General features: G+C 43.2%; 2 protein-coding genes, 1 long non-coding RNA gene and 1 pseudogene across 3 annotated transcripts; 2 read left to right on the forward strand and 2 right to left on the reverse strand.

Moving 5' to 3' along the window:
* Nucleotides 1-8,757: 8,757 nt before the first annotated feature.
* LOC132406505 (uncharacterized) lies at nucleotides 8,758-11,012 on the forward strand. Its single transcript, XR_009516186.1, has 3 exons — nucleotides 8,758-9,203; nucleotides 10,230-10,379; nucleotides 10,567-11,012. It is a non-coding gene; the product is annotated as an uncharacterized LOC132406505 (long non-coding RNA).
* An 8,291-nt stretch (nucleotides 11,013-19,303) lies between these two features.
* On the forward strand, nucleotides 19,304-56,991 carry LOC132406504 (intercellular adhesion molecule 5-like). Its single transcript, XM_059992271.1, has 8 exons — nucleotides 19,304-19,320; nucleotides 20,190-20,465; nucleotides 30,724-31,035; nucleotides 32,566-32,859; nucleotides 34,468-34,749; nucleotides 45,215-45,460; nucleotides 47,623-47,913; nucleotides 51,041-56,991. The coding sequence occupies exons 2-8, from the start codon at nucleotides 20,432-20,434 to the stop codon at nucleotides 51,316-51,318; spliced, it is 1,737 nt and encodes a 578-aa protein (XP_059848254.1). The 5' UTR covers nucleotides 19,304-19,320; nucleotides 20,190-20,431; the 3' UTR covers nucleotides 51,319-56,991.
* Nucleotides 53,886-78,871, reverse strand: LOC132405925 (general transcription factor II-I repeat domain-containing protein 2-like; annotated as a pseudogene).
* Nucleotides 78,872-86,039: 7,168 nt separating this feature from the next.
* On the reverse strand, nucleotides 86,040-119,659 carry LOC132406506 (hemicentin-1-like). Its single transcript, XM_059992273.1, has 8 exons — nucleotides 119,564-119,659; nucleotides 111,679-111,957; nucleotides 105,919-106,230; nucleotides 104,090-104,383; nucleotides 102,774-103,055; nucleotides 95,224-95,469; nucleotides 92,770-93,060; nucleotides 86,040-89,884 (listed from the first exon to the last, which is right to left on the reverse strand). The coding sequence occupies exons 1-8, from the start codon at nucleotides 119,628-119,630 to the stop codon at nucleotides 89,607-89,609; spliced, it is 2,049 nt and encodes a 682-aa protein (XP_059848256.1). The 5' UTR covers nucleotides 119,631-119,659; the 3' UTR covers nucleotides 86,040-89,606.
* Between the last annotated feature and the right edge of the window lie 24,520 nt (nucleotides 119,660-144,179).

Here is a 144,179-nt window from a genome sequence, read left to right on the forward strand (position 1 = left end):
CAACATGCTACATAACAAATCCGGCCCCACTACTATCGAACAACTTACTGGTGAAGTAGGCTTGCAGTACTTGATGTTCTTAATATTCTGCAGTGTCTTTCAATCGTAAAGAAGACATAAAGAACAAAAAATTACACATTTGCTTGGACACAGAAGGGCCGCTGCGACCGAGTGTGCTGCCATCTTAACGCAAAACTGAGAATGACTGACAAGCCCATTTGCTCCTGAAACACAGATGTAGCCTAGGAACATGGTTTGCCTTGGAGAAAAACAAAATGACAAGGGGTACGATTATATCCTTGAATAATCCTAGTTTATACCAGATAATGGTGTTTTTGCTCATTCAATCAGAAGTTAAACCAAAGGTTTGCCTTTCTAGCTGCTTTATTTATTAATGTATTTATCTATTTGTCTGTTTTATTGTTTACTGTGATGCAGCATGTAGTGCACCCTTCAAACCACACCCCACCACAATCCCCAATTTTTATGCTAGCCTAATCACACGACAATTTACAATGACTCACCAACTGGTACATCTTTGGACTGTGGGAGGAAACTGGAGCACCCGGAGGAAACCCATGTGGTCACAGGGAGTACGTACAAAGTTCTACAGGCAGCGGTGGGAATTGAAACCTGGACACCAGTGTTGTGCTAACCACTTTGCTACTTTGCCACCCCTTAGGGAATATGGCGATGAGATCTGTGCAAATTACAGTAGCCAGGACAAGAGACAGTGAACTATTTTAATTTTGGACAAAAGGTTAGTCAAAGTTGAGAAGGTTTTACGGACTCAATTGTCATAGAAATGTAGTGCTGGGAACTAATGTGTAGTTGGCATATTGAAAATGCAGGTAAAAGTGAAGAAGGGAAAAAGTTTTCCCAAGGCAGAGAGGAAAGAAGGTGGAATGGTGTGAGGGTAATATGAGTGGGATATCAAGGTGAATAGAGTGGCAGAGAATGAAGAGTTAGATCACTTATTTTGGGGGGGGGGGAGTGTTTAAGGCTGAATGAGAGTGTGTTGAACTTGGAGAGCAGCATGACCTGAGATAGAGATTTAAATTACAGAGGAAGTAATTGAGATATTACTTCGGCACAGCATTGTGGTCTGAAGAGCCTGTATTGTGCTGTAGGTTTTCTATGCTTCTATATGGAGGCTGAGAGGGAAAAGTGGTGGCTTCATGGTGAAGGGCAGGCAGAACAGAACATGATCTGGAATGTATTACCATTTTCAGAGGTGATGTAATTGCCCTTTGTTCAGATTCTGTGATGTGGTCTGATATTTGTCAATGTCTCTAATGTGAAAACTTACTAGGTGCTTCTGTAAATGAATATAAATAACAAATGGCAGAGAGATGTGGCTAGTAATGCTGCTGCTACCGGCTCGAATGTCCCCAGTTCAATCCTAGCATCAGTTTAAATGCATGTGTTCTGCACGTTCTTCAATGGAATTTCCCTCAGTTCTTCAATTTCCTCTCACATCGTAAAATCCAATGGGTTAGGAGATTAATTGCTCACTGCAAACTTACGCTTATGTGTGGCTAAATCTGGCAAAAGCTGATGAGAATGTGGCAGGATAAAATGGGATCAGTGTTAATGGAAGTTTGAGAGTCTGCACGGATTCAGTGGGCCGAAGGGTCTGCTTTTATGCTGTATGACATCCAGGGACATTGCCTCGCCTATCATACCTCAAGCCTCCTCAAAATATTTAGTTGCATTTAGCTTCAAAATCTCTCACAGAACAGTACACATATTCCAACTACTCAGTCTCTCATCTCCTTAATGACATCCTCCAGTAATTCTTCCACAATATAAGTTAGTCCAACAGACGACATTTGCTTGTTATTTCTTCTGCCCTTAAGTAATGAGTTGGCATTACTCACATTCCACCAGGGAAAAAATTTTAGAAGGATTATGACTAAGTCAATACAACTTCTTTGCCTTTTATTAATACCGTAGATTGAAATCAATCAGATCTGGGAGATTTATCTCAGAACCAGAATCAAGTTTAATATCACTGGCATATGTCATAAAATTTGTTAACTTTGCGACAGCAGTACAATGCAATACAAGATAGTAGAAAGAAAAAAATGAATTACATTACATTATATATATATATAGATAATAGATAAATAAGTAGTACAAAAATAAATAAAAAGTAGTGAGAGGGTTTTCATGGGTTCAATGTCCAGTCAGAAAATGAATGGCAGAGGGGAAGAAGCTGTTCCTGAATTACTGAGTGTGCACTTCAAGTTTCTGCGGGTAAAATAAGAGGGCATGTCTTGGGTGGTGGGGGTCCTTAATAAAGGATGCCACCTTTTTAAGGCATCACTCCGTGAAGATGTCATGTATACTATGGAGGCTAGTACCCATGATGGGGCTGTTGATAGACAGAGATGAGGTTGTGACAAATAGATATCCAGGAATGAGTGTACAATGTATTTGAAACATAACAGATAGAAGTAGGACCTCAGAGCTTTGCGTCTGTTCCACAGCTCTATACAAAAGAGAAGAAAAATGGAGAGCTATGCAGGAGAGAATGGTTTGATTGATCTTGGAGTAGGTTCAAATGTTGGGTTGAAGGGTAGGTACTGTGCCATATTGATCTATGTTCTCTGACCATCCACTTCAGAATTCTGTTCCTACTCTTCGCCATATTCATCCATCCCTTTAGCATTAGGAAATACATCTACTTCCTTCATGAAAATATTAATGACTTGGCCTCCACTACTTCTGTGGTAGAAAATAACACTGAGTTATCTCCCCTGAAGTGAAGGAGTTTCTCCTGATCTCAGTTCTAAATGACATACCCTGAAGCTATGGCACTGACTTTAGACTCACCAACCAGATCTTCACTGCCTAGGTCTGTTAACATGTTATAGTTTTAACTTTATAGGTCTATGAGCTCCCCTCTCTAGTTCTAAATTACAATGAATATTGGCCTGATGGGTCCATTCTTTCATCATACTTCAGCCCTGTCATCACTATCCACAGCTTAGTGAACATTCTTTGCACTTTCTCTGTGGCAAAACCAATCTTCCTCAGATGAGGAGACCAAAACCCCAGATAGGGTCTCAATGCAGCAAGACACCCCTGAATCAAATCCTCTTGTGATGAAGCCCAGTATACCAATAGTTTCCTTCCTGTTTACTCTATTGCTCAGCAACAGGTTTTAAATGGATTTCCTGGCTCTCCTTGTACTTCCTCTTTTCCTTAGTAACATGATCTTCCATTTTTAGGACAGAAGTTGATAACATCATTTTAGAAAAACTCACACTGGGATTTCCCTCAGCTTTGTGTCATTAGTAACTGCATATTGAAATAGAGAATTGCTGGTCCAATGATCAAGTGTGGGAGTTTTATTACTGAAATGTGGTGTGAGTTGGGGGGGGAACAAAAGCCCTCCCCACCACTGAGCATATTTTACAAGGAGTGCTGCCACATGAAATCAGATTCTGTCATCAAGGACCTCTACCATCCAGACCATACACTCTTCTTACTGCTCCCATCAAGTAGAAACTACAGGAGCCTTAGGTCCCACAGCACCAGGTTCAGGAACACTTATTACTCTACAAGTACACAGAACCAACATGGATAACTTCACACACTTCACCTCTGAACTGCTTTCACAACCTACATAAACTCACTTTCAAGGACTCTACAACCCGTGTCTTTTTGTATATTGGCTGCTTGTTCAGACTTTATGCATGGTTCTTTATAAATTTGATTGTATTTTTTTCCGTGTGTTTGTTAAGGTTATTAGAGCTGGTGTGGAGGGGGCATGGGTGGTGGAACTGGGGAAAAGCTCCCACTACCTATTAAATGTTCCCAACGGCGTGCATTTCAAATAGCATCCGATACCAAGTTCAGCTCCTGAACTTCATGTGTTGTTCAGCTACTAAGTCCGGTAGAACCGTTTCTCCTGGCAGGAGAAGAAGCAAAGACGGGTTTCTGGCACCTTAAAACCAATCAAAGGGTACCCAGGCAGAATATAAGGTGTTTTTCTCCACCCTGAGGATGGCCTCATCTTGTCATGAGTGGAGGCCATGGATTAACATGTTAAAATGGGAATTAAAGTGTTTAGCCACTGGGTCTCACTTATGGTGGAGGATGCGAGAGTGCTCGATGAAGCAGTCCCACAATTTACAACCTGTCTCACCGATGTAGAGCAGTCTGCTTCATGAGCACCGGACATGATAGACGACCCCAGCAGGTTTCGCAAGTGAAGTTTTGCCACACCTGGAAGGACTATTTGGGGCTTTGAATGGAGGTGAGGGAGGAGGTGTATGGGCATGTGTAGCATTTAAGCCGCTTGCAGGGATAAGTACCTGAAGGGAGATTAGTGGGCAAGGATGAACGGGCAAGGGAATCATAGAGGGAGCAACCCCTGGGGAAAAGTGGAAGGGAATGTATGGGAAATAGAAGAGAAGCGGGTGAAGACAGCATCAATAGTCGAAGGAGAGAAACATGTGCTTTAAGGGAGGATATCTCAGATATCCTGGAAAGGAAAGGCTACATCCTGGGAACAGATGCAGTGGAGACCAAGAAACTGAGAAAGGGGATTAGAATTTTTACAGGAGATAGTGTAGGAAGAGGTATAGTTGAGATAACCATTGGAATCAGTAAGTTTATAAAAGTTGTCAGTTGACAGTTTGTTTCCAGAGATGGAGTCAGAGGGATCAAGAAAGGGGAGGGAAATGTCAGAGATGGACCAAGTGAATCTAAGGTCAGGGTGGAAGTTAGAGGCAAGATAGATAAAATTGATGAGCTCAGTGTGAATGCGCGAAGCAGCAACAAAGCAGTCATCAATGTAGTGGAGGAAGAGTTGAGGAGTATAGCCAAGGAAGGCTTCGAACATGGAGTGTTCTACATAGCCGATGAAGAGGCATGCATAGCTTTGCCTGTGTGAGTGCCCAAGGCTACCCCTTGGGTTTAGAGAAAGTGGGAGGAGCTGAAGAAAAAAATGTTCAGGGTGAGGAACAGTTCTGCCAGATGGGGGAGGGTGTTGATGGAGGGTGATTGGTTGGTTCTTTTGTTAAAAAAAGAAGCGGAGAGCTTTGTTGTCTTCCTGATGGGGGATAGAAGTGTTTACGGTCTCAACATTTGTGGTGAATATGAGGCGGTCAGGGCCAGGGGATTAAAAGCTACTGAGAAGATTGGGAGCAAGGGAAGAGTCGCGGATGTAGGTGTACAGGGACTGAACCAAGGGGGATAGAATGGAATCAAGATAAGAAGACATAAGTTCAGTAGGGCAGGAGCAGGCAGTGACAATAGGCCTACCCAGACAGTCAGGTTCGGGGATCTTGGGTAGGAGGTAGAAGCGAGCAGTGCAGGATAAGGAGTGCTCATCGGTTGGGAGTTCTCCAGAGTGGATGAGGTCAGTGATAGTGTTGGAGATACAGGTTTCTGATGGTATGGAGTGGGGTCCTCCCCAAGGAGTAGGCATGAGGAGGTGTCTGAGAGTTGTCACCTGGTCTCTACCGTTCCTTTGGATTCATCAGCTGCGTGGAGGGGAAACCAGCTGCAGAGGCACCCGCTTGCTCTCTGTGTCCTGTTGCCCTGACTTGCGTAACTTGTAGACAGCTGGGATGCAGTATCCATAGCTGACCCTGACCATTGGAGGGGCTTTTATTTTCCTGTATAGGCAGACAAAAAAATGAATCTCCAAGTAGTATATGGTGACATATTCATACTTTGATAATACATTGACTTTGAATTTGGTGCTGTGGATGTAATGGTCAGTCAGGTTTGAGGAAGACACTGCAATGGATGCTGATGATGTAGGTATTGTAATGCTATTATAGTAAGCAACTGGGATTTCAATGTAGTGATAAGTTTGAAGTAAATTTATTATCAAAATATATATACGTCACCATATACTGCCCTGAGATTCATTTTCTTGTGGGCGTACTCAATAAATCATAATGGAGTAACAACAAACAGAAACAATATACATGCAAAAACAACAAAGTGTGCAAATACAAAAAGAAAGAAATAATAAGATAAATAAATAAGCAAGCGATATGGAGAACATGATGTGAATAGTCATTGAAAGTGAGCCCATTGGTTGATGGCAAGTGGAAGTTGAGTGAAGTTATCCTCTCTGATTCAAAATCCTGATGGTAATAACTGAGGTAATAACTGTCCCAGAGCCTGGTGCTGTGAGTCCTGAGGCACCTGCACCTTCTTCCTGATGGCAGCAGTGAGAAAACAGCATGATCTGGCTGGTGGGAGTGGGAGTTCCTGATGATGGATGTTGCTTTCCTGTAAAAATGCTCTGTGTAGATGTGCTCAAAGGTTGAGCTCAAAGTGAAAGGTTGACGGTATCAGTGAACACTCCAGCTAGTTAACCAGCACAGGTGTTTAATATTTGGCCAGGTACCCTGTTTAGGCCAAATGCTATTCGTGGGTTCACCCTCTTGAAGGCTGATTGCATGTCAAAGGAGCATCAGGAGCTGTGGGGGTGTATGATGCTTCCTCTATGTTTTGATGGTCACAGCAAGCACAGAAGGCATTGAGCTCATCTGGAAGTGAAGCCCAGTTGTCACCTATGTCACTTGATTTTACTTTATAAGAGGCAACAGCATTCTAGCCCCGTCACAACCATTGAGCCTCCTTCACTGATTCCAGTTTAGTCTAGAATTGAACACTTCTCCCATGAGATGCTTTCTGGACATCCGCAGTCTTATGAGGGCCAGATCAGAGGCCCTGGACCTCTGGTAACTTTCTTAGTCACTAGACTTGAATGCCTCTCATCTGGCCCTCAGCACATTGTGGAGCTTATGGTTCATCCAAGGTTTCTGGTTGGGGAAGACTCTGAAAGATTTTGTGGGGGCACACTTTTACAAAGTCTGTGACAACCATGATGTATTTATTCAGCTCCACAGATGAGTCCTTGAACATGGTCCAGTCCGCTGATTCAAAGCAATCCTGTCCTAATCTCTCGGGCTTTGCTCTTTAGCCTCTGCCTGTATGCAGGTAGGAGAAGGGCAGCCAAGTGATCAGATTTGCCAAAATGCGGTCTGGGCATGGAACAGTAGGCATTCCTTGTCTTAGTATCTTAGTATAACAGTGGTTTAGTGTGTTAGGACCTCTGATGCTACAGGTTATATGCTGATGGTAACTGGGCAGGGATTTCTTCAAACATGCCTGGTTGAGTCCCTGACTATGATTTGAAATGCATTAGGAAAGACTGTTTCTTGCTTGAAGATGGTATAATGCATTATCTCAAGAGCTTGATTATAGCTGGCCGCTGGTGGTATATAAACTTCAATGAGGATCATGGATATGAACTCCTTAGGTAAATAGGACAGATGTCATTTGATTGATAAAGTGTTTAAGTTTGGAGGAATATGAGTTTGACAACACCGCCACATTGGAGCACTACTGAGAGTTTATCACGAAACACACATCTTCAGCTTCTGTCTTTTCTGAATCAGCAGTTTGGTTCATCCTGTGCATTGCGAAGCCTTTAGGTCTGATTGTCATAGCTGGCATACTGGGAGTAAGCCACGCTTCAGTAAAACACAGTAAACAACAATTTCTCATTTCCCTTCGATACAGCAATCTTCCCCTTGGCTCCTCAATTTTGTTCTCCAGTGGCTACATATTTACTAGCAAGATGGTAGGTAGAGTCATAGAAAAGCACAGCACAGAAACAGGCCCTTTGGCACATCTCATTCATGCCAAACCATTTAAACTGCCTAGTCCCACCAACCTGCACCCGTTAGAGAGGGTTTCATTCCTGGCCTGGAGTCCCATATCCAGCATGGCAATGGACCTTTGTCCACTGGTTTGCATGAGAGCTAAGTCCACCGAGTTCATTGTGATATCTGTAGATCATTACATCGATTGAAAAGCAGATTGCTGTGAGAGTAATATAGGAATATTGTGCGTATCCTGTCGGATGTCACCATGGCTCACCAGTGCAATCTTCCAGTCATTAGTCAGAGAGTGTATTGGGTAAATCACTGAGTTTACTGTAAGGGGGTGGGGTTACTATAATATGTACCATGATGAAAGGGTTACCGTATGAGGAACGTCTGGCAGCTCTTGGGCTGTATTCCCTGGAGTTCAGGAGAATGAGGGGGGATGTCATAGAAACATTCAGAATGTTAAAAGGCCTGAACAGATTAGATTGGGCAAAGTTATTTCCCATGGTAGGGAGTTCTAGCACTTGGGTATGATTTCAGGATTGAAGGACGTCCGTTTAGAACTGAGATACGGAGAAATTACTTTAGTCGGAGGGTGGTACATCTGCGGAATTTGTTGCCACGAGCGGCTGTGGAGACCAAGTCACTGGGTGTATTTAAGGCAGATAGGTTCTTGATTAGCCAGGGCATCAAAGGGTATGGGGTGAAAGCAGGGGAGTGGGGATGACTGGAAGAATTGGATCAGACCATGATTGAATGGTGGAGCAGACTCAATGGGCCGAATGGCCTACTTCTGCTCCTATATCTTATGGTTTAAGTAAACTTTAAGTAGGTGAGGGGTTAATGTAATTGGAATCTGGAGGTGCTGGGGTTAATATGATGGGAATATGTGGGCGAGGGAGTTAACCGTGGGTGAGAGTGCGGATGGATATGGAGATTGCAGAGGAGGGGTTAGTGTAAGGAGCAACAGGGATGGTGAGAATGGGAGGGGAGTAGTGGTGAGGAGGGATTGATGTGATAGGAATGTGGGGGAGAGGAGAGGGTTAATGTAATGGGGGGGCGGGGCGGGAGAGTTGTTAATGATACGAATCCAGATGAAATCATCGCACCCTGTGCTTTGAACTCGGGATAAATCCCAGGATGAATGTGAACATTTCACTGATACAGGAAAGCGGTTGGCAGTCTGAACATTCCTCTCAGCACTGGTCATCGCCACTTTGGTGTTGAACTATCAACCTGAGGGGGCGTGTCTTAAATACTGAATGTTATTTGGAGTTTCCCCGTGTGAGCATCGCTGCCGATTGAAACATTCTTCGTGGAGCGGATCAAACTTTGAATCGTACAACGGAATTTTTACTCGGGGCTTTCTCCGCAACTGGTTTTTAAATAGTTTCCGGGAGATTATAAAAGGCCATTTCTATTAGCAGCTTGGTTCGGTGAGCGCAGTTTCCAAGTTGGAAGAGCAGCGATCACGTCGACTCGGCGCCAGAGACATGGGTTTTACATTCCCTGCATGCGGGAAATTCCTTTTTATTTTGATTCTCAGACTAACAAGTTAGTATAAACTTTTTATCGTGCTCTTGTGTACTTAACCATGTAATTATGGCTTAAGGTTTATAATTGGTTGTATGCTTTCCTTTCCTTTTTAATATCAAAAACTGCATTTTTGCCTTATGTGAAGAGCGGGTGGGAGAGGATTCGTTTGACTCGAGGTTTCAGCAGATCTGCTTTAGTTGAAGTTCTGTGCTGTCTTGGGGGCTGATTGTGCCTCTGGACCGGGTGGCGTGGCCCGGCCTGGACGGAGCTGTGCCGCGGGTTACTTCGGTGTACACAGCCGTCCTGCGGGACCGCCCGGCGCCCGTCTCCCTGACTGTGGGAAAACTTGTGCCCCCTCCCCGCTGCCGGACTTCGCCGGCTCGCCGCACACCCGGGCGGGAGATGGCGAGTTCGATTAACTTACAATCACAATCCAAGCAGCCCGCCCTGTTCTCCGGGCGAGCGGCGAGGAGAATTCAACTCCCTTCCAGAGTCCCGGACCGAACTTGGCTTGGACCCGCCACACGACGGTTGAGCGGGCGGCTGGGGAGCCCACTCGGCCCGTCCGATTGCCTTCAAGCCTCGGACAAAATGGACAGCAACAGAGCCGCCTCTGCCGTCGCCCGTGAGGTGGTAGAGATTTTGGCGGGAGACCAGCTGCCCTCGTGTGTTGAAGAACACGGCACAGGAGGGAGTTGTCAGTAGAATGTCAAACTGTGAATCCTCGGTAGAGCCGGTTATGATGCGATGAGGTCTATTAAGAGACTCTGGGCAGGTAGATGGAGCTCAGAAAAATAGGGGGCTATGGGTAACCCTAGGTAATTTCTCAGGTAAGGATATGTTCGGCGCAGCTTTGTGGGCCGAAGGGCCAGTATTACGCTGTAGGGTTTCTAAGTTTCAGTGAATGGGGAACTACCGAGGAATTTTTGTTGCGTTTTAAAGGAAATTGCGCAAAGCATGGGGAATTTGAATCTACATGTTGATTTAATGAACTCAACAGATGAAGATACGTGGAATTATGATGGGATTTGTTACTTGGAACAGTGTTTTACAGAACTTGGAAGATTTGATATGACTAATGAGAAAGGATCAATGAGATCTCTTGTGATTGGAGATCCAAGTGATGGGAATATGCCAGAATTCCAGATGCATTTTGAGGGTGTTCATCTCCAGACCATAGTCACTGATTTCAAGGTAAAACATGGGCAATTAAACAAAGTGACGGCAGTATTATTTAAATTTATTGAGATACTAAGCCGCCCCATGTACCTGTTGAAATGCCTGATAACCATTCGAATTGTACCCACATCTATTCTACCTACTCACCACCCTGTGCTTACCCCTCAGATCTCCTTTAAATCCTTCCCTCTCTCACTTCTAGGCAGCATCTGTGGAAAAAGAGTACAGTCAACATTTTGAGTTGAGACCGTTCAGAAGGACTCTAACCCTAATGCACGCGTGTTGCTTGGATTTCCAGCATCTACGATTGTCTCATTTGTGATTGGACTATCTGTGCCCTTTGTGATTTTATGAATATCTGCAAGTTTACTTCCCAGCCTCTTACACTCCAGGTAAAACAAGGGACACACGTTATCCAGCCTCTCCTTATTAACTCAAACCCTACTAGTCCTGGGAACATTCTTCTCCCTCCCCACCCTTTATTTTCTCTCATTTCCAGTGGGTTTCTCACTCCTTCGCTTCCCTCATCACCGCCCTCTGGTTCCCCTCTTCCCCACGTCCACTCTCCTTCCCACCAGACTCTCCTCTTCAGTCCTTTATCTCCTTACCCCCAAATCTGCTCCCAGCTTCTTATTTCAACCCCCCCCCACCCACCACCTGATCCTCACCCAGCATCTGCTAGCCAGTACTCCTCCCTTTCCTCCATCTTCCAACTCTGGCATCTCCCCCCCCCACCTTCCAACCGCCACCACTAAGCCTAATAATGAAGCACCCCGGCCTGACATGTTGACTGTCCGTTCCCATCTACAGACGCTGCTCAACTTGTTGACCTCCTCCAGAATTGTCTGTGCTGCTCTAGAACTCCAGCGTCTGCAGAATCTCTTGTCGATCTTTATTACACCCTTCCTGCGGAGAGGTGACCAGAACTCCACATGGCATTCCAAATGTAGTTGGTGCACCTGCTAATTAATATAAATATCTAATCAGCCAATCCTGTAGCGGCTAGTCAATGCATGAGGGCGCTGTCAGGAGATTCAGTTGTTCAGACCAAATATCAGAATGGGGAGGAAATGTGATCTGAGAGACTTTGACCAAGGAGTGATTATTGGTGCCAGACAAGGTGGCTTGAGTATCTCAGAAACTTCTGATCCCCTGAGATTTCAACACTTAACAGTCTCTACAGTTTGCAGAGGATGGTGCAATCTCCCCCCCCCCCCAAAAAAAAACACTGAGTGGCAGTTCTGTTGGCAAAAACTCCTTGATAGTGAGAGAGGTCAAAAGAGAATGGTTAGACTGGTTCAAGCTGACAGGAGGTGACAGTAACTCAAATAACCGGGCATTACAACTGTGTGTGCAGAAGAGTATCTCTGAATGCACAGCACGTCAGACCTTGAAGTGGATGGGCTACAGAGGCAGAAGACCATTAACATGCGTTCAGTGGCCACTTTGTTAGGTACAGCAGGTTCCTACTAATGTGGCCATTGAGTGCACAATGAGACGGACTGGGGGAAAGAAGTGATGAGACAGGTCAGTAGGTGGAACAGTGGCAGACAGTCACACAGGAGGTCTACATTCAGCAGGATTGCCTCAATTAGAAAGAGGGGCTCCCTGAGGAACCCACAGCCTGTGGTTTACAGAGGAGATTGAGAATATTGTTAAATTGAAAAGTAGGGCAGAGTTGGTGCCACAGGAATCAGAATCAGGTTTAATATCACCAATATATGTTGTGAAGTTTGTTGACTGTGACTTCAGTAGATAATAATAGAGGAAGAAAACAATATATATAGTTTGAAAAGCAGTGCACAAATAGAAAGAAAAATATAGTGATGTAATGTTCATGCAGGAAGAAACTGTTTCTGGATCATTAAATGTGTGTCTTTGGGCTTCTGTACCTTCCTCCTGATGGTAGTAATGAGAGCAAGTCATGACCTGGATGATGATCAATATGGGGGTCCATATTGATGGATGCCACCTTTTTGAGACATTGCTCCTTGAAGATGTCCAGGATACTACAGTGCTCATGGTGGAGCTGACTAAGTTTACAACTCTGCATTAACTTACTTCGATCCCGTGCAGTAGCACCCCCCCCCCACTGCCCCCAATACCAGATGGTGATACTGCCCAGTTAGAATGCTCTCCATGGCACATTTGTTTTTTAGTGTTTGTGGTGACATACAAAATCTTCTCAAATCCCTATATAGCCACCGTCATGCCTTCTCTGTAGCTGTTGGCTCCAGAATAGATCCTCAGTGACATTAACATACTGGAATTTTGATCTGCTCACTCTTTCTACTTCTGATCCCTCTGAGGACTGGTGTGTGTTCCATTTGTCTTACCCTTTCTGAACCCCACAATAATTTCTTTGGTCTTACTGATGGTGGGTGCAAGGTTGTTGCTGTGACAACACTCAATTAGCTTGCTGCTATACAACCTCTTGTCACCATCTGAAATTTTGCCAACAATAGTTGTATTGTCAGCAAATTTATAGATGGCACTTGAGCTGTGCCTAGCCAGAGAGTCATAGGTGTAGAGAGAGTAAAGCAGTGGGCTAAGCACACAAAAACTGGAAAGCCTTTTGGACCAGGCAGCAAAAGACCAAAAAAATCAATTCCGATAAGTGCATTTTGGAAAGACAAATCATGTTACTACTTTCAGAGTTGTTGGTAGGCTTCTGGGGAGTGTTGCAAAACGGAGGGAGCTAGGAGTACAGGTACGTGTTTCCTTGAATGTGGTGTCACAGGTAGACAAGCTGATGAGGCTTTTGGCATGCTGCTCTTCATCAGTCAGGGCATGTAGAAGTTGGGGTGTTATGTTGTAGTTGTAGAAGATGTTGCTGAGGCAATATTTGGATTGTTGTGTTCAGTTCTGGTCACTCTGCAATAAGGAAGTGCAGAAAAGGTTTGAGGGTGTTGCCAGCAGGGATTAGGTTATAGAGAGAGGTCAAAGGCACTGGCATTTGAGTACACACCCAGCTACACTGAGTAGACTGGACAGAAGAATGAAGGGAGGTCTTGTAGAGGTGTAAAGAATTGTGAGAGATATAGATAAGGTATATCTATATATACACTGCCATTTTCCCAGTGTTGGGGAAATCCAGATCAAGAGAACAGAGGTTATAGGTGGGAAGGGAGAAATTTTACAGAAACTTGAGGGACAATTTTTTCACCCAGGCTATGGTCAATTGATGGAACAAACTGCCAGAGGTACAGTTGGGCAGGTACATTCACAACATTTAAAGATATTTGCACAGGAATATGAATAGGAAAGGTTCAGAACAGGGGTTCCCAACCTGAGGTCCATGAACCCCTTTTGCTTAATAGTATTGGTTCATGAAGTCAAGTCAAGTCACTTTTTATTGTCATTTTGACCGTAACTGCTGGTACAGTACACAGTAAAAATGAGAACGTTTTTCAGGACCATGTTGCTACATGAAACAGTACAAAAACTACACTGAACTATGTAAAAACAACACAAAAAAAAACTACACTAGACTACAGACCTACCCAGGACTGCATGATGTGCACAAAACAGTGCAGGCATTTCAATAAATAATAAACAAGACAATAGGCACAGTAGAGGGCAGCAAGTTGGTGACAGTCCAGGCTCTGGGTACTGAGGAGTCTGATAGCTTGGGGGAAGAAACTTCTACATAGTCTGGTTGTGAGAGCCTGAATGCTTTGGTGCCTTTTACCCAGACGGCAGGAGGGAGAAGAGATTGTATGAGGGGTGCGTGGGGTCCTTCATAATGCTGTTTGCTTTGCGGATGCAGCATGTAGTGTAAATGTCTGTAATGGCGGGAAGAGAGACCCTGATGATCTTCTCACTATCCGCTGCAGGGTCTTGCGATCTGAGACAGAGCAATTTCTGAACCATCAGTGATGCAGCTGCTCAGGATGCTCAATGCAACCCCTGTAGAGTGTGATGAGGATGGAATCAAAAAGGTTGGGAATCCCTGGTTTAGAAGGATATGGGCCAAATGCAGTCGAATGGGTCTGGCTTAGATAGGCATGGACCAGTTCAGCTGAGGACCTCTTTCTGTGCAGTTTGACTATGACTCACAAGAAAGGAGAAAATGTTTTTTCATAGAAAATTTGCATGTGATACCAAAACAAACTGGGAGATACAATGCCTTGAAAAAATATTCAGCCCCCAACCTTTTGTGCACATTGAGTATTACAACCAGGGATTTTGATTAATTTAATTGAGAATTTTTATTTGTGAATTTCATGCTCCATTTTTCACGGTGGAGCCAAAAATAAACAGGGAAAATAGTGAAGCATGAAAAACTAAAAATACAAAAACTGAAATGTCAGCAGTTCAAAAATATTCACCCCCCCCCCCGTACTTAGTTGAACCACCTCTTGCAACTGTTACAACCACTAATCGTTTTGTATAAGTCTCTTATTATCTTTGTACGATGTGATGGAGTAATATGTGCCCATTCCCCCTTGCAAAATTGTTCAAGCTGTGCCAGATTAGTTGGGGAGCGGTGATAGCAATCTTGAGGTCTTGCCAGAGATGTTTGATTGAGTTAAGGTCAGGACTGACTGAGTTACTCAAGGACATTAATTTTCTTTATTTGAAGCCACTCCAGTGTGCTTTGTGTCATTGTCCTGCTGAAAGACCAGCTTCTTCCCCAGTTTAAGCTTTCTAGCAGGCTTTTATCGAGAATCCCTCTATTTAGCTGCATTCATCTTTAGGGAGCGGTGTCTCAGAAAAGCAGCGTCCATTATTAAGGACCGCCAGCACCCAGGGCATGCCCTTTTCTCACTGTTACCATCAGGTGGGAGGTACAGAAGCCTGAAGGCACACACTCAGCGATTCAGGAACAGCTTCTTCCCCCTAGGCCATCCAACTCCTAAATGGACTTTGAAGCTTTGGACACTACCTCACTTTTTGTTCTGATTTTGCACATTTTTAAATAATCTATTCAATATATGTAATTGATTTACTTGTTTATTTATTATTTTATTTATTTTTTCTCTCTCTGCTAGAGTATGTATTGCATTGAACTGCTCTGCTAAGTTTACAAATTTCATGTCACATGCAGGTGATAATAGACCTGAATCTGATCAGTCTGCACCAGACTTCCAGTCCCTGCTACTTTAAAGCACCCCCCCTAGCATGATGTTACTTTACTTGATACTGTAAAGATGTGGAAGAAGCTCTTGTAGCTGGATAGGATGGACCAAAGTGGAACTCTGCCTCAAAACTGAGCAGTGGGTGTGGGAGCTTTGTTAGTTTGGCTAAGTGCTAGGGTAAGTAAACAAAGGAAACATAAGTAGTGTGCAGGGAGGTGGAGATGTTATCAAGCCAAGTCAATATTTTCTATGAAAGGTTGACACAATCAAGAGAACTCGCCAGTACCTCTGCTCTCTGGGGAGACTGGACTATGCACATCAATACTTGCAGTGTTCAACAGATAGATGGTCGAGCACATTGTGAATTGCTGTATTGGTACAGAAATGACATTGCATCAGACAGGAAAAATTCTACCACAGGTAGTCGTCTGCCCATTGCATCACTGGCACTGGCTTACCCATCATCAAGAAAATACAAACAGAAAGATGCTGGGAAAAGGCCAGCAATGAATGTCATGAGGGATCCCACCCACCCTGCTCATGGACTGCTTGTCCCACTCGCGTCAGTGAGGAGAGGCTATGTGGCACCCACACCGGGAACACCCGACTCAAAAACGGTTACTTTCCCCAAGCAGTAATGTTGATCAACACCTCCACCCACTAACACATGCGCTCAGTGACCACTATTAGGTACAGGAGTGAACCCCAGTGTAATTTACAGTAAATTAACATGTATTTTTTTAAATAAGTGGGGCAGAAAGGAAAGACCAGCATGGTGAGGTAGTGTTCCTGGATTCAATGTCCATTCAGATGTGTGATGGCAGAGAGGAAGAAGCTATTCCTGAATCGTTGAGTGTGTGCCTTTGGGCGCTTGTACCTCCTCCCTGATGCTGGCACTGAGGAGAATAATGAATCTCTGGAATCTTCTGCCTCCAAAGTGGTGGATGCTCGAATGTGAGGTATATTTAAGGCGGGGATAGATAAATATTTGAAAGTTCAGAGAATTGAAGAAGATGGGAATTAAGACAGGTCAACATAGATCATACTGAATGATGGAAATGGTTTGAGGTGTCTGGTGACCTCCTGCTTGCTTGTGTTCTTGTGGAAAGGTTTCATATCATACGGATTGAAAATGTGACAGACCCTAACCATGGATGACGTCTGATACATCTAGACTTGAGTAAAGATAAAAATGCTTGAAGTACTCACCAGCTCAGGCAGCATCTGTGAGAAGAAAAAACTAAAAACCCTTTGTCAGAATGGAAGGGAGAAGAAATGGGTTAATTTTGAATTGCAGAAAAGGCTGGAAGGAGACTTGGATAGGACAGAGGGAATATCTCTGATTGGATGAGATCTGATTTAATCTGGTAATTGGAGGGTGATTATTCTTTTTTTTTGTCTGTTGTCTACTGTTAATAGCAGAGCTGAGAGATGTGTCCAGCAGTCAAGGCCATACCAAATAGAGAAACAGAACTATTATCACAGATGAATAATTTCAGTGGAAAATGCTATGTCTGATGTAGAGAGAGCAAGATAGCTAAAGTTGGAGAACTCAGTATTTGGTCCAGCAAGCTGCAGATGGTATGAATATCGATTTCTCCTCCAGTGAACAAAATTCCTCCATTCTCTTGCCTCTTCTCACCTGCCTATTACTTTCCCCTGGGTCCCCTCGTCCTTCCCTTTCTCCTACTGTCCAGTCCCCACTTTGAATTCAGGCATCCTCTATCTTCCTCCTTAGTCCTAAAGAAGGGTCTCAGCCCAAAACGTTGATTGTTTACTCTTTTCTATAGATGCTGCCTGACCTGCATCTGCAGATTTTTTTGTTTTTGATTAGCTACTAAAGTGCCCTGGTGGAAGGTGTATTCAAGCTTGTGTTGGCCCCATTGTAATGGGGCAGGAGTCCTCCCTGGAAATGCATTCTGATCAGGCATGGTACCATTGGTTCCTGTCCCAGAAATGGTGCAGCTGCCTCTTCTTTTCCTCACCGGACTTTTATCCATGTTACATTCTCGTGTTATATATGTGCATTAACTTTCAGCCTCATTTGCACTAGGATTGTATATATTGGTGGTATTCTTTTGAGTTGGTAGTGAGGAAGGTCTGAATGGAGAGGATGTTTCCCAAGATGGGGTGGAGGGGCTAAGACCCAAGGATACATGCTCAGAGTAAGGATGTCTGTTTAGAAAATAGATGAGTAGGAATTTCACTAGCCAGAGAGTGGAACTGGTTGCCAAAGGCAACTGTGGTGGCCAAGTCATAGGCTATATTTAAGGCGGAGGTTGATAGATTCTTGGTTGGTTAGGGTGAGGAGAAGACAGGAGATGGTGGCTGAGAGGGAAAATAGATCAGCTATGGTAAAATGGTGGAGCAGACTCGATAGGCCAAATGGCCTAATTCTGCTCCTATATCTTATGGAACTGTGGAGTCCCGAAGAAGGGTCTCATACTGAAAGATCGACTGTTTGTTCATTTCCAAAGATGCTGTCCGACCTACTGATTTCCTCCAGCATCATGTGTGTGTTTCGTTGGATTTCCAGCCTCTGCAGACTTTACTGTACTTGAGTATTCGGACTGTTTAGTCTGAACCTTATAAAAATGATCTTATTTTTCTCATTTATCTGGTTTGCTCTTCTGGCATTTAGTCACTAATTCTGGATGTTTACTAATGTTCTCCTGAAACTCGTATCTGTCCTGTCCTCAAGTTCTTAATTCCGCAGATGCTGTACTGAGTGAAGAGCAATAACTACAGGTTTCCAACTTCTCTGAAAATTGACATTTTATTTGCAGACAATGTGTTCTTTCGTGAAACCAGCAAGTAATCTGGTTCACTATTTGTCCTCCAGGTACACTTGCTCTGACCTTGTTCCATACTCTGTTATGGGGGAAATCTTGTAGCAGATATTTAGACATTACATGTACTACTTTCCACTGCAGACTCTCTTTCGTGAACTTTAGTTCTGAATGTTATTTACTTTTATTGTTTGCACAGCTATTTTTTAATGGTTTCTTTGTTTTGTGGTTGCCTATAAGGAGATGAACCTCCAGGTTGTAAATAGTATACACACGAAGTACACTGCAGATGCTGCAGTCAAATCAACACGTACAACAAGCTGGAGGAACTCAGCAGGTCGGGCAGCATCTGTGGAAATGAGCAGTCAATGTTTCAGGCTGAGACCCTTTGTTAGGACTGAAGAGGCAGGGGCCGGGGCCCTATAAAGAAGGTGGGGGGAGGGTGGGAAGGAGAAGGCTGGTGGGTGTCAGGTTAAAAACCAATCAGAGGAAAGATCAAGGGGTGGGGGAGGGGAACCGGGGAGGAGACAGGCAGGAAAGGTGAAGAAGGAATGTAAGGTGAAAGCACTGTGTAGTAGAAGAAGGCAGAATCATGAGAGAGGTGATAGGCAGCTGGAGGAGGAGGCAGAGTCAAACTGGGATGGGTGAAGGGAGAGGGAGGGAATTACCAGAAGTTGGAGAATTCAATGTTCATGCCAAGGAACTGGAGGCTACCCAGATGGTATTTAACCTGACACCCACCAGCCTTCTTCCCCCCTCCCCCCCCCCCCAGCTTTATAGGGCCCCTGCCCCCTCCCTCTTCAGTTCTGAAGAAGGGTCTCGGCTCGAAACGTTGACTGCTCGTTTCCATGGATGCTGCCCGACCTGCTGAGTTCCTCCAGCTTGTACGTGTTGAAGTAGTATACACACTTCGGTAATGCATGTACTTTGAACATTTGCCTCTGAAGTCTGCACTCAGCAAAAATTATTTTAAAATATTGAAAATGTATTAATTTATCAAGATACAGCACAGAATTGGCCCTTCAAGCTGCGCCGCGAGCCGTCTCCCGATGTAATCCGAGCTTAGTCATGGGACAATTTTTAAAGGTAAATCAGCCTACCAACCAGTACATCTGTAGGAGGAAACTGGAGTACGTGGAGGAATGGAAGAACGAGGAAACAGGAATGTACAAACTCCTTACGGGAAGCAGTGGGAATTGCACCCGTGTCACCGGCACTGTAAAGTGTTGTGCTAATGCACTACACTATTGTGCTGCCCCCGTATTTCACTTAATTAGATATAAATGTAAGGCAATAAGTTCCTGCTCCTGGTTTAGGCCTATCAGTTGCCATTTATTCTAAAAATCCTTCACACATGAAACCACTCTCATTTCCAATCTGTCTTGGGTATTCACAAAATGTAGATTGGACCATGGAATTTCATAATTACCTCCCCCACCCCTTGTTCTTGTAGCTATAATCGGGTTATTTCTGCTGGTTACCGTAGCTGGGAGAAGGAAGAAGCTGCATGCTGCAGAGAGTGGAGTTATAGGCCGAACCCCATGTGGGGACAGGTGGCTCCTGGGCTTAAACTATTTCCTAAATAATGCGTTTGGTGAGTTTGTGGTGAAGTACGTGTCCAAAGTTCACAGCTTCCATGTCTTTGAATGCAGAATCCATCACTGAACTGCTGTGTTAATGCAGATTCTAGATCGGGGGTCCATGGACCCCTTGGTTAATGGTACAGGGTCCACAGCATCAAAATGCTTGGGAACTCCTGTGCTTAGATGAACATGGGACTCTCGGTAGAGTATGTGTGCTCTGTCTGGTAACAGATGGACATTAATGGCGCCTACCTTTGAAGAACTGGTGGCCTTACTGAGATGGTAATTTAAAACTGTGCCATGACTTTTATCATGTCTTTTGTTTAAATGAGTTCAATGTTCTGGTACTGATTGTGATTGTTTCTCTGGCAGATGAAGTGTACGGATTTGAGGTTCTGGTGAATACGAGTCGCCAAGCGGTGGAATTCGGGGAGTCCCTGGAGGTGACCTGCAGTACAACGTGTAACAACGCAACGATAATTGTGGAATATAAACCAGGGTTAAATCCCAACAGAACTCACGGTGATAAGTGGATTACAGACCGATTTCCGAGAATCCAGAAATGGGATTTCTCAGCACCCTGTACTGTAATCTGTAAATCTGCAACACCTACAATGAAGGAGAACAAACGGGTGGTCCCAGTGTACAGTAAGTGACATCTCTTGTTCTGAGTATATAGCAAAATATTATAGGATAACTGGCAGCAAATAAATTTATTATTTGGAAAAATTCACACAAAGATGCTAATCTGTGTCTGGCACGTAACTGAGGCTAAGTCCAAGCAGAAGTTCCTGGGTGTCAATATCTCCGAGGATCTGACCTGGACCTGACATATCGATGCAGCTACAAAGAAGGCACGGCAGCTGCTATATTTCATTAGGAGTTTGAGGAGATTTGGTTTGACTCTTAAAAAAACCCCTCAAATTTCTACAGATGTACAGTGGAGAGCATTCTAACTGGCTGCATCACCGTCTGGTCTGGGGGAGGGGGCGACTGCACAGAATCGAAGTAAGCTGCAGAAAGTTGGAAAATTTGCTCCAATGTGGGTATTAGACTCCATCGTATCTAGGACATCTTAAAGGAGTTATGCCTCAAAAAGGCGTTGTTTATCAATATGGTCCCCCATCACCCAGCTTGTGCCTTGTTCTCATTGCTACCATCAGGAGGAGGTGAAGCAGCATGAAGGCGCACACTCACTAATTCAGGAACAGCTTCTTCCCCTCTGCCATCAGATTTCTGAATGGACATTGAACCCATGAACACTACCTCACTTTATTTCTATTTTTGTACTAAATTAATTAGTTTAATTTAACAATTTAGTGTCTGCGTACGTACAAAGCACACATAGCATGTATAAGATGGAAAGATACAGCCACTCAATAAGAGTCCAAACTCAAGCCATCCAATGCCACCAAAATTTGCAGACGACCACAATGTAGTTTGTCTTCTCCTGATTGAACACTTGGATGGGGGGGGGGAGGCAGCACAGATTCCAGCCTGGATGCCACACCACACCGTCTCTGACAACTGTCTCCATGCAGTTGTAAACGGGCAAAACCATGGCCTAGTCCTTTCATATTCAGTACAGCATGTGGCTTTATTACAAAATTTGCAGATGATATGAAGATGGGTGGAGGGGCAGGTGGTTTTGAGGGAGTAGTGAGGCTATAGAAGGACTCGGATTAGGAGAATGGGTAAAAAATGGCAGATGGAATATAGTGTTGGGAAGTGTATGGTCATGCACTTTGGTAGAAGAAAAGAAAGGGTTGGCTACTTTCTAACTGGAGAGAAAATACAAAAACTTGAGACACAGAAGGTCTTGGGAGTCCTTGAGCAGGATTCCCTAAAGGTTAATTTGCAGGTTGAGTCTGTGGTGAGGAAGGCAAATGCAATGTTACTATTCGTTTCAAGCGGACTGGAATATAAAAGCAAGGATATAGAGTTGAGACTTTATAAAGCACTGGTGAGGCCTCACTTGGAGCATTGTGAGCAGTTTTGGGCTCCTGTCTTGGAAAGGATGTGCTGAAACTGGAGAGAGTTCGAAGGATGTTCACAAAAGTGATTCAGGATTGATTGCCTAGTCATATGAAGAGTGTTTGATGGCTCTGGTCCTGTGTCTGAGCCATCAAACACTCTTTATATGACAAGGCAATCAATTCACTGAACCAAACTGAGTCCTGTATTCACTGGAATTCAGAAGGATGAGGGGCGACCTAATTGAAACTTATCAAATGGTGAAAGAGTTTGATGATGTGGAGAGTAGTTTCCTCTGGTGGGAGAGTCATAAGCCAGTGATATTAAACCTGATTCTGAAATATACAGGCATAACTTTTTCTCCTGGTTGGGATCCCATGATCTGTGTTGCGAAGTTCGATTGCAAAGAAAAATCTGTGAAAGCAACTTAATGCCAGCGTATGGTCTTGTTTTAATATGATAATTAGTTAGATGTTGACATTCTGTAATGAAAATATTGTACTGATTTTGTGTGTTTAAACTTGTGTAAATTGTAGCTTAAATTTTGCATAGTTTAATTTTTTTTTAAAAAGGGGCTTAACATCAAAGTAACATCAAACTCAATCTATTGCAGGGGTTGCCAACCCTTGTGTCGTGGTCCAACACCATTAAGCAAGGGGTCCATAGACCGGGGGTTCCCAACCTGGGGTCAGTTGTCATGTTGTAGAATTTAAGTGTACTTTGGATTAAAAAATTCCCATTACATAAGAAGGCATCAATTAATTTATAAAAGTCACAGATTCAAAGTGCATTTATTATCAAATAATGTATAAATCATATAACCTTGAGATTTGTTTGCTAACAGGCAATCACAAAGCAAAAGACCTGAAAGAACCCAAGTTTTAAAAAAAATTTTAAGACGAGTTCCACAGAGAAAGAGGAAAAACACAAATCATATAAACAATAGAAGTGAGCAACAACAGCATTCTGAACCAAACCGAGTCCTTCGAACCAAACCCCCAGAGTAGGCCCAAAGCCTCAGTATTAATTTCATCATATTAGCGGGGCAAATTTCCATGAAGTTTGCAGACAAAAACCAGAGCAGCCTATGTACAAATAGCTTCCATTGCATTATCGCACCTGACTGAGTTTAGAAAAGGTGGGAAATAATCAAAAATCGCAGACATCTGATTGGGGCTGTAAGCTCTGCTAAAGGGCAGAGACATTGCAAAACTCAGTGGTGTAGAATCTGCTTTGCATTCAGCAGGAGAGCAGTAGAGTGAATCGTTTAGTGCTATTTTTCAGTTAACACCCTTTTCAAATATTTAAGCAATGTGGGATTTAAGTCTTTGCTTACAGTTTACTTGATTCTAGTTCCAAATTCTGTAGAAATTGAACTTGTGTTTATTTCACCATATTGTACTCGCATGGGGATCAGATTCTTGAATCTGCCAAATGATTAAGAAATTTAGTTTTGGGAAACATCTTGCCTCAGTAAATATAATTCATGTAGTTAGTGTTATCAAAGTTCTAAGTAAATTTATTACCAAAGTATATATACATTGTGTCACCATATACAACCTTGAGATTCACCTTGAAACGCAATGGAATCCATAAAAGGCCGCATCCAACAGGATGGAGAAATGAAATGTGCAAAAGACGACAAACTGCAAATACAAAAAAGAATTTTTTTTTTAAACCTGAGAGATTGCAGGTTTAATCTAAGAAATGAGTTGCTTATTATAAGGATTTAATCCACAGTGCCTCATATTTGAATAAAATGATCACATCATATCTCGCTAGCCCACCGTTCTATTAGACTTTGCTTGAAGTGACTGGTAGTTACTGAAAAACAATGTGATACTTGTGTATTTGGCATATCGTGAGACACCTGGACTGAGGAAATCATGTTATTTCCAGGCCTGGCCCACACATTATTGCTGTTCACTTCTGTAGTACAGTGTTAGTGCAATTTCCGTAACCTAACCATGCAGTGATGCAATTCTGGCATTCAATGGGGTAAAGTTCAGAATCTGCCTTTCCAAATGGTCTTGAGTGCATTTCTCCAGTCCAACTGAGATAGTGCTGCTCCAATTTTCGTATGTTCAGGCAGAGGGTCTGTTTTGCCTGAGCTAAGATGACGTCATAACTTTCCCGTTTATTGATCACTGGACTTGAGGTTGTACATAAGCAGAAACTATGGACCATAGTTAATCCATATCAAACATGGCAGAAGATCAAATGAAAAAGACGTTTACACAGTACAATATGGAGTATCCGAAATGTGGATTTATACCAGCACCAAGCACCCAATAGCAGCCAATGTGTCTGTTGTGTGAAAAAGCTTTTGTTTTCAAATGAAGAAATGAAACTGTTCAGGCTCCTTGAACATTTGAAGAGAATGCGCTTTGATAAAGCAAACAAGAACTTGGCTTATTTCCAGTCATTTTGTGAAAACTTCCAGAAATGGACACTTAAAAACATGTTTGCTAGCACTTCATAACAAGATGGTGATGGTTTGTGAGCTTCATACAACATTTCTTTGCTCATTGTTAAATCTGGAAAGCCCCATACAATTGGAGAAGAACTGATGCTGCCAGCAGTAAGAGAGGTTCTGAGTATGATTTTGCATAAGTTTCCAGACCAAATAATTAAAGTAATTCTCAGTGACAGCTCTTTTCAAAGCTGAAGAGATGAAATGTCTGAGAATGTCGAAGACACATTACTTAGAATAAAATAATTTGCTTTGTGTTTGGATGAGTCAGTTCTCCTAGACCAGGGGTCAGCAACCTTTACCACTGAAAGAGCCACTTGGACCCGTTTCCCACAGAAAAGAAAACACTGGGAGCCGCAAAACCCGTTTGACATTTAAAATGAAATAACACTGCATACAACGTTTTTTTTTGCCTTTATGCTATGTATAAACAAACTATAATGTGTTGCATTTATGAAATTGATGAACTCCTGCAGAGAAAACGAAATTACATTTCTGCATGCAACAAAAACATTTTGAACTCCGAAAAAAAGACGTTGGGTTGAAAGTTACTTTTAAGTAAAATATTCAATGTCTATTTGAGTCCTTCTTGTATTTATGAAAAACGCCGAACTTAAATTTTCCGCCAGCAGCAAACCAAAAATAACGTCAGCCAGCTGTCATCCTGAAAAATGAAAGGACTATTTCACTGAACAATGAAAAAATATGAATATAAGTAAAATAATAGGCAATTAAAATATTTATCATACTTGGTTAATGGGATTTCTGCTCCTGGACCTCAGCGCACAGCGTCTGCACATCAGGGCTGTATGATGTCACCTTCATCTTTACACAGGATCGCAAGCTGTCATCTGTGAGGTTTTCAATATCACTCCATTTGTGTTTCTGAGCAAGAACGGCCTTCTGACGGGCAACATCTTCAAGGTCTGCTGTCAAGCGTCTAAACTTGGACACCCATATGTCTTTGTCGGCTATGTCGGCCAGTTCCATCTCAAGATCAGGTTGACTCACACCTGCCAATGCAGTCGTATTCAGTAGGGAAGGATCGATGCTTAAGGGAGTGACCGGGAAGGATAATGTGTTTTTTTCCTCTCTGAACTCACAGAAGCGTTTCCCAAACGATGTTTGCATTGCGATGATTGCAGAATGTAAATACTCCGAAATTATCATGTAGTGACCTTGTTTGAACTCTCTCAAATTGGGGAAGTGAGACAAAGTGCCTTTCTGTAAATCTCTGGCAAGCACTGTCAACTTGCGCTCGAATGCCAAAACATCCTCCAACATGTGCAGGGCTGTACGTCCTTTCCCCTGAAGAGCTGTGTTCAGCGTGTTCAGGTGCGCTGTCATGTCTACCATGAAGTGTAGCTTTTCCAGCCACTCTGGCTGTTCCAGCTCAGGAAAGGTGAGCCCTTTGCTGCCCAGGAAAGTTTTCACTTCTTCCAGACACGCGACAAAGCGTTTCAGCACCTTCCGTCTGGACAGCCAGCGATAAAAACACGTTGTAGCGGTGTCAGTAAACTGCAGTCAAAGATAGCTTTATTCGAACTAAACAGCCTTGCTTTTAAGCCTCCCTCAACCCAGCCCCCATGGACGCAGATGCTGCAAAAGACGCGTACTCACAAACCCCCGTAGGCTATCTCCCTTAGCCGGAATGCTGGCTAATTGTGAGCCGTTTCGGATGTGGCAGGAAATGTGTCGCTACACTTAGGTTGTACAAGATCACCATAATTACATTTCAAAAGCTAACAAACTAACATAAAATACATTTTAATTAAATACTGACCAATTATTTCCCAAAGCCACAGGGAGCCGCAGCACAGAGGTGAAAGAGCCACAAGTGGCTCGGGAGCCGCAGGTTGCCGACCCCCGTCCTAGACAATGTGTCAAAGGTTATTTGCAAGGGAAGTAAAAATAGATAGGAAGTCGGAATCAGTACAGTTCGATTACCCCCTTATCCAAAATGCCCAAATCTGAAAACCTCCGAAATCCGAACTTTGTCTTTGAATTTTCGTGACACCACAAATGGAAAATCCCACAAGTTGGCATGAAGTTTCCCAAGTAATGCACCGGACTCTGCGCTTCACAGAGTTCTGAGACCTCATGAGTAATGAACAGAGTTTAAAGAAGAATGGAAAAACACTGCATAAAGTGAAAAATGAAGCTCTGAAATCACCTTGAAAGAGTGTGTTCATCAGTGGCAGTGAACACGTGCTGCTTGACGGTATGCTGATCATGAAGCAAGCAAAAATCTATCATGACCAATTGAAAATTGAAGGAATTTCTGAATATTCAGCAAGGTGATTACAGAAATTTCTGAAAAACATAACATTCAATTTTTAAAGATTTAAGAAATTTTAAAGATAGTGTTTGCTGATCAGAGAAGTTTGCTGAGATGGTCGCTGATAAAAATCAAACACCAGAACAAGTTTGCAATGGTGATTTAAAAAAAAAAATATATATATATCTTACATAAAACCTGAAACAAGTACAATACAAATACAGTGTACTGTAATCTTTCCATGAAACTACGGCGCTGTGGGTGGAGACTGAGAGCCTATTTGTTGTTCAGTAGCTGATTCAGGTATTCTCCAAATGCTGCTGTGTTGCTCTAGTTACCCTGCACACATTATATTGTTATTATATTAATAGTATGAAATTATTTTTAGTGTTAAGTACATGTATAGGATGAACATTTTTAAAACAAAAGATTGCTCACTGGTAGCACATAACTTCAAAAGTGTTGCTTGATCACAAGCTATCTCATTATATATTTGAAAATTCAAATTCCAAAATCTGAAACATTTCTGACCCCAAACATTTTGGATAATGGGTGGTCAACCAATGCTTTGTAGTGTTGAGCAATTTTCCAAAGAGCAGGATATTCCACTCTCCAACATTCTTGTGCAGCAGATGAGACAACGTCGATGACAGGGAACTTCCATGGGATTATTACTTTTACAAAAAATCCTGTTCCTAACATACGAGGAGTGATTGATAAGTTTGTGACCTAAGGTAGAAGGAGTCAATTTTAGAAAACCTAGCACATTTATTTGTCCTACATTTACAAACTTAGTCCAGCGGTCGTGGAGCATATGGATCCGTTCTTTGTAGAAATCAGCATCTTGGACCTCTAGAAGTGGTCCACAGCATGAGCTGATTGATAAGTTTGTGGCATAAGGTAGAAAGAGATGAATTATTAACTACAAACTTTCTGTATTTTCACTCGAGTTGAACTGCACATGCATGTAACGAGAGCTGTATAACTCATCTCCTCCTACCTTAGGCCACAAACTTATCAATCACCCCTGCTGTGGACCACTTTTACAAAAAAGGGATCTGTATGCTCCACGACCGCTGGACTAAGTGTGTAAATGTAGGACAGGACTATGTTGAAAAATAAATGTGCTAGGTTTTCTAAAATTGACTCCTTCTACCCTGGGCCACAAGCTTATCGATCACCCCTCGTATTTACCATTCACTGTACGATTCACAGACAACATCTTGTCAGAAAAAACCTAAGTGATCAGATGCACAAACCATTAAATGCTGTTACAGGTATCACATTAGTAAATAAAATCAAGGTTCATTCTCTCAATTCTCAACTAGTTTAAGAGCTTTGTATTGAGAATGATGAACAGTTTGAACGCTTGCTGTTACACACAGAAGTCTCATGGCTCTCAAAAAGAACATTGCTGAGATGCTTTTATGCAGTTACTGAAACTATGATAAAATTCTTTGAAGCCTTGAATCTTCATTCAGTAATCAGCTCAAGAATATTCGGTGTCACATTGTTTATTTGTCAGAATGACAGTATTTGCCAAGTTTAATGAAATCAGACTTCAATGACAAGGAAATGATATGAATCTTATCAAAGTCAAATCAGTTGTCTCAACATTTCTGTCCAAGTCACAACCTTTTCCAATTTCTGAGCCTCTGAGTTGGAAGAGAAAGGAAGATGAGAAAGGAAGAATACCAGACAATCTTCAAGTGTACACTACCCACCTGGGTGAACTATAAAAAGAATTGTCAGAGATTTCAGGATCTTCTGTCAATCCAAATTCCAGATTGGGTAATTAATCCATTGTTGAACACTTCTAATGTAGAATTAACAGGAAAGATGGAGGAAGAACTGATCTCACTACAAAATGACTTTGAAGTGAAGCCAAGGTTCCAAAGAATCATATCGACTTGATTGCAGAAAGAAATCTCTGAATGATATCCTGCACTGTGGAAAATGATCAATTTGTTCTTTATTGCCTTTCTAACATGTTTAGTGGAGCATTGTTTCAGTACAGTTGCCAACCTTCTTTCAAAGCAGTGAAGCAGATTGCAAATGACTGAACGTAGAGATCTGAGACTTTTCTGAGCGACATTCTGCCTGATGTTGAGAAGCTGATATCACTGCACCAAACTCGTCTCATTGAAAGGTGAAAAAGCAATGAAGTAACAAACAGTTGGACCACTAATGTACGCTCTAAATCTGTTGATGAAAGTTGTTTTTACTGTAATTAAATAAGAAACTTTACTTGAAGCTTAAAATAAATTTGAAAAATTTTGCAAATATTTGTCACTGCTTTGAATTTGCAGTTCCTGTTTTCTTTCACTGTATGCTGTACATAAAAATTCTGTATATTTTTATGTAACAGCCAAAAAGCAGGGGGTGTGTTCCTAAGATGTGGTCTGGCCAAGAGGTCAGTAACCCAGAAAACATTAGTGAACCAGAGAAGTTAGTTATCATTCCACATGAGTGACTTGTATCTGGATTTAACAGTAACATAAGAGTTGCATTCTGTAATTGCCCACCATCTTAACTGAATTTTATAGGAGCACTATTGAGAGTGTCCTGACAAGCTGCATCTCTGTCTGATATGGGAGCAGTTGATCATCAAACCAGAAGCCCCTACAAAGCTCTGAGAATGGCTGAGAGGGTGATGGGGGTCTCCCTACCATCCATCGGGGGCATTTATCAGGAGTGCTGTGTACATAGGGCCCTTAGTGTTATTAACTATCCAGCTCATCTATCCAGCATCTTCTTGGACTTTCTACCATCAGGCAGGAGACCATGATGCATAAAAACAGGAACGGTCAGGATGGGAAACAGTTTCTTTCCCCAGGTCATTAATCTTTTGAACTTCCCGCAGCATCAGATTCAAAGTGTTATTGGTTAATCTGTTTTGTATCTTACAATATTTAATTTATGCATTTTACATTATGCATAATTCATTTGTAGATTTTTGTCCTTCCTTTCAGAAATTAGTATGTTATGTGTACTGTTGTGCTTATGCCCTGGTTTGGAGAAGCATTCTCTCACTTAACTATTTTTTTATATCTATATCTATATCATGACAATAGACTTGCATCATGGAGCAATTGAATTGTTTGGTTTGCTAATGTCTTTGGAGAAAAGCAGTTTGCTTGCTAAGCCTTTAAGTGACTCCAGGGACAGCAGAGGTGAATGTTGTGTAACTGAATAAATTGCTGTCTATGTTGGCAGCAACAATTGCAACTCGTCACGCTGAGCACTGGCGTTCCCCCGGGGCTGTGTGTTGCGCCTGCTGCTATTCACGCTGCTGACACATGACTGCACTGGCAGATTGAGTGCAAACTTGTTAAGGACATTCATGAAAGTTTGAGAAACTTTTAAAGATGGTAGACTTAATATAAGGAGTATTTCAATGTTCTGAAGTCACCTGAAATGACAGTGAATGGAAAGAAAGGTGGGACAAGTACAAAATGCTGGAGGAACTCAGCAGGACCGGCAGCATCTGTGGAAAAGAGTAAACAGTCAACATTTTGGGCCAACACCCTTCTTCAGGACTGAGAAGGAAGGGGAGAAGTTGGGGGAGGAAAGAAGGAAGTACAAGATAGCAGGTGATGGGTGCAACTGGGCAGGCAAGGAGATCAGATGAAACAAATATTCTGTCTGGGTAACCTTCAACGTGATGGCATGAACAGTGAATTGCCCCCTCCTCACCTTCACCATTTACCCTTTCCTGTTTCTCTCTCTCTCTCTCACCTCATCTCCCTACCTGCCCATCACCTCCCTATGGTGCTCCTCCCCCTTCCCTTTCTTCCATGGTCTTCAGTCCTCTCCTATCAGATTCCACCTTCCCCAGCCCTTTACTATATCCCTTTTGCCAATCAACTTCCTTGCTCTTAACTTCAAACCCTCTCCCTCTCCCGGTTTCCCCTATCACTTACCATCTTGTACATCTTCCTCCCCTCCTCCTACCTTGTTCAGACTTCTCCCCCTATTCTACCAAACCTGATGAAGGGTTTTGACTCGAAACGTCGACTGTTTACTCTTTTCCATAGATGCTGCCTGGCCTGCTGAGTTCCTCCAGCACTTTCTGTGTTGCTGCGGATTTCCAGCCTCTTTAGATTTTCTTGTGTTTGTCACAAGTATAATCTAGATTTGTAATTTGAATGAATTTTGTTAACATGATTCTCCTTTGACAGATCGAAACTTAAGCATTGTTCAACCTCCTGAAGTGCTGGAAGTTAACAAATCATATCAGCTGGAGTGCACTGGCCCGAAGGTCTATCCACAGAACAGACTCGTACTCACCTGGCTCAGAGGGAGTGAGGTTGTTCAACGTAATTCCACAGAGGACCCAGGTCTCCCGGATGATGGTCCATTGAAGAATGTCCTTAATTTCATTGCAAATATTTCTGACGATGGAATGGTGTACACCTGCTTGGCAGATTTGATCTTGGGCTCTAATACGACCACATGGATCGCAAATGCCTCTGTGACTCTGCAAACGTACTGTGAGTTCCATTTTGAAATCGATCTCCCCCCCCCCCCCCCCACTCCCCACATTGGTTAAGAATTGGCAAAAATAAGCAATGAGTGGCCCTGTTTTAAAAACTTTCACATTCCTTGTTTTATCTGTTCAGCAAAAATTATTTATCTTGAACTAAGACTGAAAGTTTACAACTTCAGGGCATCATGGAAGTGGAAGAGATTATTTGGCTGCAGATCACTGAAACAATTCCAAACTCCTGCAAATTCGGCACTTTTACCCGATACTCCTGTGTCCCTCTTGGTGGTCAGTGCAGGTGGTGGGTATTGGATAGAGTCATAGAAAAGTACAGTCCATCTAGTCTGTGCGGAACCATTTAATCTACCTACTCCCATCAAACTGCATCAGCGCCATAGCCCTCCATACCCCTACCATCCAGGTACCTATCCTAACTTTTCTTAAGTGTTGAAATTGACCACTTGCACTGGCAGCTCATTCCACACTCTCTCAGCCATTTGAATAAACTAGTTTCCCCCGGTGTTCCCTTTAAACTTTTCACCTTTCACCCTTAATCCATCACCTCTGGTTGTAGTCCCACCCAACCTCAGTGCAAAAAGCCTGCTAGCATTTATCCTATCTCTACCCCTCATAATTTTGTATGACTCTATGAAATCTCTTCAATCTTCTACATTCCAAGGAATAAAATCCAAACATATTCAATCTTTCCACATAACTCAGGTCCTGCAGTCCAGGGGAAAATCCTTGTAAATTTTATCTGCACTTTTTCAACCTTATTTACATCTTTCCAATGGGTAGGTGACCAGAATTGTACACAATACTCATACTCCAAATTAGGCCTCACAAATGCCTTACGAAACTTCAACATAACATCCCATCTCCTGTACGCAATACTTGGATTTATGAAGGTAAATGTCCCAAAAGATTTCTTTATGACCCTTCTTTAGGGATCAGTCCTTCTCTTGGGCCAGTATGGGTGGAACAAAACAGATTGAAAGACTACAACACGGAATAGGTCCTCCTGGTTCTTCGAGTCACACTGCCCACCAATCCACCATTTTAACCCGAGCCTAATCGCTGGACAATTTACAATGATCAGTTAACGCAACAACCAGTACATCTTTGGACTGTGGGAGGTAACCCACAAGGTCACGGAAAACGTATAAACTCCTTACAGGCAGCATCGGGAATTGAACATGGATCACCTGCACTGTGAAGCGTTGTGCTAACCACTACACTACCATGCCACCCCAAACTAGCCACTCATTGAGATCACACACTTGATAAGTCAGTGAGTTTACTCCTGTATCACTGCCCACGGGAGGAGCAAAGAGTTAGATCTTTGGGATGCCTAAAGAGCAGGAGAAGTTCAGAGAAAGGGCAAAGTGTGGAAACTGCTGATACTGATGTGGGTTTGATGAACTCCTGGTTGTGTACAGAGGCTTGTACAGGTTTGGTCAGTTTTGCATCATTTCATCAGTGTGTGAAACATGCCAAGGCAAACCAATGTGCAGTGAATTTCTTGTGTGTATTGCAGCTTTTCCAGAGCCGCCGAGGATCCTCAACAGAGACCCTGTAGAAGTAAATCAGAAGACCACATTGACATGTGAGGTCTCAAACATCTACCCTGCCGAGAAGGTGAGATTAAGGTGGTTTCAGGATGGTGAGGAATGGAATTCAATTCCCAGTAGATCAGATTCCACCACAGTCCAGGCAACAGCTACATGGACACCACGAGAGAGCGGTGAGACTGAACTCAAATGCACGGCAGATTTTGAGGACTATCCATCAGTTTCATCAAAGAATGATAGCATCACCATTGACATGTACGGTGAGTATGCTGGATAATTGAGAACTTTGACTAAACAGTTATCTTTCAGAGTTTCTCACCTGCTCCAAGACAGTCAATCAGGCAGTAACACAGAGCAGATTTTCAGTTAATCAGTATTGGAAACAGAAATCAATAGAATTACAGGGGAAAAAGGAAGGGAGGGAGTTGAGGGAGTTTGATGTTATTGTTCCTGTTTTTCTGTGAGGGAGCGCGTTGGGGGAGTTGGGGCTTGTTCTAGCTGCCGTTTTGTTAGTTTTGTTAAATTGTTAGTTTTTGTGCAAGGGAGGGGGTGGGAGTGTTTGCCATTTTTGTTTCTTTTCCTTTTGCATGTGGGGGGGGGGGTGTGTGGTGGTCAATGTCTTTCAACAACCCCCACAATTTTTCTGAATGTCATGGCTGTCTGGAGAAGACGAATATCAGAGTTGTATTGTGAATACAAACTTTGACAATAAAATGAACCCTTGAAGCAGATGTAGTTATTTAGCCGAGGGTTTATTAATGGAGCGGGTTCAATGGAGCATGTGACTAAGCCTGGCCATTAATCAGAATCCGGTTCAACACCATTGGCATATGTCATGAAATTTATAGTTTTGCAGCAGCAGTACAATATCAAGCAGAATAACAAGAACAAATTATATATTACAAAAAGATGTACATATCTATATAGTATTGCAAAAAGAGAGGTAAAAACAAATATTGAGGTAGTGTACACCCATTCAGAAATTTGTGTACCAGGATAAAATCCTGTTGCAGAAGCAGCGACCGGCAATTGAATTTGTCAGAGATAGAAACTGAATGTGGGGTCAAAAGCCGCCAGCAAACGGATCATTAGATAGAAGACAGAAGTTTGCAGCAAAGTTAAATCAGAGTCAAGTTTATTATTATTGACATGTGAATTTTTTGATTTGTGGCAGCAGTACAGCACAACACATAAAATCTATAGGTTGCATTTAGATATTGTGTGTATTATACACACTGCATATCTAATCGCAATTTATAGTTTACTTTATTTTTTTATTTTTATTTTATAAAAATATACACACACATTCTTATATATAGTCAGTAAAATATACTCCACACAAGCTCTCACCCTCACAATATACCAAAGTACTTCATACCCAAGGTGCAATACATAAACTGTAAGTTGCAATTAGACACAGGTGTGTGGAGACACACCATTGCTTTGAAGCAAAGTGCCATCTGTAATGACTGAGAAACCACTGACTGGTTACTTGCCAAGCCAACCCTGTTGTGGTGGCGAATGACAGCTTTACCAGGATTGCTCAGACTTAAAAAGACATTGTAAATAAGTGTGTGTTGCGTGTGTTGCGTGTGTTGCAAAGTTCCACTCCGCAGGATGCTCTGAACCAATGTGTCATTTGCTTTGATGAGATTGGGTCAGGAGTGAATGACGCTGGGAACTGTGGGAGGGGATTTTGATAATTCCCACAGCACCTTCTTTGGCCTCTGGACACACAGTGAGGTTGGTGGGTGCTGTACCACAAACAGACTTCAACAGAGTCGCATTGGCTACCTCAGTCTAGTGGCGCAGAAGGGCTGCAGAACTCACTTTGAGGAAGTTTCTAACAATGTTTTCTGTTGTTACAGTTTTCTCCAACCCTGAATTCCACATCCCGAACACCACTGAGGGTATTCCGGTGAATATTACCTGCAGTGTGTTTAACGTCTCAGGGGAATTTCAACTCAGACTGAAGAAGGGAAGTGAGTTATTAGTGAACAGGTCAGCCAGTACTGAGCTGACTATCAACCACACTGAGAATCCACGAGCAAAGCTGAATGGACAGCAGTTCACCTGTGAGGCCGAGCTGACACTTCACCATCACTCCAACACCATTGTTAAACGACAGTCCACCAATCTCACTGTCTGGTGTAAGTGATCTGATTATTGACACTAAAGGCTGTTGAGTTATTTATTTCAAATGCAGATGAATGAACAACCAGCTCTCCTCCCATTCCATGCAGAACTCCTCAAACTACGGGAGAGTCCTGCAGTCTTCCCCCTTCCTTTCTGGTGCTGAAGAAGGGTCTCGCCCTGAAATGTCATTTCCATAGATGCTGCCTGACCTGCTGAGTCCCTCTAGCATTGTGTGTGTGTTGCTTTGGGAGTGTTTGACTGGATCAATCATCTCTCTTATTTTAATGCATCAGTACTGTGGAGACGCATGGGGCCATTGTACATTAGTTTCCTTAATAGAAACAGAGAAAACGTACAGCACAATACAGACCCTTCAGCCCACAAAGCTGTGCCAAATGTGTCCTTACTTTAGAACTGCCTAAGCTTACCCATAGCCTTCCATTTTCCTAAGCTCCATGTATCCATCCAGGAGACTCTTAAAAGACCCAATCATTTCCACCTCCGCCACCACCGCCGGCAGCCTATTCCACGCACTCACCACTCTCTGCGTTTTTTTTTTCAAAAAAAAAAACTTACCCCTGACGTCTCCTCTGTACCTATTTCCAAGCTCCTTAAAACTATGCCCTCTTGCGCTAGCTATTTCAGCCCTCGGGAAAAAGCCTCTGACTATCCACACGATCAATGCCTCTCATCATCTTGTACAGCTCTATCAGGTCACCTCTCATCCTCCGTCGCTCCAAGGAGAAAAGGCCGAGTTCACTCAACTTATTCTCATAAGGCATGCTCCCCAATCCAGGCAACATCCTTGTAAATCTCCTTTGCACCCTTTCTATGGTTTTCATGTCTTTCCTGTGGTGAGGCGACCAGAATTGAACACAGTACTCCAAGTAGGATCTGACAAGGGTCCTATATAGCTGCAATGTTACCTCTCGGCTATTAATCCCATGATTGATGAACGCCAATGCTCTGTATGCCTTAACCACAGTCAACCTGTGTAGCACCTTTGGGTGTCCTATGGACTTGGACCCCAAGATCCCTCTGATCCTCCACACTGTTGATAATCTTACCACTAATGCTATATTCTGCCAGCATACTTGACCTACCAAAATGAACCACTTCACACTTATCTAGGTTGAACTCATCTGCCACTTCTCAGCCCAGTTTTGCATCCTATCAATGTCCCATTGTAACCTCCGACAGCCCTCCACACTGTCCACAACAAACCTAACCTTTGTGTATCAGCAATTTTACTAACCCATCCCTCCACATCCTCATCCAGGTCATTTATAAAAATCACAAAGAGTAGGGGTCCCAGAACAGATCCCTGAGACACACCATTGATCACTGACCTCCATGCAGAATCTGACCTGTCTACAACCACTCTTTTTGCCTGCTGTGGGCAAGCCAGTTCTGGATCTACAAAGCAATGTCCCCTTGGATCCCATGCCTCTTTACTTTCTCAATAAGCCTTGCATGGGGTACCTTGTCAAATGCCTTGCTGAAATCTATATACAGTACATCTACAGCTCTACCCTCATCAATGTCACATCTTCAAAAAATTCAATCAGTCTCCTAAGGCACAACCTCCCTTTACAAAGCCATGCAAACTATTTCTAATCATATTATGCCTCTCCAAATGTTCATAAATCCTGCTTCTCAGGATCTTCTCCATCAACTTACCAACCACTGGAGTAAGACTCACCGGTCTATAATTTCCTGGGCTATCCCTACTCCATTCCTGGGCTTTCTCCTACAGCATTCGCAACCCTCTAATGCTCCAGAACCTCTCCTGTTCTCACTGACAATGCAAAGATAATTTCCAGTGGCTCAGAATCTTCTCCCTTGCTTCCCACAGTAGCCTGGTGTACATCCCATCTGGTCCCAGTGAATTATCCAATTTGATGCTTTTCAAAAGCTCCAGCATATCCTTTTCCTTAATATCTACATGCTGAAGCTTCAGTCCGCTGCAAGTTATCCCTACAATAGCCAAGATCCTTTTCCGTAGTGAATGCTGAAGCAAAGTGTTCATTAAGTTCCTCTGCCATCTCCTGCAGTTACATTCACACTTTTCTACTGTCACACTTGATTGGTCCTATTCTCTCACGTCTTCTCCTCTTGCTCTTCACATATTTGTAGAGTGCCGCACGGTTTTCCTTAATCCTGCCTGCCAAGGCCTTCTCATGGCCTCTTCTGGCTGTCCTAATTTCATTCTTAAGATTCTTCCTGCTTAGCTTATAATCTTCTAGATCTCTATCACTACCTAGTTTTTTGAACCTTTCGTAAGCTCTTCTGTTCTTCTTGACTAGATTTACAACAGCCTTTGTACACCTTGGTTCTTGTACCTTACCATCCTTTTCCTGTCTCATTGGAACGTACCTATGCAGAACCCCATACAAATATCCCCTGAATATTTGCCTCATTTCTTCTGTATGTTTCCCTGAGAATATCTGTTTGCAATTTATGCTTCCAAGTTCCTGCCTGATAGCCTCATATTTCTCCTTACTCCAATTAAATATTACCCTAACTTGTCTGTTCCTATCCCTCTCCAATGGTATGGTAAAGGAGATAGAATTGTGTTCACTATCTCCAAAACACTGTCCCACTGAGGGACCTGACACCTGACCAGATTCATTTCCCGATAACAGATCAAGTACAGCCTCTCCTCTTGTAGGTTTATCTACATATTGTGTCAAGAAACCTACAAACTCCACCCTCATCTAAACCCCTCGCTCTAGGAAGATGCCAATCAATATTTGGGAAATTAAAATCTCCGACCACAACAACCCTGTTATTATTACTCCTTTCCAGAATTTGTCTCCCTATCTATTCCTTGATGTCCCTGTTACTATTGGGTGGTCTATAAAAGACACCCAGTTGAGTTATTGACCCCTTGCTGTTCCTAATTTCCACCCACAGAGACTCCGTAGACAAACCCTCCATGACTTCCTCCTTTTCTGCAGCTGTGACACTATCTCTGATCAACAGTACCACGCCCCCACCTCTTTTGCCTCCCTCCCTGTCCTTTCTGAAACATCTAAAACCTGGCACTTGAAGTAGCCATTCAAGTAGCCCTGCACTATCCAAGTCTCTGTAATGGCCACAACATCATAGCCCCAAGTGCTGATCCACACTCTAAGCTCATCTGTTTTATTCATAATATTCCTCGCATTAAAGTAGACACATCTCAAACCATCCGTCTGTATGCGTCCCTTCTCTATCACCTGCTTATCCTCCCTCTCGCACTGTCTCCAAGCTTTCTCTATTTGTAAGCCAACCTCCTTTTCCTCCATCTCTTCAGTTTGGTTCCCACCCCCCAGCAATTCTAGTTTAAACTCTCCCCAATAGCCTTTGCAAATCTCCCCACCAGGATGTTGGTCCCCTGGGATTCAAGTGCAACCCATCCTTTTTGTACAGGTCGCACCTGCTCCAGAAGAGTGCCCAATGATCCAGAAATCTGAATCTCTGCCCCTTGCCCCAATCCCTCAGCCACGCATTTATCCTGCACCTCATTCTATTCCTATGAACACTGTCACATGGCACAGGCAGTAATCCCGAGATTACCACCTTTTGAGGTCCTGCTTCTCAACTTCTTTCCTAACTCCCTGTAATTTGTTTCAGGACCTCCTCCCTTTTCCTACCTATGTTGTTGGTGCCAATATATACCATGACCTCTGGCTGTTCTCCTTCCCACTTCAGGATATTGTGGACGTGATCAGAAACATCCCGGACCCTGGCACCAGGGAGGCAAACTACCATCCGAGTTTCTTTCCTGAGTCCACAGAATCGTCTGTCTGACCCCCTAACTATAGAGTCCCCCATCACACAGCCTTCCTCTTCCTTTCCCTACCCTTCTGAGTCACAGGGTCAGACTCTGTGCCAGAGGTGTGACCACTGTTGCTTCCCCCAGGTAGGCCATACAATGGGGAACAGTATTCTCTGTCCACACACAGCATGGTCCCAATGCTGACATGACCGTTTGTGGGACGGGGGATAAGGTGAATGGCAGAGTGAAGACTTCAAGCTGTGCAAGGTCGTTTTTTTTTGTTACAAAGAGAGTGGTAGCTTCCTGGAATGTGCTCACAAAAGCAGATGTGATTGAACTTTTAAGAGTATTTAGACATGCAGACCTTGTGTCAATATGACAAATAATAAGGGAACACATCTGACATCAGTGTTGGGATGGGAATCTGGGGTTTGGATGGACAAGGGATGATTTGGGAGAATCAGTAGGGCTCTGTGAGTAGCAAATCTTGTCTGACAAATCGGTTAGAGTTTTTTGAAGAGGGGACCATGAGGATGGTGGTCAGGAGGGACAAGGCAGAGATGGTTAACTGGATTCACAAATGGTTTGCCAGTCGGGAGCAGAGGGGAATGGTGGAAACCTGTTTCTTGGGCTGAAGACCTGTGATTAATGGTATCCCGCAGAGACTGCTACTGGCATCTTTGTTGTTCGGTATTTATACAAGTAGAAACTATTTGGGTGTGAATGTACCAGGCCTGAGTTTGCAGATGGTACCAATGGTATTGTAGGCAGTAAATACAGTTATCAGTAACTGCAGTGGCATCCTGGTTATTGAAGAGTGGGCCGAGGGCTGGCCAATGGTGTTCAATCCTGATCCGTTTGAGGGTGGGACTCTCACAATGAATGGAACCACCCTGGCAAGTGCAGTGGAACAAGTATTGAACAGGCAGGGACTGCCAAAGAGTCACCTTCATAGACATAGATACATAGTCACATGTGAGTAATTGGGTGGTGTAGGATCGTAGACCCTGAAAGGCCTGTAACCGTACTATATCTCTAAATAAAATAAAAATTATATCCTTGAATCGTTACAATGAGGCCACTCAGCCCATCAAGACCTTCCCTGCTCTTTGCAAATTAATCCATTTAGCCCCATTGCCCTTGCACTCTACTTTCCCTCGACCCCATCCTTCAGCCTGATTGATTCCATTCCCCTCAGCCCTCAGGAGGAGAGTTCCACATCAGAAACACTCCACATGAACGAGTTCCACTCAACTCCCCACGGTTGCCTGGGACTCTGACTCGAAGGACTTTGAACCATCCACTGACAGGGTCACCTGATCACTATTTGCTCCGTCTAAACCCGAACCAAGTGAAATCATCTTCAGTTCAATTCAAGTTTAATTGTCATTCAACCATAGATGAATCCAGGCAAAGGAGAGAGTGTTAATAATGGGGTCAAGGTGCTAAAACACATTACAGACAGTCACACACAAGAACACATTCACGGAATAAGAGAGTCCAGGTTTGCCTGCTACACTCCCCCCATCCCACCCGGAAACACCACGACTTGATGCCCAGTTCTTGCACGTTCAAATCGATAAATCCATATAGATCATCAGTAAATTATGACGACACAGATTATGCATGTATATAGTCCAGCCCCCCAGTCACTGTGATCATCTCTCGACTGGCCCCGATGCCCAATGTCTGCTAGGCGATACCGTGGCGTAGAGGCCCAGTCCTCACAGATACAGGAATATAATGAATAGTAATAAAGAGACAAGCAGACAAATCTAAATGCATATAGTCCAGACCCCTCAGTTCAAATGGAATCTTCAATCAACCACTACAGCGCTATACTGCCCGCGGTAGAGCATGACGGCTCAGATGCCTCACCCCCAGTGGCTTGAGTCCCAAGTCCACTCATTGCCTCCTCTCTGACTCCCAGTGGCCTCTGACCCCCTTCCCATGCCCCCGTCTGAACTCCCCCTCATGCCCTTCCTCGGCTTCCCTGTGTCCTCTCTGAATTCCCACACACAAGCCCTCTTTGCTTTCCACCTCCCGTGCCCCCTCTGTGACCCCCCCCACCTCCAAAGCCTCTATTTCCTGATTTCTCCTACCCCTCACCCTTCCCAATGAAAATGTTGTATACTTTGTTTTGCTGATTAGTTTCTTTGGAGCCGGCGACACTGACATGGCCACGTCAGTTTCTGATTTCCCTTACGCCACTGCTAAGCTTCTCTCGTGAACTAACGCCGTCGGTCTGGTGAAGGTATTTGTGCAAAGCTTTTGGTGACTCAGTAACCGGTGAACAACTGGAATAAACAGTATTCCCACTTCAGGGAGCAAACACCAAATGATTGTGTTGGTTTTGTTCTGCTCTTTGTCAGTGGAGTGTACCTGGACAGCTTTCCACGTTGTGATCCTGTAACCCACTGAAACATTTTGTCTCGAGGTTTCCTGTCACCTGGCCAGCCTGTTAACAAAGGCCAACATAACTCTGTCCTTCGTAGGTTCCCTTTTGAATCCCAAGTTCCCCTCTTCTGTGACAACTGGTTTTGTAACGTCACAAACTAGAGAAACGCGCCTAATGTTCCCACGCATCTCAGACATGTGCCCTCGTGTTCAAAGTAAATTTACTGTCAGAGTTCATACACGTCACCACATAGAACCCTGAGATTCATTAACCACTGGGCATCCTCAGCAAATCCACAGAATAGTAACTAGAACAGGATCAATGAGAGATCAGAAGGCAGTAAACTGCAAATACAAATTGAAATAAATAGCAATAAATAACCAGAACATGAGATAATAGTTGTGATTTTATACACCTTTATAAGATCAGTCTCACACACTCCGGATAATACAGTCCGAGCCTGTCCGACATGTCCCTGTGACTCAGTTCAACAGGACTTTTCAAGGAGTAAACAAAGAGGTGGGGGAAGCACTGGGACAATTCAGAAACAAAAACACAATGTTGGCAACACACAAGTCGGGCCAAGTTAACACTTCAGATCGATGACTCTTAGTCAGGCACTTTTGGGGACCTCAGGTTGGCTAATGCTGGATGTTCCAGAGAGTATGGAGTGGGGAGTGGGGAGAGGTTTGGGGAATAAGAGATTCTGAATCAAGTCCGGGATGGGTTCTGATAACTGCCCAAAACTTCTAGAAGGTGGTATCTGATTTCTAAATGACATTGTACCCATGAACACTACCTCATGACTTTTTATTCTGCACTACTTATTTTAATTTAACTATTTAATAGACCTCTATACTTGGTGTAATTCAGCTTCTTTTATATTTAACAAATCGTCATTGAGCTATACCGGTGATATTAAATCTGATTCTGGTCTATAACTTGTCACCTTTCCTTTCTGTTGCTATTTCTAAGGTGGAGTATTGGAATTATACAATTTCCACCAATATTGAAATAACAATGCTCATTGTCTCTCCTTTGAGGATCTCAGGGAAGGAATGGGTTCAGTGCAGGGAGGGTTAAAAGAGTTGAGGCTCTATATCAAAATGCATGATGCACTGCCACCCCGTGGAATTGCTATGAACTACAGGCTTCCTCAGCTCTTCTCAAAAGCAGGATGTTACCAATGCTCAACAGGCATTAATACTGTAATGCACATCTTTCACTGTTCTAAATGAGAACCACTGCCAACTACAGGCATGAAGCTTATTGCTGTCAACCCCTGACAGAGATCAGCAAATTACTCAGTAGATGACAAACTAATTCCATTAGGGATAACGGAGCCACTGTTATACTCTATTGCTATTGATAGTGATGCTTATCCCAGGTTGGGACCCTAGAACTTGCAGGTATTGGTTTAAGCTGGGAGGAGGGAGGTGCAATAGGACCCTGAGGAGCAGCTTTGTCACCGAGAGGCTATATGGAATGAGCTACCAGATGAAAAAAGTCTCAAAGGTTCATTTGTTATCACAGTATGTATGAAGTATATAACTGTGAGATTCATCTTCTTCAGACAGCCAGGAAATAAAGAAAAATATGGAAGCCACTCATGCCCCTCCCCCACACAACATAACTTGCAAATCACCCCAAATTTCAATGGTAACTGCAACAAGAGCATAAAATCCTCCCTCCCCCACGCAGAAAAACAAAATCACTGAACTGCAAGAACATCAACCCCCTCGCAAAGAAAAACTTATAAATCAGGCCAAATTTAAATTGCACTGTGGCAACAAGAGCATCAAACTTCAAAATTAAACCACTTATACGGCAGAAAGAAAGAATGTGCAAAAACACATTATAAAAGACATAAAGCTGAAAAAGAGTCACTACATCACAGTGCTTCGGTAACTATGTTAATAACATTTAATAAACCATAAGATAAAGGAGCAGAATTAGGCCATTTGGCCCAATGATTTTGCTCTCTCATTTCATCAATGCTGATCCATTTTCCCTCTCAGTCCCAATCGCCTGCCTTCTCCCTGCATCCTTTCATGCCGCGACCAATCAAGAATCTGTCAACCTCCGCCTTAAATATACCCAATGACTTGGCCTCCATAGTTTCCTGTTGCAACAAATTCCACAGATTCACCACTCTCTGGCTGAAGAACTTCTTCCTCATCTGCAATCTAAAAGGAAACCCCTCTATTCCGTGGCTGTGTCCTTTGGCACCGGACTCTGCCACTCTCCTCTCCAAAATCCACTCTATTGAGGCTTTTCAACACTCGATAGGTGTCAATGAGATTCCCCTCATTCTTTTGAAGACCACTGAGTTCAGGCCCAGAGCCGTCAAACGCTCCTCCTATGACAAGCCTCTCAATGCAGAAATCATTTTCATGAAGCTCCTTTGAGCCTTCTCCAGTTTCAATTTAGGAGGCAAGTCATTTGATAAGGTACCCCATCCAAGGCTTATTGAGAAAGTAAGGAGGAATGGGATCCAAGGGGACATTGCTTTGTGGATCCAGAACTGGCTTGCCCACAGAAGACAAAGAATGGTTGTAGATGGGTCATATTCTGTATGGAGGCCAGTGACCAGTAGTGTGCCTCAGGGATCTGTTCTGGGACCCCTACTCTTTGTGATTTTTATAAATAATCTGGGTGAGGAAGTGGAGGGATGGGTTAGTAAATTTGCTGATGGCACCAAGGTTGGAGGTGTTGTGGATAGTGTGGTGGGCTGTCAGAGGTTATGGCGGGACATAGATAGGACGCAGAACTGGGCTGAGAAGTGGGAGTTCAACCCAGATAAGTGTGAGGTGTTTCATTTTGGTAGGTCAAATATAATGGCAGAATATAACATTAATGGCAAGACTCTTGGCAGTGTGGAGGAACAGAGGGACCTTGTGGTCGGAGTTCGTAGGACACTCAAAGCTGCTACGCAGGTTGACTCTGTGGTTAAGAAGGCATACGGTTCATTGGTCTTCATCAATCGTGGGATTGAGTTTAAGAGCCAAGAGGTAATGTTACAGCTATATAGGACCCTTGTCAGACCCCACTTGGAGTACTGTGCTCAATTCTGGACACCTCACTACAAGAAAGACATAGAAACCATAGAAAGGGTGCAGAGGAGATTTACAAGGATGCTGCCTGGATTGGGGAGCATGCCTTATGAGAATAGATTGAGTGAACTCGGCCTTTTCTCCTTGGAACAATAGAGGATGAGAGGTGATCTGATAGAGGTGTACAAGATAATGAGCGGAATTGATTGTGTGGATAGTCAGAGGCTTTTTCCCAGGACTGAAATGGCTATCATGAGAGGGCAATAGTATGAAGCTGCTTGGAAGTAGGTACAAAGGAGATGTCAGGGGTAAGTATTTCACTCGGAGAGTGATGAGTGCGTGGAATGGGCTACTGGCAGCGGCAGTGGAAGTGGAAATGATAGGGTCTTTTAAAAGACTCCTGTATGGATACATAGAGCTTAGAAAAATAGAAGGCTATGGGTAAGCCTAGGTAGTTCTGAGGTAAGGACGTGTTTGGCACAGCTTTGTCAGCTGAAGGGCCTGTATTGTGCTGTAGGGTTTCTGTATTTCTGTTCTATGTTTCAGCATATCCTTTCTTAGATAAGGGGCCTAAAACTGCTCACAATACTCCAAGTGAGGCCTCACCAGTGCTTCATAAATCCTTAACATTACCTCCTTGCTTTTATATTTTAGTCCTCTCAAAATGGTCTGAAAATCACTTGGACAGGTCCATAGATAGGAAAGTTTATTCGCATTTTGATCAAACATTCGCATGTAAGTGACTTTGACTGTGGAATGATTGTTGGTGCCAGACAGGGTGGTTTGAGTAACTCAAGCTGCTGACCTACTGAGATTTTCACGCACAACAAGAGTTGCCGAGAATTGTGTGAAAAACAAAAAAAACATCCAGTGGGTGGTGATTCTGTGGACAAAAGCAGCTTGTTAACAAGAAAAGTCAGAGGAGACTGGCCAGAGTGGTTCAAGCTGACAGGAAAGTGACAGTAACTCAACTAACCACTTGTTAAACAGTGGCGTGCAGAAGAGCATCTCTGAATGCACAACACGTCGAACCATGAAGTGGATGGGCTACAGCAGCAGAAGACCACACTGGGCTCTTCAGGTATATCTAATAAAGTGGCCACTGAGTGTGTTTGACTTGCTGTGCTTGGTGGTAGCACAGGGTATTAAAGTAAAAGTCTCTCTTACTCTGAGAAGTGGAACTTGGTCAGCACCAAAATCACCAAGGAACAATTCTGTGCTCTTAACTTTCAGCTTTTAATTTCTATTTCTAATCAACTTTACAGATCCTCCAAAGGAAGCACAGATCTCTGAAAAGCAGAACTGGATTGAAGGGCAATCACAGAATTTAACCTGTCACGCAGATGCCAACCCAGTTCCCGAGGTGCGCTGGATCAAAGATGGAAAAACGATCAGTCGTGGTGAGAGTCTGCACATCCCCTCGGTCCGGCTGGGAGATGGTGGTCGGTACATTTGCGGAGTCAGCAATAATATTGGTTCCACCAGCTCCTCTCACGATGTAGAGATCTTGTGTAAGTACAGGAGGTTTCTTTGTGGAATAGACCATAAGACATAGGAGCAGAATAAGTTGCTTTATTCCCTGCCTGTACAGTATCATCACACAGTCAGATCAAAAAACAAACAAAATATGCCCAGGGCACAAGGGATTGGCAGCTCTGCAAAATGGAACTTCAGTTTAATGTCTGAGTTAAAGGACAGCACTGGGCCAGTGTAGGACCTCCTCAGAACACCACTGTAAAGTCAGCCTAAATGAGGGGTGCCAAACCCCTTTGGGGGTCGTGTGTCCAAATTGGTGATGATCTTCTGAAAAATGTCTGTTGCGTGTCATGGTAATTTTGTGCCGAGATTATCAGGGATCAGCTTCGTTCACCATATACAAAGCATGGATTAGGAATTTGCAGTGGTGTGTTGGTGAGGGTGTGACCGTGACAAATTACAATAACATTCAACATTTATAGAGAATTATGTAAAAATAAAGTTGAAAGCATGAATGTGGAATAAAACATGCATAAATATTGAAATACAAGCATGGATTTACAATGTGAACAACATGATCAAAAATGGTATAAAGTGTTTACAGTGCAGTGATATGATGGGGTTAATAGATACCATTGATTATTAAATCAGTTAGAATAGATATGAACTCTTTGAAAGAAAAACCTTTATTTATAGTAAATACCCTTATTTATTACTGGAATTTATTCCTTAGAGTGTAGAAGATTGAGAAGAGATTGTACAGAGGTATATACAATATTATGAGGGGTATCGATAGTGTAAATGCCAGCAGGCTTTTCCAACTGAGATTGGGTGGGACTACAACCGGAGGTTATGAGGTGGGGTGAAACATGAGTCGTTCAAGGAGAACATGAGGGGAGCCTTCTTCACTCAGAGGTGACAGTGTGGAATGAGCTGCCAGCACAAGTGGCGGTTTCAACGTTTATGCAGAGTTTGGGTAGGTTCATGGATGGTGGAGATATGGAGGACTACAGTCAACTGTTTCTGTGCTGTACTTTTCGATGACTCCATAACAATGTGTAATTGTTACTTACACATAAATAACAATTTGTACATTCATTATGTTACCATTAATAAAAGTATAACAGACAAGATTGAAATAAATGAAAAAAATGAAAAGAATCAAGGGGTATTGCTGCATGCCAACAGAGTTTCTGCATTTACCATCCTGGGCACACATGCCATAGGTTCACCAACACCCCTGGCCTCGATTTTGTGCTCCACTCTCTGGCGTACAACTTAAATCCAGAACAGTTTGAAACGAGACTGGCGGTGCTCCCGTGAGCCACAGTGGTCACGGTGAGTTAGTGCTGAGATTCTTCACCTTGTGTTTCCTGGAGAAAACTGTGGGCTGGTGCCAAATCCCACCCACCAGAGAAACAGACAGTGGGATTGCTCCCTGCACTAGGCTCTCTTAAAATGCTTCTGGTTGAGAGGAGCTCATGTGGCTCGAGAGAGAATCTGTTGTTTCTCAGCCTGACAACGACGAGAGTTCTGGGCTCATCACATGGAGAGATGGTTTGTTTACTGAGGGAGGACTCTGGAATGAAGGCTCTTGGGACTTTGACCACAGCTGCTCAGGAGTCAGCTCAGCACACGGTCCAATGTGATTTTCCAGCCCTTTGAATACACAGTGTAGTGATGTCTAGTCGCCTCATTATAGGAAAGATGAGGAAGCTTTGGAGATGGTGCAGGGGAGATTTAGCAGGATGCTGCCTGGATTAGAGAGCATGCCTTCTATGCAAAGGCTGACTGAGCTCTTTGGAGCCATAGAGGATGATTGTATAAGATTGTAAGAGGCGTAGGAAGAGTGGGCAGCAGCGCCTTATTCCCAGGCAGGTAATGGCTGTAGCAGAGGAGATCCTTTTATGGTGAGCCAGGGAGTCAGAGGCAGGTTTTTACAGAGAAGGAGGAAGAGTCTGGACTGCACTGTCAGGGGTGGGTGTTGAGTCAGATACATAAGGGACTTTTAAGACACTTAGATAGGCATGTGAATGAAAGGAGAATGGAGGACAATGGGCTGTGTAGGAGGGAGGGGTTGGGTTATTGATGGAATAGGTTTATAAAGGTCGGTACAACATCATGGGACAAAGGGCCCACCCTGTTCTGTGTCCTATGGGAGGGGCTGGTTAATTTCACTCTTTTCACTCTTTTCCAGATAAACCACAAAACACAACTATATCAGTAAATAACAAAATTGTGTCCGGGCTTACAGTCTTCATCAGAGAAGATGATGAAGTTACAATGACCTGTCACTCCATTGGAAACCCCCAAGTAACACTGGAATGGGAAAAGCCCGGTCAGGGTGTCAAAGGGTTCTCCACATTTACCGGCGGTCCTGCGGTTCTCCACATTTCCCAGGCAACATCAGAACACAAAGGAATTTACACGTGTAGAGCCCGCAATGCACATGGAACAGATGAGAAGCAAGTGGAAATCAAGATGGAAGGTCAGTGAGTTACCTTGGTCACAGTGCATGGATGAGAAAGTAAATAATTAACCCTTTCAGAGCCGAGATATCATCCCCGTGTGATCATGAGTAAACGCTGAGAGTTATGACATGCCCAGGATTAACAAAGGTGTACAGTTTCTCTCTACATCAGACCGTGTGTGGCTCGTTGGATTGTACTCCTCCCTCGAGTCGGGAGATTGGCGGTTCAATCCCTCTCGAGTAACTTGGGCATTAAAACCAGGCAGGTGTCCTGTGCAGTACTGAGAAAGCAGTCTCAGACATACCAGCTGTCAGGTGGAGTGTTAAACTGAGCTTCTGTCTGTTTCCTGAGATTGACGTCCTGTTATTCATTATTTTCCCCTATTCCTCTGCACACTAACAGCAAAGGAGCAAATGGGCAAAAACGAGAAATTCTGTAGATGCTGGAAATCCAAAGCAACACTAACAAAGTGCTGGAGGAACTCAGCAGGCCAGGCAGCATCCGTGGAAAAGAGTAAACAGTGGCTGTTTCGGGCCGGGACCCAACATGATGTCCCTTCGTGAGTCCTGCTGAAGGGTCTCTGTCCAAAACCTTGACTGTTTACTCTTTTCCATAGATGCTGCCTGGCCTGTTGAGTTCCTCCCGCATTTTGTTGAAATAGGCAAACTACTTTTAAGAGTAATGAAGAAAGAAAATGTTGGGATACTCAGCAGGTCCAGCAGCATCTTGGAAGAGAGAAACAGAGCTTCAAGTCGGATCTAATGAGTGGTCATTGGTCTGGAAGGTTAACCCTGTTTACTGCCAAGTACTCCTATTCCTGTGTTTTTATTTCAGATTTCCAGCATCTGTACTGTTTTGCTTTGAGATCTCTGCCTCAAATAGTGCTGCTGTGTAAATGGCCCTTGACTGTTCATACCAGTCTACGTTTCGGGCTGACACCCTTCTTCAGGACTGAGAATGAAAGGGGAAGACACCAGACTAAAACTGTGGGTGGAGGGGAGGGATACCTAGAAGGTGATAGGTGAAGCTAGGTGGATGGGAAAGATGAAGGATTGGAGAGGAAGGAATCCGATAGAAGATGATGGACCACAGGAGAAAGGGAATGAGGAGGGGAACCAGGGGGAGCTGATAGGCAAGTCAGAAGAGGTAACAGCTCTCAGGAGGGAATAGCAAAAGAGGAAAGTGGGAGGGAATTTTTTTTGAACCAAAAGGAGAAATCGAGATTTATGCCATCAGGTTGGAGGCTACCCAGGGGGAATACAAGGTGATGTTCCTTCACCCTGAGGGTGGCCTCATCTTGGTACAAAGTAGACCATGGATGGACATGAATAGGAATCAGAATTAAAATGTTTTGGTAGATGGAGCGGAGCTGCTCGACAAAGCTGTCCCCTGATGAATGGTGGATCTCATCAATGTAGAAGAGGCCACATTGGGAGCACCGGACACAATAGTCAACCCAGTAGATTCACAGGGGACGTGTTGCCTCACGTGGAAGGACTGTCTGGGGCCCTAAACGGACGTGAGGGAGGATGTGAAAGGGCAGCTCTAGCACTTTGGCCACTTTCAGAGCTATGTGCCAGGAGAATGAGGAGGGAAAAATGGGGGAATTACTGAGGGAGTGATCTCTGCAGAGAGAGTGAGGAGGTAAAGATATGTTTAGTGGTAGAATGAAATGGTGGACATTGAGGAGAATGATGTGTTGGATGCAGAGGCTCACGGGGTTGTAGGTAAGGACAAGAGGACCCTGATCACTGTTAAGGTGGTGGGACGATGGAGTGAGCATGGATGTTCGGGAAATTCAGGAGATGCATGTGAGGGTGGCAACATCTTTCGTACGAAAGGACAAGCAGAAGGGAACACTATTCCAAATGTGGCCCCACTGACATCCTGTACAGCTGCTGCCCTCGATGCTCTGACTGAAGAAGCCTTTGTCCCCATACCGTCTGCCTGTGACACCACTTTAATGGAACTGAGATCTCTGGATCTCTCTGTTCCACAGCACACCCCGGGGCTCTGCCATTCACTGTGAAAAGTCCCACGCTGATTTCACTTCCCAAAATGCAACTCCTTGCATTGATTGATCGATTGAGTTCCAGCACGGGACAGTCCTTTCCGGCCCTTCGAGCTACGGCGCCTAGCAACCCCCGATTTAACCCGAGCCCAATCACGGGACAGTTTGCAATGACCAATTAACCTACCAGCTGGTACGTCTTTGGACTGTGGGAGGAACTCCATGCAATCTCCATAGAGACAGTTGAACCTGGATCACTGGTCCTGTAAAGCTGTGCTAACCACTATGTTACCTTGCCACCATATCAGAGTTAAACTCCATTTGCTATTCCTCTGTTTACTTACATAGCTGATCAAGATCTCTCTGCAATTCCTGATAACCATCTTCACTGTCTCTGATGCTAGCTGTGCTTCTTGTCATCTGCAAACTTTCTAAACATGTCCCTGTTTGTTCTTGACCAAATAGCGATGGTCCTCACTCTGAACCCTGGGCACACAGCTCATCACGGGCTTCCAACCTGAGGGAGAACTCTCTGAGGTGCTGCCTTTCAGCCGAGGAATTAAACAGCCTGCTTTTTTTTTTGCTGGGGGGGGGGAGTGGGATCATTGCTTGCTGCCACTGACGTGCAGGAGGTGGAGCTGGGAGGTAGAACTTTGATTAACTAGATTAACTGTCATTCATTCTTTGGGGCACTTCTCTGTTTTCGTGGATGTTTGTGAAGAAAATGCACTTCAGATAGTATATTGCATGCATTTCTCTGACATCAAATTGGGCCTTTGGACCTTTGAAACTTTGCAAACAAAATGACTTACTCCAAGATGAGCAGTTTCTTTCCAGTGGAATCCTAGTCACTATTTGTCCCTCAATCAGCGTTATTAAAGCAGATTATAGCATTGCCTTGTGTTTATTTCTAGGACTTGCTGGGTGATATTTGGCAAGAATGATTGTGATGTCAAAATGTTTGTTGTGTAGTATGTGTTTTTTAGAAAATGAGAAAGCATGGGAGATAAACCTGTAATGTCCATGAAATGTACAAAATTGTCGGATTTTCAGAAGGATCAGTGGTTTTACAATTGATGTATTTGCCTGAGACGGTTAATGATTGTGTCATGGTTTTTGTGCATGTTCCCCAGGTGATGATTGGAAGATGCTGCTGCAGATCTTGATACCCATCCTAATAGTGTTTCTCGTGCTGGTAGTCGCCTGGTTCCTAATACACAGAGCTCGGAAAACAGGGCATTACAAGGTCATGAATGCAGAACCCCACAAAAATCAAGAAATCCCTTCTGGGAACGATCAGGAATCTTTTCCTTTAAAAGAAGTGAAATCAGACAAAGTTCTAAACAATAACCACTCACAGACTAATATAAATGGTGTTACATCGATCAATTCTGCACAGATAAAACAATAATTTAATGAATATTGTGAGGGACCCTGCTAATTTCAATTTTACAGTCTACCGGCAACATATACTGTGCTAAATGCAAGGACACTTCACTCCCAAGAGTGTTGAATTCCGGGCTGTTTTTGAATCAATTCATCAAAAAGTTGATTTGGATTTCTACAAAGATGGAGTCACCACCTGAACATGGCCATCGGGGCTATTTCAGCAGTAAGGGCATTTGAGCCCGGCAACTTTCCGTCCCCCTCATGGAAATTACCGTTGGATCACAGACTTGTTCACGTGTTGCAAACATCTACTTCCATGGTAACTATTCGCATAAATGACACAAATATTCTCTTTATATTCTGTTAAAAGTGGATAAAATGTGAGACAATACCTTTCACAACATTCTCATCCTCTTGTTTAAATAGTCGATATCCGATCGCTTTCTATCCCTGTAATCTCCTCCAGTGACACAACTCCCCGAGGACTTTCTGGCTGTCCATTGCTGATTCATCCCTGCACTAGGGGGAGCTGTGCTTGCAGCTGCCTTCAGTGTTAAACTCTGCAGTTCCCTGCCCCGACCACACGGTGTCTCTCTCTTGTTTTGTTTAGCATCCCCTGGTGTCCATTGATGTACGGTTCTGGGAGTGTTATAAATGGAAGCCAGTGGCACTCTGGCCGAGTGCACTCCTAAATAAATTTGTGTTCTAATCCTACCCGGACCCAATTCCATTGAATATATTCAGTGATGGCGCATCCACAACCTGTGCATGAAGAATTCCATCAATTTACAGCTGGAGAGAAGAAATTCCTCCCTAATTCAGTCCCAAATGACCACCCACTCACCCTGAAACTTTGCCTCTCGTTGCACAGTCTTCCATTTTTAGAAAGAGCAGACTTCCTGATTCCTTTCACATTGAGATCGGTTCTTCTAACCTCTAGTGGTTAGTGGTACACCACCTGTTTGTGGAGAGTTGTATTTACAATCTTCACAAATTAACTTTTTTTCTCTAAATCATTCAGAAAATTAAGGAAAACACTGGTGAACTTCTCCGTAAAAGCTGGCTGTACACAATTCTCAGGGCTAACATTTCTCATTTCACACAGTCGACAAGGAAGGATATGTCGTAAGCAACACTGAAAAAATTAGGAGGAACACAGCAAGTCTGGCAGCACCTCTGGAAATGAATAAACACTCGACGTTTCAGGCCGAGACCCTTCATCAGGACTGGAAAGGAAGGGGGGAGACAACAGAATTAAATGGTAGGGTGACGGGAAGCAGGATAGGCTGAAAATGAGATGTGAAGGCAGGTGGGAAAGGTAAAGGGCTGGTGAAGAAGGAATCTGATAGGACAATGGATCAGAGTAGAAAGGGAAAGAGGAGGAGCGCTGGGGGGAGGTGACAGGCAGGTGAGAGGAGCTAAGGGGTCAGAGTGGGGAACAGAAGAAGAAGGGAGGGTGGAGGGAAAATTCCTTTTACCTGAAGGACAAATTAATATCCATTATAAAGAAATATCATAATAAAGAGAGAATCAATTTTATTTGTCATATACAATTAGGAATTTGCTGTGGTGTGTCAGTGTGACAGGCAACTAAAGACTAATATAAAAATAAAGTTCAAAGTAGAGAGCTGGTGTCAAATGTGCATAAATATTGGCATATATTTGTCCAGTCTTCTTAAACACTTGACTACCGTTCATGCTCTGCATCTAGAACAAGGTCAGGTCTGGGAGGGAGTGTACTTCAAATAGTCTTGCAGCCAGAATAGTTCTGAGAGTCCATTGAAATTGTGGTTACTGCCAGAGGCCTCGTGCTCTGGAACTGGAATTGGAATGAGGGCAGTATCGTATGTAGAGAGACAGTGAAAAGCTTGTCTTGCTGACTGTGCGTACAGATCAATTCACCACAGGGTGCACTGAGGTAGTACAAGGGAAAACAATATCAGAATGCAGAGTAATGTGTAACAGTGACAGTGGGTGCAGTGCAGGCAGAAAATAAGGTGCTAGAGTGTAATGAGGCAGGGTGTGAGGTCAAGAGTCTATTGTACTTATAACAGCAGGGTAGAAGCAGTCCCTGAGCCTGGTGCTGTGTGCTTTCAGACTCTTGTATCTCCGGCCCATATGGAGAGGGGAGAAGAGAGAATGTCTGGGGTGGGAGGGGTCTTTGATGATGCCAGTTGCTTTCTTCAGGGAGGGGGACGTGTAGACAGAGTCTCTGAAAGGGAGGCTGGTTTCCATGATGAGCAGAGCTCTGTCCACACCCTCTGCAGTTTCTTGTGTTGACGGGCAGAGCAGTTGTCGTACCAAGCTGAGAGAGGCTGCTTCCCATGCTGCATCAATTAAAAATCGCTCAGTGTCAACGGGGACATATCTACTTTGTTTAGCCTCGGGGGAAGTAGAGGCATTGGTGACATTTCCTGGCCATGGGATCTCTGTCCAAAGTTGACTGGATGGATAGCCTAGCAGAAAAGACAGTGGAACAGAAATGGCAGGTATTCTTGGGAATAATGCACACGGTGCAAAATCAGTTTATCCCCCAGAGAAGGAAGGATTCAAAGGGGGGAAAGGGGCCACAGTGGTTGACAAAGGAAGTCAGAGATTGCGTAGCATTAAAAAAAAAGGAAGTATGACAGAGCTAAGGAGAGTGGGAGGACAGATGATTGGGAAGTTTTTAAGGAACAACAGAACTTAACTAAAAAGGCAATATGGAGAGAAAAAATGAGGTACGAACGCAAGCTAGCCAGGAATATAAAGAAAGATAGCAAAAGCTTTTTTAGGTATGTGAAGAGAAAGAAGATAGGAACAATGTTGGGCCCTTGAAGAATGAATTGGTTGAAAATATTATGGGAAACAGAGAAATGGCAGAAGAATTTAATGAGTACTTTAGATCTGTTTTCACTAAGGAAGACACAAGCAATCTCCCAGATGTATGGATGGGCCAAGGACATAGGGTAACAGAGGAAATGAAACAGATTGACATTAGGAAGGAAATGGTGATGAGTAGACTGATGGGACTGAAGGCTGACAAATCCCCAGGTCCAGATGGTCTGCATCCTAGGGTACTAAAGGAGGTGGCCCTGGAAATTGCGGATACATTGGTAATCATTTTCCTATGTTCCTTAGATTCAGGATCAGTTCTTGAGGATTGGAGAATGGCTAATGTTACCCCACTTTTTAAGAAAGGAGGGAGGGAGAAAAGAGAGAACTATCGACCTGTCAGCCTGACATCGGTGGTGGGGAAGATGCTAGAGTCCATTATTAAGGATGAAATAGTGGCATATCTAGATAGCAGCAAAAGGATTGGGCCGAGCCAGCATGGATTTACCAAGGGTAAATCATGCTTGACTAATCTGTGGGAGTTTTTCGAGGATGTAACCAGGAAGTTAGATGGAGGAGATCCAGTGGATGTAGTGTACCTCGATTTTCAGAAGGCATTTGATAAGGTCCCACATAGGAGATTGGTGAGTAAGATCAAAGCTCAGGGCATCGGGGTGAAGACATTGACATGGATAGAATACTGGTTGGCAGATAGAAAGCAAAGGGTAGCGGTGAATGGATGTTTCTCAGAATGGCAGGTGGTGACTAGTGGGGGACCACAGCTGTTTACGATTTACGTCAATGATTTAAATGAAGGCATTGAGAATAACATCAGCAAATTTGCTGATGATACTAAGCTGGGTGGCAGTGTGACATGTGATAAGGATGTTAGGAGAATTCAGGGTGACTTGGATAGGCTGGGTGAGTGGGCAGATACTTGGCAGATGACGTTTAATGTGAATAAGTGTGAAGGAGTCCTTGTTCATCAGTCATTGAAGGTGAATGAGCAAGTGCAGCAGGCAGTGAAGAAGGCTAATTGAATGTTGGCCTTTATTACAAAGGGAATTGAGTACAAGAGCAAGGAAATCCTCTTGCATTTGTACAGAGCCCTGGTGAGACCACACCTGGAGTATTGTGTACAGTTTTGGTCTCCAGGGTTAAGGAAGGACATCCTGGCTGTAGAGGAAGTGCAGCGTAGATTCACAAAATTCCTGGGATGTCTGGACTGTCTTACGCAGAGAGGTTAGAGAGACTGGGCTTGTACACGCTGGAATTAAGGAGATTGAGAGGGGATCTGATTTCAACATATAAGATTATTAAGGGATTGGACAAGATAGAGGCAGGAAATATGTTCCAGATGCTGGGAGAGTCTAGTACCAGAGGGCATGGTTTGAGAATAAGGGGTAGGTCATTTAGGACAGAGTTAAGGAAAAACTTCTTCTCCCAAAGAGTTGTGGGGTCTGGAATGCACTGCCTCGGAAGGTAGTGGAGGCCAATTCTCTGGATGCTTTCAAGAAGGAGCTAGATAGGTATCTTATGGATAGGGGAATCAAGGGATATGGGGACAAGGCAGGAACCGGGTATTGATAGTAGATGATAAGCCATGATCTCAAAATGGCGGTGCAGGCTTGAAGGGCCGAATGGTCTACTTCTGCACCTATTGTCTATTGTGAGTATGGGCAAGGAGAGGCTCATCCACACCGCTAGGAACTTGAAGTTCTTAACAGTCTCCACCACAGTTTGTACAGACAGGTGCGAGTGCACCGCACCACCCACCACCCCTCAACCCCAACCCAGACCTCCTAAAAGTCAATGAGCAGCTCTTTGGTGTTTCCTGCGCTGGGAAGGGATGTTGCCTATCTGTCTCCTTTGTGCATACTGACTCAGTTATTTGTCTATCTGTCTCCTTCCTGTACACTGACTCAGTGAGATACAGCCCGCTACACAACGTATCAGTCAGGTGTTCCCAACCTTTTCGATGCCATGGACCCCTACCATTAACTGAGGGGTCCGTGAACCCCAGGGTGAGAGCCAGTGGTATGAGTGGAGTTAGAGCAGAATCTGGCAGAGTGTGGAATGTTATATACCAGTGTTAAACAGTGACAAACACATCCCACCAGTACTGTATCCAGTGTTACATAATTTCAGACCTTACCTCATCATTACCATACCCCAGTGTTACAGAATTACAAATCCTTCCCCATTACTGTAGCCAGTGTTACACAATCACATACCCTTCTCCACTATTTCTGTACCCCAGCATTACACAATTACAGACCTATCCCCACCAGTACTTTTCCCCAGAGCTGCAAATACAGATCTGTCCCCACTATTACTGTACCCCAGTGTAATGCATCAACTGTCTGATGTCCATTTTATTCCTGTAACTCCTAATTTTTGCTAAATTACTCATCTCATTTCTGCCTCAGTTTTGGACTCACTCAGTTGTGTTTCTGAAATCTAAATAATCAGACTCAGTACTTTTCACTGCCTTGAGCTTTCTGATGTCACGTAACTACATTGTGGACTCAATCGAATTGCAAATACTTTATACTGTATTATAAACAGTTTCTGTTACAGCATTACAAATATATCAGTACGCATTTCACTGTCATATTTTTAAGCTTTGGTTGCAGCCACTGACTGATATTTACTGTGTGTTATATTACATAGACACTGATAAGCCATGTCTTGAGCAGACAATATTTTCAGCACTGGTATTCATGTTCCTACCGCTCAGCAACATTGTCGATACTGATATAAAAGGGTGTTTTTTAGTCAACATGTTTGTATAAGTAAATTTTAATGAAGTGAATGTATATTTTGAAAAAATGTATTTTGTCAGCGAAGAACGATTAAACATTGATGTTGGTAAGAAGAATTTTTTCACACAGTACCTGGTGTTGGAAGTAACTGAAGCCATGTCTCACTCCGGTGTGCTTGATCACACATCAGGCACAATGTCCAACACCCACAGGGTTCTGCAGAGTTTCTCACCGCCTATTTTTCATTTATTGAGATACAGAACAGTACAGGCCCTTCTGACCCTTTGAGCCACATCACCCAGCAACCCACTGATTTTAATCCTAGCCTCATCACATTGTCTTGTCCACTCGTCCCCCCAATCCCTTCCCACCGATCTCCCTCCTCGCACTTATCCTTGTAAGTGGAACAAGTGCTACACCTGCCCTTACACTTCCTCCCTCACCATCATTCAGGGCCCCAGACAGTCCTTCCAGATGAGGCGACAGTTCACCTGTGAGTTGGCTGGTGTGGTATACTGCGTCCGGTGCTCCCGGTGTGGCCTTTTATATATTGGTGAGACCCAATGCAGACTGGGAGACCATTTTGCTGAACACCTACGCTCGGTCCGCCAGAGAAAGCAGGATCTCCCAGTGGCCACACATTTTAATTCCACGTCCGATTCCCATTCTGATATGTCTATCCATGGCCTCCTCTACTGTCAAAATTAATCCAAACTCAGGTTGGAGAAACAACACCTTATATACTGGCTGGGTAGCCTCCAACCTGATAGCATGAACATTGACTTCTCTAACTTCTGTTAATGCCCCTCCTCCCCTTCTTACCCCATCCCTGACATATTTAGTTGTTTGCCTGTTCTCCATCTCCCTCTCGTGCTTCTACCCACCCCCACTTTCTTTCTCCCGAGGCCTCCTATCCCATGATCCTTTCCCTTCTCCAGCTCTGTATCACTTTCACCAATCACCTTTCCAGCTCTTAGCTTCATCCCACCCCCTCTGGTCTTCTCCTATCATTTCGCATTTCCCCCTCCTCCCACTACTTTCAAACCACTTACTATGTTTCCTTTCAGTTAGTCCTGACGAAGGGTCTTGGCCCGAAACGTCGACAGTGCTTCTCCTTGTAGATGCTGCCTGGCCTGCTGTGTTCCACCAGCATTTTGTGTGTGTTGTTGTTTGAAGTTCCAACATCTGCACATTTCCTCATGTTTGCTCATCACAGGACAGTTTACAAAGACCAATTAACCTCAGAACCAGTATGTGTTTGGACTGTGCGAGAAAACCGGAGAACTCGGGGAAAACGCTTGCATTCCACAGGGAGGATGTACCGACGCCTTAACGCAGGGGTGTCAAACTCATTTTAGTTTTTGAGATTGAGAAAAATGCGACTTCATGCGGGCCGGATCGGTTGTGCATGCGCGTGTGCTCCCACAGCTTTCGTTGCCTTCATTTTTTCAACCTGCTCTCATGTGTCTCAGTCTCTGCTATATCTAAAATTGTTTCACTTTACGAATTTCATTTTTTATGAAGCAGATTGCCTAGCAAGCATTCTTTTTATGATTGGTATTAACTTACAGACGTAGATTACAATAAAGTAGGCAACGAGAAAGAAACAATGCTATTTCGGCTAAGATTGTTTTGGGAGCCATACCTTTTCCATTAATAAACCGTTTGAAATCAAGCATTAGCAAACACAAATGTAGACCTAACGCAGGGGTGTCAAACTCAAATACACAGTGGGCCAAAATTAAAAAATCGGTACAAGTTGAGGGCCGGACTAGTTTAGCGTTTATTGCAAAACTTATTGAAATGAATTTATTACACATATTAACCTGGAACTAACAAAGCCTACAAAAACAACATTGAACATTAAATAAATAAAAAATCAGTTGCATTTATTTCTTATGGCTTTATCTGCAGCTTTTCCGGAATAATTTCTAATGAAAACATTTTTCCACAGGCCAACACTCTGTGATTCACACTAGTCTAAGCCAGATACTTGGCATCTCATCTTGGATGCAAGTTCATCAATGTTTGGAGTCAGGCTCTGAGCTGAGGAAATCCTCAGAATTGAGTGAAGGTGTTCATCAGAAAGACGACTCCTGTGTGATGTTTTGTTTATCTTCATCAAAGAGAACAGTTGTTCACACAGATATGTGCTGCCAAACAGAGAGCATTTGAGCAGCTTGGGTACGCAGCTGGGGCTTTGTGTCGGGAATGAAACGTAGAAACTGTGCAGCGCCCACCGAGTCATACTTTGCCTTGAGAGTGTCACTACATTGGAGTTCAATCAGCTCCATTTGTATGTTGGTTGGTGCGCTTTCCACGTCAGCTGCAAATGGATTACTGAGCAGTTCAAACCTGCTTTTTTGGGCTTCAAAGTCGGCAAATCGCCGTGTGAAGTCGGCACCAAGTATGCTAAGTTTTTCAGCAAACTTTGCACGTGGGAACACTGCGGTAGAAACCTGCTCTTTCATAGTTTGGCAACACGGAAAATGGCTCAAGTTTTCTTGCTGCATCTGCGTCTCCCACAGGCGCAGCTTGGTTTTAAAAGCCCTCACTGCAGCGTACATGTCTGTGATCACACGACCCCGCCCCTGAAGCTGCAGGTTGAGCGCATTGAGATGGCTCGTGATGTCACACAGAAACACCATTTCACAAAGCAACTTTTTATCCCGGAGCTCTGTTGTGTCTTTCCCTTTGCTTTCCATGAACTGACAGATCTCCTCACGCAACTCGAAACATCTTTTCAGCACTTTTCCTTGGCTTAACCATCGCACCTCTGTGTGATAGGGCAAATCATTATATTCTGAACCCAACTCCTCCAGAAACGACTTGAACTCGCGGTGATTTAAACCTTTGGCTCTTATGAAGTTAACTGCTCGTGTTATGGTGCTCATTATATGTTCCATTTTCAAGGCTTTGCCACACAACAATTCCTGGTGTATGATGCAGTGATAAGCTGTCAGCTCACCTGCGCCGTTTTCCTCCCGCATCTTCTCCCGGATCCTGTCCACCAATCCACTCTTTTGACCGCACATCGCGGGCGCTCCATCTATCGTCAGTCCCACAAGTTTATCCCAAGGCAGCCTCATTATATTTACACATCTGGATACCTCTTCAAAGAGATCTTTTCCAGTAGTTGTGCTATGCATTGATCTTAATCCCAAAAGTTCCTCTGTTACTCACAGAATTGAATCCACTCCACGAATGAAAATTGACAATTGGGCAGTATCAGAAGTGTCCCTGCTCTCATCCACAGCAAGGGAATATGTGATGAAATCTCTTCCCTTCCCCACCAGCTGTTGTTGTAGATTGGTGGCAAGCTCACGTACACGGTCAGCAACCGTGTTTCTGCTCAGGCTCACATTTGAAAATGCCTGCCTTTTATCTGGGCACACGACGTCGCAAACTTTCATCATGCAGTTTTTAACAAATTCTCCCTCGGTAAAGGGCCGGGCTGATTTAGCGATCTCTGCTGCCACAATAAAACTAGCCTTTACAGCAGCCTCACTTTGTGTTTTGGCTTTTGTGAACATAGCCTGCTGTGACGCCAGACTTCTTTTCAACTCTTCCACCTTCTGGAGCTTCTGTTTCTTGTCCAGATGCTTGTGTTTGTCGTGGTGTTTCGTTTCATGGTGTCGTCTTACGTTATATTCTTTAATTACAGCCACACCGTCTCCGCACGCAAGACAAACAGGTTTGCCCTTTATATCTGCGAACATATACTCTGCCTCCCACCTGGCTTGAAAACCCCCTTTCGTTCAGCCGTTTTTGGGGTGAGGGATAGCTGAAAGTTGACCACACGTGACTAGCGCCATAAGGATGCTGACGAGAGAGTAAGGCAGTGCGTTGTGGGATTTGTAGTATTTGTGGTGCATGCAATATACCGGCAGGCCAGCTCTATTAGAAAATAAATTTATTCATTAATGATATTCAGGAAATAAACCAGGGAAACTGAATAAACACTAAATACCCTGAAAACCTGGTACCTGAATAAACTCAGCATTAGCCATATCATACGCCATAGGCACTTTGATTACTGGGGCCAGCTTTAATAGTAATTAGATATTATCTCGCGGGCCAAAGATAATTCCACCGCGGGCCGGATTTGGCCCGCGGGCCTTGAGTTTGACATATATGCCTTAACGCCTTATGTTAGGGCTGAACTCCTGACGCCCCGATCTATAATAGCGTTGTGCTAACCGCTATGCCACTGTGGTGCCCTCGAGACTGCAACAAAACCAGCCACCCAGTGCTTCATAGAACATAGAAGTGACAGCACAGGAAGTGGCCATTTGGCCCGAACCAGCTAACGAGCAAATCAAAAACACCCGAACAGCCATCCTTCCCATCTACACCGTGTCCATATCCCTCCATCTTCCTTATATCCTTATGCCTATTTAAATATCTCTTAAAAGCCTCTTATGTATTTTACCACTACACCAGGCAGTGCGTTCCTGGCATTCACCACTCTGTGTAGTTAAAAAAATGGACCCCTTACATCCACCTGGAACCTGTTCCCTCTCACATTCAATGCCACCCCTCTGGTACTAGATGTTTCAACCCCAGGAAACAGATACTCTTTGTCCACCCTACGTCTGCCTCTCTTGTAATTCTCTATCAGATCACCCCTCAGTGATCCAGAGAAATCAACCGAAGGTTCTCCAGCCTGTCTTGATAGCACATGTCCTCTGAACCAGACAGCATCCTGGTAAACCTCTTCTGCATCCTCTCCAAAGCTTCAGCATCCTTCAAATGGTGAGGCAACCAGAACAATATGTAATACTCCAAATGTGGCCTAATCAGAGTTTTATAAAGTTGCAACATATTCTCCTGACTTTTCAGAATTCAATGCCTCGAGTAATATAAGCAAAGATTCCATAAACCTAACCACCTTATCAGCCTGTGTAGCCAGTTCCAAGGGACTGTGAACTTGGATCCCAAGATCTTTCTACTCAGCAACACTTCAGGATCTTGACCTTAACGGTGTACTGTCTCCTTGTATTTGCCCTATTAAAGTGCAGCACTTCACATATATCTGGGTTGAACTCCATCTGCCATTTATCTGCTCCTATCTCTAACTGCTCTACATAGTGCTGTATTCTTTGCCAGTAGTCTACACTCAGTACAACTCCACCAATCTTGGTATCATCCACAAACTTACAACCCCAACCTCCCCATCTACATTTTTGTCCAGATCATCACAAACAGTAGGGGTACCTGCAGAGATCCCTGCGGAATTCCACTAATTACAGACTTCCAGCTTGAATGAGTCCCTTCAACCTCTACCCTCTATCTCATTTGGGCAAGCCAGTTCTGAATCCAAATAGCGAATTCGTCATGGACCCCATGCATCTGAATTAGCCTCCCAAGAAGAACTTTGTCAAACACCTTACTAAAATCCATGTAGACAACATCCACTGCCCTACCCTCATCAGACTTTCTCATCACCAGTCTTTGGTCTTAATCAGCTCAGCCACATTAAGTTCTTTGCTGAGTCACTTCCTCCAGTTAAAATCTGTTACTCCAGGATTGGCGTATAAGTAGTGACGACCCCTGTCCTGTTCAGTAGTAAGTTGGTCACACAGAGTGATCCGGCAGAGAAATGTTCCCATTGGCCACTGTGTTCATGCCGACTGAGATTAAATTCCATCAGTCATGACTCTGTCACATTACCAACTCATCAATATCATCCGGCAGCCGATAACACTCCAGTCAACAAAGCAGTCAATGTCCATCTCATCTGCACACTAACCAACTGCATTTACACCCAAGTTCATACTTTCCGCAGAAGGTAGGAATATCAGCGGTGATCCCTGTGGTAAACCACAGCTCACAAGCTTCCAACCACAAAACCAAACACTTCATCACCCACACGTGCCCATTCAGCATCTAATTTGCCAGTTTTCCCTGTGAAACTCCCTGGTTTCCTTGGCTGCGTAAGTTGAGGGAAGACACTCTCAAGTCCCAGAAACTTGTGAGATTGAGATGGCTCGACCCACCCCAAACCCCAGTTTATGTGGATGCTGGGTAATTTGCTACCCTGCTACAAATTAGTGCCACGAAATAACAGACAGTACACTGCATACAATCAAAGGGATTATTTTTATGAATCTTAACTAAAGGGTTAGTAAAGAATAACAAAAAGCATTAGGGCCCATTTTAATTAAACAGTCAAATGTACACAAATTGGAGCTCTTCTTGAACTTCTCTGTCACTCACACGCTGGGCCTACAGTCTGCGTGAACGCTCACACCATCTTCCGAACATTGCTCACAATCCATTTCGAACAACCGGGTCTCCCACCGATTGTATGCTATGACCAGTTCTCTCTAGTGTCTTATCTCTTCATCTCCTGCTGAAACAGAACCCAAGACCAACCTCATCGTCCCTCACCCAGAAAGCATCTTGCTAACTGGAAGGCACTCGTTCCACATCATCCTTTATCTTCAACAATAACCCAAATAGGCAGAAAGCAGAACAGAGCTGCTAAATGAAATCCCTACAGCATAACAGTAAAGATGTGAAGCAGGACGTTACACCTGGATGCCATGGGCAAGTCCCACTCTCATTCCATCTTTCTCCATGCACGTCCGCATTATCTCTCTGTATCGCAATACATTGAATCTTACATGTGCCCGTCCATTTCTCCAGAACAGGGGTCGGCAACGTTTACCACTGAAAGAGCCAATATGGACCCATTTCCCACAGAAAAGAAAACACTGGGAGCCACAAAATCCGTTTGACATTTAAAATTAAATAACACTGCATACAACGGGTTTTTTTTGCCTTTATGCTATGTATAACCAAACTATAATGTGGTTGCATTTGTGAAATTGATGAACTCCTGCAGAGAAAACGAAATTACATTTCTGCATGCAACAAAAACATTTTGACCTCCGAAAAAAAGACGTTGGGTTGAAGGTTACTCCATAGTTAGCCTACCTTGGATCGAAGAATTAAAAGAAAGCATGCACTGGCGGGTGTCAGGCATTGGCAGTGGTGATGTATATTAATAGCAATAAAAAACACGTTGTAGCGGTGTGCTACACGCAGCGCTAAAATAAAGACACTGCAGTCAAAGGTAACTTTATTCGAACTAAACAGCCTTGCTTTAAAGCCTCCCTCAACCCGTCCCCGTGGGCGCGAATGCTCCAAAAGACACGCACTCACAAACCCCCGTAGGCTATCTCCCTTAGCCGGAATGGTGGCTAATTGTGAGCCGGTTCGGATGTGCCAGGAAATGGGGTCTCCACAACGTTTTTAGATTGTACAAGATCACCATAATCTTCAAATTTCGAATTACATTTCAAAAACTAACAAACCATGGGGAGCCGCAGCACAGAGATGAAAGAGTCGCATGCGGCTCCGGAGCCGCGGGTTGCCGACCCCTGCTCCAGAACTTCCTTCAACTTGCATTCTGAGTCCTTCAAGTCTGGCTTTTGTCGAAGATGGGTGGATTAAGGTTTTGGATTGGTTCAAACTCTCTGCTCTAAAATTTGGAGATTCTCTGAAGGTGATCCTTGGTACGTAAGTGCTTCTCCCACAATGATTCTCTTTCTAAGTTCAGTTGGAATTTCTACATCAGGGAAATGAGGTAAGGATAAAACAGCACAGCTCAGAACTCATTCACATAGTTCATTAACACTGCCAAAATGCCAGATTTATACTGCCCCTTCTGTGTTTAAATGCACTTGCTCTCTCTCAACATGTAGTTAACCCTGTTTTCAGGTGCCTTTTAAGCTACCTTCCACCTCTAGACATTGCTTATCCTCTGACTCTGCTTGACTTCAGATTGTACTCAGCATGCTGAGACCTTTTCATTTTGTTTCTGACAGTGCAATGTTCTTGTTAAACACTGTAACCCATATATGCAAATCTTTCTTTAAGCAGTTGCCATTTTGCTCCCAACTAATAGATCCCAATCTCAGCTCCTTGCTTATCAGATACCAGCACTGGTGTCCCTTTGTGTTCCTGCTTATCTACCTGCTGTGCCTGTTTCCAGACTTAACACTCCTCTCCTCATGTCTTGCTCCATCTGCCTCTCATTTTCCCCCTCTCTTTTTCTGCTTTTGTCTAATCCACCGCCATTGTCTCCTAACTCCACTCAAAGCCTTTTCCTCCTCGACCTGGTACAGCGATCTATTGTCTTACTCCTTGTCACCTCACTAATCACTTTGGTCTGTCTCACCACTCCTCCTGAGGGAGCATCTCACTCCTCCCACTCTGTCACGATGAAGGGCTTCACTCAAAGCAACACCATTTCCTTTTCTCCCACTGACGCTGCTCGAACGCCCTGCAGCTTTCTGCCGGTTGAATGTCTGATGCAGGCTGTTATTACTTTACTTACTTCTTTCTCTTTTTATTCTTGTTCTAAATACTCCCTCTTTTATCTTGGTCAACATCCCTGCTTCCTAAGCTGCTTCCAGTCCTCAGGCTTATAGATTCTTGGGACATCTGTGCTTTTTGAGAAGCTTCTCTGAGGAACTTGCAAAAGTTGAAAATACTTGATGCATAAGTTTGTTACTCTATATTACTGTCTTCACTGTTACAGTAAAAAATTCTGACATATAAAAATAATGTGAATCTTTTCCTGTTCTCATGAAGTTCTGTGTATTTAATTACAATCCTGTCCAGAGATGAGTGTGTTTAATAGGCCGGTTGATTAGAGTTCAAGGGTGTGCATGTCCTTGTATGGGTGAAATGTAAAACATGGGAAGCATTGGTGAGCTTGGGTGACAAGAGTTAATAAATGTACAGTGAAAAATAAAGAAGCATAAGTAAGGTTTAGGAAGCTGAAATCAGACAAAGCCCTCGAGAATATAAAGGAAGCAAGAAAGAAATTTTTCCAGAAATTTGGAGAATTACAAAGGGTGAAGAAATATCCTTGCCAAGTAGAATTAAGGAGAATCTCAGGGCATTTTATAGGTGCATTGTGAATCAAAAGTATGGGTCCAATTCTGGACAATAGAGGACATTTAGTCACAAAGGCAGAGGAAGTGTGTGAGGCCCTTAATGAGAACTTTGCTTTGGTGTTCACCGGAGAGAAGATCATAGATGATGGTAAGATTAAGGGGGAGTATGTTGACTCAATACTGAATGGACTCATTGGTAATAGTCAGCCTGGATCCCAGGGTGTACAGAGGCTCCACTTCCCTGCTGCCACTCTTTTACCCAAGCGGTCACCGCGTCTGAGTACTGGGAGCATTGGGGTTCGGGAGCACTGGGTGCACTCGGCCCCGGTTAAGTTGGGGTATATGGTGGGTGGCAATCCTCATCATGGTCACTGTCCTCAAACAGGGTTGGATGCCAGACGTGGGTTCGGGATCCCGTATTGGCCCTGGATCTCGCATGTGGCACTGGCGATCTAAGCCTTCAGGTCTGTCCACATCTGCCTTTGTCTGTTTTCTTTGTTTCTCTCATTCTCTTTTTCTTCTCCCATCTACCCATTCGCACTCTGCCTTTAACGTTTCCCAACTCTTGGGATTTCCTTCTGACGTAGATACCTCTACATCCCTTTATCACATGCATTGTTCCTCCAACTGGCTAGTAAAGTACTATTCCATGTGGTATCAGCTTTATCTTTCCATTCTTTAATCAATAATTTCCACATTTTACTGCAATTCTTTATCCAAATTAAATTTACAGCTTGTTCACGGAGGTTATATTGCATGTTCCCCCAGTGGCCACACACTATTTCCCAATTTCTTTGTTAGTGCTGCACTTAACATCCGGATAGACTGCAGGGGAGACCCTTTCCCCTCTGTTTGAATAAACGTCTGTCCCAATCTGTGCTGGCTAATTTACTGGGTCAACTATCTGTTGCCCAATTAGTTACTTCAATTTACCAGGCCGCAGCCACTGGCCCGCCGGATCAATTAGAATAGACCAGGTCGGTTACCCCACTTATCTAATTACTGGGTTTCTGCCACCAGCCCAAAAGGTTACTGCCCCTAATCTGCTGCCCAATCACTGCGACCAACCCCAAAAGAAAAATGTAATAGATCACTGCCACTGATCCACTGCCCAATTCTTCAGTACCCACAGACTTTAATACTCACGATCATAACTGCTTGCATTATTCTCCTTTAATACTTATAAAAACAACTGCTTAACTTATTCTCCAGGTCTGGGTTGTTCATTGGATCCCGTCAAGGTACAGGATCCTCAGGGCGAGGGGCAGGAGTTTTTCAAATGAGTGGAACAGATGGTCAGAGGTAAAACACCAGGGCAACCTACCGCCCGTTTACACTCACCCGGAATCCCCCATCACTTATTCAGCCAGAACAGACGTTCCCTATGTTGGAATCTGATTCACAACACCAAATGTAAGCTTAAATTCGCCCAAAAACCACACCGCAAACAGTTCATTATGTTATCGTTTTCACCAGTTTATTTGTTCAAACCCAGCTGGCGGAAGGCTTGGAGCGGCATACCAGAGGGACAGTGTTCCTCTCCCTCTAGAAGCTCTTAACGGACCTCTGTCTAACATGCAGTAATGTTACAATTTATAGAACTAGCGAGACAAAGAGCACTGAGTTCAACAGGTATTTCCACCAAGTCAGTTGGAGCAAAACTTAATTGTTTTGATAAAAGAGTCCACTAAATCAAGGTTTTAATTACAGACAGATGTTCATTCATGTCCTTATCAGTGAGTCCTCCCTTTTTCCCTGAAACAAACAAGGGAACATAGCTCAGTGGTGTGAAACCGTAAGGCATGGTGTGTGTGACCTGTGTGAACCCAGCCCCCATATCGTTCTCAAGAGACATCTATGAGTCATTAATCTAAATAAGCTGCAGACAGATTCCTCAGTGAAGGACAAATGGAAATTTGTACACTATCCAGAACAGAACACTCATTGGCCCTTAATTTTAACCCATTATTTACAAGAGTCCAAGAATCATTTCTTATGTCCCCAATACCCTTAAAACTTCATCAACAAGGGCTAGCAGTTTCAGGACGGAGAGATCGAGCGGTGGAGAAAAATCTTCACACAGATGTAGTGAAGACCAAATCACTAAACGTATTTCAAAAGGAAGACAGACTTCAAGACACTATTAGCACTTACATAGAGAACGCGGGCACCTCTTCAGTGCAACAGTTTGAACAAACTTCATTTCCATCTGTTCCACACAAAATAAATGTTTGGTTCAATGGTTCCATTTAATATCAGATAATGTATATAGTATACAACCTGAAATTCTTGTTCTTTACAGACATCCATGAAACAGAAGGAAAAAACCCGAAGAATGAATAACAGAAAACATTTTAACCCCAAAGCCCCTCTCCTCCCATGCACAAGCAACCAAAGCATCAGTCTCCCCATCCCTCTGACTCCACTTGCTCCAGCAAACACATCAACCCTCGCTCCCACCACCCACCACGCAAACAAAGCAAAATCCCCAGAGACCAATGTCGAGAGTCCATCAGAAACTACTGTCCATCACAACACATCATCATCTCAGAAAGGATGATTTTATCAGCATAATTCTGGTCCTTGCATATCCAAACTGAAGGAATATTTTCAGTCACAAACATTAAATACTATTGTTCTAAAATGGGTGGATCTGATGTCAAACAGTATTATGGTCCATCACCGAATTCTGCAAAAGTTTTGCCTTGAGATATTTAAGTTCTATCTTACCAATCATCATTCAGCATAAATTACCAGATTAAAGTTAAATATCAACATCATATGTTGTGAGAGTTGTTAACTTGGTGGCAGTCGCACAATGAAATACATGATCAATATAAAACACAATTATATTATAGTAAAGATATAGTTAAATTAAAATAAAGTGCAAAATCAGAAATACTAATAAGTAGTGAGGTAGAGTTCATGGGTCAATGTCCATTTAGGACTCGAATGGCAGAGAGGAAGAAGCTATTCCTGAATCTGTGTTTATGGCTTCAGGCTTCTGTATCTTGTCCCTGACGGTAACAATGAGAAGAAGGGATGTCCTGTGTGATGTATGTGCGTAATGCTGGACGCTGCCTTTCTGAGGCACAAGTCCTTGAAGATGTCTTGGATACTACGGAGCCTACTACCCATGATGGAGCTGACCAACTTTACAATATAAAGTAATGAAAAATTTCTGCCTGTTTTCATAAACTGAAGCCAAAAAATGAGATAGGAAGCCGGCAACTGCCCATCTTATAAAACACAGTGGGGCTGGTAAGTTTGTGAATCCTGTAGAAGGTTCTCTATTTCTGCATGAATACAACCTAAAATATGATCAGGTCTTCATGCAAATCATAAAACCAGATGATGAGTTAAATAAGTAACCCCAAAAGCATTATACTTGTTTATTTATTTATTGAGAAAAATGACCCAATATTACATGTATTTGCTGGGAAAAGAATGTGAACCTCTGAGGTAATGCAAATGTTCCAATCAATGAGATGAGGTTGAAGGAGTGAGTTGAAGAGGTGCCCTCCCCTATTAAAAAAGTCAAAGTCAGGTTACTGACAGAGCCTGCTCTTCTCATGAAAGATCTGTTTATGTGCACCATGCCTCAATCAAAACAACTTTCAGAGAACCTTAGAAGAAGAATTGTAGAGATGCATGAAGCTGGAAAAGGCTACACAAGCATTTCTAAAGACCTGAGTGTTCATCAGTCGACAGTAAGAGAAATTGTCTACAAATGGAGGAAACTATTGCTACTGTTCCTGGGGATGGGCGTCCTTCAAAGATCACACCAGAAGAACCCAAGGGTAACAGCAAAAGATCTGCAGAAATCTCTAGAACTCGCTAAAGTCTCTGTACATGTGTCCACTATAAGAAAAACAAGAATTGTGTTCCTGGAACCACGGAGGAAATCACTGCTCTCCAAAACAAAACATTACTGTATGTCTCAAGTTTGCAAAAGGCTACCTGGATGTTTTACCACACTTCTGGAACAATGTTCTGTGGACAGATGAAACAAAAGTTGAACTTTTTGGAAGAAACTGTGTGGAGGAGAAATGGCACTGCACACCAACACCAACATCGCATCCCAAATGTGAAGTGTGGTGGAAGGAGGATAGGGTTTGGGGCTGCTGTGCTGCCTCAGGGCCTGGACTGTTTGCAATCGCTGAGGGAACAATGAAGTCAAAATTGTATCAAAACTTATTACAGGAGAATGTCAGGTTAACAGTCAGTCACCAGATGCTTAATAGAAGTTCGATAATGCAATGAGACAATGATCCCAAATGCAAGAGTAAACCAACAGCAGAATGACTGAAAAAGAAGAGAATTGGTGGTTTGGAATGGCTGAGTCAAAGTCCTGACCTTAAACCTATAGAAATGTTGTGGAAGGACCTGAAGAAATCTGTTCATGCAAGAAAGCCCACCAGCATCCCAGAGGTGAAGCAGTTTTGTAAGGAGTAATGCCCCAAAATTCCTCCAAGCCGACGTGCTGGACTGAAACGTTTGGTTGAAGCTATTGCTGTACAAGGGGGTCACACCAGTTCCTGAAAACAAAAGTTCACATACTTTTTCCAACAAATACATGTAATTCTGGATCATTTTTCGCAATAAATAAATGAACAAGTATAATTTTTTTGTGTTATTTATTTAATTGCGTTCCCTTTATCTAGTTTAAGGACCTAGGTGAAGATCTGATCACATTTTAGGTCACACTTATGCAGAAATAGAGAAAATTCTATAGGGTTCACAAATTTTCTGGCACCATTGAATGTCACCCCGCTGCTTCCACTGCGCAATGCCCAGGGCATCCCGATCCTCTAGGAACTCACCCGAATCAATGTTGGCCGAATCTAACACAGAGGACAGGAAGGAGCCCAATGAAGTGCGGTATCTGCGACCGGTCAGCTTTTGCCTAACGTAAAACAGTGAAGTGAAAATAAGAAACGAGTATCCAAGAAATGGTCTGAAACGCCCTTGACAAGTTATGCACAATAAAGAGACACATTTATCAACTGTGGCAGGTTAAAGATCCGTTCTGTTTCACAGAAGCACACAGTTATAAACATTCAGCATCTGATTCTGGGAGCTCAAACAGATGCATGGACATTTATTACGTTTAGAGGTATTTGACCTACCTGTTATGATGGCAAGTGCTGTGAGAAATAAAACATAACCGCCCGCGAAAATCGGTGTGTAATCCGTAATGAGTGCCTGTCAAAGAGGGCGTGATCCGGAGTTGACGAGGTTTCAGACCTTGTGCTTGTGATCCGCGGCTGTCGATGTCGGTGGGTGGCACCAAACACAGCAGCTCCGGCCATCGATCAGCATCCGTGATGCTGGGACAGGGTTAATTTCTCACGGTCAGTACGAGGTACCAGGGGAGCTCAGACGGACTTCTCTTCCTGGGTGGATTCAAAGATTCAAAGTACTTTTATTATCGAAGTACGTATGCAGTGTACAACTCTGAGATTCATCTTCCGCACAGACAGCCACGAAATAAAGAAAACCGTGGAACCCGTTCAAAGAAAAAACATCAACCCCTCACCCCTCCTCACGAGGAAAAATAACCAAATTGCACAAACGCAACAAATAAAAGAGCGGAAAAAACCCCAGAAAATGAAACGCACAATTAAGAGTCCAGCCATACGGAAAAGGATCTTGGCGATTGTAGGGATGACTTACAGCAGTTTGCTTGAGCATATAGGCATTAAGAAAGAGGATGTGCAGGAGCTTTCAGAAAGCATCAAGTTGGATAAGTCTCCGGGACTGGACGAAATGTACCCCAGGCTTCTGTGGGAGGTGAGGGGGGAGATTGCTGAGCCTCTGGCGATGATCTTTGCATCATCAATGGGGACGGGAGAAGTTCCAGAGGATTGGAGGATTGCAGATGTTGTTCCTTTATTCAAGAAAGGGAGTAGAGGTGGCCCAGGAAATCATAGACTAGTGAGTCTTACCTCAGTGGTTGGTAAGTTGATGGAGAAGATCCTGAGAGGCAGGATTTATGAACATTTGGAGGGGCATAATATGATTAGGAATAGTCAGCACGGCTTTTTCAAGGGCAGGTTGTGTCTTAAGAGCCTGATTGAAATTTTTGAGGATGTGACTAAACACGATAATGAAGGTAGACCAGTAGATGTAGTGTATATGGACTTCAATAAGGTACCCCATGCAAGGCTTATTGAGAAAGTATGGAATCTAAGGGGATCTTGCTTTGTGGATTGAGAATTGGCTTGCCCACAGAAGGCAAAGAGTGGTTGTAGACAGATCATACTCTCTACGGAGGGTGGTGACCAGTGGTGTGCCTCAAGGATCTGTATTAGGACCCTTTCTCTTCGTGATTTTTATAAATGAACTGAATTAGGAAGTGGAAGGATGGGTTAGTAACTTTTCTGATGACACAAAGGATGAGGATGTTGTGGATAGTCTGGAGGGCTGTTAGAGGTTACAGTGGGACATTGATAGGATGCAAAATGGGGCTGAGAAGTGGCAGATGGAGGTTAACCCAGATAAGTGTGAGGTGGTTCATTTTGGTAGGTCAAATATCATGGCAGAATATAGTATTAATGGTAAGACTCTTGGCAGTGTAGAGGATCAGAGGGATCTTGGGGTCCAAGTCTATAGGATACCCAAAGCTGCTGCAGGTTGAATCTGTGGTTAAGAAGGCATATGGTGCATTGGCCTTCATCAATCATGGGATTGAGTTTAAGAGCCAAGAGGTAAAGTTACAGTTACATAGGAACCTGGTCAGACCCCACTTGGAGTACTGTGCTCAGTTCTCATCATCTCACTACAGGAAAGATGTAGAAACTTTAGAAAGGGTGCAGAGGAGATTTACAAGGATGTTGGCTGGATTGGGGAGCCCGCTTTATGAGAATAGGTTGAGTGAACTTGGCCTTTTCTCCTTAGAGTGACAGAGGATGAGAGGTGACCTGATAGAGGTGTATAAGATGATGAAAGACTTTGATCATGTGGATAGTCAGAGGCTTTTTCCCAGTGCTGAAATGGCTGGCACGAGATTGCATAGTTTTAAGGTGCTTCGAAATAAGTCCAGAGGAGAAGTCAGGGGTAATTTATTTATTTTTAAAAACGCAGAGAGTGGCAGAGAGTGGGCTGCCAGTGATGGTGGTGGAGAGTCCTGGATAAGTACATAGAGCTTAGAAAAATAGAGGGCTACGGGTAACTCTAGGTAATTTATAAAGTAAGTACATGTTTGGCACAGCATTGTGGGCTGAACGGCCTGTATTGTGCTGTAGTTTTTCTATTTTTCTATCTTCAGGTCAGCTGTGTTGGCTAGCTATAGGCTGCCCCAATTCAAAAATGCCCAAAATAGCAAGAAAAAAACGTAGTGGCCAGAAACTGGAAACACATCATAATGTCAACTACAGAGTCCAATCTATAAACCAGAACTCCGGCACCATTCTCCGACAGCATTGAGGGTGAAAGAGAGAGACCGTCATACGCAAACACCTTCCTCAGAGGAAAAGAGCAAGAGGCCGGTAGACTGGGCTGAACATCTGCAAGATTTGACAAATGTCTGTAAATGTGTAATGGAGAGTAGTGACTGGCTGCATCATGGCCTGGTATGGAAACATCCCCACCGCTGATACATATTAAACATTTAGATGATAATGTGATAAAGTAGATCAGCAAATTTGTGGATGACACCAAGATACTGGACATCAAAGTATGCAATGCAATCTGGTCTAGTTGGAAAAATAGACTCAGAAGTGGCAGATGGAATTTCATACAGACAAGTGTGAGGTGGGAGGACAAACCAGAATAGGACTTACACAGTGAGGAGTGTAGAACAAAGGGATCAGCAAATTATCAGATTGATAATTCTTTGAAAGTGGAGAACAAGTACATGGGGTCGTGAAGTGAGCTTTTGGCTCAATGGCCTTCGTAGATCAGAGCACTGAGTACAGTAGTTGGGATGTAATGTTTAAGCTGTAGAAGAATATAGAACATAGACATAGAAATCTACAACACACCACAGGCCTTTCAGCCCACAATGTTGTGCCAACCATGTAACCTAGTCTAGGAACCACCTAGAATTTCCTACCACAAAGCCCTCTACTTTTCTAAGCTCCATATACATATTTAAGAGTCTCTTAAAAGACCCTATTATATCCACGTCCACCACTGCCACTGGCAGTGCATTCTATACACCCACCACTCTCTGTGTGAAAAATCTACCTCTGATATCCCCTCTGTACCTACTTCCAAGCACCTTGAAACCACACCCCCTCCTGTTAGTCATTTGAGCCCTGGGAAAAAGCCTCTGACTATCCACACGATCAATGCCTCTCATCACTTTATACAGCTCTATCAGGTCACCTCTCATCCTTTTGCTCCAAGGAGAAAAGGCCAAGTTCATTCAATCTATTTTCATAAAGCATGCTCTCCAATCCAGTCATCATCCTTGTAAATTTCCTCTGACCTTTCTCCATAGTATCCACATTCTTCCTGAAGTGTGGTAACCAGTACTGAACACAATAATCCAAGCGCGGTCTAATTAAGGTCTTATATAACTGCAACATTACCTCACAGCTCTTGAACTTAATCCCATGGTTGATGAAGGTCAATACACCATATGCTTTCTTAGCAACACTGTCAACCAGTGCAGCAGCTGTTTTGGCCCGAAACATCATCACTACCTCCTCCCATAGATGCTGTCTGGCCTGCTGAGCTCTGCCAGCATTTTTGTGTTTTTATTTATTTCCAGCATCTGCAGATTCACTCGTGTTGCAGCAGCTTTGATTGTTCATTGGACACAGACCCCAAGATCTCACTGATCCTCTACAATGCCAAGAGCATTACCATTAATATTATATTCTGTCTTCAAATTTGACCTACCAAAATGAACCACTTCACACTTATCAGGGTTGAACTCCATCTGCCACCTCTCAGCCGAGTTCTGCATTCTGCTGATGTCCCACTGCTACCCTTGACAACCCACGAGACTATCCACAACACACCAACCTTTGTGTCATCAGCAAACTTACTAACACACCCTTCTACTTCCTCATCCAGGTCATTTATACAAATCACAAAGAGGAGGGGCCCCAGAACAGATCCCAGCAAACCACCTCTGATCACTGACCTTCATGCAGAATATGAACCATCTACAACCACTCTTTCCCTTCTATGGGCGAGCCAACTCTTGATCGACAAAGTGAGGTCTCCTTGGATCCCATGCCTCCTTACTTTCTGAATGAACCTCACATGGGGAACCTTATCAAATGCCTTACTGAAATCCGTATATATGACATTCGCCACTCTACCTTCATCAAGGTTTTGGTGAGGCCAAATTTGGAGCATTGTATGCAGTTCTGGTCACCAGCTATGGAAAGACCGCAATTGTTATGTACCCAGTAATGGGTTAAAAAGAACCAGCAGAAATGGACATGCCTGGAGTCTGTGCCTTCTTTCATAAACTCTATGTTATTAATAACTACATGATCAAGTGATATAAAACAAGATAAGGTAAACAGGTCAGCAAAGTATATGCATATATGTAAGTGAGTAAATAAAGTTCCCAAGCTTCTCCCAGCTCAGGTGATTAGATGATACAGTCTTACGATGGGATGGTAAGTAGTCAGTTCAGTTCTGGAAATATTTGAGTAGAGTTGGAGACTCTACTTCCCAGTGCCGATGCCGTCGATCCTCCACGTCGTCCTCCTGCTCCCAAAATTCATCAAAGTCATTGACTTGTGACCACAAAAAGAGAAATACTAATTTTCCACAGTAAGTTGTCAACCCAGGCGAGGGTTAAACACTCCGAGAGCTCCCCACCGGTCACTCCTTTGTCCACACTGTGAGCAAAAACCCCACTCTTGTTGTGGGCATACAAAGCTCAACCAGTGTCTTCCTTCGTGTCTAACGTGTCTTGTGTGTCTGATTACAAATCCAGTTGACCTTGTATATATATCACAAATGCTGACTGTTAGCTGTCCATCATATAGCTCTGCCTTTCCATTTCCAAGGCAACTCATAGACTTTCTCTCTCTCTGTTGCTGAAATAGCACACACGCTGTTCGCTCCCTCTCTCTCTTTTTAAAGGAACAGTCCACTTTAGAATAATCCTTCAGATCTTGTCACACACTCATTTTAAGAATAATTTTGATGAAACAGCAAAATTTTTGTCTTAACTATTGGTTATACAGCTTAAAGCAATACATGTGTAATTATCAGGTAACATAGCAATGCAATACAAACTCAACCTTAACATCTAGATAAACAGTCTGCTATAATATTGTCAGTACCTTTCAAGTGTTTTATTTCCATGTCATACTCTTGCAAGATCAGACTCCAGTTAAGTAACCTTCTATTCTTATCCTTCATTTTACTCAGAAACACTAATGGGTTATGGTCCATGTAAACCAGAAGTGGTTTCTGTGCGGGACATATGTAGACATTGAAATGTCCTCTGAACACTCTATCAGGAATGTTGCCTGGTCCAGCAGCCTTCCGTGGGTTGGCCCTGCAGAGGGTTCTTCTCACATTGGCCATGGTGAGACACAGCACCTGGTCATTTATAGGAGGGGTGGACTCCCTTGCTGCCACATCATTTTCCACCTCAAACCGGGCATAGAAGCTATTCAGCGCATCTTGAAGGGAGGCATCACCTGCAGAGTCAGGTGTTGTCCTGTAATTGGTGATGTCCTGGATGCCCTTCCAGATGCGCCACGTGAAGCCGCTGTCCTGGAAGTGTCTGTGGATTAGCTGGGCGTGTGCACGCTTTGCCCTTCTGATGGCTCAGGACAGTTTGGCCCTTGCTGTTGTTAAAGCTGCCTTGTCGCCTGATCTGAAGTCGGAGTCGCGGGTCCTCAGCAGTGCATGCACCTCTGTGGTCATCCATGGCTTCTGGTTAGCATGTATGGTGATGGTCTTGGACACAGTGACATCATCGATGCACTTGCTGATGCAGCTGGTCACTGATGCTGTGTATTCCTCTAGGTTGGGAGAGTTGCCATCGGTTGCAGCCTCCCTGAAAACGTGCCAGTCAGAGTGCTCAAAGTACTTTTTATCTATCCCCTAGAATGTTTTTGAAGTAAAGTTACTACCCTGGTCAGATTAGATTTATTTAACACCTACTAGTGTGAAAAATTTTATAAGAGATTTTACCACAGTCTTGGCCCTGATGTTTCGGAGAGGCACTGCTTCATGGAACCCAGATGCAACACACATAATTGTTAATAGTTACTTATAACCAGATGCAGTCTTTGGCAATGGGCCAACACAATCCACTATGACCTGAAAAAAGTTCCCCAAAAGCAGGTATTGGTTTAAGTAGTGCTACTGGAATCACCTGATTAGGTTTTCCTACAACTTGACAGATCTGGCAAGTCTTGTAAAAATTCACAACATCCTTGCTTAAATTAAGCCAGTAGAATTCCTTCATAATCCTATTCACTGTCTTTCCCACTCCAAAGTGTTCACCTAAAGGTGTACTATGAGCCATGTTTAAAATCTCAGCCCTGTAAACTTTCGAGACCACAACTTGACGTCCAATGGCTTAATCCTCATTTGCCGACACAGTTGGTGATCTCCACTTCCTCATTAACACCCCATCATTAAGATAACATCCCACTGACTCGTTCTGAACCTCCTCTTCTATGAGAGCTGTCGCCTTTAACGCAGCAATGTCAGAAACTCAACTTTGCTCCTCTATAAATTCAACCCTGGACAAGGCCAAACCTTCCTCATACTCCTTACTACCCAAATCCTGATGTAACATGGAAGGTAGAAAAGTCTCTGACATATTCTCATAAGTGAAACCCCTGTCTTTGCTATCTGCATTAGCAGGCTTTTCAGACATGCTTCAAGATACTGCACATGCAGGGTAAATATCGGTATCCCTGTGTGGGCCGTCAGCCACAGGCTTGCCTGCTAGCTGTACTGCTGAATAAATTTTACCCTGGATAGGTGCCAACCTATCCCCACTGTTTGTCAAACTCAGTACCATCACTAAACTTGCAAAGACCATGTGTACATTATGAAAATTTCCAAACAATCCATTCTCCTATTCCGACGATCTTTAGATGGATTCGTCTCCATAGTAACCCAGACAGGTGGCCTCTCAAAACCAAAACAATCATTTTCCTCCACATCACAATTGTGAAAAGCAACTCCATAACCTTGAAGGTGTTAACATCCAAATGTTAAAACAAAATTCAGCAAACGAGTCATACTTCAACAGGCCATTGTCCTGAATGCAGGGTCAAAGGTTGTGAAACCAGTCCGCACTTCACAAGTTCTTTATTCAAAAATCCAGAACCAGCACCTTTCGCAATACTTTAAATTATATTTAACTCACTAGCTTTTGGAGCAACGTCTAACACAAGTGACTGAGAACCCTCAGTTTCCACTGGTACCAAGTTTAACTCTTTATTCACTGAACCAAGTGCATATGAAACAAAAGGACTGCATTCTTTTTCAACCGAGTCAGACACCTCAGACCTTAAACTAAGTTTCAACACAAGGTTCAACACCCTGGGAATTCACAGGTACTTCAACAACCTGATCACAGGCAATCAGGACAGTTGCCTCTTCTAGGCTTTCAATACCAGTCCCAGTTTCAAATTCCAGATTCCCCTGGATTTCCCAGCTACTCTCTGGGAAACTCTCATCTGGAGTAAACTCAACATTTGGGTTGCAACAACCTCGTCTGCTATCCTACTAGACTCCCGCTGGGTAGCAGCATCCTTTTCATGTTGGTATGCCCTTATATCATCGGGAACAGACTTCTTAAAGTCTTCAATCAAGACGAGCTCTTTCAAGCTGTCCAAACTCTCAGTTACCCCTTCTGGGGTATACCAGCGATTGAAGCACATACGTTTCTTCCTATCAAACTTTCTCTACTTTTCTCCATAGCCATAGCCTCAGGCTGTCTCTGCCTTTCTGCTTCATCAGCCTCGAGCTATTTTAACTGCAACTCATACTCATACTTTAATTTTGTTAACTGAAGCTGAACCTCATCCTTGGTAAGTACTTTACCTTCAGTGAACATTTCCAACACCTCTTCTTCGAATTTCCCTTCAGCTACAAAATGCTCTGCTATTAACAGCTGTATATGAGCCTTCTTCATTCGAGTGGTCACCTTAACTTTTAACTTATGAGCAATTCCCTGCAGCACATCCCTCTTTGCATCATCCAAAGCTTCTGGGTTTGGCCTACCACAAACTGACTAACCTCAAATGCCATTTTTGCTGATAATCCACTCACACAAATAAAATAGGATTTGCCCCAATCAAATCAACAAGTCAATCAAGCCCCCAACAAGTTTTAGAATGGCTCCCACCAACTTTTGTTAATGTCCCGGACGAGCCCCCAATTTTGTAACGTACACCGTAACGGGTTAAAAAGAACCAGCAGTAATGGACACACCTGCAGTCTGAGTCTTATGTTATGAACTCTATTTTATTAATAACTACGTGATAAACTAATATAAAACAAGATAAGGTAAACAGGTTAGCAAAGTACATGCTTATATGTAAGTGATTAAGTAAAGTTCCCAAGCTTCTCCCAGCTCAGGTGATTAGATGATACAGTCTTATGATGGTATGGTAAGTAGTCTGTTTAGTTCTGGAAATGATTTGAGTAGAATTTGAAAGAGAGACAGAGAGTTGTTTTGTCTTTCCAGTGCTGATGCTATCGATCTTTCACGTCATCCTCTTGCTCCTGGAACTTATCAAAGTCACCGACTTGTGATCACAAAAAGAGAACTGCTAGATTTTCACAGAAAGCTATCAACACAGACGAGGGTTAAAAACACTGATAGCTCCCCATCAGTCATTCGTTTGTCCACACTGTGAGCAAAAACCCCACCCATGGCACACAAAGCTCAACCAGTGTCTTCCTTGGTGTCTGGTGTGTCTTGTGTGTCTGATTACAAATCCAGTCGACCTTGTATATATATCACAAGCTCTGACTACTAGCTGTCCATCATATAGCTCCGCCTTTCAGTTTCCAAGGCAACTCACAGACTTTCACTCTCTCTGTTGCTGAAATAGCACACATGCTGTTTGCTCCCTCTCTCTCTTTTTAAAGGAACAGTCCACTTCAGAATAAACCTTCAGATCTTGTCACAGCAATAATCTTGAAAGTGTGCAGAGAAAATTTTCAAGGACATTGCCAGGATTTGAGGACATGATTTATAGGGAAAGGTTGAATAGGTTCGGACTTCATCTTTTGGAATGCCTTTCTCTGCATGGCACAAGAAAGGTTGGGGACCCGTGTCACAGGGTGAAAGATCAACCTGAGGGAGAACTTCTTCACTCAGAGGGTGTTGGGAATGTACAACAAGCTGTCAGTGGAAATGGTAGATGCAGGTTCAATTGCAATATTTAAGAGAATTTTAGATATGTATTGGAGGGGTGTGGACTGCCATGATCTGGCTGGGGGTAGATGGAATAAGGCACCAGATCAAGCTAACATGGACTTAAAGGGCCAAAGGGCCTCATTCTGTGCTGTAGTGCTCAGTGGCAATAGAGAACCATTGAATCAAAGTAGGAACAGAAGCATCTTTCCATTTCAACAAAATAGTCCTTCTGGCCAATAATATAATAAATGCAATTACATGTTGGTCTGATAGAGAAATACCATGAATATATTGAGGGATTATACCAAACAGAACTGTCAAATTGTTAGGTTTAAAAATTAATTTTTAAAACTTTAGAAATTGTAGAGAAAAGAGATTTCAAAAAATGTTTCAACACGGAACACGACCAAAACATTTGTGTCAATATGGCTGTGTCGGTTTTACATCCAACACACTGACCATCAACATTAGGAAACATTTTAGACAGTCTCTCCTTTGTCAAATAGTAATGATGTACAATTTTAAATTGAATTAAAAAGTGACTAGCACAGATTGAAGAAGAGTGAACCAACTTCAAAATCCGCAACAAATCATGTTAAGCTCTCTCTCCCAATCTTGCTTAATCTTAAGTGAAGGGTAATTGTGCTGTTGTAACAATAAATTTCAAATTTTCCCAATAAAACCTTTCACTAAAGGGTTTATTTAAAAATAATATCTAACAGGTCAGAATCCTGTTTATATGGTAAATTACTTAAATATTCTTGTAACAAGTGTCTGACCTGAAGATATTGCAGGAAATGTGAATATGAGAGAGTGTATTTAGTTACTAATTTCTCAAAAGACATCAATCAGCCATCTTGGAGCATATCCATGAAGGACTAAACTCGTTATTCCTCCAAAGAAGAAAGGTAGGATCACTTAATGAAGATTTAAATAAATATTTTGGATAAATTAAACTAAAAAGTTTAAATCTTTTAAGATTGAAAAAATTACAAAACTGGAACCGAATTCAGAATGACTGCTTAATCACAGGGTATAAATTTAAATTAGTAATTTTGGCCAGTTGTAGAGAAGCTCTGAATTACAAGGTTAAGTGAAACAGTTTCACGGCATTCAATTCCAAATCAGCCCAAGGTGGTCGTTCCTTTTTATCAGCCCAATATAACCAAAAACACATATAACCTATATTAATAGCCCAGTAATACATTCTTAAATTAGGCAAAGCAAGACCTCCATCCTTTTTTAATTTTTGTAAATGATATTTACCAATTATTGGTCTTTTATTATTGCAAACAAAAGATGAAATAATAGAGTCAAACTGATCAAAATACTTCTTAGTTAAAAAATAGGAATATTTTGAAATACATATAAATATTTTGGTAAAATCATCATTTTAACTGCATGAATTCTGCTGGCTAATGAAAGTGTAAGTAGATTCCATGTACAATATAATTGCTTCATAAAATCCACTAAAGGAACCAAATTAGCTTTATAAAGGTCTTTATGACTTTTAGTAATAATATTACCTAAATATTTAAAAGAGTCCGTAACTCTAAAAGTAATATCATCATATATAGAAGCAGAATCATATAGGGGAAATAATTCACATTTATGAAGGATTAGTTCAAATCCCAAAAACTTTCCAAATTCATTCAATAGTTTCAATAAACTAGGAATGGATTCTTCAGGATTCCAAATATAAAATAAGAGATTAGTAAACACAAAGTACACTGCAGAAACTGTGCTCAAATCAACACATACAAACAAGCTGGATGAACTCAGCAGGTCAGGCAGCATCCGTTGAAATGAGCAGTCAATGTTTTGAGCCAAGACCCTTCGTCAGTTCCTCGGACCTTTCGAAGGCTCTCGGCCTGAAATGTTGACTGTTCATTTCAGCGGATGCTACCCGACCTGCTGAGTTCATCCAGCCTGTGTGTACATGTTGATAAACTAAGAGGATGAATAAATAACATTTAACAGTCTCTGAATATTAGAGAAGGGAGAACGGCCCTTTAAAAAGCTGTTTGGTCTTGCGAGATAATTTCAGCAGGAAAATTCTCCAGCCAATTAACCATTATTTTTGAAAGAATTTTAGCATCTACATTTAATGATGATCTGCGTCTATATGAAGCACAGTCAGTAGGGCCTTTATCTTTCTTAAGAATTAAAGAAATAGAAGCTTCATAAAATGTGGGAGGTAACTCTTCTATCAAAAAAGAATCTTTAAGCATTTCCAACACATTTGGAGAAAACAATTTTTCAAAATTTTTAAATAAAATCCTACATAACAACCATCCAGTCCATGAGCTTTACTGGATTACATTGAAAAATTGGCTTTCTGTATTTCATTTGCAGTAATAGGAGCTTCAAGAGTTTGTAGATCTTCAAAAGAAATTCGAGGAAAATTGATCTTTTGTAAAAAGGCATTCATTTCAGAAGAATAAACTGGAAACAGATTTATAAAGTTCAATGCAAAAGTCTTGAAAAATTTTATTCATATCTTCATAATTACATGCTAAACTACCATTTCCCTTATGAATTTATAAAATTTGTCTTTCAGCTCTAGCTGCTTTTCATTGAGACTCTAATAGCTTATTATTTTTATCAGCAAACACTTAAAATTGACTTTTCAATTTATGCAAATTTCTATCAATAGGATGTTAATAATAAATTATATTGTGATTGGAGTTCAATGGTTGTTTGAAAATATCAATGTTAGGAGAGATTGCATAAATATTATCCAAGTCTTTAATTTGTTTTGAAATCTTATCTAACTCTGTTTTTATCTGTTTCTTAAGCTTAGATAAATAGAGATTATCTGACTGCGCAAAAATATCTTTAAATGTATTCCATATAATCAATTTCGACACATCTCCTGTATTATTCAAAAGAAAAATATCTTTTATCTGAGTCTCAATAAATTTGACAAAGTCCAAACTTCATAATAAATTTTCTGGAAAATGCCAAGGCAAATTTACGATAACAACATCATTCAATTCAAAAGCTAAGCTTAAAGGCACATGATTCCAGAGAATGATAGCATCATATTCACAATTCTGGACTTTGGACAAACATTGGAGATCAACTATAAAGTATTCAGTTCTCGAATGTGTACAGACTTTTTCTAAACCGGAAGTTATACAGGGGTTCACAACCTGGGGTCCACAGACTCCTTGCCTTATGGTATTGGTCCATGGCACAAAAAACGGTTGGGAACCCGTGTCACAGAGTGAAAGATCCACCTGAGGGAGAACTTCTTCACTCAGAGGGTATGGAATGTAGAATAAGCTGCCAGTGGAAATAATAGATGCAGGTTGAATTGCAAAGTTTCAGAGATGTTTAGATAGGTATTGGAGGGCTGTGGAGGGCTATGATTTGATGGCCGTAGATGGAATAAGGCACCAAATCAGGCCAACATGTACTGGAAGGGCCAAATAGCCTCATTCTGTGCTGTACTGCTCAATGTCTATTTATCATCCACTATTTCCTACTTTTTCCTTTCAGCATCAGCAGATCACATGATCAGAGGCCTCCCCTCTATTGATTCACTTCATATTTTGCTTCTAATTCTAGGAAAGTAATCGTTCATCTCTATTCTTACAACCCTAGAGGTCGTTGAGTCTCTCATTTCTCTTGAAGTTTCCAAGGTCAAGCTACTTGGTATTTCAGTGACGTGGAGTGGAACAGGGTTAGAAAGAAGAGGGTGAAGTATGGTTTAAAGTTAATATAACTTTATAAAACAACACAGCTCTTGGGAGTACTGTATCCCCTAATGTGAATTGTGAATAAGATAAAGTAGCTGACATTTAATCCTGAATTTCCACTTCCTTCTCATCAGTTCAATGTCTATTTTCAGCACCATGATTATCAACTCCTTTACGTTCTGATGTTGCTCAGGAAACTTAGAACAGAGAACAATCCAGCACAATACAGGCCCTTTGGCCCATAGTGTTGCGCCAACTTGTAACCTGCTCCCTGATCAATCTAACCTTTCTCTCCTCCACAGTGCATAACTGTGTATTTTTGATTTCATCCAAGTTTTTAGCAAAGGGAAATTGGGAGAATTCTTGAAGGATGAATGCCTTGATTGAGATCATTTCACTCTAATGCACAACGTCCTGGAAAGTCAAATCCACTTTCTGTATTTACCATGTAGTTATGTTTTGTGGTGTATCTGGCAAAGGATGAGATTAAACAGTGTCTCCCATGAAAGAAGCCCAAACTCAATCACATCCTGTATTCTGATCTCCCTCTTTAGAATCAGAATTTAATATCACTGCCATATAGTATGTCATGAAACTTGGTGCTTGTGGCAATAAATAAAAATACATAAATTACAATGTGTAGCCCTCTGTTAGCCTCGATAGACCATGGATTTGCACCTTGGAAAGTTTCCAAGGCGTAAGCCTGGGCAAAACTTTTTTATGGAAGACCCACAGTTGTCCAAGCTGCCCTCTCCCCTCTCCCAAGTCTCCCCTCTCCACACCACCGATGCTGTCCAAGAGAAGGGCATCAGGACCCACAGAGCTTGGCACTGGTGTCGTTGCAGAGCACCGTGTGGTTAATTGCCTTGCTCAAGGACACACACAATCTCAGCCAGGGCTCAAACTAACAACCTTCAGATCACTAGACAAATGCCTGAACCACTTGGCCATGCACCAACACAATAAGGAATAGTCGTATATGTAAAACAGATGGATTTAGTGCAAAAAGAGAGCAAAAAAAAGTGAGATGTTGTTCATGGGTTCATTCATTGTCCAGTTGTGCATATATGCAGTTCAGAGCAGAGGAGGTCCCTGCAATCACAATAAAGTCCAAAATACATTACAGCTTGGAGGTTCCCATCAGAAAACTACTTACTATCAGCCCCAGTGCAAAACTGCCTGTATAAAAACAAACTGAGCATCACACTCCTTGTCAGGAAAACTATTTCAGTCACAGTGCTCATGTCTCGGAATAAAGTGCAGTCTCACCATGTTATTGGTTAAAAATCCCGATCCTCCCAACCAGCAAACAGAAACTGAAAGACCACAAGATGCAGCCTCCCCTTCTGAACATCTTGCACAATTGACACAATAGTCCTCGTACACAAGTTACACACAGTATTTCTACAGTTTCAACAACGCTCTTCCGCACCAACAGTGTGTAGCTCCTCTTCCCCTGTCATCAGGTTCCAGATTGCAGCTGTGGTTGAAACCCTTGTTTTTCCTCACACCCCTGCTGTGCTCCTGTCAGCAAAGTTTTCAACTAACTTCTGTCGTGTATGTGATATTTCAATGATATTTGAGTAATTATGTATATATGTTGTTTAATTAGGGATTCTTGTTCATTAAATAATTAATTACAGGTTATGTGTATAATTACGTTAATCACACTTGTCATCACACTACCATGTGATATGTGTGTCCTTTGCTTAAGGGAAATACGAAGTTACACACATATTCCCAGACACTTGAATCTTCTTTGAATTAGTTTAATGTTCTGAAGCTACAAAACTTAACGATGGTAACGAGGATGGGATCATAGTGTGTGAGTACAGCATGTGATGTCACCATTTCCCTTACCTTTTTGAAAGCCACCTCACACTGCTTTGTCCATTGCCATTTCTTCTCGATCTAAAGGAATGAGTTCAAGAGGCGGAGCAGGTTTGGCAGGAACCTTTTACAGTCGCTTACAAATCCTAAAAAGGACCGGAACCATGCCTTGGGGCATCCATCAGTGGGTTAAATCGATGGGTTGCTGGGTGATGTAGCTCAAAAGGCCAGAAGGTCCTGTCCCGTTCTGTATCTCAATAAATCAAAAATAGACGGTGAGAAACATCTGCAGAACCCTGTGGGTGTTGGACATTGTGCCTGATGTGTGATCAAGCACACCGGACTGAGACATGGCTTCAGTTGCTTCCAACACCAGGCACTGTGTGAAAAGATTTTTCTTACCAACATTGATGTTTAATTGTGCTTCACAGACAAAATATATTTTTTCAAAATATACATTCACTTTATTAAAATTTACTTATACAAACATGATGACTAGAAACACCCTTTTATGTTAGTATCAACAATGTTGCTGAGCGGTAGGAACATGAATACCAGTGCTGAAAGATTGTCTGCACAAGACATGGCTTATCAGTGTCTATTTAATATAACACACAGTAAATATCAGTCAGCGGCTGCAACAAAAGCTTAAAAATATGACAGTGAAACACGTACTGATATACTGTAACAGAAACAGTTTAGAATACAGTATAAATCATCTGCAATTGGATTGAGTCCACAATGTTGTTACGTAATGACAGAAAGCTCAAGGCACGGAAAAGTACTGAGCCTGATTATTTAGATTTCAGAAACACAACTGGGTGAGTCCAAAACTGAGGCAGAATGTAATGTGAAAAGTAATTTAGCAAAAATTAGTAGTTACAGGAATAAAATGGACATATGACAGCTAATTTATCACATTGGGGTATAGTACTGGTGGGGACAGGTCTAATTCTGTAACACTGGAGTACGGTAATGACAGGGTAGGGTCTGTAATTGTGTAACACTGGGGTACGGTAATGAAGGGGAACGGTCTGTAATTGTGTAACACCAGGTACAGTACTGGTGGGGGTTTGTCACTGTTTAACACTGGTATATAACATTCCACACTCTGCCAGATTCTGTTCTAACTCCACTCATACCACTGGCCCCCACCCTGGTGTTCATGGACCCCTCAGTTAATGGTAGGGGTCCATGACATCAAAAAGGTTGGGAACACCTGACTGACAGGTTGCATAGCGGGCTGTATCTCACTGAGTCAGTGTACAGGAAAGAGACAGGTAGACAAATAACTGAGTCAGTATGCAGGAAGGAGACAGATAGATAAAAAACTGAGTCAGTATGCAGGAAAGGGACAGATAGGCAACAACCCTTCCCAGCGCAGGAAACACCAAAGAGCTGCTCATTGACTTTTAGGAGGTCTGGGTTGGGGTTGAGGGGTGGTGGGTGGTGCGGTGCACCCACACCTGTCTGTACAAACTGTGGTGGAGACTGTTAAGGACTTCAAGTTCCTAGCGGTGTGGATGAGCCTCTCCTTGCCCATCCTCACAGATCCCATGGCCAGGAAATGTCGCCAATGCCTCTACTTCCCCCGAGGCTAAACAAAGTAGATATGTCCCCGTTGACACTGACCGATTTTTAATTGATGCAGCATGGGAAGCAGCCTCTCTCAGCTTGGTATGACAACTGCTCTGCCCGTCAACACAAAAAACTGCAGAGGGTGTGGACAGAGCTCTGCTCATCATGGAAACCAGCCTCCCTTTCAGAGACTCTGTCTACACGTCCCCCTCCCTGAAGAAAGCAACTGGCATCATCAAAGACCCCTCCCACCCCGGACATTCTCTCTTCTCCTCTCTCCGTATGGGCCGGAGATACAAGAGTCTGAAAGCACACAGCACCAGGCTCAGGGACTGCTTCTACCCTGCTGTTATAAGTACAATAGACTCTTGACCTCACAACCTGCCTCATTACACTCTAGTACCTTATTTTCTGCCTGCACTGCACCCACTGTCACTGTTACACGTTACTCTGCATTCTGATATTGTTTTCCCTTGTACTACCTCAGTGCACCGTGTGGTGAATTGATCTGTATGCACAGTCAGCAAGACAAGCTTTTCACTGTCTCTCTACATACGATACTGCCCTCATTCCAATTCCAGTTCCAGAGCACGAGGCCTCTGGCAGTAACCACAATTTCAATGGACTCTCAAAACTATTCTGGCTGCAAGACTATTTGAAGTACACTCCCTCCCAGACCTGACCTTGTTCTAGATGCAGAACATGAATGGTGGTCAAGTGTTTAAGAAGGCTGGACAAATATATGCCAATATTTATGCACATTTGACACCATCTCTCTACTTTGAACTTTATTTTTATATTAGTCTTTAGTTGCTTGTCACACCAATACACCACAGCAAATTCCTAATTGTATATGACAAATAAAATTGATTCTCTCTTTATTATGATATTTCTTTATAATGGATATCAATTTCAGGTAAAAGGAATTTTCCCTCCACCCCCCTCTTCTTCTGTTCCCCACTCTGACTCCTTAGCTCTTCTCACCTGCTCCTCCTCTTTCCCTTTCTCCTCTGATCCACTCTCCAGCCTGTTACCTTTCCCACCTGCCTTCACATCTCATTTTCAGGCTATCCTGCTTCCCGTCACCCTACCATTTAATTCTGTTGTCTTCCCCCTTCCTTTCCAGTCCTGATGAAGGGTCTCGGCCTGAAACGTCGAGTGTTTATTCATTTCCAGAGGTGCTGCCAGACTTGCTGTGTTCCTCCTAAATTTTTCAGTGTTGCTTACAACATATCCCTGCTTGTCAACTGTGTAAAATGAGAAATGTTAGCCCTGAGAATTGTGTACAGCTAGACTTTCTGGAGAAACTAACCATTTATTTGCATATTTTTCTGAATGATTTCGATGATTCAGACAAAAGAAAAAAAGTTAATTTATGTTGATTATAAATGCACCTCTCGACAAACAGGTGGTGTACCTCCACCTACATGTTAGAAGAAGCCATCTCAGGTATCAGGATGGCTACTCTTTCTGAAAGTGGAAGTCTGTGTAACAAGAGGCAAAGTTTCAGGGTGACTGGGTGGTCATTGGGGACTGAATTAGGGAGGAATTTCTTCTCTCCAGCTGTAAATTGACGGAATTCTTCATGCATGGGTTGTGGATGCGCCATCACTAAATATATTCAATGGAATTGGGTCCAGGTAGGATTAGAAGACAAATTTATTTAAAAACATAGAAAACCTACAGAACAAAGATGTGCCGAACAAGTCCCAACCTTAGACATGACCAGGCTTACCCATAGTCCTCTATATTGTATTTCAGGAGTGCACTTGGACAGAATGCCAATGGACACCAGTGGATGCTTAAAAACAAGAGAGAGACACCGTGTGGTCGGGGCAGGGAACTGCAGAGTTTAACACTGAAGGCAGCTGCAAGCACAGCTCCCCCTAGTGCGGGGATGAATCAGCAATGGACAGCCAGAAAGTCCTTGGGGAGTTGTGTCACTGGAGGAGATTACAGGGATAGAAAGCGATCGGATATCGACTATTTAAACAAGAGGATGATAATGATGCAAAAGGTGTTGTCTCACATTTTATCCATTTGCAACAGAATATAAAGAGAATATTTGTGTCATTTAAGCAAATAGTTACCATGGAAGTAGACGATTGCAACACGTGAACAAGTCTATAATCCAATGGTAATTTCCATGAGGGGGACGGAAAGATGCTGGGCTCAAATGCCCTTCCTGCTGAAGTAGCCCTGATGGCCATGTTCAGGTGGTGACTCCGTGTTTGTAGAAATCCAAATCAACATTTTGATGAATTGATTCAAAACAGCCTGGAATTCAACACTCTTGGGAGTGAAGTGTCCTTGCATTTAGCACAGTATATGTTGCCGGTAGACTGTAGTATTGGAATCAGCAATGTCCCTCAGTAACAATAGTCATTAAATTATTGTTTTATCTGCGCAGAATTGATTGGTGTAACACCATTTATATTAGTCTGTGAGTGGTTATTGTTTAGAACTTTGTCTGATTTCACTTCTTTTAAAGGAAAAGATTCATGATCATTCCCAGAAGGGATTTCCTGATTTTCGTGTGGTACTGCATTCATGACCTTGTAATGCCCTGTTTTCCGAGCTCTGTGTATTAGGAACCAGGCGACTACCAGCACGAGAAACACTATTAGGATGGGTATCAAGATCTGCAGCATCATCTTCCAATCAACACCTGGGGAACATGCACAAAAGCCATGACACAATCATTAACCGTCTCAGGCAAGTACATCAATTGTAAAACCACTGATTCTTTTGACAATCCCAGAATTTAGTACATTTCATGGACCTTACTGGTTTATCTCCCACGCTTTCTCATTTTCTAAAAAACACATACTACACAACAAACATTTTGACATCACAATCGTTCTTGCCAAATTTCACCCAGCAAGTCCCAGAAACAAACACAAGGTCACATGGCTGCACATCAGTGGCAGCAAGCAACGATCCCACTCCCCACCCCCCAGCAAAAAAAAGCAGGCTGTTTAATTCCTCGGCTGAAAGACAGCACCTCAGAGAGTGCTCCCTCAGGTTGGAAGCCCGTGATGAGCTGTGTGCCCAGGGTTCAGAGTGAGGCCCATCGCTATTTGGTCGAGAACATACAGGGACATGTTTAGAAAGTTTGCAGATGTCAAGAGGCACAGCTAGCATCATAGACAGTGAAGATGATTATCAGGAATTGCAGAGAGATCTTGATCAGCTATGTAACTAAACAGAGGAATAGCAAATGGAGTTTAATTCTGATATGATGGCAAGTTAACAGTGGTTAGCACAGCTTTACAGAACCAGCGACCCAGGTTCAACTGTCTCTATGGAGATTGCATGGAGTTCCTCCCACAGTCCAAAGATGTACCAGTTGGTAGGTTAATTGGTCATTGCAAACTGTCTCGTGATTGGGCTCGGGTTAAGTCGGGGGTTGCTAGGCACCGTAGCTCGAAGGGCCGGAAAGGACTGTCCCGTGCTGGAACTCAATCGATCAATCAGTGCAAGGTGTTGCATTTTGGGAAGTGAAATCGGTGTAGGACTTTTCACAGTGAACGGCAGAGCCCCGGGGTGTGCTGTGGAACAGAAAGTTCCAGGGATCTCAGTTCCATTAAAGTGGTGTCACAGGCAGACGGTATGGGGACAAAGGCTTCTTCAGTCAGAGCATCGAGGGCAGCAGCTGTACAGGATGTCAGTGGGGCCACATTTGGAATAGTGTTCCCTTCTGCTTGTCCTTTCGTACGAAAGATGTTGCCACCCTCACACACATCTCCTGAATTTTACGACCATCCGTGCTCACTCCATTGTCTCACCACCTTAACAGTGATCGAGGTCCTCTTGTCCTTACCTACAACCCCGTGAGCCTCTGCATCCAACACATCATTCTCCTCAATGTCCACCATCTCAAAGGATTCTACCACTAAACATATCTTTACCTCCTCACTCTCTCTGCAGAGATCACTCCCTCAGTAATTCCCCCATTTTTCCCTCCTCATTAAACTTTCTCCTGGCACATAGCTCTGAAAGTGGCCAAAGTGCTAGAGCTGCCCTTTCACATCCTCCCTCACGTCCGTTCAGAGCCCCAGACAGTCCTTCCACGTGAGGCAACACGTCCCCTGTGAATCTACTGGGTTGACTATTGTGTCCGGTGCTCCCAAAGTGGCCTCTTCTACATTGATGAGATCCACCGTTCATCAGGGGACAGCTTTGTCGAGCAGCTCCGCTCCATCTACCAAAACATTTTAATTCTGATTCCCATTCATGTCCATCCATGGTCTACTTTGTACCAAGATGAGGCCACCCTCAGGGTGAAGGAACACCACCTTGATTTCCCCCTGGGTAGCCTCCAACCTGATGGCATAAATCTCGATTTCTCCTTCCGGTTCAAAAAAAAAATTCCCTCCCACTTTCCTCTTTTGCTATTCCCTCCTGAGAGCTGTTACCTCTTCTGACTTGCCTATCAGCTCCCCCTGGGTCCCCTCCTCATTCCCTTTCTCCTGTGGTCCATCATCTTCTATCGGATTCCTTCCTCTCCAATCCTTCATCTTTCCCATCCACCTAGCTTCACCTATCACTTTCTAGGTATCCCTCCCCTCCACCCACAGTTTTAGTCTGGTGTCTTCCCCTTTCATTCTCAGTCCTGAAGAAGGGTGTCAGACCAAAACGTAGACTGGTATGAACAGTCCAGGGCCATTTACACAGCAGCACTGTTTGAGGCAGAGATCTCAAAGCAAAACAGTACAGATGCTGGAAGTCTGAAATAAAAACACAGGAATAGGAGTACTTGGCAGTAAACAGGGTTAACCTTCCAGACCAATGACTATTCATCAGATCCGACTTGAAGCTCTGTTTCTCTCTTCCAAGATGCTGCTGGACCTGCTGAGTATCCCAACATTTTCTTTCTTCATTACTCTTAAAGGTAGTTTGCCTATTTCAACACACACAAAATGCGGGAGGAACTCAACAGGCCAGGCAGCATCTATGGAAAAGAGTAAACAGTCAAGGTTTTGGACAGAGACACTTCAGCAGGACTCACGAAGTGTCATTATGTTGGGTCCCGGCCTGAAACAGCCACTGGTTACTCTTTTCCACGGATGCTGCCTGGCCTGCTGAGTTCCTCCAGCACCTTGTTAGTGTTGCTTTGGATTTCCAGCATCTACAGAATTTCTCGTTTTTGCCCATTTGCTCCTTTGCTGTTAGTGTGCAGAGGAATAGGGGAAAATAATGAATAACAGGACGTCAATCTCAGGAAACAGACAGAAGCTCAGTTTAACACTCCACCTGACAGCTGGTATGTCTGAGACTGCTTTCTCAGTACTGCACAGGACACCTGCCTGGTTTTAATGCCCAAGTTACTCGAGAGGGATTGAACCGCCAATCTCCCGACTCGAGGGAGGAGTACAATCCAACGAGCCACACACGGTCTGATGTAGAGAGAAACTGTACACCTTTGTTAATCCTGGGCATGTCATAACTCTCAGCGTTTACTCATGATCACATGGGGATGATATCTCGGCTCTGAAAGGGTTAATTATTTACTTTCTCATCCATGCACTGTGACCAAGGTAACTCACTGACCTTCCATCTTGATTTCCACTTGCTTCTCATCTGTTCCATGTGCATTGCGGGCTCTACACGTGTAAATTCCTTTGTGTTCTGATGTTGCCTGGGAAATGTGGAGAACCGCAGGACCGCTGGGAAATGTGGAGAACCCTTTGACGCCCTGACCGGGCTTTTCCCATTCCAGTGTTACTTGGGGGTTTCCAATGGAGTGACAGGTCATTGTAACTTCATCATCTTCTCTGATGAAGACTGTAAGCCCGGACACGATTTTGTTATTTACTGATATAGTTGTGTTTCGTGGTTTATCTGGAAAAGAGTGAAAAGAGTGAAATTAACCAGCCCCTCCCATAGGACACAGAACAGGGTGGGCCCTTTGTCCCATGATGTTGTACCGACCTTTATAAACCTATTCCATCAATAACCCAACCCCTCCCTCCTACACAGCCCATTGTCCTCCATTCTCCTTTCATTCACATGCCTATCTAAGTGTCTTAAAAGTCCCTTATGTATCTGACTCAACACCCACCCCTGACAGTGCAGTCCAGACCCTTCCTCCTTCTCTGTAAAAACCTGCCTCTGACTCCCTGGCTCACCATAAAAGGATCTCCTCTGCTACAGCCATTACCTGCCTGGGAATAAGGCTCTGCTGCCCACTCTTCCTACGCCTCTTACAATCTTATACAATCATCCTCTATGGCTCCAAAGAGCTCAGTCAGCCTTTGCATAGAAGACATGCTCTCTAACCAGGCAGCATCCTGCTCAATCTCCTTTGCACCATCTCCAAAGCTTGCTCATCTTTCCTATAATGAGGCGACTAGACATCACTACACTGTGTATTCAAAGGGCTGGAAAATCACATTGGACCGTGTGCTGAGCTGACTCCTGAGCAGCTGTGGTCAAAGTCCCGAGAGCCTTCATTCCAGAGTCCTCCCTCAGTAAACAAACCATCTCTCCATGTGATGAGCCCAGAACTCTTGTCGTTGTCAGGCTGAGAAACAACAGATTCTCACCCGAGCCACACGAGCTCCTCTCAACCAGAAGCATTTTAAGAGAGCCTAGTGCAGGGAGCAATCCCACTGTCTGCTTCTCTGGTGGGTGGGATTTGGCACCAGCCCACAGTTTTCTCCAGGAAACACAAGGTGAAGAATCTCAGCACTAACTCACCGTGTCCACTGTGGCTCACGGGAGCACCGCCAGTCTCGTTTCAAACAGTTCTGGATTTAAGTTGTACGCCAAAGAGTGGAGCACAAAATCGAGGCCAGGGGTGTTGGTGAGCCTATGGCATGTGTGGCCAGGATGTCAAATGCAGAAACTCTGTTGGCATGCAGCAATACCCCTTGATTCTTTTCATTTTTTTCATTTATTTCAATCTTGTCTGTTATACTTTTATTAATGGTAACATAATGAATGTACAAATTGTTATTTATGTGTAAGTAACAATTACACATTGTTATGGAGTCATCGAAAAGTACAGCACAGAAACAGGCGACCGTAGCCCTCCATATCTCCACCATCCATGAACCTACCCAAACTCTGCATAAACGTTGAAACCGCCACTTGTGCTGGCAGCTCATTCCACACTGTCACACCTCTGAGTGAAGAAGGCTCCCCTCATGTTCTCCTTGAACGTCTCATGTTTCACCCCTCCTCATAACCTCCGGTTGTAGTCCCACCCAATCTCAGTTGGAAAAGCCTGCTGGCATTTACACTATCGATACCCCTCATAATATTGAATATACCTCTGTACAATCTCTTCTCAATCTTCTACATTCTAAGGAATAAATTCCTACTAATAAATAAGGGTATTTACTATAAATAAAGGTTTTTCTTTCAAGGAGTTCATATCTATTTTAACTGATTTAGTAATCAATGATATATATTAACCCCATCATATCACTGCACTGTAAACACTTTATACCATTTTTGATCATGTTGTTCACATTGTAAATCCATGCTTGTATTTCAATATTAATGCACGTTTTATCCACATTCATGCTTTCAACTTTATTTTTACATAATTCTCTATAAATGTTGAATGTTATTGTAATTTGTCACGGTCACACCCTCACCAACACACCACTGCAAATTCCTAATCTATGCTTTGTATATGGTGAATGAAGCTGATCCCTGATAATCTCAGCACAAAATTACCATGACACGCAACAGACATTTTTCAGAAGATCATCACCAATTTGGACACACGACCCCCAAAGGGGTTTGGCACCCCTCATTTAGGCTGACTTTACAGTGGTGTTCTGAGGAGGTCCTACACTGGCCCAGTGCTGTCCTTTAACTCAGACATTAAACTGAAGTTCCATTTTGCAGAGCTGCCAATCCCTTGTGCCCTGGGCATATTTTGTTTGTTTTTTGATCTGACTGTGTGATGATACTGTACAGGCAGGGAATAAAGCAACTTATTCTGCTCCTATGTCTTATGGTCTATTCCACAAAGAAACCTCCTGTACTTACACAAGATCTCTACATCGTGAGAGGAGCTGGTGGAACCAATATTATTGCTGACTCCGCAAATGTACCGACCACCATCTCCCAGCCGGACCGAGGGGATGTGCAGACTCTCACCACGACTGATCGTTTTTCCATCTTTGATCCAGCGCACCTCGGGAACTGGGTTGGCATCTGCGTGACAGGTTAAATTCTGTGATTGCCCTTCAATCCAGTTCTGCTTTTCAGAGATCTGTGCTTCCTTTGGAGGATCTGTAAAGTTGATTAGAAATAGAAATTAAAAGCTGAAAGTTAAGAGCACAGAATTGTTCCTTGGTGATTTTGGTGCTGACCAAGTTCCACTTCTCAGAGTAAGAGAGACTTTTACTTTAATACCCTGTGCTACCACCAAGCGCAGCAAGTCAAACACACTCAGTGGCCACTTTATTAGATATACCTGAAGAGCCCAGTGTGGTCTTCTGCTGCTGTAGCCCATCCACTTCATGGTTCGACGTGTTGTGCATTCAGAGATGCTCTTCTGCACGCCACTGTTTAACAAGTGGTTAGTTGAGTTACTGTCACTTTCCTGTCAGCTTGAACCACTCTGGCCAGTCTCCTCTGACTTTTCTTGTTAACAAGCTGCTTTTGTCCACAGAATCACCACCCACTGGATGTTTTTTTTGTTTTTCACACAATTCTCGGCAACTCTTGTTGTGCGTGAAAATCTCAGTAGGTCAGCAGCTTGAGTTACTCAAACCACCCTGTCTGGCACCAACAATCATTCCACAGTCAAAGTCACTTACATGCGAATGTTTGATCAAAATGCGAATAAACTTTCCTATCTATGGACCTGTCCAAGTGATTTTCAGACCATTTAGAGAGGACTAAAATATAAAAGCAAGGAGGTAATGTTAAGGATTTATGAAGCACTGGTGAGGCCTCACTTGGAGTATTGTGAGCAGTTTTAGGCCCCTTATCTAAGAAAGGATATGCTGAAACATAGAACAGAAATACAGAAACCCTACAGCACAATACAGGCTTTTCGGCTGACAAAGCTGTGCCAAACATGTCCTTACCTCAGAACTACCTAGGCTTACCCATAGCCCTCTATTTTTCTAAGCTCTATGTATCCATACAGGAGTCTTTTAAAAAACCCTATCACTTCCAACTCCACTGCTGCTGCCAGTAGCCCATTCCATGCACTCATCACTCTCCGAGTGAAATACTTACCCATGACATCTCCTTCGTACCTACTTCCAAGCACCTTAAAACTATTGCCCTCTCATGCTAGCCACTTCAGTCCTGGGAAAAAGCCTCTGACTATCCACACAACCAATTCCTCTCATTATCTTGTACACCTCTATCAAGTCACCTCTCATCCTCCGTTGCTCCAAGGAGAAAAGGCCGAGTTCACTCAATCTATTCTCATAAGGCATGCTCCCCAATCCAGGCAACATCCTTGTAAATCTCCTCTGCACCCTTTCTATGGTTTCTATGTCTTTCTTGTAGTGAGGTGTCCAGAACTGAGCACAGTACTCCGTGGGGTCTGACCAGGGTCCTAGATAGCTGTAACATTACCTCTCAGCTCTTAAACTCAATCCCACGATTGATGAAGGCCAATGCACTGTATGCCTTCTTAACCACAGAGTCAAACTGGGTAGCAGCTTTGAGTGTCCTACGAACTCCGACCACAAGGTCCCTCTGTTCCTCCACACTGCCAAGAGTCTTGCCATTAATGTTATATTCTGCCATCATATTTGACCTCCCAAAATGAACCACCTCACACTTATCTGGGTTGAACTCCCACTTCTCAGCCCAGTTCTGCGTCCTATCAATGTCCCACCATAACCTCTGACAGCCCACCACACTATCCGCAACACCTCCAACCTTGGTGCCATCAGCAAATTTACTAACCCATCCCTCCACTTCCTCACCCAGATTATTTATAAAAATCACAAAGAGTAGGGGTCCCAGAACAGATCCCTGAGGCACACCACTGGTCACTGGCCTCCATACAGAATATGACCCATCTACAACCATTCTTTGTCTTCTGTGGGCAAGCCAGTTCTGGATCCACAAAGCAATGTCCCCTTGGATCCCATTCCTCCTTACTTTCTCAATAAGCCTTGCATGGGGTACCTTATCAAATGAATTGCCTCCTAAATTGAAACTGGAGAAGTCTCAAAGGAGCTTCATGAAAATGATTTCTGCATTGAGAGGCTTGTCATAGGAGGAGCGTTTGACGGCTCTGGGCCTGTACTCACTGGTCTTCAAAAGAATGAGGGGAATCTCATTGACACCTATCGAGTGTTGAAAAGCCTCAATAGAGTGGATTTTGGAGAGGAGAGTGGCAGAGTCCGGTGCCAAAGGACACAGCCACGGAATAGAGGGGTTTCCTTTTAGATTGCAGATGAGGAAGAAGTTCTTCAGCCAGAGAGTGGTGAATCTGTGGAATTTGTTGCAACAGGAAACTATGGAGGCCAAGTCATTGGGTATATTTAAGGCGGAGGTTGACAGATTCTCGATTGGTCGCGGCATGAAAGGATGCAGGGAGAAGGCAGGCGATTGGGACTGAGAGGGAAAATGGATCAGCATTGATGAAATGAGAGAGCAAAATCATTGGGCCAAATGGCCTAATTCTGCTCCTTTATCTTATGGTTTATTAAATGTTATTAACATAGTTACCGAAGCACTGTGATGCAGTGACTCTTTTTCAGCTTTATGTCTTTTATAATCTATGTTTTTGCACATTCTTTCTTTCTGCTGTATAAGTGGTTTAATTTTGAAGTTTGATGCTCTTGTTGCCACTGTGCAATTTAAATTTGGCCTGATTTGTAAGTTTTTCTTTGCGAGGGGGTTGATGTTCTTGCAGTTCAGTGATTTTGTTTTTCTGCGTGGGGGAGGGAGGATTTTATGCTCTTGTTGCCGTTACCATTGAAATTTGGGGTGATTTGCACGTTATGTTGTGTGGGGGAGGGGCATGAGTGGCTTCCATATTTTTCTTTATTTCCTGGCTGTCTGAAGAAGATGAATCTCACAGTTATATACTTCATACATACTGTGATAACAAATGAACCTTTGAGACTTTTTTCATCTGGTAGCTCATTCCATATAGCCTCTCGGTGACAAAGCTGCTCCTCAGGGTCCTATTGCACCTTCCCCCTCTCAGCTTAAACCAATACCTGCAAGTTCTAGGGTCCCAACCTAGGATAAGCATCACAATCAATAGCAATACAGCATAACAGTGGCTCCGTTACCCCTAATGGAATTACTTTGTCATCTACTGAGTAATTTGCTGAACTCTGTCAGGGGTTGACAGCAGTAAGCTTCATGCCTGTAGTTGGCAGTGGTTCTCATTTAGAACAGTGAAAGATGTGCATTACAGTATTAATGCCTGTTGAGCATTGGTAACATCCTGCTTTTGAGAAGAGCTGAGGAAGTCTGCAGTTTGCAGCAATTCCACACAGTGGTCGTGCATCATGCATTTTGATATTGAGCCTCAACTCTTTTAACCCTCCCTGCACTCCCATTCCTTCCCTGAGATCCTCAAAGGAGAGACAATGAGCATTATTTCAATGTTGGTGGAAATTGTATAATTCCAATACTCCACCTTCGATATAGCAACAGAAAGGAAAGGTGACAAGTTACAGATCAGAATCAGATTTAATATCACCAGTATAGCTCAATGACGATTTGTTAAATATAAAGGAAGCTGAATTACACCAAGTATATGTCTATTAAATAGTTAAATTAAAATAAGTAGTGCAGAACAAAAGTCATGAGGTAGTGTTCATGGGTTCAATGTCATTTAGAAATCAGATACCACCTTCTAGAAGATTTGGGCGGGTATCAGAACCCATCCCGGACTTGATTCAGGATCTCTTATTCCCCAAACCTCTCCCCACTCCCCACTCCATACTCTCTGGAACATCCAGCATTAGCCAACCTGAGGTCCCCAAAAGTGCCTGACTAAGAGTCATCGATCTGAACTGTTAACTTGGCCCAACTTGTGTGTTGCCAACATTGTGTTTTTGTTTCTGAATTGTCCCAGTGCTTCCCCCACCTCTTTGTTTACTCCTTGAAAAGTCCTGTTGAACTGAGTCACAGGGACATGTCGGACAGGCTCGGACTGTATTATCCGGAGTGTGTGAGACTGATCTTATAAAGGTGTATAAAATCACAATTATTATCTCATGTTCTGGTTATCTAATGCTATTTATTTCAATTTGTATTTGCAGTTTACTGCCTTCTGATCTCTCATTGATCCTGTTCTAGTTACTATTCTGTGGATTTGCTGAGGATGCCCAGTGGTTAATGAATCTCAGGGTTCTATGTGGTGACGTGTATGAACTCTGACAGTAAATTTACTTTGAACACGAGGGCACATGTCTGAGATGAGTGGGAACATGAGACGTGTTTCTCTAGTTTGTGACGTTACAAAACCAGTTGTCACAGAAGAGGGGAACTTGGGGTTCAAAAGGGAACCTACGAAGGACAGAGTTATGTTGGCCTTTGTTAACAGGCTGGCCAGGTGACAGGAAACCTCGAGACAAAATGTTTCAGTGGGTTACAGGATCACAACGTGGAAAGCTGTCCAGGTACACTCCACTGACAAAGAGCAGAACAAAACCAACACAATCATTTGGTGTTTGCTCCCTGACGTGGGAATACTGTTTATTCCAGTTGTTCACCGGTTACTGAGTCACCAAAAGCTTTGCACAATCACCTTCCCCAGACGGACGGCATTAGTTCACGAGGGAAGCTTAGCAGTGGCGTAAGAGAAATCAGAAACAGGTAACAGACGTGGCCATGTCAGTGTCGCAGGCTCCAAAGAAACGAATCAGCAAAACAAAATATACAACGTTTTCATTGGGAAGTGTGAGGGGGAGGGGGAATCAGGAAATGGAGTCGTTGGAGGTGGGGGGGTCACAGAGGGGGCACGGGAGTTGGAAGGCAGAGAGGGGTTGTGTGTGGGAATTCAGAGAGGACATATGGAGGCAGAGAGAGGGCACAGGGGGGTTCAGACGGGGGCATGGGAAGGGGGTCAGAGGGCACTGGGAGTCAGAGGGGGGCAATGAGTGGACTTGGGACTCAAGCCGCGAGTTCACTTGCTTTTCAGCCACTGGGGGTGAGGCGTCTGAGCCGTCATGCCCTACCGCGGGCAGCATAGCGCTGTAGTGGTTGATTGAAGATTCCATTTGAACTGAGGGGTCTGGACTATATGTATTTAGATTTGTCTGCTTGTGTCTTTATTACTATTCAATATATTCCTGTATCTGTGAGGACTGGGCCTCTACGCCACGGTATCGCCTAGCAGACATTGGGCATCGGGGCCAGTCGAGAGATGATCACAGTGACTGGGGGGCTGGACTATATACGTGCATAATCTGTGTCGTCGTAATTTACTGATGATCTATATGGGTTTGTTGATTTGAACGTGCAAGAACTGGGCATCAAGTGGAGATGCTTCCTGGTGGGATGGGGGGAGTGTAGCAGGCAAACCTGGACTCTCTTTTTCCGTGAATGTGTTCTTGTGTGTGACTGTCTGTAATGTGTTTTAGCACCTTGACCCCATTATTAACACTCTCTCCTTTGCCTGTATTCATCTATGGTTGAATGACAATTAAACTTGAATTGAACTGAAGAAGATTTCACTTGGTTTGGGTTTAGACGGAGCAAATAGTGATCAGGTGACCCTGTCAGTGGATGGTTCAAAGTCCTTCGAGTCAGAGTCCCAGGCAACCATGGGGAGTTGAGTGGAACTCGTTCATGTGGAGTGTTTCTGATGTGGAACTCTCCTCCTGAGGGCTGAGGGGAATGGAATCAATCAGGCTGAAGGATGGGCTCGTGGGAAAGTAGGGTGCAAGGGCAATGGGGCTAAATGGATTAATTTGAAAAGAGCAGGGAAGGTCTTGATAGGCTGAATGGCCTCATTGTAATGATTCAAGGATATAATTTTTATTCTATTTAGAGATATAGTACGGTTACAGGCCTTTCAGGGTCTACGATCCTACACCACCCAATTACACATGTGACTATGTATCTATGTCTATGAAGGTGACTCTTTGGCAGTCCCTGCATGTTCAATACTTGTTCCACTACACTGTGAGAGTCCCACCCTCAAACGGATCAGGATTGAACACCATTGACCAGCCCTCGGCCCACTCTTCAATAACCAGGTTGCCACTGCAGTTACTGATAACTGTATTTACTGCCTACAATACCATTGGTATCATCTGCAAACTCAGGCCTGGTACATTCACACCCAAATAGTTTCTACTTGTATAAATAATGAACAACAAAGATGCCAGTAGCAGTCTCTGCAGGATACCATTAATCACAGGCCTTCAGCCCAAGAAACAGCTTTCCACCATTCCCCTCTGCTTCCGACTGGCAAACCATTTGTGAATCCAGTTAACCATCTCTGCCCTGTCCCTCCTGACCACCATCCTCATGGTCCCCACTTCAAAAAACTCTAACCGATTTGTCAGACAAGATTTGATACTCGCAGAGCCCTACTGATTCTCCCAAATCATCCCTTGTCCATCCAAACCCCAGATTCCCATCCCAACACTGATGTCAGATGTGTTCCCTTATTATTTGTCATATTTACCCAAATTGTATGAATTCCTTTAATATTTCCTTCTAATGAACCTGAGCTAATTTAACACAGGACAGAACGGTTAGCACAACGCTTTACAGTACAGGCGAACAGGGATCATTTCCTGCCACTGCCTGGAAGGAGTCTGTACATTCTCCCTGTCACCATATGGGTTTCCTCCGGGTGCCCTGGTTTCCTCCCACAGTCACCGGTTGGGAGGTTAATTGGTCATTGTAAACTGTCCTATGATCAGGCAAGGGTTAAATCAGGGGATTACTGGGCGGTGTGGCTCGAAGGGCCAGAACGGCCTATTCTGTGCTGTATCTCAATAGATAAAAATAAATATAACACAGTACAAAATAAAAATAAAATATAACTCAGTACAGCCCTTCAGCCCATCTTGTGCACACTGACCAAGATACCATTCTGACAACCTGCACAAGGTCTGTGTCCCTCTATTCCCTGCCTGTATAAATATTATTAAAAGTTAAATCACATCTGCTTCTGTGAGCATGTTCCAGGAAGCGACCACTCTCTACGTAAAAAAAATGACCTTGCACACCTTAAAGTCTTCACTGCCATTCACCCTGACCCCTGTCCCACAAACGGTCATGTTAGCATTGGGACCATGCTGTGTGTGGACAGAGAATACTGTTCCCGATTGTACAACAGGACACTAACGTACAATGGCCCCATGAGTCTCCATAGTGCTGATACATCAAAATAGGAGAGATGATTGATCCAGTCGAACACTCCCAAAGCAACACACACTCAATGCTGGAGGGACTCAGCAGGTCAGGCAGCTGAGGATTTCAGGGTTGGATAAAACTGCACTGGAAAGGAAGGGGGAAGACTGCAGGACTCTCCCGTAGTTTGAGGAGTTCTGCATGGAATGGGAGGAGAGCTGGTTGTTCATTCATCTGCATTTGAAATAAAGAACTCAACAGCCTTTAGTGTCAATAATCAGTTCACTTACACCAGACAGTGAGATTGGTGGACTGTCGTTTAACAATGGTGTTGGAGTGAGGGTGAAGTGTCAGCTCGGCCTCGCAGGTGAACTGCTGTCCATTCAGCTTTGCTCGTGGATTCTCAGTGTGGTAGATAGTCAGCCCAGTACTGGCTGACCTGTTCACTAATATCTCACTTCCCTTCTTCAGACTGAGTTGAAGTTCCCCTGAGACGTTAAACACACTGCAGGTAATATTCACTGGAATACCCTCAGTGGTGTTCGGGATGTGGAATTCAGGGTTGGAGAAAACTGTAACAACAGAAAACATTGTTAGAAACTTTCTCAAAGTGAGTTCTGCAGCCCTTCTGCGCCACTAGACTGAGGTAGCCAATGCAACTTTGTTGAAGTCTGTCTGTGGTACAGCACCCACCTACCTCACTGTGTGTCTAGTGGCTAAAGAAGGTGCTGCCGGAATTATCAAAATCCCCTCCCGCAGTTCCCAGCATCATTCACTCCTGACCCAATCTCATCAAAGCAAATGACACATTGCTTCAGAGCATCCTGCGGAGTGGAACTTTGCAGCACACACACACACACACACACACACACACACACACACACACACCCTTAATTGCTGCCACAAATTAGCAAAATTCACAACACATGTCAATAATAATAAACCGATTTTCTGATTTAACTTTGCTGCAAACTTCTGTCTCCGTTCTATCTAATGATCCATTTGCTGGTGGCTTTTGACCCCACATTCAGTTTCTATCTCTGACAAATTCAATTGCCAGTCGCTGCTTCTGCAACAGGATTTTATCCTGGTACACAGATTTCTGAATGGATGAACACTACCTCAGTATTTGAGCTTTTGCTCTCTTTTGCAATACTATACAGATATGTATATCTTTTTGTAATTTATAATTTGTTCTCGTTATTCTACATAACATTGTACTGCTGTTGCAAAACAATAAATTTCATGAGATATGCCCATGTTCTTGAACAGGATTCTGATTAATGGCCAGACTTAATCATATGCTCCATTAATAAACCCTCGGCTAAATAAATACATCTGCTTCAAGGGTTCAATTGTTCATTTTATAGTCGAAGTGTGGTTGCAGAATATAACTCTCATATTCATCTTCTCCAGATAGCCATGACATTCAGAAAAACTGTGGACGTTGTTGAAAGAAAAGACATTGACCACCCCCCACCCACCCGTCCCCACACAAAAAAGAAATCTGCTCTGTGTTGCTGCCTGTTAACGGTTTAGGAGCGGGGGGGGGGAACTCTGAAAGATAACTGTCTAGTCAAAGTTCTCAATTATCCAGCATACTTACCGTACATGTCAATGGTGATGCTATCATTTTTTGATGAAACTGATGGATAGTCCTCAAAATCTGCCGTGCATTTGAGTTCAGTCTCACCGCTCTCTCGTGGTGTCCATGTAGCTGTTGCCTGGACTGTGGTGGAATCTGATCTACTGGGAACTGAATTCCATTCCTCACCATCCTGAAACCACCTTAATCTCACCTTCTCGGCAGGGTAGATGTATGAGACCTCACATGTCAATGTGGTCTTCTGATTTACTTCTACAGGGTCTCTGTTGAGGATCCTCGGAGGCTCTGGAAAAGCTGCAATACACACAAGAAATTCACTGCACATTGGTTTGCCTTGGCATGTTTCACACACTGATGGAATGATGCAAAACTGACTAAACCTTTATGAGCCTCTGTACACAACCAAGAGTTCATCAAACCCATGCCAGTATCCGCAATTCCATACTTTGCCCTTTCTCTGAACTTCTCCTGCTCTAAAGGCACCCCAAAAATTTAATTCTTTGCTCCTCCCATGAGCAGTGATACAGGAGTGAACTCTCACTGACTTCTCAAGAGTGTGATCTCAATATGTGGCTGGTTTGGGGTGGCATGGTAGTGTAGTGGTTAGCACAACGCTTCACAGTGCGGGTGATCCCTGTTCAATTCCCACTGCTGCCTGTAAGGAGTTTATACATTTTCCCTGTGACCGTGTGGGTTTCCTCCCACAGTCCAAAGACATACAGGTTGGTGGGTTACAGAAACATAGAAAACCCACAGCACAATATAGGCCCTTTGGCCCACAAAGTGGTTTTGAACATGTCCTTACTTGTGAAATTATCCAGGGTTACCCACAGCCCTCTTTTTCTGAGCTCCATATACCTGTCCAGGTGTCTGTTAAAAGACCCTATTGTAGTTGCCTCGACCACCATTGGGTCATTGTAAATTGTCATGCGATTAGGCTTGGGTTAAAATGGTGGATCGGTGGGCAACGTAACTCAAAGGGCTATTCTGTGTTGTAGTCTTTCAATCTATTTTGTTCAGCCCAAACTGGTCCAAGAGAAGGGCTGATCCCTAAAGAATGGTCATAAAGAAAGCTTTTGGCATGTTCCCCTTCATGAATCAAAGTATTGCGTACAGGAGATGGGATGTTATGTTGAAGTTTTGTAAGACATTGGTGAGGGCTAATTTGGAGTATTGTGTGCAGTTCTGGTCACCTACATATTGGAAAGATATAAATGAGGTTGTAGATAGGGTAAATGCTAGCAGGCATTTTGCACTGAGGTTGGGTGGGACTACAACTAGAGGTCATGGATAATGTGAAAGGTGAAAAGTTTAAGGGGAACATGAGGGGAAACTATTTCATTCAAATGGTTGTGAGAATGTGGAAAGAGCTGCCAGTGCAAGTGGTCGATTTCAACACTTAAGAGAAGTTGGGATAGGTACCTGGATGGTAGGGGTATAGATGGCGCTGATGCAGATTAATGGGAATAGGTAGATTAAATAGTTCTGCACAGACTAGATGGGCTGTACTTTTCTATGACTCTATCCAATACCCACCACCTGCACTGACCACCAAGAGGGACACAGGAGTATCGGGTAAAAGTGCCGAATTTGCAGAAGTTTGGAATTGTTTCAGTGATCTGCAGCCAAATAATCTCTTCCACTTCCATGATTCCCTGAAGTTGTAAACTTTCAGTCTTAGTTCAAGATAAATAATTTTTGCTGAACAGATAAAACAAGGAATGTGAAAGTTTTTAAAACAGGGCCACTCATTGCTTATTTTTGCCAATTCTTAACCAATGTGGGGGGGCGGGGTAAGGGAGACAGTTCGATTTCAAAATGGAACTCACAGTACGTTTGCAGAGTCACAGAGGCATTTGCGATCTGTGTGGTCGTTTTAGAGTCCAAGATCAACTCTGCCAAGCAGGTGTACACCATTCCACCATCTGAAATACTTGGAGTGAAATTCAGGACATTCTTCAATGGACCATCTTCCGGGAGACCTGGGTCCTCTGTGGAATTACGTTGAACAACCTCACTCCCTCTGAGCCAGGTGAGTACGAGTCTGTTCTGTGGATAGACCTTCGGGCCAGTGCAATCCAGCTGATATGGTTTGTTAATTTCCAGCACTTCAGGAGGTTGAACAATGCTCAAGTTTCGATCTGTCAAAGGAGAATCATGTTAACAAAATTCATTCAGATTACAAATCTAGATTATACTTGTGTCAAACATAAGAAAATCTGCAGATGCTGGAAATCCGCAGCAACACACAGAAAGTGCTGGAGGAACTCAGCAGTCCAGGCAGCATCTATGGAAAAGAGTAAACAGTCAATGCTTCGAGTCGAGACCCTTCATCAGGTTTGGTAGGAGACAGGGAGAAGTCTGAACAAGAAGGTGGAAGGAGGGTAGGAACAAGTACAAGATGGTAAGTGATAGGGGAAACTGGGAGAGGGGGAGGGGTGAAGTTAAGAGCAAGGAAGTTGATTGGTGAAAGGGATATAGTACAGGGCTGGGGAAGGTGGAATCTGACAGGAGAGGACTGAAAACGAGGGAAGAAAGGGGAGGGGGAGGAGCACCACAGGGAGGTGATGGGCAGGTAGGGAAATGAGGTGAAAGAGGGAAACAGCAATGAGGAATGGTGAAGGAGAGGAGGGGGCAATTCACTGTTCATGCCATCACATTGAAGGTCACGCAGACAATATTTGTTTCATCTGATCTCCTTGCCTGTCCACTTTCACCCATCATCTGCCACCTTGTACATCCTTCTTCCCTCGCCCAACTACTCATTCAGAATTCTCTCCTTCCCTCTCAGTCCTGAAGAAGGATCTCGGCCCAAAATGTTGACTGTTTACTCTTTTCCACAGATGCTGCCGGTCCTGCCGAGTTCCTCCAGCATTTTGTACTTGTCCCACCTTTCTTTCCATTCACTGTCATTTCAAATGACTTCAGAACCTTGAAATACTCCTTATATGAAGACTACCATCTTTAAAAGTTTCTCAAACTTTCATGAATGTCCCTAATAAGTGGCGCTCAAGTACGAGGGGTGATTGATAAGTTTGTGCCCTAAGGTAGAAGGAGTCAATTTTAGAAAACCTGGCACATTTATTTTTCAACACAGTCCCTTCATACATTTACACACTTAGTCCAGTGTTTGTGGAGCATACGGATCTTGGACCTCCAGGAAATGTCCACAGCAGGGGTGATTGATAGGTTCGTGGCCTGAGGTAGAAGGAGATGAGTTATACAGCTTCTGTTACATACACGCACAGTTCAATCCTTTGAGTGATTATGCAGAAAGTTTGAAGTAAATAACTCATCTCCTTCCACCTTAGGACACAAACATATCAATCACCCCAGCTGTGGACCACTTCTGGAGGTCCAAGGCATCGACTTCTACAAAGAAGGGATCCGTATGCTCCACAACCGCTGGACTAAGTGTGTAAATGTAGGAGGGGACTATGTTGAAAAATAAATGTTCTAGGTTTTCTAAAATTGACTCCTTCCACCTTAGGCCACAAACGTATCAATCACCCCTTGTATATACAGTAGTTATTTACCCATACACATATATACCACCAAACAAACCAACATCCCTCCAGAGCAAGGTGCACAACACAGTAAACTCACACACAACACAAAGTAATATTACCACAAATCACAAGGTGCATTTACAACACAAGTTAAAATGTAAACAGTATAATGCTACAGGTGCTTCATACCTGATGAGGCCTGGGTGGTTGCAGGGAGTTCAGTAATCTTACGGCCCGGTGGAAGAAGATGTCTCCCATCCTAACGATCGCTGTTTTAATGCTACGGTACCTCCTGCCTGATGGTAGGGGGTCAAAGAGACTGTTGGACAGATGGCAGAGATCATTGACAACGCTAAGGGCCCTGCACACACGGCACTCCTGATAAATGTCGAGAGATCCTAATGATCCTTTCAGCAGTCCTTACATCCTTTGTACGGATTTATGATCAGTTGCCTTGCAATTCCTGTACTGGAGAGATATCCAGCTGGTCAGGACACTCTCAATAGTGTTCCTGTAAAAATTGTCAGCATGGGGTGGCGAGACAGAGTGGGGTGGTGGGAAATGGAAAGCCTTGCTTGCCCTAGTCTTCTCAGGAAATGAAGATGCTGCTGTACATTCCTGTCCAAAGAAGTGGTGTTGAGGGACCAGGTGAGACTGTCCATTATGTGCACTCCCAGAAACTCGCTGCTGCCAACTCTATCCATGAGGGATCCATTAATGTGCAGTGACATCAGCTTCTCAACATCAGGCAGAATGTCACTCAGAAGGAGCCTCAGATCTCTGCGTTCAGTCATTTGCAGTCTGCTTCATTGAATTGATAGGCGACTGTACTGAAACAATGTCCACTAAATATGATGCTTCACTTCAAAGTCATTTTGTAGTGTGATCAGTTCTTCCTCCACCTTTCCAGTTAATTGCTCATTTCAGGTGTTCAGGAATGGATTAATTTCCCAATCTGGAATTTGGATTGATAGAAGATCCTGAAATCTCTGAAAATTCTTTTTACAGATCACCCAGGTGGGTACTGTTTGCTTGAAGATCATCATCTCTTACTCTTCCTCTCTCTTCCAACTCAGAGAGGTTCGGAAATTGGAAAGGTCGACTCTTGGACAGAAATGTGGAGGCGACTGATTTGACTTTGATAAAATTCATATCATTTCCTTGTCATTGAAGACTGATTTCATAAAACTTTGGAAATACTGCCATTCTGACAAATAAACAATGTGATCCCGAATATTCTTGAGTTGATTACTAAATGAAGCAGTCAAGGCTTCAAAGCATTATATCATGGTTTCAGTAAATGCATAAAAGCATCTCAGGAGGCTCCTTTTGAGAGCCATGAGACTTCTGTGTGTAACAGCAAGCATTCAATCCGTTCATCATTCTCAATACAAAGCTCTTAAACTAGTCAAGAATTGAGAGAATAAGGCTTGATGTTATTTACTACTGTGATACCTGTGACAGCATTTCATGATTTGTGCAGCCAATCACATAGGTGTTTTGTGACAAGATGTTGTCTGTGAATTATACAATGAATGGTAAATATGTTAGGAACAGGAATTTTTCGTAAATGTAATAATCCCAGGCAAGTTCCCTGTCATTGATGTTCTCTCATCTGCTGCACAGGCAGGAATGTTGGTGAACGGAATATCCTTCTCTCTGGAAAATTGCTCAACAATACGAAGTACTGGTTGACCACCCCTTATCCGAAATGCTTGGGGTCACAAGTGTTTCAGAGTTTGGAATTTTAATTTTGGAATATATAATGAGATAGCTTGGGAACGGCAACATTTCCAACTCTGAATTTATGAGAGCAGTCTTTGTCTTAAAAATGTTCATCGCACATGTACTTAACGCTAAGAATTATTCCATACTATTAATGGGATGTGTGCAGGGTAACACAGCAGCATTGGGAGAATACCTGAATCAGCTGTTGAACAACAACAATCAACAACAGGCTTTCAGTCTCCACCCACGGTGCCGTGGATTGATGAAAAGGTTACGGTACACTGTATTTGTATTCTGCTTGTTTTAGGCTTTATGTAAGATATATTAAAAAAATCGTCATTACAAACTTGTTCTGGTTTTAGATTTTCATTAGCGACCACCTCGGCAAACTTAACAATTGAGTTTTTCTGCCGTTTTGTGATCAGCAGATGCTTTATCCTTAAAATTTTTAACTCTTTAAAAATAAAATGTTGTGTCTTTTCTTAAATCTCTGTAATCACACCACTGAATATTCAGAAATCCCTTCAATTTCAGTTTGACATATCTTTGCTTGTTTCAAGATCAGCATACCGTCAAGCAGCACGTGTTCACTGACACTGATGAATCCACTTTTTCGAGATGATTGAGAGCTTCATTTTTCACTTTATGCAGTTTTTCCATTCTTAGTTACCTCTGTTCATTACACATGAGGTCACTTCTCAGAACTCCCCGTGAAATGCAGTCTCCAGTGCATTGCCTGGGAACCTTCACAGTGGCTTGTGGAGTTTTCCATTTGTAATGTCATGTCAGCATTCAAGAACAAATACATAAATAAATAAATGTATTTTGGATGTTTTCAGATTTTGTAATTTTGAATAATTGGTAATCAACCTTTATTGACTCCCCTTTCATATCTGTTTCCATTAATTTACTAATTATTAATTTCCTGACCAGCTGTGTTCCTCCAGCACTTTGTATCTGTGGAACAGAAAACTGGTATGAATTCTGGTCGATAGTCCTTCGTTCAGTTTGATCTTCGTTCAGTTCAGTAGATGGACGGGGAAGTTGGGAGCTTGGTGATTTTCAGTGCTGATACCAGCAGTCCAGTGTCTACACAATGTTTGTGAGAATCGGTGTAATGGCCCGGATGCAGAGCATTCAAGGAATGAGATGGTAGAGTGTGATTAAGTTGCAGCACTATATTCAGCAGCTCAATAATATCATTGGAATATCGGTCTGGAATTTATCTGTTTTACCATTTTCAATTTAAATTTTGTCTCAATTGTTGTAGTTGACAGTACGTTATCTTCCAGATTTAATTTTCTTTAAAGAAGGTGCTTGCGAATGTCCAGTGAGAGTTTTGCATTATTGTTGGGCTTGGTTTCTGCTGTTAGTTGGGTTCTTTTCTTCCAAAAATAGTAGATCAGACCAATAATAAATAAACATGCAACGATAGTTACCACATATATCCAAGCTGGAGATCCAGATTGATCAATAAAACCAATCACAAAATCAATAGTACAGGTCATTGACAGTCCCAGGTAAACACTTTATAACAGAAGTACTCTTCTCTTCTGATCACTCTTACCTCTGAGAATGCTGCCTCAGTAGACAGAAGTGTCAGGCGAGCTTATAATGATCAAGTATGTAATCAATCTATCTATTTATATATTTATTTAACTATTTGCTTACTCACTTCCTTATTCAGATCCAGCACAGTATAGGCCTTTCTGGCCCTTTGAGCCAGGCTGCCCAGCAGTCCCCTGATTTACCATAATCAGAGGACAATTTTCCTACCAACCAGTACGTCTTTGTGCTGTTGGAGTAAACCAGAGCACATGGACGCAATCCCCATGGTCACAGGGAGAACGTACAATCTGCTTGCAGGCAGTGACAGGAATGGAACCTGGGTCACATCTACATGTAACACATTGTGCTAACCTCTACGCTACCGTGCCACCCATAAACATCTTGGGGAAATGGACTACCCAATGAACTGCCATAAACGAGGTTAATCATCTGCTACTTTCCATACTTCAGGTGAAGCAAGTCCAGTTCCTTCACTGGCCCAACACTCTGGACTGTGAAATAGCAACATAACCTTCCCTGATTTGAGACTCTCTGAACTTCCTTTCTCCATTTCTGTAGAATTATCACAGTCCAATGTCAATATCTAAACCCCTTTCGGACTGTGAACTCGTTGTGGGGGAGTGAAGGGTAAATCCATTTCCCAGCAGGCCGTTCTCTACCTCCCCGATACACGACAGCATCTTTCTGTGTAACATTTTCAAATGATACATAGTTCCATTTTACTTCCTTTCATCCTGTTGTACTCTGCTATGGGATGTGTTCAGAACAAGAGATGTCACTTACTGTACACTGGGACCACCCGTTTGTCCTCCTTCACTGTAGGTGTTGCAGATCGACAAATTACAGTACAGGCCACTGACAGATCCCAAATCTGGACACTTGGAAATCGGTCTGTAATCCACGTATCACCACGAGTGCTGTGGGGATTTAACCCTGGTCTATATTCCACAATTATCGTTGCGTTGTTACATGTTGTACTGCAGGTCACCTCCAGGGACTCCCTGAATTCCACCACTTGACGGCTTGTATTGACCAAAACCTCAAATCCATTCAGTTTATCTGCTAGAGACACACAGGGAAATGGAAAACATTTAGTGTGGTCGTGGGTGCAGTTTTGATCTCTGTACCTGATGGTGGATGTACAGTGAAGGCAGTGAAGAGCAGATTCACCAGACTGAGTCCCGACTTTTCCATTTCATTTTTCTTTCATGGGGCACTCACATGTTCCAGTGACATAATGACGTGTGTCATTCACAAACGTCTTACATACAACCAGAATGAATTATGTAAACAATGAATGCTCAAACAAATATTACTGAAATATTCAATCCACTACACCCGTCCCTGCTTAGCTAAAAACTCCAACTCAATCTAAAATGCATCTCAATTCAAATATATAATGTATTGCTCTCTAGTTATCTTATAAATATATACAGTATACTTTATAATACAACTACCATATAGATATCCACAACAGAGGAAATTTTTAATTTTGAAAGATTTCTTACTGTTGTGGAATAAAATTTTTCCTGATGGTGTGGGGAGTAGGTTCACTCTCCTTGGCATGTGAACCTTGTGGTGGTGAAACTCTTTCAGTTTCTGGGGAGCACACACACAAAAATGCTGGAGGAATTCAGCAGACCGGGCAGCATTTATGGAAAAGAGTGACCAGTCAATATTTCAGGCTGAGACCCTTCATCTGGACTGGAAAAAAATGAGAAGTCAGTGTAAAAAGATGGAGGGAGGGGAGGAAGAAGTATAAGGTGGTAGGTGATAGGTGAAACCGGAAGGTGGGGAGGGGTGAAGTCAGGAACTGAGTAGTGAACGAAATAAAGGGCTGAGGAAGGGGGAATTTGATTGAGAGGAATGAAGGCCATGGAAGAAAGGGAAGGGCACTAGAGGGAGCTGGTGGGCAGGCACAGAGATGAGGCAAAAGAGAGAAACAGGCAAGAAGAATGGTGAAGGAGGGTGTTGTAATTTCCTGAGAAATCAGTGTTCATGCCATCAGGTTGCAGGCTACCCAGAGGGAATATAAGGTGCTGTCTCTTCTGTGGTGGTTGTAAGACTTGACTCTGGGACTGTAAGAAGTTGTTCTGACAGCTCTGGACACCTCTCTTCTGTAACAATGGAGCAGGTCTCCTCAACCGATGGATGGCTCCTTGCCAGATGGCATCAGATGTTCTCTTCATTGTGTAGAAATGGTCCAATTCTATACTTTCCAAATACCCACTTTTGATCGCCACTGTATTCCATCACCAGGACTGCTTGTCGAGGAGTGAACCATTGAGCCTCCTTGTTTGAGGAGCCCTCAGTTTGTCTCAACTGCTTGTCCTGAATACTGCTTCTGTTACACGGAGCGACTGGGGAGAACCCAAGTGCAGGACACAGGCACGGGGATTGAATTGGGGTGCTTGCGCAGGTGTGAACGTAGAACAGCAAACAGGAGGAATCTTGACCCAGAGATCTGATATGGAGTCTTGACACAGAGACAAGGATTTTCATGGAATATCTTGAAACACTCCCAGGAGTTTGAAGCTGATCACGGTTTCCATCGCTGTGCCGCTGATGTAATAAAGGGTGCGAGTTCTCCTGAAGTCCATAACCATCTTCTTTGTCTTGTTGACATTAAGGACCAGTTTATTTTCCTGACACCAGTCCTTGAACTCTTTGACCTCTTTTCTGTACGTCATCTCATAGTTGTTGGTGATGAATCCCACCACTGTTGTGTCGTCAGTGAACTTGACAATGTGATTGCTGGGATGTTTGGTCGTGCAGTCATGTGTGAGCAGTCAAGCTGTGGTGGAGGGCAACTATTCTATGCAGTTAGTTTCCTGTCTATTTACACATAATATAAATGTTTATCAGCATAATCTTGGCCCTTGTGTGTTGAAACAAAAGGAATATTTTCAGTCATTTTCTTTTCTTATGATCTGATTTGACTCCTCCCCAAGATCTGATTTGCAGAGACATGCCAAATTGCACCTTCAGGATGAATGGATTAAGCTGCAGAGAAAAATCTTCAGACAGATGCAGAGAGAGGTCAAGTCACTGAATGTATGCAAGAGGGGAGAGTTAAAATTTGAGACATCACTGACACAGAGTTATTTAGAGAACACGGAACACTTGTTCAACACTCTAGATTTAATAATGTTTAATATCATTTCCTGTACACAAGTGTAAAGGGGAAAAACGTAATTGTTAGTCTGGATCCAATGTAGGTGAAAAAGAAAACATGAAAGATAAAACTTCACAATAATAATTAAAAACACAATAAATACAACTGTATAATATGGCTGGTATACACAGATTGATTATATGCCCATAAAGCGATGTTAGACTATACAAAGGAGATTTACAAGAAATAATGAAGTACTGTGGAATTAGTAGGTGGAAGTGGTGATCAGCCTCACTTCTTGGGGAACATGTCTGGAACACATGTGACATGAACCAGCAGCCCCTATGAGAACCGTCCAATCTCCTCCAGATTTCCCTTGATGTTTCAATCTTCCTCGACGCTTCAATCAACATCCAAGGATATACAGTGAATCAGAAAGACAGGTTAGTAGGCAGAGGGGGTGGTGTGGCTCTGTGTATAAGAAATAATATTAAATCATTGGAAAGAGATGACGTAAGATTGGAAGGTGTAGAGTCTCTATGTGTTGGGTTAAGAAATTGCGAGGGTAACAGGACCCTAATGGCAGTTGTATACAGGCCTCCAAACAGCAGCTCGGATGTGAATTACAAATTACAGCAGGAGATCGAAAATGCATGTCAGAAAGGCAATGTCATGATCATTGTTGGGGATTTTTAATTTGAAAGTGGATTGGGAAAACCAGGCCAGTACTGGAACTCGAGAGAATTTGTAGAATGTCTAAGGGATGGCTTTTTAGAACAGCTTGTTGTTGAGCCCACTAGGGGATCGGCTGTGCTGGATTGGGTGTTGTGCAATGATCCAGAGGTGATGAGAGCTTAAGGTTAAGGAGCCCTTAGGGAACAGTGATCACAATATGATCCAGTTCACATTGAAATTTGATAGAGGAAAAAATAAAATCTAATGTGTTGGTATTTCAGTGGAATGAAGGAAATTACAATGGCATGAGAGGGGAATTGGTCGAAGTTGACTGGAAAGGATCAATTGTAGGAAGGACAGCAGAACAGCAATGGCTGGAGTTTCTGTGAAAAATTAGGGCAGATATATTCCAAATAAGAAGAAATTTTTAAAGGAAAGAAGGGTACTACTGTGGCTGACAAGTGAAGTCAGAGCCAAAGTAAAAGCAAAAGAGAGGCATACAAGGAAGCTAGAGCTACTGGGAAGATAGAGGATTGGGGAGCTTTTTAAAACTTGCAGAAAAAAACTAAGGTGGTCATTCAGAAGGAAAAGATGAATTATGAGAGGAAGCTGGCGACCAATATCAAAGAAGATACTAAAAGCTTTTTTAAGTATAAAGGGTAAGAAAGAGTCGAGGATAGATATAGGACCAATACAACATACTAGAGATATTGTAATGAGAGATGGCAGAGGAACGGAATGTGTATTTTGCATCAGTCTTTACAGTGGAAGATGTCTGCAGTATGACAGACATTCAAGAGTGTCAGGGACGTGAAGTTTGTGTAGTGAAAATTGCGACTGAGAAGATGCTCAGGAAGCTTAATGGGTTGAGGGTGGATATATCTCCTGGACCTGATGGAATGCACTCTTGGGTTCTGAAGAAAGTAGCTGGAGAGATTGCAGAGGTGTTAATGATGATCTTTCCAGAATCAATAGATTCTGGCATTGTACCAGATGACTGGAAAATTGCAAATGTTACTCCGCTATTTAAGAAGGGTGGGAGGCAGCAGAAAGGAAACTATAGACCTGTTAGCCTGACATCAGTGGTTCGGAAGTTATTGGAATCAATTGTTAAGGATAAGATTATGTCATATGGGAGGCTTTGGGAGCGGACCTGAAAACAAGACACAGACACTGAACTACCAGGAACAGGACGAGGCATGAGAAGGAAACAAGGGAAGGGAGGAAGAAAGGATGCTGGACATGACAAACACCCCAAACGAGATAAGGATCCTGGGCCTGGGCTAGGACTTGACAAGGATAGTGGAACCAGGACATGGAACTAGGAACTAGGAGGCCAGGCTTGGACTCCAAGTCAGAGACTGAACAAGGACCCAGAACCTGGGTCTGACTCGGGCTCGGACTCCAGAACCAGGCAAGGACAAGACGTGGCTACAGGACGAGGAGAGGCAACAGGACTGGATATGAGACTCATGGGCAGGACAAGGGAACCCCAGTACAGGACGAGGGAATCCCAGCACCAGGCTGGGCATGGTACTCCTGGGCTGGGTGAGGCACATCGGCAAGACGAGAATGCAGAGCCTGGGTCGAGGGAGAACAGGAACGCAGAGCTGAGGGAGAGACAGGAACATGGAACATTGAGCCAGGACCTCTCCTTGGGTACAGGACGCAGGGCCGGGAATCATTACACAGAACACAGAACTGGGACCCTTCCTTGGATACAGGATGTAGAGCCGGAACTCATTACACAGAACGCTGAACACGACGAGACAGTTCCCAATGCTAAGTAGCAGCAAAATGGCTAGACCTACCTAGCGAAGGTGTAGACACTGAGAGGCAGTTCCCAACTGGGCGAGGCTCCAGGCAGAGGTTGCAAGCAGCGCTTTCAGAGGGAAGGAAGGGAACAGTCCAGCCTCAGGGTAACCGCAATGATGGCCTGACTTACCCAACAGAGGCAAGGACTGGGAGGGACAGATCCCACCATAGGGTAGCAGCAAGGACAGCCTGACTTACCCCACAGTGGCGAGGACAGGATACCAACCAGATGAACCCACACAGAGGCAAGAACATGATACTGACGAGACAAACCCCACAGAGACAAGGACAGGATACTGACAGGACAAACCAGCCCCTACACTCAAACCCAGGGCCACTTATATTGCCAGCCCCAAGACGAGAATCGGGTACTGATGATTAAGCCCCAAATAAGACAAGGGACAGCACGAAGACCCAGTGCCTGGAGTCCACGGATTGGACTGTGAGCCGGAATGCGGACTTCACAGACCGGACCATGACAGGTTACTGAGTACCTGGAGGCACATGACAAGATAGGCTAAAGCCAGTGTGGTTTCCAGAAAGGAAAATCCTGCCTGACAAACCTACTGCAATTCTTTGAGGAAATTACAAGCAGGGTAGACAAATGAGATGCAGTAGACGTGGTGTACTTTGATTTCAGAAGGCCTTTGACAAGGTGATGTACATAAGGCTGCTTAGAAAGATAAGAGCCCATGGTATTGCAAGGAAGTTTCTAGAATGGGTGGAGCATTGGCTGGTCAGCATAAAATAGGCAGTGGGAATAAAGAAATCCTATTCTGGCTGGCTGCCGGTTACCAATGGAGTTCCATGGGGGTCTGTGCTGGGACCATTACTTTTTACGATGTATGTCAACGATTTGGACTATGGTATTGATGGATCAGTGGCTATATTTGCTGATGATACAAAGATAGGTGGAGCAGCAGGTAGTGTTAAGGAAACAGAGCCTGAAGAGAGATTTAGATAGGTTTGGGGAATGGGCAAAGAGGAGACAAATGAAATACAATGTTGGAAAGTGTATGGTCATGCACTGTGGTGGAAGAAATAAACAGGCAGACTATTATTTAGATAGGGAGAGAATTCAAAATGCAGAAATGCAAAGAGACTTGGGAGTCTTTGTGCCAGATACCCTAAAGGTTAACCTCCAGGTTGAGTCGGTTGTGAAGCAGGCGAATGCAATGTTGTCATTCATTTCTAGAAGTATTGAATAAAAGACCAGGGATGTGACAAAGAGTGGTTGCAGATAGTTCGTATTCTGCATGGAAGTCAAAGACCAGTTGTATTCTGCAGAGATATTTTCTAGGATCCTTTTTTTAATAAATGACCCAGATGAAGTAGAAGGGTGGGTTAGCAGGTTTCCTGATGACACAAAAGTTGGGGGTGCTGTGGATAGTCTGGAGGGTTGTCAGAGCTTACAGTTGTTCATCGATAGGATGCAGAACTGGGCTGAGAAGTGGCAAATGAAGTTCAAACCAGATTACTGTGAATTGGTTCGTTTTGGTAGGTCAAATTTGACAACAGAATATAGTCTTAATGGTAAGACTCTTGGCAGTGTAGAGGATCAGAGATCTTGGGATCATGTGCATGGGATACTCAAAGCTGCTGCACAGGTTGTCAGCATCGTTAAGGCATATGGTCTGTTGGTATACATCAACCACGGGACTGAGTTCAGGAGCTGTGAGGTAATGTTACAGCTATACAAGACCTTGGTCAGACCCCACTCAGAGTACGGTGTTTGGTTCCAGTCAGATCAAAACAGGAAGGATGTGGATACTATAGAGAGAGTCCAGAGGAGATTTACAAGGATGCTGCCTGATTGCAGAGCAAGCATTATGAGAATAGATTGAGTGACCTTGCCTTTCTCTCCTTGGAGAGACACAGGATGAGAGATAACCTGATAGAGTTGTACAAGATGAAGAGGGGCATTGATTATGTGGATAGCCAGAGGCTTTTTCCCAGGGTTGAAATTTCTAACACAAGGGAGCATAGTTTCAAAGTGCTTGGGATTAGGTACAAAGGGGATGCCAGGGGTAAGTTTTGCTCACAGAGAGTGGTGGGTGCGTGGAATGCACTGCTGCAATGGTGGTGGAGATGGATACAGTAGGGTTTTTAAAAGAGACTCTTCGATAGGTACATGGAGCTGAGAAAAATAGAGGGCTATGCGGTAGGGAAACTAGGCAGTTTCTAGAGGAAGTTACATGATAGGCAGAATGAAGGGCTCATAATGTGCTGCAGATTTCTATGTTCTATTCCCCCTTCTCCAGCCCTTTATCTCTTCCCCAGCCAAATTCCCAACTCCTTACTTCACCCTTTCCCCCTCTCCCGGTTTCACCTATCAGCTGCCACCTTGTACTTCTGACTTCTCCCCTTCCTCCCCAGACCTGATGAAGGGTCTCAGCCTGAAACATTGACGCTTACTAGCTTATATAGATGCGTCCTGGCCTGTTGAGTTCCTCCAGCATTTTGCGTGAGTTGCAAGAAGTTCAGTGGTTGTTCAGACCAACCAACAGAATGGGAAAGAGATGTGGTCTAAGTGAGTGACAATGGAAATATTGCCGGTGCCATTTGGGATGGGTTGAGTATCTCAGAAACTGCCGATCCTCTGGGATCATTTGAATCTTGGCGGCTTACGCTCGGACAGGGAGTCGGAATGGATCATCAAGAGGCACTTGGTCTGTAACATATCAGCCCGTGTCCGGTCCTCAATACCGAACATGGAAGGAGAGCAGCAACCTCGAAACAAAATGTCACGTTTCTGATATCACGGGCAAAATGACGTGTAAGATTCACTAAATGTGACATTGTTTGAAAGCCGGTCCGTGAATTGTGCAAATATTTACTCGGTGCCCATTTCTCTCTCTCCAGCCGTTCCGCAGTTGAAGTACAAGCCAATGTAAAATTTCTCTTTTGTTCTGCCAAGCCAGAGACGACGAATAAAAACGAGAAACGAGTAACGGTCCGCAGAATAAAGCGCACAACGCAAAAATACAGTTCCTAAGTACAGTTACCATCTAATTGTGCGAGTCTGCGGAATGTATATTGAATATTTAAAAACGTTTTACCTACCTGTTACGATAAAGAGTAAAATGAAAACGAAAATTGATTCGCTCAGTGAAATCGGCCTGAAGTTCATAGCTTCTGAAATCGCCGTCGGGATATATTGTTTTGCAAAGACCTTCAGTCAGACTTCAACAAACGTCAGAAAGCTCCCGAAGAGAAATCCGTTTGTCACGTAATAGCGTCTCAGTGAGTTTGCGAAGCTCCAACGGTCTAGGAAGTTCCTTCAAGAGAAAATACACAGCTGACTGTTTTACAACCACCTGCGAATCTGCAGCTCACACTCGCGTTAACGCTCTAATCCAGGCAGGGAGTCAAAAGTTGAATTCTTTGTTACTTCACTGAATTTTGATTGAAAATACCAGCAACTTTGTCCATCCTTAATCCTCGATTAACCCTACAAACATTGGTTAAACTGCAGCAAAGTAATTCATATGCACCTCAAAAGTAAGCATTCCTCAAAGATAGACCAGCAGAACACAGACACAGGTCTCTTGACCCACGTTGTCAGCGCCGATATTTTTCACCTGGGGTAAAGTCTCTGACTACACACCCATCTCTTCTGTGATATACCAGTGAAAACAGTGCCACTTTATTTATTGACTTTATACACTTTCAGAGATACAGCATGAAACAGGCCCATCCAGATCAATGAGTCACACCACCCAGCAGCCCTCTTTGTTAAACATGAGCCTAATCCCAGGATAGTGTTAAATGACCAAATAACCTACTATCTGGTACATCGTTGGACTGTGTTGGGAATCTGGAGCATCTGGAGGAAACTAAGGCAGTCACAGGGAGAACAGATGGTGCTGAAATTGAACTCCAAAGTCTAACACCTGAAGCTGTAATAGTGTCATGCCAACTGCTACACTTGTTGGTCCATTCTCTCCTTACAGATAATACACTCCAATCCAGGCATCATGCTGGTGATCCTGTTCTGTGCCCTTTACAATGCTCCACATCTTTCCTACATGGTGGAAACCAGAACTTTACACAATATTCCAACTGTGACCAAAGCAAAGGTTAATACAGCTGCCACATGATTTCCCAATCTTTATACTCAATACCATAAACAATGGCAGCAACAGGAGAACATCAAGGAATTTTACAGGTGTATTGGGAGCAAAATGATTGGAGTCAAGTGCCCTCCATTGTCCATGATTGGATCTACCCATTTGATGCCAATTATCTTGCACACAATGCACCTATAAAATGCCTTCTGATTCTCCTTCATTCCACCTGGCAAGGACATTTCTTAGCTCTTTGAAATCCACCAAGTTTGTTTGAATTTCTTTCCTGCTTCCTTTATATTCTCAAGGGCTTTGTCGGATTTTAGATTCCTACATTGTACATATGCTGCCTTTCTATTTTTCCACTAAATGTACAATAACTCATCCTTCAAGGTCACCAATGCCTCCCATGTTTTATTTTCACCCACACAAGGACAATCGATTAGCCTTTAAAACACATTCATCTGTGGACAAGACCTTAATATACAGTACTCCATGACAGTAAAGATTCACATTTTTATATGGCAACTATTTTAAAGCCAAATTCAATATGCAATAGAGTAACCAGCTTCTGCATTAAATATTTCAACTTTTGCAAGTTCCTCAGAGAAGCTTATCAAAAAGCACAGATGTCCCAAGAAATCGATAAGCCCGAGGACTGACAGCAGCTCAAGAAGCAGGGATGTTTACCATGATAAGATAAAGAGGGAGTATTTAGAACAAGAATAAACCAAAGAAGAAATTAAAATAACAGCCCGAATCAAACAAACAACTGGTGGAAATCTACAGGTCGGCCCAGCTGTGTCTGTGGGAGAGAAGAAAATGGTGGTGTTTTGAGTTGAAGCCCTTCATCAGGACTGAAAGTGGGAGAAGTGAGATGGTCTCTCAGAGGGAACGATGAAGCAGGAGTCCAAGATGATTATTGTTGTACACCTCTCCTCAGCCCTGTAGACTGCTGTGCCAAGTCAAGGAGGAAAGTGGCTGGGGTGGAGCCAAGAGACAATGGCAGATGAATTAGACTGGCAGCGGCACCAGGAAAAGGTTTGGAGTGGAGTTAGGAGACAATGCAAGGTGAATAAGATGGAGGCAGGAAAAAATAGAGGGAAAATGAGAGGCAGATGGAGCAAGGTGGGAGGAGGAGAGTGTGAGGTCTGGAGACTTCTGCAGCAGGTAGATGAGCAGAAACAAAGGGTCACCAGTGTTGGTATCTGGTGAGAATGGGATCCATTAGTAGGGAGGTGAATGGCAGATGGTGGACTAGATAGGGGAGAGGGAGCAAGTGTATGGGCCAACTGTGGATGGAACAAGGATGGTGAAGAGAATATAGATAGATCATGGGGGTGATGGACTGACAGGGGCAGTGAGGTTTGTTGCACTTGAGGGAAAGGGGACAAATGGGGAGAACAGAGGATAGGAAGAAGGGGTCAGAATAGATCTACCAGCTTGAACAAGGCATTGGTTCATTGCAGTAACATTTTTGCCAGCTCTTTTTAGAAGAATCAAGCCTGTGCTATTCCTGGCTTTCACCTCAGGGAGACTGAAAAGGACCATGTGGACCTTAAAGTGATTACCATCACGAAGGATTGAATTCCAGAGAGAGTGAGTGTAAAACCCGACTAGTCCCACGGGCTGACAGTCTTTATCCTGGGGAGTTAAAGAAGTGGCTGCAGAGCAAATGGGTGCATTTTTACGGTGCCCCAAAATCCCCACGACTCTAAAACAGCCTCAGCAAACTGAAAAGGTAGAAAATGCAACTGCATTCATTTAGACAGAAATTTATTTAAGTAAACTGTAGTCAAACTGACAGTTTTTCCACTTGCTCAAATCCTTGTCTCATAACCCACAAAAGCCAAGAAAAGGAGATCTGCAACTATTAATAATAACAGTAGCAATATATCATTCTTATCCACTCAAAATTAATACCAAAGCCAAATTTCTCTAAAACATTAAGTACTTCCATTCAACTCTGTCAAATGCCTTTTCAGCATTGAGAAATAACACATTAGGGAGTCTTTGAAAAGGATGAATATATAACATTTAACAGTCTCAGAACATTAGAGAAGGAATAACAGCCCTTTCCAAAACCTGCTTGGTCTTGAGATAACTGTAGCTAAAAATTCTCCAGCCGATTAGCCATTATATTTGAAAGAATTTTAGCATCCACATTTAATTAAATAGGTCTATATGAAGAAGTTCAGTAGGGTCTTTATCTTTCTTAGGAAAGATAAAATAGAAGCTTCATAAAATGTGGAAGGCAACTCTCTTATCAAAAAAGAATCTTTAAGCATTTCCAACATACAAGAAAGCAATTTTTCAAATTTTTAATAAAATCCTACAGAATAACCATCCAGTCCAGAGGCTTTACCAGATTGCAGTAAAAAATGGCTTTCTGAATTTCATCTTCAGTAATAGGAGCATCAAGAGTTTGCTGATCTGCAACAGAAAGTCGATGAAAATCAATCTTTTGTAAAAAAAAAGCATTCTGTCATGAGGGGCCGGATGGATCCAAACGCAGTACGCAGGCACTGAAGTAAAAGGGGGAGGACAGGACGGGAATACCATGGCACTTAAGGGTAGCTGGGGTTCAGGCAGATAAAGTTCAGGCAGGTAGGTCTAGGAGGCGATAGGCTAGCGGAGAGCCCTCCCTGGGCGGGCCGCATGTATCCCGGGTAGGGACGCCTCCCAAGCGGAAACACCAGAGGCCTGGACACGACGCGGTACCTAGCGAGCACTATCCCAGAGTTCGGGCAGAAGAGGAAGAGACAGAACCTCCGCCGGGCCACGACCCATCGGTCGGAGCCGCCCGACGGAGACAAGGGATAAGAACAGGTAGAACCACTGCCGGGCCGAGGCAGGTCGGCCAGACGTGCCCGACAGGGGCAAGGGGTAGAAACGGGCAGAGGTCCCAGTTAACCAACACCACAGTCATGATAACGGGAAAATAGGAAAACGGCCGGCAGACAGCGCGACCGCGCGAACAAAACAAACGAGCGGAGAAGCGGGACCAGCGCATGGGAAGAAAGGTGGGGGAGCGGACCAACCTGGTCGTCCTGGCACGGGGCAAAGAAGCACGATGAAGAGAAGATCTAAGCCCGGGCGGGACCACAGAATGCAGACATGAGTTCGGAGCCGGCGGGAAAACAAAACGACCACCCGTCTGGTCCCAGTCACAAGGCCCTTATAAACACCTGCCGCTCAATGAGCCACAGGTGTGTCTCCCTGAGCCAGGAGGGTCCTAACTAGAACACGGGTGACGGGAGGGACAACTGCAGGACCTGGAGTCCGGAGCCCGCGGAACGGAGCAAATCTCGGAACGCAGTTTCGGATCGGACCCTAACACATTCACTTTAGAAAAATCAACTGGAAACTGCAATTTATAAAGTTCAATATGAAAGTCTTGAAATATCTTCATAATTACATGCTAAACTACCATCTCCCTTACAAATTTTTAAAATTTGTCTTTTAGCTCTAGCTGCTTCTAATTGAGATGCTAATAGCTTATTATTTTTATCTCCAACCTCATAAAATTGACTTGTCAATTTAAGCAAATTTCTTTCAATAGGATAAGTTAATAATAAATTATATTGTGATTGGAGTTCAACTCTTTGTTTGAATAAATCAATGTTAGGAGAGATTTTGTAAATATTACCCAAGAAATTTGTTTGGAAATCTTATCTAACTCTGTTTTTGTCTGTTTCTAAAGCTTAGTTAAATAGGAGATTATCTGACCATGCAAATATGCTTTAAATGTATCCCATATAATCAATTTTGACACATCTCCCGTATTATTAAAAAGGAAAAAAATCTTTTATCTGAGTCGCAATAAATTTGACAAAGTCTGAACTTTATAATACATTTCTGGAAAATGTCAAGGCAAATTTGCAATAACGATATCATTTAATTCAAAAGCTAAAGTTGAAAGTGCATAATCCAAGAGAACTATAGCATCATATTCCGATTTCTGGACTTCGGACAAAAATCAGGGATCAGCTATAAAATAAACGATTCTCGAAAATTTTTTGTGAACATGTGAAAAAAAGAATAATCTCTATCATTTGGATATAAATGTCTCCAAATTTCAACCAGGACAAAATCAATTAAAAAAGAGTTAACAAATGATGCAGAACAACTCGGAAGCCCCTGCTGATTGTATGAACTCTTGTCAATCAAAGGATTTAAACAACAGTTGAAATCACCACCTATTAACAACATATATTCATTTAAATCCGGCAATCAAGCAAATACATTTTTTAAAAAAGGACCATCTACATTAGGTCCATACAGGTTAACCAGAACAATTTTTCGATGACAAATTGTTCCTTTAACAATTAAAATTCTACCATTAATATCTGACACAATGTCTTCTTGAATGAATAAAATATCAGATTTAATAAAAAATAGATACCCCCTTGATAAATTTTGACAAGTAGCGTGAAATTGAAGGCCCTTCCACATTTTAAAAAATCTATTTTGATCGCCCGTTTTGATATGCATTTCTTGAGCAAAAATTATATCAGGTTGGAATCGATTAATGATTTTAAAAGTCTTCTTTTGCTTAATAGGATGATTACAACCACATACATTCCAACTTATAACATTTGTCTGTTCAGTTACCATAAAATTTTTTATTTTGTTTAACACATAAATACATGCATACCAGTGCAGGCTATCAATCATTCATCATTCACCTCAAAAATTTCACATCTTCTTTAAATGGTCGATCGATCAAAGGACACCTTAAGCAAATCAGAAATCTTCAAAGCTTATTTTCGTTCCGAAATAACAATTATTCAGCAGACCTAAAACCATTCAAACTTTGGCTACAACCAAAATAGAGTTAACATGGTCCAATGCATCTTTGGGGTCCAGAAAAACACATGGAGTCGAATCTTTGGGAAACCATTTTAATCGGGCTGGATATTGAAGTGATGGGAATAATCCTTTCTAATAAGATACCTTCATGGTTGAATTTAGACTGCAGGTCCATAACTTCCCGCGGATAATCTTCATAAAACTGAATCTTGGAACCCTTAAATTTAAGATCTCTGAGTTTCCTTGCGTATTTTATGATTTCGTCTTTAACTTTGAAGTGAAGGAAGCAGACCAAAACTGACCTTGGTTTATTCGGATCCAAAGATTTCCAAGTGAAATTTCTATGCGCTCTTTCGATATCAGGAGGTTGAGGTAAAATATCCAGAAATAGAGATTTAAACAAGTTAGCAAAATAGTCCAATAGATTCCCACTCTCAGATCCTTCCATCAGTCCAACAATTTGAATATTATTCCAATGAGATCTTGCTTCCAAATCGATAATCTGACGTTGAGATTTTTCCAAGTGGGCTGAAATATCCTCTATTTGATGCTTCATCTCTTTAAGTTTAGAATTCAGGGAAATAATATTTTCCTGCAAAAATTGAAAACTCACTCATAATTACTTCATCTCAGAAGAGGCAGCATCAAGTTTTACCGTGTTGTCATCTATTTTCTTGTCGAGAACCATCAGCGAACGTTCTAGACGCTCAGCCCAAACCGACATTTCCTCTGATCTTTCCCCCTTTCCATTGCTGCTTTCTGGAAGCTGCTTTGCACTTCCTAAAAATTGTGACATAGTAACAACTATTCCCTTCTAAGATCCGACAAATAAAAGTTAAAAATTCGAAGTTTAAACTGGGGTAAAGGAAGAATTAATTGCAGCCACACAAACTGTGTGGCACTCTCTTAGACAGTAGGCGGAGTCTCAAAAGCAGACATCAACTCCAAGATCAACCACTGCCTAAGTCGTGCTTTTGGATCAATGCAAGATTAAGGAAGAGCCTTTGAAGACCATGACCTACAGGTCTTTTGAGCAGTCATCCTTCCTACATTAGCATATGCAGCTGAATCATACACCGGCAACAGCCAGCGACCGGAAAGCTCTGCAACAATCCCACCGTAGAACCTTATGAAAGGTTTTGAGGATCAGCTGGAATGACAGACACAAATACCAGGGTAATGGATAAGGCCAACATGAACAGCATCTCCACCATGATAAAGCAACAACATCTCCGATGGATAGGTGATGTCATCCAAATGTCTAACTCATGTCTCCCCCAATCAGATCCTTTACTTCCAGTTGCAGAAAGATCAACAAGCCCTTGGCGTGTAAAGAAAACACTTCGAAGGTTACATTGCCATCAGCCTGAAGGAATTCATCATTACATCTAAGATCTGGGAAGCCATTGCACTCATTAGAGACACCTGGAGGAAATCTATTCAAGAGGGAGCTGCGCCACATGACAGCGAACTTCGCTGCGCTGCAGAAAAGAAGTGGCCACTGCACAAGGAGAGACTGAACGACCAAAAGACGCAACCACTAGCCACAGCCACCCCTTGCTCATGTCTACACTACACCAGAACATGTGGATCCCAGACTCGTCTCCACAGCTGCCTGAGGACCCAGAAATAGACAACCCTTTGGGAGAACATCTTACTTAACTCGAGTGATCACACAACTCCTCTGTCTACAGTCCGCTCCATACACTAATCTTGAATCAGTTCACAACCTCAAGCCCTCTCCTGCAGAGTTCAAACCCAGACACTCTGTAGCAGTGAGGAACTTCTCTGCCTGATGAGCAATGCAGGCAGGAAGGCTCCAGGGGCACAGGCAGAAAAGCCTTAGGGTGAGTTACAAATCAGCCCTGTTAGTGTTCTACTTCCTGTCCATGAAAATAGAAGATAAGGAAAGTATGGGTAAAGAAGAACTTCGTAAAATAGCTCAGCTCTGCAGATCGTTTGTGGTGGCAGCCATGTTACTTTATGTGAATTGTGACTTACTTACTGCCCATGACACCACTGGTGTTTAGAGCAGCAATGAAGGTTTTCCACCTCTGGCGGTGTTCAGGGCTTCCTTCATCATGTCAGGAGCTTCCTCTCGGTTTTCTCTGCTGTTGTTCACGCAGGTCCTGGGTGGCGACTCAGGAATACTGTTGGACTCAGATGTAGAAGGATTCTTCACTGCTGTCTCTGGAACAGTTTTGTTTTATAAGTCAGGGTTGTTGGCAATGAGCTGAACCCCTGAACCTGGAGAATCGGTGGACCACTCTTAGCCTGGCCTCTACCTTTTGTCCTGTTTGGCTTGGGTGGCCGACCAAGAACCAAAACATAAATCCCTGACTCCTGCCAATGTGGCAGACTGCATTATTGAGGCACAGAAACCTCAAACCACAACAAGGGTGTGTTCCTCTTGGAGGTAGGTGCATTGTGAATAAGATATCAACTTAAAATGGACCTTCAATAATTTGAAAATATCATTGCAATTCTTTCACACAAATTGTGTTTTATTCCTGCCTTGACATCTATGTTGCTTTGGAAATGAGAATAAATCATTTAGGTCAGCTTCCATGAAGCTGACTTGAACAGGAGAATGTTGGGGGGCCAAGAGTGTTTCTGCTGGAACTGCAGGCCTCTGTAATCTCATCATTACATTCATCGCTTTCACTGGAAACCCTGACAGTTTTGTGGTTTTCTAAGAAAAGTAAAATGGATACAAAATTAGCAGCCCTTCTCAACGATACCTCATGACATCTGTCCTCTGGTAAGTATGAAGTCCAAACTAACAACATACTGATTCATCTGTCAGGGGTGATTTCAGAGCTGGTCTCGTGCCTTTGTTTCATTGAAGTCCAAGTTCAGGTTAAATTTGGTTTACCCAGTGAAGTGTTATTTTATACAGTCGAGTGAGAGGCTGCCTTGAACTGAAAGAGACTCAGCATAATTCCTCTTGGCTCTGACTGCTAACGGCTCCTCAAGAGAGAGAGCTTTCATAACTGTAAGATCCAGGTTCTGATGCATTCGTTTATCATATGTAACAGGCAGTGAAATTTCCTTTAAAAACCAACACAGCCCAAGGGCATGCAGGGAGCAGTCTGCAAATGTTAACGCACATTCCGGTGCCGATGTAGAACGGTCGCCATGTTCAGCAGCAGCAGACAAGCAACAAGAACAACACAAGAGAAACAACAAAACAAGCTCTTTGCTCACCCTCAATCCACCCACTCTCACACACAAACCCTCAACATCTGAAACTGGCCCGGACTTGCAGTTGTCAGGCATGCTGACTTTCGTACCTTGACCATTCGACCTTCGATCTCTGGACTGTTACACAAGAGCAGGAAGAGTGAGTTCCCATGCATCTCCATTTTTCACTGTAGAGGGATTCTTAAGCCACTTTTCTGCCTAAACGTTGTTCTACCACAATGTTGAATTTTGCCGACTGGGACAAATGAAGGTTAATTCGTTTTCATCTATAAGCTGTGGAAGCAGAAAACTGTGGTAAACTCAGTAGACTAGGCAGCAACTTGTTTATTCAAAGTTATAATAAGCCAGAATAAAGACCACACTTCCCTTCAGCTAATGGATCAAATATTACATTTACAATACTGTATTCTCAACTTAAAAAAAAAACTAAATCAAAGACACAGCTCATTATTCTCAACTAAAACAGAAAGTTCTGGAAACACGTAGAAAATCAGACTGCATCAGTTATCATTTTTGTTTGAAGATCAAAAGGTCTCTGGTCTGAAGTGTTGGCCTCTCTCCTTCCATAGATGCTGCCAGACCTGATGTTTCCTGTCTCTATTTCAGATTCCTAGTGTCACCTCCCTGAACGAGAAGGCACAGAAGGCCGTTATTAGGTTGATGCTATATCTGCTGCTTGCATATCGGATGGGGAGGGGTTTTGTGGGGTTCTAACATTTTCTGTCATTCATTCATTCTGTAGGTTTCAATGCGATCCCCACACATTTTTCTAAATTCCAGTGAGTACAGGTCCAAAGCTGACAATGCTCCTCATATGTTAACCTCCTCATTCCCAGAATCATCCTCGTGAGCCTCCTCTGGACTCTCTCCAACGACAACACATCCTTTCTGAGATATTTGGTCCAAAGCTGTTGACAATACTCCAAGTGCGGCCTGACTAGTGTCTTATACTGACACCTTTTGCTAATCAAATCATTGGCTTTAATACAACATAATTGATAACAAAACAAATATTTTCAAGTATAACAGGTGTCTCAGCATGAATTAATGCAATCAACTCTCTTCTCAGTTACCAATTGGAACAAACACCACTGACAGGAATCAAACGGAAGGGCCTGATTTGACATTCACAGAACATTACACATTATAGTTTCCTGACGATGGTATGTTCAGAGCTCAGAGCGGCCTGGAGACTTTACAGTGCTAGTGGACGTGCATTAGCCCGGTGCTGCCTGTAAGGAGTTTGTACATTCCCCCGTGACCATTTGGGTTTCCTCTGGGCGCTCCGGTTTCCACCCACAGCCCAAAGGCATTCTGGGTGGTAGGCTAATTGGTCATTGCAACTTGTCCTGTGATTAGACAAGCATTAAATTGGAGGAGCCCAAGTGGAGTCTGGTGAAAAGTAGGAAAGAAATATTCCAAACAATCCTCCACATGCTGCACCAATCAATTCTCCATGAGATGCAGCCTAGCCATATGTCCAAAAGTAACTCAAAGGGAGCAAGCCCGGAGTCAGAGGAGGCAATGGTGATCTCTGCTGGAAAGGTGTTGATTCAAAGGGGGGAGAGTCGTCATCCTAGTTAGACCAAGAAATTTCCTTTGAAACTAAGTAGGGCTTTAGAAGTGTTTTGAAACGTTAAACAGTATCATCCTGGCGTATCTCAGTCAGTAGAATATTCCAGATTTTCGGTGCACAAGAGCAAAAGGCCGCATCAACAGTGTTTATTTGCTTGGCTGCAGGAACACTGAGTAAACCAGTATTCATGGATCTGAGATTACAACTAGGGATGTAACGGGATAGACACTCCATTGTATTCAAAGGATCACAGTAGATTATTCAGAGCCTTGTATACAATTGGTCCGAACGGACACAGGCAGCCAGTGTAATGATGTCAAAACTGGTGAAATGTGCTCAGATTTTCTTTCTTTGGTTAAGATTCTTACTGTTTCATTTTGAACAAGCTACAGCCAAAATATCTTTCTTGGGAAATCCAGAAAAGAGTGCATTACAGTCATCTAATCGGCTAATTACAAAAGCCTTTATCAGTTATTCTGCATCTTGATATGTTATAAGAAATCAAACTCCTCTTACAATGTTTCTTCACCGAAAGAATGCAGTCTTAATATTAGGGCTAATATGTGATTGGAAATTTTGCTCAGAGTCAATAATAACACCCAAATTCTTTACTTCTGGCTTGATTTATTTCTAAGCTTCGTGCTTTTTATTGCTACCAACAACCAAAATTTCTCCTTTTTGTTGAAATTCAAACTCATCCATTCTTTAATGTTAAGGCACCAGAGCAGCAGGTTTGGACTACAGCCTCGGGGTCTTCGGGCGCAGTTGTGTGTTCATGTGGTCGCGAAGGTTCTGTTTATTATCAGAGAAAGTATATGGTATGCAACCTGAAATATTTAGTCTTTGCAGATATCCATGAGAAACAGAACCTCCAAAAGAATAAACAACAGAAAAACCAAAGCCCCCTCTCCCCCTCTCCGCACAAGCAACAGCAAAACATCAACACCCCCCACCCCCAGCACCCATTCCAGCAAAAATCATCAGCACCCCCCACCCCCAGCACCCATTCCAGCAAAAAGCATCAGCACCCCCCACCCCCAGCACCCATTCCAGCAAAAAGCATCAACACCCCCCACCCCCAGCACCCATTCCAGCAAAAAGCATCAACACCCCCCACCCCCAGCACCCATTCCAGCAAAAAGCATCAGCACCCCCCACCCCCAGCACCCATTCCAGCAAAAATCATCAACACCCCCACCCCCAGCACCCATTCCAGCAAAAAGCATCAGCACCCCCCACCCCCAGCACCCATTCCAGCAAAAATCATCAACACCCCCACCCCCAGCACCCATTCCAGCAAAAAGCATCAACACCCTTCACCCCCAGCACCCATTCCAACAAAAATCATCAGCACCCCCCACCCCCAGCACCCATTCCAGCAAAAATCATCAGCACCCCCACCCCCAGCACCCATTCCAGCAAAAATCATCAGCACCCCCACCCCCAGCACCCATTCCAGCAAAAATCATCAGCACCCCCACCCCCAGCACCCATTCCAGCAAAAAACATCAGCACCCCCACCCCCAGCACCCATTCCAGCAAAAAGCATCAACACCCCCCACCCCCAGCACCCATTCCAGCAAAAAACATCAGCACCCCCACCCCCAGCACCCATTCCAGCAAAAAGCATCAACACCCCCCACCCCCAGCACCCATTCCAGCAAAAAACATCAGCACCCCCACCCGCAGCACCCATTCCAGCAAAAATCATCAGCACCCCCCACTCCCAGCACCCATTCCAGCAAAAAGCATCAACACCCCCCACCCCCAGCACCCATTCCAGCAAAAATCATCAACACCCCCCACCCCCAGCACCCATTCCAGCAAAAAACATCAGCACCCCCCACCCCCAGCACCCATTCCAGCAAAAAACATCAGCACCCCCACCCCCAGCACCCATTCCAGCAAAAATCATCAGCACCCACCACCCACCACACAACAGCCAAGCACCCAAACAGAGACCATGATCTACAGACAACACAAGCTATTGTTTCCCAACACTTCCACATGCCTCTGTCTCTCTGTCTGTCTCGACAGAGCGATGCCACCGATTTCAGAATAAATGGGGGACAAACCTGAATAGCTCTGGTAATTCATTTCATGTTTTGAAGTATTCTGACCTATTGGGAGCATGAAGAGTGGGAACATCAACGGCCCAAGAACCGATCTTTGTGACACACCAAACACTATCTCATGGATTTTGGATGCACAATCACCACAACTAACAAAGAATTTTCTTCTTGTTATGTAAGACTGAAACCTGCTTAAGACAGTATGAGAAAGACCTATCCATTAACTAAGATGGTTTATGAGAGCGCTGTGATCTATGGTATCAAAAGCTGTGCTCTAATCGAAGAGAACAAGACCTGATGTTACCTGTGTCGGCATTATGCCATTGGTCATTGACCACTTTAAGCAATGCAATTGCTGGACTATGATTTAATCTAAAACCTGATTGTCACTCATACAGTGGCAGATCTCTGCAATACGCTGCCTAGTGTGGTGGTGGAGGCAAATACATTTGATGCTTTTAAGGGATGTTTGGATCAGCACATGGATGTACTGTAAAGAAAATGGAAGGGTATGAACATTGTGTATGTAGGAGAGATTTGTGTTTGGGTGTTTTTTGATTTACTTTTTAGCTGCAGATGTTAGAATTAACAGATTGGATTGTGCTCACTATTTAGTGTTAAAGAGGCATTCTGTACAATATCACAACTGTTTCTAGGTTTTCTAATATTCTTAAGTCAGTCTAAAGTTAGTGTTTACCTGAATCCAGCCTGCTTTATAAATAATAAGGTAGAAAATTTTAATGCCAAACTGAGGGCAGTGGCCGACAGAGTTTGCTGTGAAATATCATCTACTGTCATCATACCATGGGAGACTCAAGTAGTCTGTCAATTCAAAAGAGAATGTTCTTAAGGCTGAGCGTGAACTAAACTAACAGTTCACTATGAAATCTTGACAGCTCATTTAGTGAAATACAACACAGCAGTTCATCTTGAGAGGCAGTCGTACTCTTCTAAAGTTATTAATGAAAGTCCGGGTAATCCAAGAGTATTGTTTTCAACTGATCATCTGTTAAACCCAGCTCCTTTGAGGGAACGGTTGCTGAAAGCAGATGAGGCTAAAAGTGAGACTTTTGCTGCATTTTTTACACAAAAGAACAAATAATGAAAGATGTAATGTAACACAGTCCTCAAGAATAAACCTTGTTGAACTTCAAACACGTCATCACGGTGAGCGAAAGTCCTTTATGAAAATAAGTTCACCTCAACTTCAAGAAATAATCACTCAGCTAAAACTACCCACTTGTGTTATAGAACCGAGAAGAGTACAGCACAGGAACAGGCCCTTCGTCCCACAATGTTGTGCCAAACCAGCTGAAACGGTGACTATACTCATTCCCATAGATGCTGCCTGGCCTGCCGAGTTCCTCCAGAATTTTGTCTGTGTTAAACAAATTGAGAAGTATTCAGGGAAGTTGGAGATGCATTAGGATATGGGAAAGTGAGAGGTAAAATATTTCGAAGGGAATTGATGGATGTGACGGTTGCACATCACCCACCCTTGCGATTTGTGGGCAGTGAGCTCAGTCTGAGGAACAGAATGGTCACCTGCTTGAATTCCTTGGGCTCTTAAAGTTAGATACCATTCCACACAAGGGGAAATTACTTGCAGTGATAAGGCCTTTGTCAAGAAGATGGGTTTAAATGAGAATGTTAAAACAGGAGAGGGAGGCACAGAGACTTAAAACATCAGTAGCTGAAAGCCTCCTTGTGGAAAAGTGGCAAAAACCAGGACTTGCTGTTCTTCAAGTTCAGAGACCAGGATTAGAGCAGGAGTGAGTCCTGGGAGGGTTGAATAGCAGAAAGAGATTACAGAATACTGGGAACTGGAAATATTTATAAAAGGCTTCATTATTACAGAAACACGTGAAATATAACAACTCACAATTCATCTTCATCATGTCTACTTTGTAACATGTACTTATTGAAGACAATGACATTTTTTTAGATTTGCAGCTCAATAATATCATTGAAGTACCAGTCTGGAATTTATCTGTTTTACCATTTTAAATTTAAATTTTGTCTGAATATTTGTAGATGACAGTACAGGGTCTTCCAGATATAATTTTCTTTCAAAGAGATGCTTTAATTGGGTTTTGTCCCACTACTGTTGGCCTTTGTTTATGCTCTTTGTTGGGTTCTTCTCTTCCAAAGGCAGAATATCAGACAAGCACCAGCTAAACATGCAAGGATAGCTGCCACATATTTCCAAGCTGAAGATCCAGGTTGATCTAGAAAAACAATCACAAAATCAACAGTACAGGTCATTGACAGTCCCAGGTAAACACTTTATAACAGACGTACTCTTCTCTTTTGATCACTCTTACCTCTGAGAATGCTTCCTCAGTAGACTCAAGTATCAGGTGAGCTTATAATGATCAAGTATCTAAAGTAAACAATCAATCTATCTATATATTTATTTGTTTGTTTATTTATCTATTTGCTTACTTCCTTATTCAGATCCAGTGCAGAATAGGCCTGAATAGCCCTTTGAGCCTGGCTGCCTATCAATTCTGATTTAATCTGCACCTAATCAGAGGACGATTCACAAAAACCAGTTAACCTACCAACCTGTACATCTTTGGACTGTGGGAAGAAACCGGAGCACCTGGAGGAAACCCACATGTTCACAGGGAAAATGGACAAACTCCTTATCGGCCATGACAGGAATTGAACCTGGGTCACTGGAACTGTAAAGTGTTGAGCTAACCATTACACTACCGTGCCACCCACAAACATATTGGGGAAATGGACTACCCAATGAGGCTCCCAGGTAGTCAGACATAAATGAGGTTAATTATCTACTACTTTCCATATTCAGGTTAAGCAAGCTCAGTTCCTTCATTGATCAATTCCTGACACTGTCTGAAGGAGTTTGTAGGTTCTCCTCGTAACTGCATGTGTATCTTCTGGGTTCTCTGGTTTCCTCCCACATTCCGAAGATGTACCGGTTGGTCAGTTAGTTGGTCATTGTGAGTCCTCCCCTGATTAGGCTCAGATTAAATCAAGGGATGGCTGAGCAATGTGTCTTGAAGGACCAGAATGGCTTATTCTGTATCTCAATAAAATTTTAAAAAACATAACTGATCGTTACTCAAACACGAGGAAATCTGCAGATGCTGGAAATTCAAGCAACACATTTTGTGTATGTTGCTTGATGGTTGCTCACTGATTTATTCCATACTTGGCCTCCAATTCCATGAATGTTTCTATTAATCTTAAGTGTAACTGATATAGGTTGGTGAACCTTGGGACCAGTAATTCCCTCCACATGCACAGGATGTAGTGTCAAGTGGAGATAGAGCAGACTGAGGTAGTCATCCTGTACGCCGAATGTCTGATCTACACTGGAATGATGACGTGGAGTGCTGCACCCATCATGCAGACCAGGCTCTCTTCTCACCCCGACCATCGGACAGGAGCTACAGAAGCCTTACGTACCACACTCCCAGGTTCAGGAAGTTATTACCCTACAACCAACCATCAGCTCTGGAACCAGGGAGGATAACTTCAATCATCACTAATCTGAACTGGTTCTACAACCTACAGACTCACTTTTAACGACCCTTTACAACTCTTGTTCTCAGTATTTTTTTATTTGCACTACTTTCCTTCTTTTGAACATTTTTATAGTTTCTGTTAAGTTATGCATAGTACTTCATGAAATCCCATTATATTTCTACTTTGCCCTCGTAAATTCCTGCAGGGAAATGGATCTCAAGTTAACACTTGGCAACATATACATACTTTGATAACAAATTTACTTTGAACTTTGATTAGCGTCAGGATGTAAAACATCGAACATGCTGAGACTCAACAACGAAACATACAAATCTGTCTGCTGTTGTGTCCGGGAACTCTGTCAGCTCTCAGTCAGTTGTTTCTGATTTCAGTCACATTCTAGCAACTTGAGCGTAAAATCTCAGCTGAATATCTAATGTGGTACTGAGGGATTACTGAGTGCTGTCTTTTGATAAGATGCTAAATTAAGATTGCATTATGTAAAAGACAAGAGAATCCCTTCCTTATACTCTGATCGATAATTTTTCCCTTATTGGGTCAGACTGTGCAATAACGGTGCCCAGGCAGAGAATAAATAAGCCTTAATACTTGGAAATCTCATTTCCTTAAAATAAAATCTTTGTGTTAATATACAAATACTATAGGTCACTGTGAAGTTTGTGCTGACAACGGTGTACTCGTTGGGCTGATGGGATGTGGATCCTGAACATCTTTTCCTCTCTTGTCCTTGAACCTTAGAAAAGATAACCTCAGACCATCACAAGTCCTTAGTGCTGATCTGTTGCTGCTACTCACCAGGGACAGTGAGAGTGGCTGACTGTCGTTTAACAATGGTGTTGGAGTGAGGGTGAAGTGTCAGCTCGGCCTCACAGGTGAACTGCTGTCCATTCAGCTTTGCTCGTGGATTCACAGTGTGCTAGATAGTCAGCTCAGTACTGGCTGACCTGTTCACTAATATCTCACTTCCCTTCTTCAGACTGAGTTGAAGTTCCCCTGAGACGTTAAACACACTGCAGGTAATATTCACCGGAATACCCTCAGTGGTGATCGGGGTGTGGAATTCAGGGTTGGAGAAAACTGTAACAACAGAAAACATTGTTAGAAACTTTCTCAAAACAAGTCCTGCGTTCCCTGTGCCTGACTGGACTAATGTAGCTAAAGCAACTGTGCGGTCAGCCTCTCCCATGCGTGAGGAGTTCACATATTGTACAAGCAGAGGGTTATCATTACTGTTCAGTTGAGACTCCTGCATGCTGATGTCCTGGTGTACAATTTTAGCTTTCATTACACTGGAAATTGTGACTGATTTACAGTTCTTACTGGTAACACAAACAAAATTCAGGAACTCAGTGATCAGCCACAATCAATGGAGAGGAATAAACAGTTGAAATTTGGGTCAGGACTCTTCATCATGATGGGATAGGAAGAGAGAAAATAATAAGAATAAGAAGTTAGGAGAGAGGAACGTAGTACAGGCTGGAAAGCGACCTGTGAAGCCAGGTAAGGGAGAAGGTGGATGGGGATGAAGTAAGAAGCTGTCAGGTGAGAGGTGGAGAATGGAAAGGGCTGAAGGAGGAATCTGCTGGGACAGGAGAGTGGATCATGGAAGAAAGGAAAGGAGGAAGGGGGAACAGAGGCAGTTAATTGACAGGTGAGACAAAGAGGGGGTATGAGGGGATCCAGAAGGGGAAATGAAAATGGAAAGAAGGGGGAGAGGAAATAAATGACCAGAAGTTAGAGATGGGGATGTTTATGCTATTAGATTGGAGGCTACCCGAATGGAATAGCATGTGTTGCTTCTCCAACATGAGTGTGGCCTCATCGTGTCACAGAGAGGGGCCGACCTGTCACAATAGGAATGGGGAGTTGAATTAACATGGTTTTCCACCAGAGAGTCATCCCTGTTGTGGACAGATGAAAGGTACTCGAGAAAGTGATCCCCCAAAGTACATCAGGTCTCACTGATGGAGAGGAGGAACACCGGGAACACCTGGGAACACCGGATACAGTAGACAACCCTGACAGACATGCAGCTGAAGTGTTCAGTCACCTGGAAGGACAGATTTGAGACCTCAGTGGTAGTAAAGGAGGAGGTGAATGGGCAGATGTTGCACTTGTTCCACGTGCAGGGGTACATGCCAGGAGGGAGATCAATGGGGAGGGATAAATGGACAAGGGAATCACATAAACAGTGGATCCTGTGAAATGTGGAGAGTGGGGTGTGGGCATGCGAAGGTATAGATGTCCCTCGTGCAAGGATTCCGCTAAAGATGGTGGAAGTTGTGGAGAAATTTACTTACAGTTAACTGCTTCACAGGTAAGTATGTTCAGGAAACATCCTCAACTAAAGATAAAACTAGGAACAGAACCTAGTCACATGGCCCATTGAGCCTGCTCCACCACTCTGTAAGATCACAATTCAATATAGATCTGCAGCTTTATGCTCATCTTTCCTGATCACCAGTTTTCCAATTAAAAACTAATAATTTCACTGGGAAATGGCCACATTGACTGGGGACGTTTTGTGACTCAGGCTACCAGTTCAATCAACAGAGACACAATCACTTGAGGAAACATCACTGACGAACAACCGGAAACTAAGTTCTGGTCCTTGTCTGAGTGCAGTGAACATACTCACCGTAAACCTCAATGGAAATGTTATTGTTCTACAGTGGAATTGATGGATAATCCTCTAAATCTGCCATGCAGGAGACTTCAGTCACACCAGTCTTTTGTGGTGTCCACGTAGTTGTTGCCCTGACTGTGGTGGCATCTGACCGATTTGTTACTGAATTCTGTTGTTTATCGTCCCAAAGCCATCATACTCCTTCTCAGCTGGATAGATGTTTGGGACCTCACATGTTAATGTGATCTCCTGATTCACTTCTACAGGGTCACTGCTGAGGATCCTTGGAGGCTCTGGAAAGGCTGCAAGACACAAGAAATTCACTGCAGTTCAGTTTGCAGTGGTAAATACAGATGGACGGAGCTGGAGACTGGCCGGGTCACACATCTGGGAGCCCTTTATACCAAATCCACCACTTAATGGTCACATGCTTCATTCTTCAGAATGTTTTCCCTAATTTTCAGTTTCTCACTCTGTCTGTTGCTCCAGACACAAGCAGTACATCATCATACACTCATGAATCAATCTCAATGTAACCTTAACCTTAACTTAAATCTTGTTTTAGCATCACAGATGAGAATTAAATGTCCTCTTTCTATCCTCAAGCCAACTATTACGCCTTAGTCCAACCGAGCCGAATATTCCATGAGATGCTTTCACTCACCCCACTTCAATATGGGACTATGACAAACACAGTGTGAAAATCCTCAAGAGGATATCACTCAATTTCATCAATCTCCATTATTAGTTCAGATAACTGAATCTCATCTACAAACCTTGTCGGTTATTTTATAAACTCAACTGTCTTCGTGCCCCTTTAATGTTTCCAACACCTTCCCCATCACTGCTACTATAGCAATGGACCAGCAGCTTCTGATGACCTCCTTATGAGCTTTTTGACACTTCCCGCCTCCCTGGCACCTTCCCTATTCGGGGAGAATTGGGAGATTATGTCAAGCTCTTCCACACTCTCCATCCTTCTCTATCCTCTCTGCACCAGGTGAGTTATAAACTTCGAGCATGGTTATCTTACTAATAACTTCCCTTTCATATTTACCCGTCCATTCTCATTCTTCCCTCTGCTTTCTCTGAGTGTTGGCATCATATTCCCCCTTGGTAAAGAGTGAACAAAGTATTCATTCTGTATTCCATTCCCTCTGCCTGTAGGCACAGATCCCTTTCATGCTTTCTGATTGATTCCAGTCCACCTTCACCACCCACATACGATTTACACATCTGCAGAGTTTTCAATTCCTTCATGGTGTTAACTTTTGTTTTTATCCTCAGAGTTACTGTTTTCCCTTCTATTCAGTTTCAGCCTATTTCCTGCTGCTACAGGAAGCCTGGATCTCACTTCCTCTATTGGATTAGCCAGCTTGCAAATTCAACCTCTGTTCCATAAAGATCACTCTTGGTTGTACTTTATGACACAAATCCCCATTCCTCCAATTGAAGTTATGTCACCTTTCCCAATGGTGAGAACCTCATACGAACAGGACTGGTTTGGGCAGACCATGTTGGTAGCTCACATGGTCCACAACATGAGATACATGGACATCGAGGCAATGCTTGAGTTCAGCATCTGAGCTCTCAACCTACGGGCCAAGAAAAAGGCTTAAATACTTGAAAATTCTCACAGTTGCTTAATCAACCAGAGTTTGGTCAGGATTTAAATAAATATGCAGTTCAGTTATATTTACACAGAGGAAAAATATCTTTTGGATAGCTGCAAAATTACCCAGGTTCTCACTTCCCCAAATCAAATGGAATGAATCAAATAAGAATGATAAGGATATGATCAGAAGGTAGCATCTTAGTAATGTATTTATTTTTAACAAAATACTTCAGTTTAAACTATTCCCAAAAGCAGGAGTAAATTTATTGTTATGTGGAACTCACAGTAAGTTTGCAGAGTTACAGATGCATTTGCGATCCATTTGGTGGAGTTAGAGTCCAAGTTCAACTCTGCCAAGCAGGTGTACACCATTCCATCATCAGAAATACTTGCAATGAAATTCAGGACATTCTCCAATGGACCATCTTCTGGGAAACCTGGGTCCCATGTGGAATTACGTCGAACGACCTCCCTCCCTCTGAGCCAGGTGAGTACGAGTCTGTTCTGTGGATAGACCTTCGGGCCAGTGCACTCCAGCTGATATGGTTTGTTAACTTCCAGCACTTCAGGAGGTGGAACAATGCTTAAGTTTCGATCTGTCAAAGGAGAATTATGACTGACAGTAGAGATTGGAACATTCCAAATCAAAAATTAACCCAACAACCAATGTGCCTGTGGACCTTCCCACCCTATGACATTCCCAGTTTGATGAATCTCTTCAGTCTTCACCAAAAGTCAGCTTTTTCTGCGTGTGGGGGGGGGGGGGGTTGTTACGTTGCTGCTGCTTATGCATGTGAGGGGGAGCTGGGGGGCTTTGGGGTTCTAATATTTAACTGTCATTCATTCTTTGGAGCACTCCTTTATTTTCGTGGATGGTTGCAAAGAAAAAGAATTTCAGGATGTATATTGTATATATTTCTCTGTCATTAAATGAACCTTTGAAACCTTTGAAGAAAACCATTCACCTGTTAGTGTGGCTCAGCTGTGAAAACCCATTAACCAAATAATCCTGTGACTCAGCACATTGGTCCAAGACTTTGGATTGTGAAACAGCAACACAATTTTTCTGACCTGAGACTCTCTGAACTTCCTTTCCCCATTTCTGTAGCATTGTCTCTGTTCAATGTCATTATCTAAATCTCTTTCAGACTGTGAACTCATTGTATCTACCTCCCCTGATACACGACAGCATCTTTCTGTGTAATGTTTTCAAGTGATACATAATTGTATTTTGCTGCCTTTCATTCTGTTATACTCTGCTATGGGGTGTGTTCAGAACAAGAGATTTCACTTATTGTGCACTGGGACTACCCATTTGACCTCCTTCACTGTATTGTTATCAGATCGACATATTACAGTACAGGGTATTGTGAAATCCCATTGCTGGACACTCGGAAATCGGTCTGTAATCCACTTATCACCACGAGTGCTGTTGGGATCTGTCCCTGGTTTATATTCTATAATCATCGTTGGGTTGTTACATGTTGTACTGCAGGTCACCTCCAGGGAGTGTCCAAATTCCACCGCTGGGGGGTTTGTTTTGACCGAAACCTCAAATCCATTCAGTTTGCCTGCCAGAGACACACAGGGAAATGGAATCTGTTCAGTGAAGTGTTGTGTGCAGTTCATTCTCAGCTAAGAATGGATAAACTTCCAGTTCAGACAGTGAGGGGACGGTTCACCAGACTGTTTCCGGGGATGGCAGGACTGAGATATGAAGAGAGACTGAGACAACTATGTCCACATACATTGAGGTTTGGAAGAACTGTGAAGATTGAATCAGATGTATGTTGTTTTGACTGATCTCGAGAGGTTGGATGCAGGAGATACACTTTCCCTGGCTGAGGAGCGTAAACAAGGGGTCACAGTTTTGGGATACAGAGGGATGTGTGGAGAAAAATCTTCACACAGCCGTGGTGGAGGACACCTATTCTATGCAGTTAGTTTCCTGTCTATTTCCACATAATATAAATGTTTATCAGTAAAATTTTGGCCCTCGTGTGTTCAAACAGAAGAATAATTTCAGTCATTTTCTTTTTTTATGGGAATGTGTTTTCTCTCTCATCACTTTGGGTGCTCGACAGTCTTTTTATACAGATTCTTTTGGGTTTCCTTGTTTTGTGGCTGCCTGTTAGGAGATGAATCTCAAAGTTGTATAGTGTGTACGTCATTTGATAATAAATGTAATTTGAATCTTTGAATAAAGACATTAAACATCACTCTGTTCTAACGTGGGCAGATCTGATTTCACTCCTCCCTAAGATCTGATTTGCAAAGACGTGCCAACTTGCAGTTTCAGGATGGAGGGATCAAGCTGTGGAGAAAAATCTTCAGACAGATGTAGAGAAAGGTCAAGTCACTGAATATATATTTAAGAAGGGCGAGGTAGAAACTGAGACATCAATGACACATGGAGTTATTTAGAGAACACAGGACACTTGTTGATCAACACTCTAGATTGATGATTGTTTAATATCATTTCCTAAAGGGGAACAAAGTAATTGTTAGTCCGGATCCATATATAACCATATAACAATTACAGCACAGAAACAGGCCATCTCAGCCCTTCTAGTCCATGCCGACACTTACACTCACCTAGTCCCACTGGCCCGCACTCAGCCCATAACCCTCCATTCCTTTCCTGTCCATATACCTATCCAATTTTACTTTAAATGACAATACCGAACCTGCCTCTACCACTTCTACTGGAAGCTCATTCCACACAGATACCACTCTCTGAGTAAAGAACTTCCCCCTTGTGTTACCCTTAAACTTTTGCCCCCTCTCAAATCATGTCCCCTTGTTTGAATCTCCCCAACTCTCAATGGAAAAAGCCTATTCATGTCAACTCGATCTATCCCCCTCATAATTTTAAATTCCTCTATCAAGTCCCCCCTAAACCTTCTATGCGCCAAAGAATAAAGACCTAACTTGTTCAGCCTTTCCCTGTAACTTAGGTGCTGAAACCCAGGTAACATTCTAGTAAATCTTCTCTGTACTCTCTCTATTTTGTTGACACCCTTCCTATAATTCAGTGACCAGAACTGTACATAATACTCCAAATTCGACCTTACCAATGCCTTGTACAATTTTATCATTACTTCCCAACTCCAGTACTCAATGCCCTGATTTATAAAGGCCAACATACCAAAAGTGTTCTTCACCACCCTATCCACATGGGATTCCACCTTCAGTGAACTATGCACCATTATTCCCAGATCACTGTGTTCTACTGCATTCTTCAATGCCCTACCATTTATGATGCATATCCTATTTGGATTATTCCTACCAAAATGTAGCACCTCACTCTTATCAGCATTAAACTCCATCTGACATCATTCAGCCCACTCTTCTAACTGGCCTAAATCTCTCTGCAAGCTTTGAAAACCTACTTCATTATCCACAACACCACCTACCTTAGTATCATCTGCATACCTACTAATCCAATTTACCACCCCATCATCCAGATCATTAATGTATATGACAAACAACATTGGACCCAATACAGATCCCTGAGACTCACCACTAGTCACCGGCCTCTAACCTAACAAACAGTTATCCACCACTACTCTCTGGCATCTCCCATCCAGCCACTGTTGAATCCATTTTACTACTTCAATATTAATACCTAATGATTGAACCTTCCTAACTAACCTTCCGTGCGGAACCTTGTCAAAGGCCTTACTGAAGTCCATATAGACAACATCCATTGCTTTACCCTCGTCAACGTTCCTTGTAATCTCTTCAAAAAATTCAGTAAGATTTGTCAAACATGACCTTCCATGTACAAATCCATGTCGACTATTCTTAGTCAGACCCTGTCTATCTAGGTAATTATATATACCACCTCTAAGAATACTTTCCATTAATTTACCCACCACTGATGTCAAACTGACAGGCCTATAATTACTAAGTTTACTCTTAGAAACTTTTTTAAACAATGGAACCACATGAGCAATATGCCAATCCTCCAGCACCATCCCCGATTCTAATGACATTTGAAATATTTCTGTCAGAGCCCCTGTTATTTCTATACCATCTTCCCTCAAGGACCTAGGGAAATCCTGTCAGGACCTGGAGATTTATCCACTTATATTCTTTAAAAGTGCCAGTACATCCTCCGCTTTAATTGTCATAGTTTCCATACCTTCCATACTTGTTTTCCTTACTTTACGCAATTCAATATCC

This window comes from Hypanus sabinus, chromosome 16, assembly GCF_030144855.1.
Source record: "Hypanus sabinus isolate sHypSab1 chromosome 16, sHypSab1.hap1, whole genome shotgun sequence".
In the NCBI taxonomy this organism is placed as follows: domain Eukaryota; kingdom Metazoa; phylum Chordata; class Chondrichthyes; order Myliobatiformes; family Dasyatidae; genus Hypanus; species Hypanus sabinus.

What these genes read in the sequence shown, in the direction of transcription:
- LOC132406504 (XM_059992271.1), top strand. Translation starts at nt 20,432, where the DNA reads ATGAAGGAGAACAAACGGGTGGTCCCAGTGTACA. An exon ending in ACGGGTGGTCCCAGTGTACA is followed by an intron (nt 20,466 to 30,723) that starts GTAAGTGACATC and finishes CTCCTTTGACAG; the next exon opens with ATCGAAACTTAAGCATTGTT. An exon ending in TGTGACTCTGCAAACGTACT is followed by an intron (nt 31,036 to 32,565) that starts GTGAGTTCCATT and finishes TGTGTATTGCAG; the next exon opens with CTTTTCCAGAGCCGCCGAGG.
- LOC132406506 (XM_059992273.1), bottom strand. Translation starts at nt 119,630, where the DNA reads ATGAACTTCAGGCCGATTTCACTGAGCGAATCAATTTTCGTTTTCATT. An exon ending in CATCACCATTGACATGTACG is followed by an intron (nt 103,056 to 104,089) that starts GTAAGTATGCTG and finishes CTGTTGTTACAG; the next exon opens with TTTTCTCCAACCCTGAATTC. An exon ending in TCACGATGTAGAGATCTTGT is followed by an intron (nt 93,061 to 95,223) that starts GTAAGTACAGGA and finishes ACTCTTTTCCAG; the next exon opens with ATAAACCACGAAACACAACT.